The 130,922-nt window shown below is 36.7% G+C and overlaps 9 protein-coding genes across 18 annotated transcripts; 4 read left to right on the top strand and 5 right to left on the bottom strand.

The window, feature by feature from the left end:
* Positions 1–296: 296 nt before the first annotated feature.
* On the bottom strand, positions 297–7,888 carry ankef1a (ankyrin repeat and EF-hand domain containing 1a; the record flags this gene model as incomplete). The annotated part of the gene is made up of 9 exons (XM_084091288.1): positions 297–1,058; positions 2,464–2,604; positions 3,342–3,511; positions 3,753–3,979; positions 4,416–5,244; positions 6,093–6,216; positions 6,335–6,484; positions 6,926–7,125; positions 7,537–7,888. The coding sequence occupies 9 exons, from the start codon at positions 7,886–7,888 to the stop codon at positions 906–908; spliced, it is 2,346 nt and encodes a 781-aa protein (XP_083947414.1). The 3' UTR covers positions 297–905.
* A 3,682-nt stretch (positions 7,889–11,570) lies between these two features.
* emilin1a (elastin microfibril interfacer 1a) lies at positions 11,571–24,061 on the bottom strand. The gene is made up of 8 exons (XM_084091158.1): positions 23,505–24,061; positions 17,627–17,746; positions 16,521–16,672; positions 14,256–16,298; positions 12,885–13,001; positions 12,754–12,771; positions 12,498–12,632; positions 11,571–12,414 (listed from the first exon to the last, which is right to left on the bottom strand). The coding sequence occupies exons 1-8, from the start codon at positions 23,663–23,665 to the stop codon at positions 12,101–12,103; spliced, it is 3,060 nt and encodes a 1,019-aa protein (XP_083947284.1). The 5' UTR covers positions 23,666–24,061; the 3' UTR covers positions 11,571–12,100.
* Positions 24,062–50,400: 26,339 nt separating this feature from the next.
* stmn4 (stathmin-like 4) lies at positions 50,401–55,674 on the top strand. 2 transcript variants are annotated; one of them, XM_084090486.1, is made up of 6 exons: positions 50,401–50,532; positions 51,866–51,921; positions 52,770–52,865; positions 53,009–53,211; positions 53,289–53,480; positions 54,437–55,674. In XM_084090486.1, exons 2-6 carry the CDS (start codon positions 51,909–51,911, stop codon positions 54,494–54,496), a joined length of 564 nt encoding a protein of 187 aa, XP_083946612.1. In that variant the 5' UTR covers positions 50,401–50,532; positions 51,866–51,908; the 3' UTR covers positions 54,497–55,674. The 2 variants fall into 2 exon arrangements, with proteins under 2 accessions (XP_083946612.1, XP_083946611.1); XM_084090485.1 differs by having other exon boundaries at positions 53,006–53,211.
* A 6,064-nt stretch (positions 55,675–61,738) lies between these two features.
* mcm3 (minichromosome maintenance complex component 3) lies at positions 61,739–70,834 on the bottom strand. The gene is made up of 17 exons (XM_084090425.1): positions 70,655–70,834; positions 70,368–70,480; positions 69,931–70,139; positions 69,711–69,841; positions 69,204–69,442; positions 68,975–69,083; positions 68,669–68,822; positions 66,708–66,839; positions 65,435–65,643; positions 64,993–65,167; positions 64,626–64,749; positions 63,902–64,052; positions 63,646–63,786; positions 63,356–63,468; positions 63,005–63,090; positions 62,611–62,695; positions 61,739–62,428 (listed from the first exon to the last, which is right to left on the bottom strand). Exons 1-17 carry the CDS (start codon positions 70,727–70,729, stop codon positions 62,230–62,232), a joined length of 2,445 nt encoding a protein of 814 aa, XP_083946551.1. The 5' UTR covers positions 70,730–70,834; the 3' UTR covers positions 61,739–62,229.
* An 832-nt stretch (positions 70,835–71,666) lies between these two features.
* On the top strand, positions 71,667–80,988 carry paqr8 (progestin and adipoQ receptor family member VIII). 2 transcript variants are annotated; one of them, XM_084091385.1, is made up of 5 exons: positions 71,698–71,858; positions 74,958–75,108; positions 75,568–75,724; positions 76,118–76,199; positions 79,768–80,988. In XM_084091385.1, the coding sequence occupies exons 3-5, from the start codon at positions 75,594–75,596 to the stop codon at positions 80,164–80,166; spliced, it is 612 nt and encodes a 203-aa protein (XP_083947511.1). In that variant the 5' UTR covers positions 71,698–71,858; positions 74,958–75,108; positions 75,568–75,593; the 3' UTR covers positions 80,167–80,988. The 2 variants fall into 2 exon arrangements, with proteins under 2 accessions (XP_083947510.1, XP_083947511.1); XM_084091384.1 differs by lacking the exons at positions 74,958–75,108; positions 75,568–75,724; positions 76,118–76,199; positions 79,768–80,988 and adding an exon at positions 72,608–74,607 and having other exon boundaries at positions 71,667–71,729; positions 71,806–71,858.
* Positions 80,989–81,667: 679 nt separating this feature from the next.
* On the top strand, positions 81,668–88,900 carry znf395b (zinc finger protein 395b). Of its 8 annotated transcripts, none has more exons than XM_084092082.1 (10): positions 81,668–81,747; positions 83,093–83,203; positions 83,304–83,449; positions 83,634–83,740; positions 84,029–84,228; positions 84,343–84,443; positions 85,799–86,039; positions 86,180–86,269; positions 86,364–86,482; positions 87,545–88,900. In XM_084092082.1, exons 2-10 carry the CDS (start codon positions 83,135–83,137, stop codon positions 87,654–87,656), a joined length of 1,185 nt encoding a protein of 394 aa, XP_083948208.1. In that variant the 5' UTR covers positions 81,668–81,747; positions 83,093–83,134; the 3' UTR covers positions 87,657–88,900. The 8 variants fall into 8 exon arrangements, with proteins under 8 accessions (XP_083948208.1, XP_083948205.1, XP_083948203.1 ...); XM_084092079.1 differs by having other exon boundaries at positions 83,301–83,449; XM_084092077.1 differs by having other exon boundaries at positions 81,694–81,799; positions 83,301–83,449.
* A 410-nt stretch (positions 88,901–89,310) lies between these two features.
* On the bottom strand, positions 89,311–102,918 carry pnocb (prepronociceptin b). Its single transcript, XM_084091301.1, has 4 exons — positions 102,862–102,918; positions 99,412–99,622; positions 93,508–93,688; positions 89,311–92,080 (listed from the first exon to the last, which is right to left on the bottom strand). Exons 3-4 carry the CDS (start codon positions 93,628–93,630, stop codon positions 91,502–91,504), a joined length of 702 nt encoding a protein of 233 aa, XP_083947427.1. The 5' UTR covers positions 93,631–93,688; positions 99,412–99,622; positions 102,862–102,918; the 3' UTR covers positions 89,311–91,501.
* A 427-nt stretch (positions 102,919–103,345) lies between these two features.
* On the top strand, positions 103,346–111,144 carry LOC311068192 (serine/threonine-protein kinase pdik1l-B). The gene is made up of 4 exons (XM_084090487.1): positions 103,346–103,506; positions 107,410–108,104; positions 109,274–109,499; positions 110,303–111,144. Exons 2-4 carry the CDS (start codon positions 107,490–107,492, stop codon positions 110,533–110,535), a joined length of 1,074 nt encoding a protein of 357 aa, XP_083946613.1. The 5' UTR covers positions 103,346–103,506; positions 107,410–107,489; the 3' UTR covers positions 110,536–111,144.
* Positions 111,145–112,835: 1,691 nt separating this feature from the next.
* elp3 (elongator acetyltransferase complex subunit 3) lies at positions 112,836–129,321 on the bottom strand. The gene is made up of 14 exons (XM_084090827.1): positions 129,143–129,321; positions 128,507–128,606; positions 127,874–128,012; positions 127,707–127,777; positions 127,038–127,101; positions 126,857–126,925; positions 126,509–126,663; positions 121,564–121,725; positions 120,947–121,073; positions 116,308–116,501; positions 115,925–116,015; positions 115,546–115,839; positions 114,472–114,553; positions 112,836–113,532 (listed from the first exon to the last, which is right to left on the bottom strand). The coding sequence occupies exons 1-14, from the start codon at positions 129,162–129,164 to the stop codon at positions 113,456–113,458; spliced, it is 1,647 nt and encodes a 548-aa protein (XP_083946953.1). The 5' UTR covers positions 129,165–129,321; the 3' UTR covers positions 112,836–113,455.
* Between the last annotated feature and the right edge of the window lie 1,601 nt (positions 129,322–130,922).

Raw genomic sequence — 130,922 nt, 5'->3', positions numbered from 1 at the left:
TAAGATAGATGACCCCCAAGTCTCTATGATATTCTGGGGCCAGATTCACAAAGCAATTAGTTTGCTTTAAAGACAAAACTGAATTCCTTAGGATAAGTTAGGTTAACATCCAACTTGACTTAAATCCCCAAAGGGAAGATATTTAATGAATTTATTGAGCATTACAACATAGCTACTTGTAATTCATATTACTATTACTAGGGATGTGCATGAGTACACTGAAGTGAAACACATTATTATGTGTGAAGTGACTTTTTGGTAATCAAGTAACAATCGGTAACAGTTCAACTGAAACAGGGACTTCTTTTTTAATTTGATAAATACAACATTTTCGGCAGCATTCAGCACAAAATAAATATATAATACATGGCACATTAAAAAACTGCAACAGCAAGTGCTGAGCTCCCATTTTAAGCCAGTTGTGACAAGGATAGTGTGTAATAATAATCATTTATTATGGTAATTTGCAGGCACTACAAAAAGATTAGTTGATTTGCAAGTCTTTGGCAAGAACCAGCATACAATGAGATAATAATGGATTACACCACACAATGCCTGTCATGTTCTTCTTAAGTAAAAAATAAGATGTTCTAAAGAAATTTTTAAATATCTTTTATCTTAAGAAATTTCTTGCCTTCTTCCTCAAGAAGATTGTCATGAGTCCAGCCCCTGGTCTCTAGAAGGGACAGGGATTATCTACAATAACATTTATATACGATTAGTTATTTTGTCCATTTTATTGTCTGCCAGGTAGAAATTGTTTGTCTGCTCTGCTCACTTAAAATCAAAAGGACATGCCAAAGATTATTATCCCTTCTGTTCTATGGGGTCTGTGTAAATTTGCCTTGGCAAGCAATGATATTTGTGCATCAGTGCTGTTTTGATCCAAGACATGTTTTCACCTTTCAGTCGGTAAGTTCAAACTCATTGAACTTCTTCTGAATGTTTTTATTGAATGGCATCTTGAAGTCATCAAAGTCCACCTCAAAACTGAAACGCTGCCTCCTCCTTGCCTTCTTCTCCATCAGCTCGCTTGTGGTCAGCTGATTTTTCCACGTCTACAACAAATAGCAGGAAAAAACAAATATCATAATCCACTGAAACTAAATGTGCTTATCTTTTGGCCACATGACATCTCATCCTTTCTTAAACTAGAAGTTTGTATGCACATATTTATGTGTGAAACATTATATTTTTTCATATATTATATTCTAAATTTAAGATAACATAAGAAAAACACTTTCTTTTTTTTCACAATCTTGGTGCTCTTATAAACAGCATATGTTTTGAGTCATTTAAATAATAATAATTAATTAACAAATTCTTGTATTTCAGAGCAACAAAAATAAATAGGTTCTGCTGCATACAATGCATCTGAAAATGTGTAGTTTTGGCCAATATAAAATGTGTATATTTCAAATGTTTTTGAGAATGGCATGCTTAGCATGGCTTTACTTAAAGTCCCCCTGTGGTGAAAACCAAGCTTTTAATGTTGTTTATATGTCTATGTGGTAGTGTTGTCAAATGTACCGACTTACCGATCCCTAATATATCCGCTGATAGACGCCTGCTTTTAAACACTCCTGTGTGTCTCTGTGTAAATGCATGTGAAGACAACATGTTTTTGAAGCGTTGATCATTGTAGCCAATCACAGACATATATGTTGAGCACGCGTGAACACAATGGCCGATCAGAGGTGTTTAAGAATCCGTCCAACAGCGCTCAAAATGCTAGAGGGAAATGCTGGTATCGTCACATTTTAAAAATTTCAAGTCGGTACTTTTGTTTTGCAACGCTACTATGTGGTGATTTTAATATGCTTTAAGACAAACCATGTGTAAATTCATAAATTCACCATTGCTGAGTATTTTGACAAAGACAGTCTCAAAAATGCGGTTTTAAATCGCTGGTGTTTCTGACGTCACAAACTACCTTGTAACCAATCACGTCAAGGTGTGATCATCAACGAGTGGATCTCTGAGCTGGTGTGAGTTGAGGCAGGGCTAATTTGCATATTAATAGAACCGCGTATACTAAATGAGGCAAAGGGTGTAGAGTTACATTCAAACTATTTTAAGGCATGAAGAATTTTCTTCAAGGAATTTTTTTTTAATTTTGATGATCGAAGATGAGTTTTAAGGGATACAATTGACTACAGGGGGACTTTAAAGATCTTGCTGCATGTGCTTTCATGCAAAATGTGAGCGTGAGGAAACATTTGCAAAGAAGAATGTATCCTTACTGTGAGTACAGCCCTTATATGGAGACATATCTATGTAGAATAATCCAGATTAATGAACGTAGAATGTGAAGTAGAATGAGAGTAAGAGCAAATGTATGTGCGCACAAACCTGTTTTTGCATGAAAACACTTGTTATTAGTACATGAGGCCCACTGTGCTGCTCACACAGGCCTAGCTCACATTTCTCTCTGTGCATACCTTTGTGTGGTGTCCAGCTTACCGTTCTTGGCACAAAACTGATGTCCAATTTGTTGAGCTTGCCGCTGGTGATCTGAGTGCTGTGCACGATAACACTGTCTTTCTTCATTGCTTTCTTGACTGCTGAGTTTGAGGAGGCTGTGGGAGTGGGAACGGTGCCCTGCTGAGAAGATAAAGCGCTAACACCGTAATCAAGACACAGTGGACGTGATGACACATTGACAATGGTGTGACTTTCAACAAAGGTTCAGCGGGGTTTCCCTGAGCACACTAACAGAGTCACAAAGCCGCCAGTGCCTTGTTGGGGGGTAATATGACACGTCTGGACTCATTTACTTACTCTTTGCTTGGGTTTTCATTTTCATGTTTATGGCCAGATGGTTTTTATCACAGCTTAGATTTGAAATGACACAGCAATTTTAAAATGAATAGTAATTCTGACAAATATGTAGTGATTTGTTATTTTATTTCTACATGAGGATAAATACTGATATTGCAGTATAATGGTATTGCAGTCTATAACCCCTATTAGGGGACACTTTTGGTTGCAGAATAAATTAGTCATGAATTGCACATCTGAAAGCGTTTGCTATTGTGTGATGCTGCATCTGCGCCATTGGTCAAGTCAAGTCAAGTCAAGTCAAGTCAAGTCACAATTATTTATATAGCACTTTATACAATACAGATTGTTTTAAAGCAGCTTCACATTGATTCAATGCAAACAGGAAACAGTTGTTATTATCTTTAAAGTATATTAAAAAGGAAAAAATATTAATCCCTAGTCTCATAGTATATGTTTGAATAATGTAAGAATTGTCTATTTTGATTTCATGGTGACTTTAAATGAAGGTAGGCGTGTACAGTAGATATGCTGAATCACATACAGTACGCTTGCTCTACCTTTTCTTTTGTAGAGCTAGGGGTTGAGGCCGGCGTTGGTTTGCGGTGGACTTTGACTGGCTGTGGCTTCTTGTTGTCCTTAGGTCTGGGTAGCGTATTAATCTTAGCCTGGATCAAATCCACCACTCTGAAGTCTGCATAAGCGTGGGCAACGTCCAAGCAATTTTGCTCTGCAATTAAAAGATTGAAAGTTCCTGACTCAAATGACAGCAGTTGATAAATCTCAGAGATTTAATGCACTGTAAATCTGGGTGTTCATAAGAGCGCTCCAGAAAAGATGAGGTGGCATTGTGGGAATGACGTAGAAACAGTCTGCACTGGTTGCAAATGGTTATGAATTTGTTTCAATAGATTTATCTTCCATCAGATGTAGTTGTAAAATAACTGTCCTTCTTAGAAAGTGGACAGTACCGGTCTTATTTATTGCATTGATCTTTGCCCCAGCTTTGATGAGGTACTCCACACAGGACGGCCTACAGCTCTCGATGGCTCTCATTAGGGGAGTGGCTCCATTGAGAGTGGGCGGGTCCACAGAAGCTCCCGCCTCCAGCAGCAACTGTATAATGTCCAGCTGTCCTGCATGACAGGCATGGTGCAGAGGAGTCCAGTTGAACTGATCGCATGCATTCATGTCAGCCCTGTAATGAGATTATCATTTGGGTATAATTTTTCTAATATATATAATATACATATGCCAATGTAAATATACTTTCATTTATTCCTTAAAGGGATAGTCCACCCCAAAAAATCTGTCATTTACTCACCCTCATTTATTCCAAACCTGTATGACTTTCTTTCTTCTGCTGAACATGAAAGAAGATATTTTGAAGAATGTTGGTAACCAACAGTTTCTGTTCCCATTGACTTCCATTGTATTTTTTGTCCATACAATGGAAAACGAATGGGAAACAAAACTGTTTACCAACATGCTCCAAAGTATCTTTTTTATGTTCTGCAGAAAAAGAAATGCAAACAGGTTTGGAATGACATGAGGGTGAATTATGACAGAATTTAAATTTTTGGGTGGACTACTGTATCCTTTTAAGTCAACACTTAGAAGTTCGTAAGTCTTACCCATTATCAAGAAGGAACTTTGCCACTTCAAAGTTCCCACTTGAACATGCAGCCATGAGTGGTGTCTTGTAGAACCGATCTTTCACATCTACTGGAACCTTTTGGATGAGTGCTAACCTAAGAGACTCAATATCTCCTGTTTTAGCACAGTAGTTCATGTTTATGTATATCTTTTCGGGCTCATCGATGTACCACGTTGTATCATCTTCGATAGGATGTGTTGGTCGATGGTCCCGGTCATATCTGTGGGTATCTGTAAAATGCTGGTAGCTTTCAATCATAAAATGCGGTGGCCCACCATCATCACGGCGATGCAAGAGATCAGGTGGGACAGTGCAGATGGGCATGGGTAGATTGAACTTATTCTTTTTGGTCTTTCCTGACTTGGTTGCTTTCTTCTTCTTAGGCCCATAAGATGCCATAACATATATCTTTGGAAGATATTTGAGACCTCTTAGAAAGTCATTTATATTTATGAAGCCCTCTCTTCTCTTATCGAGAGCAAGCAGAAGAGTATGAATTTGGTTCTCATCTAGAGGAGCGTGAAGTTCCTGAAGAACAGACACAAACGTCACCCTGGACACCACCTCTATTCCCATGATGCCGTCTGATGCAGACTCGAAAGCACTTCTTAGCGCATTCTCGTTTTCATGAGACCAGTCATGAAGTGTCAGAGCCCATGGTTCATTTGTGCCGCCCATCCCTTTTGAGAACTTTCCATGTAGTCGTTCAGCCTTCTTAAGCTCTTTTACAGTGGCTTTGTGGCCACAGTCCTTAGCAATCTGACGAGGAAGCAGACCTTCTTGGTTCTTCAATTTAGGATTGCATCCTGAAGTAAGAATAAATCATATTATAAAGTTCAGCATGTTCCACATCAAGAAGCATGATTGCTTTTATAGTAGGGCTGCATGATTTTGTGAAAAGATTTGTGGTTGCAATTTTAAATGCTTTTTTTTTTAGGGCTGCACAATTTATTATAATTATTACTAAATGAAAATATGAAACTATACAAAATATTGCTATTGTAATACTATTTTAATATTTAACTGTAAAATAAAACAATCAAGTATTTAGAAAAAATAATATATAATAATAATAATAATAACAAATATATTTTATAGTACAACTGTAGAATTACAGAACTAATATTTATGGCTGAAAATCTCTTCATTTTCAAACATTAAACCACCAAGCTTTTAATTAGGAAGAAAACAGCAGGGGGACCTTAAAGTTACGGATAAACATTTAACACAAAACGAGCCAGTCTGAGACACTAAAAAATACTGGATCATGAGCTGCTCATACACAAAACCACACAGTGCCTCGCTTCACTCAGAAACATGATCTGCATATTTATTACTTTAAATCATAGCCTTTGTGCCTGTTAATATGGCTAAGCCATATCACGATTGTATGGCTGTATGCTTTTTTTTTTTTTCTATCCAGTCTTTATCTCAGGAAAACAGAGCAAAAAATACTGATTACTCATCCTGCACTGCACATCCTATTCTATCCAATCAAGTTGAATGAAAGGAAAATAAATGTTCCTTATGAATTAAAAGGAATCAATAAAGAAAATATGGGAAATAATCACAAAATGCAATGAATTATAAGCAGCCTTCTCCCCTGGTTTAATGATTTTGTCTTATAGTTTTGACTTAGAATGAATTGATTTACCTCTTTGAGCTAGAAACCTGCAACAATCTGTGTAGCCACCAGAGGCAGCGAAGTGTAGCGGTGTATCCCCCTCTGTTGTTGCCACTCCAAAATCTGCTGCATATGCTGACAGCACCTTAATGATCTGGAAATAGCAAAACTAGAATTAAAAGCAGTGATCATAATCACTGGGAGAAATGCATAGGCTTATATCCGTTTTATCACTTTTTATATAATAGAAGAATACAACAATTGAAACTCACTTCAAAGAAGCCTTTTTCCGCCGCAAAGTGAGCTGAGTGGAATCGCTTTTTATCCAGAGCGTTGACGTTTCCTCCTTTCTTGAGGATGGCTCTCACTAGATCTATTGCTCCCGCTCTGGTGGCCTCCATCAGAGCTGTCAAACCGGTTTTCTGGGATATCATACACACAAAATCGATCTACCAACACCAGTCAACAGAGCTAGGAGGCCTACATGTTATTCTGTGTAGTCAATGTAATACCTTTGTGTATGAACAAATGGTTTGGTTTTTAAATTACATGCCTGCGATATCAGAAGGTTGGTTTGTTTGAATCCAGCTCAGGGAAAGAGGATTCGGTTACACTATATTTTGAGGTGTCATTGTTACAGTGTAATTATATATTTAAGTACTGAGTAATATTAAGCAACTACATGTACTTACTATAGGGTTAGGGTAGAATTAGGATTTGGTTGAGGGTTAGTTGCATGTAATTATGCATAAATTATTGTTATTACTATGGTAAGTACATGTGACATATGTAACAAGGACACAGTAAAATAAAGTGTTACCGAGGATTCAAATATCATTATCAATTACACAACATTTGCATACTTGATTTGTGGCATTGGGGTCTGCTCCTCTCTCTAGGATACTGAGACACATTCCCTCACAGTCCTGAGCTTGCTCGCAGGCCAGCAGGAACACTGGCATCCCAGTTTCTGAAACATTGTTGACATCTGCATTGCCTTTTAGGGCCACCTGGAGGCAGCGCATGTGCCTTTTGGTGGGGTGGATGCAGTAGAAGAGCAAGCCTGGGAGAGAAGCCAGAGTAAGGATTACTCAGATCGGTTTACACACTAACTGGTCGTGCCCTGATCTGTAATTAGATAGACTGCATACAGTAAATCTCCATAACTGGCATGATGATGTCAGCCATTGATGATCTCTGTCGACTATGTGGCTGCTGTAAAATTGTCTTATTAAGAATTATTTCTTGTGGGGTAAGTGTCATTAATATCTAACCCTTGAGAGAAAGTGAGCTTTTGTATATTGATAAATAAAATGATTTTGTATTCACCGATAAAGTTTATACAGTTCATTGATGTTCACTAATTATATACCCTGCCACTGACCAAAGCTTTTAAAAGTTGCGTGCATATTTTTTGTAATGGATAAAAAGTAGCAGTTAAACTATATTATAAAATAAAATAATAAAAAGTTACCTTTCCCATCTTTGTCGACAAGTTTCATGTCTGCATTCTTCTTGGCCAGTAGAGACACAATACCATCATATCCGAGCTCTGCGGCCAGCATCAGTGGTGTCCGCCCCCTCCTGTCCTGCACATCTGGACGGGCACCCTGAGCTACGAGGAACTCCAGCATGTCGGGATTGTTGGCCACTGATACCAGGTGCAGGACGCCGTACCCCTCGTGTGGCTCGGTGAGATTGATGAGGTCATTGACACCCATGCTGATTAATTTCTCTATGTACGGCTTTTCTCCATCCTGGACGCACTGAAGCAGCCGGTAGATCTGCAAAACTTCAAGCCTTCCCTTGGCCGGGTTGCATGACATTTTGAACCTGAAAATATTATATGTATGGTATGGTAGCATTTGCATATTTTCTTTTATTTTCTTTTGATCTATTTGAATGTATAACTTAAATGAATGCATACATTTTTATCAAAGTGCAATAAAACATGTAAGAATTTGATCGAGTAGTCTATTACATACTTTTTCATATTTACTTTTTATTTTACATAAACTTACATGTTTTGGCATCCAATACAATAGATTTGTTTGAAAATATTGATTTATAAAGAAAACAGATGTGTTTCTAATTCTGAGTATGTGAATTGTTGTGTAGTTTAGTAGTTTTATACTGCATGTATACTTGTAAGTTATCTTTAAGTGAACTTATTATTCTTATAGTTTACTATTTACATATAATTTGTTGCACTTTATACTACCATGTTCCTATTTAGGTAATTTTTTACCTTTAACTGTACTTTAAATAGATTATAAGTAAATTCCTATGTACACTACCAGTGGGCTAGTTTACTGAGAGTTTACTTCAAAGTGTACTTTCATAAACTAAAAAGTGTTAGACTAGTAAACTATCACTATACCTATAAGTTCACTTGTAGTATAGTTGCAGTACAAACGAAAAAACTTAATTGTTAAACTAGTTGTGTACTTAGTTTAATAGTGTCACACTTAAAGTATACAAAAAATATACTTTAATACACTTAAAAAGTGGGCCAATTTAGTGCCAACCAAGTAACTTAGTTTTGAAATAGTACACTTACAAGTATAATTCTAGTACATTGATAATAGTATACTTAAAATATACTTGAACTTTACTTAATAAAATTAACTTGAAGTATGTTTGGGTATACACAGTCAAGGCGTTATGATGAAATGCCAAAAGTGATGACAAAAACTCAAATTTTCATATGATATGATAACTTGCCATATCACAGACCAAAATTTCCAATTTTACATCTTATATTTTGGGACCAAATTATATTTTCCCCTAAGTTACTTTGCACCTTAGTTTTAATAATTTTTTTTTTTTTTTAGGCTAGCAACCATATAGCCTGTGTATATCGGATCCACACGTTTTACAAGACTATATTCAACGTCAAACAACAGCTAGATTCCCTTACCTGTAGTCGATGTTTAAAATCAACAGTATAATGTTAAAGTTATAATAAATGTTACATTGTTTCCAGGCGCGTCGATCTGCGCTCGCTGTGTGTCTCTATGGCAACAGCACGCCGTGGCTCGTGAACTCTCGAAAAGCTTCTTCAAGAAGTAGCCTAAATTCCGCCTCATTGTCCCCGCCTCTTTTTTATGTAGAAGCGGCCTCAGCAGGTAGAATTACCGCACTTTTACCGGTACGTGATCACCTGACCGGGGTTGAGTAGCCTGACGAGGAACGATCAGATTTCATGGCAATTTGTTCAAGCGTGTGAGTAACTTTTTGAATGAGTGACAGTAAGTGACATCTATCACAAAGAGAGGCTTCCTCGCGCCATGCTCATATGGGATATGATTCTCTCACCATGAAGTCAAAGTCATGCATAATTTAAAATGTTATCACTTCAACCAGCACTCAATTCTTCTCAGGAAGATGGTAGGGTTCAAGAGGAAAACTTGGGGAAGATTTAAGATTGTCCACTAGAGGGCGCTAACTTTATATAAATAAGTGGAGTGGCCCGCGCTTTTTTTTAGCCAATGAGACTTTGGAGGGCGGGGCTTTGGAGGCCGAGCGAGCGTGTGATTGGTTGAAGGGAATCAGAACACTTTCCTAGTAAAATTAAAAAATCTAAATCTAGGCTTTTTGAAAAAATAACATCTTTACACAAAAAGAAAATTGTTAAAAAATATATTTTATTTTATTAGAAACCAGCATTGCAAATATAGTGATGTATATCCAATACTCAACATTCAGTTTGGAAGAAGAAAATAATCCGAGGACTATTTGGATTGTACAACAGTCAGACACATTGTTGATTTATAATACTGCTATGAAATACCTGTAAGTGAGAAGCAAGGTGAAACTGTCAGATATGAACATATGGTTCAGGCTATGCCTAGACAGCTGATATAACATGGTCCCAATTGCAAATTAAGCAAATCAGCTCTTACTGCAAAATGAATCATTTTGAAGTAATATTTATAAAAGCCTTTTAAGTAATTCCTCTCTCCTGAAGGTTTAAATGGACTGAATGGTCAAGGTTTGATCTCAGTCCTAGACTCTAGTGCAAAGTCCTTTAAATCCCTTTGTATTAAAGAAAACATTAGTCATAGACCACCAAGACAGCTAAGGTCACACAAATACATGTCTGGCAAAAATGCAGATTCTGAGCTGTTAGATTCGGTCTATTTAGAGAACATCTGGAGTCCAGAGAGACAAAATAAAAATCCATTGACAAAAAGATAGCCAAGAAGAAATCTTTTCTGCATCTAGCATAAACAACTTTGATAGTTTTCTTTGGAAGAGTTACCAGAGGATGGGTTAGAAGTTTCTTGATCTATAGCCTCTGGCATGGCTAAAAATGTCCCTCTCTGCACAGCCTGCTTTATTTGAATTCATCCTTTTATAGTTACTTTTCCAAATTTGGAGATTAAGTGTGAGATTAAGAAATGTGCTGCAAATATGAAAGAATAACACAGTGGGGAAATGGGGAATAATAGAAAATATCATGTCATGTGTAATATTTATTGCATCCATCTTGAGAAAAGATCTTTTATCGTTTTAAAATGAATTCCTTCTTCTTGAAGTGTATTTTAGTGAAGCTACACTGGTTGGCTGGTAAATGTAAAGGAACTGTTAGTGGGCGAAAAGGTACTTAACTGTATATTTATATAGATCTCTATACAAGCTTTTTTTTAAAAGCACTTATACAAGCTTTAAATAAAGAATGTATATAGGCTAACTTTCTCGGCTTGGATTGGATTTCTCAGTTGCTGGCAGATTGAACATCACATCGTCTACATACAGATTCGTTTTTTTAAGGTGATAGAACCTGTTCAAACGTACAAACAACAAAATAGCCTGCTTCTGAAGGGTGTTTCCCACATAGTTGTGCTTATGTTCTGTCTTTTCTAAAAAAAAAAAAAAAAAAAAAAAAAAAAATTTACTATCCATGTATTTCTTTACTTGGTAAGTGCTGTAAATCCACTGTATTGTGCACATGTGAATACGCTATATTATGCACTGCAATACACTACCTACCTTTTTTATACTGTTATGTGGATATACTGTAAATTTGTCTTTACAGAGTTCACAAGATGCATGCGCTGTGTAATCACTGATAAAAGACATTTGTGAGGTTTGTTTCTTACAATTTATTGTAGGTATATATCCACCTCATCCAGCGCTCTTTTTGTTTTCTTTTTCAGTTTGAGAAACCACTGCAAACAATTGATTCCAAATGAATCAAACTGAATCGTGAACAAATTCTGAATTTTTGCTAAACTGTTCAATCAAAAGAGTGCTTAATTCATGAATTTGGCATGACTAGTTCTGATTCTAAATTGCTGATAGAAATGACAGTATTGCTGAAATATTATCAGGAAAAATCATTCTCAGCGTGGTATATGCAATATACATTCTCAGACAAGGATTTATCAGTAATGTTTACTGGGGAAAGAGATGTTTCAAGGGTCTTGCAACACCCCTGCTGACAACCACAAATTATCTTTATTTGCATTAAAAAAAAAATTCAAATAATCACCTTCAAATATGTACTATGATGGAAGTTTATAGTTCAGATCTAAACACTGATGCAAATCAGTAATTTGACACTTCAAATAAAGATTGCATTAGGTTATTGTATAATCATGTAAGATATTCCACTTGAGTCCTATCCCAGTTTGACAGTCACTCATTCTCATCTCTTCCGGAACAAATGACGTGGATGGGCTAGTTTTTTAGAAGGAACTTTGCTGCTCCCAGCTGCATTTTAATAAAAACAAACATTGGCCACTCACAGTATATAAACATATGACTTGCCATTCATGAATAAAATGTAAAAAAAAACAACCATATACAAATTTCAGTTCATTGTTCTGATAATAGATAAATATAATCATCCTGTGTGTCCTCATGGCCTTTTATAAATGAAACCTGCATAAAATTTGTATCATAAACCTTATTCAACATTGAATATGTAAAAGTGTTCTTCAAAAAAAAAATCACGATTTGTCCAGATACAAAGTTTTACATCTGATATGTCCTCACTGAGTCTCAGATGAGTCTTACAATCTGTCCTCTGTTTAATCGTAGAGCAGCATCCCACTGAAGATCGTCAGGGGCTCCACTGAGTGGGCAAGTTTACCTGTGACCAGGTCAATGCAGATAGTATCTCCCTCCTGCAGAGGAAGTATGATGTTGAAGATGACTAGGGAGCCAGGAGTGTGCCGTGCCTCGGCCATGGGTTTCTCAAGACCCTCAGGCTGATAGCCTGCCGAATCTCCACGGGCAATACCATAATTGGATTTAGACAAGACTGCCTCAATCTTCACATTCTTGTGACCTGTCAGGACTGCACTGAAGAAGTATCGCCCATTCACAGGAGCAGTGAACAAACCTGTCAAAATACATTTGGTAGAGCATTTATGATTATGACAGTCCTTAATTCACATACAATATGCTTGTCTTTAACATACATACCTGTCTTTGGATTGTAGGCCTTTCTTTCATTGACGAAGACCTTGTTGAAGACTATAGTGCCTGCACTGTCTTGTGGTCGTGTGAGTGCTGCTGAGAATGACAGTCTTGGAACGTTGGCATCCTCTCCGGGAGGTCCTGGTAAGGACAAGAACAGACAAAAAACTTGTTTTATTATATTTATTAATATAAAGTAAAATCATTTTACTGTAATAGTAGAAGAAAAGGTCATGGCAGTAGTAATAGTAAGAATACTGACCTTGTTCACCTCTGAGGCCTAAATAGGAGACAATTAAGAAAAATGTACAGGAAAATATTTTTAATTTTGCCAGTTCTGTTAAAATTGTGGAAAAATAAATAAATAATTCATTCATTTATTCATTAATTTACCTGGAGGTCCTACTGGCCCTGCTTTCCCTTGTGGTCCCTCTCTGCCTGGATTTCCAAGTGGCCCAGGAGGTCCTTTGGATCCTTTCTCTCCTTGAGGACCAGGTGGTCCGGGAGGTCCTGAGGATTGGCCCAAAAGTCATTGTAATAATTGCAAAAAATGCTGGCTGATATTTTAGATGGAGTATAGCAATGTCACACAACAGGACAGTGTTTTATTTTGACTACACTAATGTATTTTTCCTCCCAAATGTCATGTTATGGCTGGTTATAGTAATGAGCACACTACTGAGATAATAAATTATGTTTGAGATAATAAACAATCTTTCATAAATCTAAATAAGGAACAATTTTAGGAGTATCTTCAGGAAATATAACACAACCACTATATAACAACGACGAGGAACTATGCACTGAAGAAACTAAGGTCTTAAATACAAGGGAGAGCTAATGAACTGAACAAAAAGTGCATGATTAATTAGAAAATATGGAAACTAATAAGCGGAGGGGAACACAGGCAAACCAGTATAGGGAAAACAGAACACAATGACAATAAAACAGAACATAACCGTTACGCCAAAATGCTAGACTTGACATTATATTGTCATCAACATAATATTTAACATGACTCAAATAACACCTAATTTTATCCACATTGTATGTTCTTTTTCACAAGCAGAGATTTTTGATTTAGATATTCTTATGACAAAATATATAATTTGTTTTTGTCTTGATATGCACTATCAATCAACAGTTTGGAATAATTATGTTTGTTTTTTTAAGACTCTTATGCTCACCAAGGCAATACAATACAGTAAAACCATAAATGTTGTGAATATTAATTAGAAACATTTATTATTATTATCAATGTTGAAAACAGCTGTGCTTCTAATTTCTTTGTGGAAACCATGATCCATTTCTTTCAGGATTCTTTGATGAATAGAAAGTTCAAAAGAACAGCATTTATTTGAAATATAAATCTTTTGTAACATTATAAATGTTACAAAATGAATGTGTCCCTGCTGAATAAAAGTACTAATTTCTTTAAAAATATATATATTTTTACCCCAATGTTTGAATGGTAGTGTATCACATTTTCCACAAATATATTAAGCAGCACAACTGTTTTCCACATTGATAATAATAAGAAATGTTTCTTGAGCACCAAATCAGCATATTAGAATAATTTCTGAAGGATCATGTGACACTGAAGTCTGGAGTAATAAGGCTGAAAATTCAACTTTGCCATCACAGGAATAAATACAATTTTAAAATACATTCAAATAGAAAACTGTTAATAAAAGACTTCTTTCAAAAATATAAAAAAAATCTTACTTATTCCAAACTAGATAAGATAAATAGATAAGAACCTACCAGTAAAGTCCTGTTCAGTGAAGACCTGGAACTCCTTGAGAACATGCAGTATGGAAGAGTTGAGGTTGTTCATCCTGCCATGAATGTTCTCTAAGTGAACATCATTAATGCTGTTGATGGCCTCACCGTGTGAGATGACTGTGGAGTTTAGGTCATTAACACACGTCCAAAGCCCAGAGACATGTTTGTTCAGGCCATCTTTGATAGTCTGAAGGTTCACTGACAAGGAATCCAGTCTACTGCAGACATCCTCCAACTTCGAGAGTCTCTTATCCAGCCCTTCTCGAGAAAGTTTGCATTCTCCCATTTCAATCATCAAATTGCTGTTAAAGCTACTGATGCCGTCAAAACGTCCTTTACTGTCTTCTTTGTGCTTGTTAAAATCATCCTCAATCTGATCTAACTCTGTGTAAATTCTGTCCTTAGACCTGTTCAGATCAGAAATGGAGTTGCCGTGGTTCTGTATGGTGTTCCTGAAGCCTTTCAGAGTGTCATTGATGGAGCTGAACGTTTGGATTACTCCTGTGAGCTCACCCTGAATGGACTTGAGGTCTTTGCCAAGCTTGCGAGTTATGGTGTTTTGATTATCTATGTTCCTCTTATGGTCAGTCATACTGTTCACGCATTGGCCTGTGCATTTCTCTACCTCTTCTTTCAATTTGCCCACTTCCTCCTGGAGGTTTGAGCATACCTGCGAGCAAACATACTCATCTGAATCTACCTTTCTGCGTAAATCTGTAAGTTCTCCCTGGAACGTATTAAAAGAATAGCTGGTTATGTTTCTTATTTTTTTTAGCTCGCTCTCTATCGTACTACATATGTCGCAATCACGTCCCATGTTCTCCACATCGGTGACGATTTGGTTAAAGTGTTCTCCATCGTGTCCTGTCAGATCCTTAATTTTTTGAACGTCATGGCTTAGATCTTCAATACGGTCAAATAAGGAGTCACCAGACACACTTAATTCCTTTAGCTTGGTGTCAAACTTCTTAATGTCCTCCTCATTGCCAAAAACCTTCCATTCCAGGCTTTTCACAGTATCTGCTGTCTCACTCCCTTTTGGACCGCACGTCTCTGTGCACAAATTAATCGCTGATTTAAGTCCACTGTCGAGATCATTTGTTTTGTTCCCTAACCGTTCCAGGTTATTTTTGTGATCGTTAATGAAACGCTTCAAGTCTTGGATGCCTATTTCCATGGTAGATATTCTATAACCATGATCATCATTTCGATTGAGGACAGAGTTTTTTATCTGGCCGATCTCTCTCTGGACAAACTCCTTCATACTTGTTTCAGTATGGGAGCATTTTTGCTCAGTTTTTCTCACAGTCCCGTTCAGTCTTCTCTCCAGGTCTCTAAGACGACTGTTCAGTTTTTCATCAAGTGCTTTTCCCCGACCACCATTCCCATTGCCTGATCCTCTCAACTCTTTTTCAAGACGTCCTCTAAGGATATCATACGTCTCTGCAGTCGAACTGACCTTCCTCTCAATGTCACTAAGTCTCCTGCCAAGATCGCTCAGGGAATCACAGCAACTCTGAGAGCGTGACAGTTCCCTCTCAAGCATCTCTACAGTTTGACGGTGGTGCTGCTCCATCACACTGATGTGCTTCTCCAGCGCTCGGATCCTCTCTCTGTCTTCTTGCTGTTGCCTTTGCATGCTCTCCACTCCAGTTTGGCAAGACGAGCAAGACAGTGTCACTCGCCGTTCCAGCTCCCTGAGAATCTCCTCTTTAAATGTGCTATACCGACTATCCAATTCGTTCCCAATTCCATTGCTGCCCACAAGATGGTTGTTGATGCTGGTGAGGGTCTTGTCATGGACCTGTGTCATGTTGTCCAGCATGTCCAGTTTGGTCTGGATGCTGTGAATGGTCTGGGCAGCGTCGGCTAGATTGTTGCCGCCACTGATGCCTTCCCTTTGAGATTCCTCGTGCATTTTCTTATTCATGTTGTGTACGGTTGAGTGGAGGTTGTGAAGGTCTTTATTCAAGCTTTGAATTTGTTCCTCAAGTTGTCTAATCTTGTTGCTGTCACTTCTCCCTATGAATAACATTGATTAACATTGAAGTTATTTAACATTTACTAATTCACCTTCCTGTTTTAACCCTAGAATGCATGACCCATGATACCTATAATGTTTTTTGATTAAGACATAAAATAAAAACAAAATGCTGCAGCAATTAAAATATTCTCAAAATCACAACCTAGCAGATCAATTTAACTCCCTTTATGCATTCTAGGGTGGGAAGTGTAACACCATACCTTCTTCACCAGTATGTCTGCCACTGGTGTCCTGTGTGGCAGAGGAGCCTTCACTACAATCATCACCTGAGTAACCATGACAGCACTTCCATTCCATCTCTGTGACCATTTTATAGGCAACCTTGTACCGTGGTCTTCTAAAAGTCCGATACCTGTGGTGTGAGATATTTTGTCATATTCGGTTCTAACAAGAGCTGAAACTATGAATATGAACTATATGTATACTAGTCCAACTTGACTTTTTTGTTATACGTTTATCTCTGTAAAGCTGCTTTGAAACAATCTACATTGTTAAAAGCGCTATATAAATGAAGATGACTTGACTTGTTGTAAAATTCAAGATTTAAAATGTGTGTACTTTTCTGACATTTATGAAAATGGAGACTTAAAGCTGACAAGTTTAATTTAATCATCTTTCACGACTTTAACCGGCGCGTCTCTATTGGCACTGCTCAAGTAGGCAGATAGAAAATATTACGTTCATATCCTAGGCTATGTATCGCTTTTCAGAAGGCCACAACTCTGCTAGGAAACAGTACAATAAAGGCCTGTTCTTCATTTTCTTAGAGCTGTTGTTTCTGGGCATGTTTTTGTTATTTTATTCAGTCAAAGCTTTCAGTACATCATTAAAATCTTTGAAAGTGTTTGCTTTGCTCTGGCAAGCCTCTTGTGTGTCTTACTTAACTTTCAAGTGCACTTGTTGCTATTATTAGAACATTGTTTATACTCCATTTATACTTGTGATGTGGCTTCTGTATAAGGGAATAGTATTATGGCTGTCTTTGAAGATCTTGGATAAAACTGAGGTTTACTGAGACCTAAGAAAAAAGTCAACTTCATCTTGGACTTATGGCTGAAATTTGTTCTCTAAAAAATGATTAAAATAACAACATTACAAGTAACTTGTACATTAGCAGTTTCATCAGAGACAGATTTCTGTCTCAATTTCTCTCCAATCTCATTCCACAAATAGTTTGGTGGACATACATCCCGCTGAGAGAGGGACATAGGCCAAAACTTTCCAGTTTGACACTGTCATAATAGTGAGTGGTAACCAAGATTACATGAAATGCAATTTGGCAGTGTTTTTGCTCATGAATACTTACAAAACCACATGGGAACATTGGCCCCAAGCACAGCGCTGGTATTCAGGTTTCACATAGGTCTCCACTCCATCTTCCATTACACAGCTTACAGTCCGTGTCACTACGTAGGCACACCAGTTTCTGTTTGTGTACAAAGCATGGGCAAATTATTCTTCTTAAGGCTACAATTAAAATGGTTGAGGACTGCCATCTTCATTGTAGACATTGTAGACAAACTAAATTAAAAAGTTATCTGTAATAAAAGTACAAATAATAGGCCTTCAAAACCAACACTTTCCTCCAATGACGCCAATAAAGCATCACATCAGTGCAACCAGTTAGCAAGGTTATGACATCATTAGGGTTGGCAACAAGTGCTGGTCCTTATTCAAATAAGTTTGATTGACAAGCGATCTGACCAATCATAACACCGACAAACAAACCAGATCTGTTGTGACACATTAAAGAGCCAGAAAACGGTATTTATTGTTTGAACTTCTTAAAAAATGACAATTTGAAAGCTGAGACTTTGTTTCACACCAAAAGTAACCTGTCTTGTCTGTTGGTCAGTGTCCTCTTTACTCCTCTTTATGTGAGAACGTGATGTTTGGCGTGAGAGCACCATGGCTTGTCGGACGTAGCAACAGTAACTATGGGGGACGGGTCTTTGCGTAGGGTCAATTGACATTCTGTTCAATTAAGAGCATGTGCAATCCTCTACTGATGTGAAAATGGCAGACTATCTGACAGAGTTCCCTGCACTACTGAACAACACCGCTACTAAATCTACTGGGTGAAACAGACAAGCATGGCTGATTCACAAACAAATGACTCCAGTTCTTTTTAGTGAGACAAAACTTTCAGCGCAAGTATATTCAGACTACTAAACAAATGTCTCTTATAAACCACTTATTTTTGGTGAATCAAAACTTACAGCTGACCAGTGTAGTCTGATTCCCGAATGAGAGACTCTAATGATGAATCAAACATACACAACTATGGCTTTTATTATTACTATGTGCAAGGCTGCGTTGTAATTATATAAATAGTCTGACGTGCTACATCACGTTTCATAATTGTTACCCTGGATCACAAAACCAGTCACAAGTAGCAAGGGTATATTTGTGGCAATAGCCAACAATACATTTTATGGGTCAAAATTATCGATATTTCTTTTATGCCAACAATCATTAGGCTATTAAGTAAAGAGATCATGTTCCATGAAGATATTTTGTAAATTTCCTACCGTAAATATATAAAACATTTATTTTTGTGAGTGAATGCAGCACAATTGCGAACATAAATGGACAACTTTAAAGGCGATTTTAGAAACCCTCAGATTCCAGATTTTCAAATAGTTGTATCTCGGCCAAATATTGTCATATCCTAACAAACCACACATCAAAGCTTATTTATTCAGCTCTCAGATGATGTATAACTATAACTGGATGTATAATTCTCAATTTCAAAAAATGTACCCATGTGACTGGTTTTGTGGTCCAGGGTCACATTTGGTGTTTTCAGTTTATTGGAGAGGCTTGGATCTGTGAACCACAGTAAATGCTGCTTCAGATGAAGTACATCTTTGCAATGGCTGTTAGGTCACTTATTATGACAGCCATCTTCCCAAATTTGTAAAAAAAAAAAAAAAAAAAAAAAACATCCTGGGTTTTTCCACCAAAATAAAAGCTTGAAAGGTAAGAAATTAAGACAGCAATAATTTGTAAATCTCGATTATTATTTTTAAATACAATTTTTTTTACTTAACAGTAGGCTACAATAGTAATACATTTATTTTTTCCCCCTATTTTTAATAAATTTCATTTAAATAATTCCCCTAATTTAAATTAAGTCAAATATTTTTTTTTAACAACAATAGTAATAGTAATTTGAATTATTATTGTTGTTGTTATAGTATAGTTGTTGAATGGGTAAAAAAAAAAAGGTTATACTTCTTTGTCTTTAGCCTGATTAATGAATTGAATATGTTGGCACATTTTTGTTTGTTGAGTAATGTCACCTCTAAAAAAACTGTGAAAAGTATATAAAAAGTCTCTGTAAACAAACCTTTTGCAAGGATTGTTTTACATTTATTTATTATTGAAATGATCTCACTGAACGACTGAAATCGTTAAAGCAACACTAAGGAACATTTTTTACCTTAAAATAATGTTTCCAAAATCGTATCAGTGGTTCATCAAGTCGTAACAGGGTGAAAGGCACTTCTGGATTCGCTTTGCAGCCCTATATCTGCTATAACCACACTATGCAAGGTTGCCAAACCGGGTCGCGTTTCTGTAGTTCGAATGAGACATAAGAAAACTACAAATTTGACTTGCTTTACGTCAAGCGTTACAATAGTCATTATTTAGTTTTTCTTCGTTTCTGATGTCGCAATACATCATTCTTTCATGAAATCATGTAACATACTCTACCTTGTCTGTGGACATCGTTCATTCCAAAGCTAAATAAAGCTAGATAAACAGCGAGCGTGTGCGTGCGACAGTAGCTGCGGGCGGCGAAATTATTTACGACAGCGGTAATGGACAATTCCGCTTCCAACCTGTAGGGCGACCGAAGAGGAAAAGTTCCTTAGTGTTGCTTTAAGAGGAATCAGAATTGGAAACTTAATGATTCTTCATGATTCCAATCCAGCTTATCAAAAAATATAAGAGTTTATTTGGTTTTCAGACATTTTTTGTCACTTGGGTTTATTTGATGTGTATATCTTAAACATCCACCCATCCTGTGAGAGAATGAGGGGAGAGATGTCGCCATTCTGCTCAAATATATACATCTGCTCTGGGCACATATACAGTATTTATTTGGAATAAATACTTCATATAATACTGGAATGGATAATACTATATTTAAAAAAAAAGTCAATATGGTAAACAAAAGATTCTTATTTTTGTTCATGTGGAATTATCTTCATATTCAATGAGAGTTTAATGTAGTTTCCCCAACACCTTGGAGAGCTGTATGATTTAAAAACAAATTTTCTGATTAAAGTGATAAATGATGCTGTTTTCTCAGGGAGCGTGTTTAGATGGAATCGAAACCAGGCTGGAATACAATGTGACTGGTTCATTAAAATAACTCATTGAGTCTGGTTAGTCATTCGTTATCATGAGCAGTGCTGAGACTGGAATGTCTCGATGCATCAACTGCAAGTGCTTTGCTCTCACACATACAAATAAATGGGGCCCAGACACTCAGAGTACACAAGTTCAACACGGACATCTTCACCACAGACAACCGTGCTTTTCAAATTCTACACTCACTCAATCTCAGACAAGGTGCATTTATTTGTGTTTCTGTGGACCTAAATATTGACTGAGTCTTTTCATCATGCATTATAAATACAAAATGTTGTGTTTGTTTGTAAAATAGTGTGAAATATTTATATGCATATCCTACTGTGTATGCAAATTTGGATTGGGTGTGTGATGAAAGAGCTTGTATAGACATTCTGAATATAACCCAACATTAATAGCAAATTTATGGATGGATTCATGGACGTGTGCACATGCATTAATTAGGACACGCATACAAATTGTGGTATTTGGGGTAGACAACTAAAGAGTGATGGCAGTAGAACACTGAGCCATTGTTTCTGTTGGAGTCTGGGGGTGGTTTAAGAAAAAAGAAAGACAAAGGCCTGGGTCCATGTATACCATTGAGAAAGGAAATAGTGGTTCTCAGCTTTATCAAATTTGAGAGAGGAAAAGTAAACAAAAACTTTGGAGTCACAATGGCTTCTTTGTCTCATATGTACACAAATCCATTTTGATTGTGTTCGAGATCAGTCTTAAGAATGAGTTCCAGTGTTGTATTCTTGCTCCCGGTTTAATTACCACACAATGGTTGTTCAGGATTGGAAGCAGTATACTTTTTTGGGTGTTGGAAATAACTCTGTCTGTAAACACTTCCAGTCATTTGATTATTTTTAAGACACTGGTACCTGCCAGCATACATTTTTATACAAGAATAAAATTCACTGCTTAGCCATATAAACAAGAAGACCCAGACGCAAGTGTCAGGCCTGTGCCACTCAGACTCAAGAACATCTAGCTGAAGGCGACTGAATATAAACACTTTCCCTCAAAGGATAAAAATCCACAGGACCCAATTTGGCAAGGAATGAAGTATCACTTCAACATCTCAAGCAGAAACAGAACTAGGACGGAAATAATAGCGAGAATACACAGTAACAGGTTAATGTATTGCTACGCTCAAAAGAGAAACCGTGGGTAGGCCTGCAGGGTAATTGAGTTATCCATACAAACAAAGCTCAAATATATTTAAGCAAGCTGTCTAAAGGCAGATTCGTTTTTCTGCATGCAATCTAAAGGTCACCTTTTGAAAATCTGTTTTCACGGTTTTCCCCCACTAGACTTATTTTCAGACTTTTTCCACACTGAATGATACCAATACATCATTAATGTGCAGAACCACAGAAATTCATATAAAGCCCAAATACCTTTTTACATTGTCCAAAATATCTCTGTACAAAGATTAGCATTTGGCTTGGTCAGTGTCCCTACATTGCTCCCATATCATATTTACTTGTTATATCCAGTTTCACAAACGTTTGCAATTATGGGTTAGAAAGTATGTGTTTCCCATTTGAAATCTAAATGATTTGCATAAGGTTGAGCTCAGCAAACTGTTTTGTGAGATGCTTACACAATCTCCCAACAAGCAAACACTGTGCACACATTTGCTGAGGCTACTACATATATATATGTATACAGACTTTACATCAAAGCTGAAACTAACAAAGTTTCTGCAATGTGATAAGTTTTGTCATAGCAGGAACTACTTAGGTTTACGTTTCCGGCCAATGCATTGCAGTGCAAGACGCATTTGACAAAACAAATTTGTTAAAAGGTAAAGGCTCCTAATATTACAGTGTGTATATATATAGTTATTTCAGTCTTTCATGCATCTGTTACAGAGAAATAGCAAATAGCATAAAGTTTGTCTGCAGAAAATATTCATTTGACACATTTGTTCTGCTGGATTGAAAGCATCTGTGCATACCAGCTATTTATAGGGCATAATGTGGACTGACTCAGTACAACTCGATCAAAAGTAGAGGGGCAAATGATATCATCCAAGATATTGCACAGACAGGAAACATGACACACTGTGAAGGAGGGTTTCAGCTACCACAAGTCGTGTAATATTTCACACATCTGTAAAAACAAAACAGAGTTCAAACAGCCTTAAGCAGTGGTGCCAGGGGCCAACACATTCTTTCCCGCAGAACCTCTGTACACCACTGGGTTGTGCTAATGCCAGGATAAGTGCACTTAAGGTCTTCACCGTTTGGCCTCCGTCCCATTGCACATGCATTAACGTCTGCTTAGTAGGCTAATGCCAAAAAAGGGAAGACCTGTCCAACAGTAGCTCACGCTCGCAGGGCTAGAGTCTGTGATTTCATACTGGTCTTCTTAGTGACCAGAAACTAGTAAACTCATAACAGCATGAACTTATATTTGCAATATTAGCATATCAGCTCCGTGTAAGACAGGTACGTGTAACGTGTGACACACCACGTGATCTTGAAAATCCAGCTTGAATGTTAGCAAGCAATGGTACACGACTTAATGAAGTGCTTTGACAGTTGTGATGATCAGGGAGTAATTTCAGATAGCATATGGATTATTTTATTAATATAAACATGTAGTAGAACATATCTCTAATATCAGTTCATTTAGATGTTAGGCCCACCACATGAAGGACATTTATTTTTACATGACAAAGTGTACAGTGTAATTTTTTTAATTTTTCAATGTACAAATGTATTACTTATTATTATTAATATGATTAAATTTTCAAATTATCAACTCAGACCTGTTGTTGCTAAAATGAAAACTCGTTTGTCTCTTACCTATGTCTACTGGTCACCTTAGATCCACTCTGTGCAGCAGATACAGACTGACTCTCATCCACATGTTGAGTGTATCGTGATGCGTAGGTTCCCGCTCCCCAAATATCTCCGGGCAAAATCAGAGCCAACATAGCGAATATGTAAACAAAATATAGTGCCATGACTTAGTAGTTTGAGAAGTAAAAACAGAATTTAAAAATGCGATCGTTAAAAAAAAGTACATCCAAAAACTTCAACGTAGAAAATCCGACTTGTACACACCGAGCGCAGTCCAACAGCCCCGCTAACTCTCCATGAGTCGATGTTCAGCACTGATATTTCATAAAGTTCTGTGTAGCTAAATGTTTATGCCCCGCCGTCATCATTTCGCGCAGTGTCCATTAATCGCAAAAGATGCTCCTGTCAGTTTCCCCATGACACACGGTCCGCAGTCAAACCCTGATGAGAAGTGTCCGGTTTTTTCTCTCTTTCTTGTCTGCCCAGTCATAATGTGAAAACTGCCCTGAACAGATCCAAAACTCTCTCTCTCTCTCTCTCTCTCTTTCTCTCTCTCTCTCTCTCTCTCTCTCAGGAAGGAACCACGCTCTGCTTTTAAATTTTGGGTCCCTACTGGATTTCTTTTCAAATGTGAGCATAAACTCTAATTATAACAGACATATAACTGTTATCTATTTAACCCATTGTCTTTTCATTACTCTTGACTGGTGGGAATTTGACCCACTTTTAAAAAGAAAATCAGTTATGACTGCTCACATTTGTTTGTAAATTCCTAATATATACCAGGGGTTTTCATACGTTTTGCCTAATAAGATCTCCAAATATGATGATAGCTAAAGGTAGCTATAGCCTATAGGCCTATACTTTCATGTAGCCTACTACTCATTTATAATGTGTGTGTCTTCAATGGCTTTTTATACTGTCGCTGTATTGAAATATTTGCTATAGTTGACATTGCATTTTCTTCAACCTGCTATTATGGTTAGATGTATAAACCTGAAGATAAACATTTTCAATTAAATTCAGATTCATTTTTGTAAAGCCCTGTGTTAAAAAATTATTTAAAAAATACTGTGCTAAAAATAGTTTTATAATTATTTAAAAGTGCAGTATGTAATATTGACTGAAAGCTAGTGGTTGAAATGGGTACTGCAGTCCAAAATAAAAAAATTATAATTGTTTCTTATTTTATTATTTAATTATTTCCTGCCAACTGACAAGTAGCCGGCGGGATCACACAGACTAAAACAAAAACAGGCATTCCAACACGGATCGCACAATTTAAAGCAGAATAATTGGCTGTAGCATTGTTTTTCTGAGAAACAAGTATGTCATCTTAGCATGTTTCCTAAATCGCAAACATATTATGGTATTTTTATGCTTTAGTGCAGTCAAAAAAATTACATGCACCATTAAAGTTATAACATGACAGCCCTAAAATTAAAAAGAAAAAGATTTAAAAAAAAGTTTCTGCTCTCTCAAATTTTCTAAACCCCAGTTTAAAAAACCCTGAAATATACAAAACGGAAAGAAGAGACCCAAGCTGTCCCAGTTCTGGCCTGGAATTCACTGGACAGTTTCCTCTGATCTCAAGGTTGCTGAGATAGCATCACATAATTGCTGTGATCTTAAAGCAATGCCAAAGGGAGGATCCAAGCTGTTAAGAGACATGACCTAACCTACCCTAACCATCAAAGATTGTTCCGGTCTACTGGACCAGAATAACAGCCTCAGCAAATTTTCATCTCTAGCCGCATCTCTTGTCTAAGTCAAGTTTTGTCTTAAGAGAGTGGCTAGACATCAGCATTGAGGACTATGACAACTTGTAGTGTCTCAGTTATGGCAGTGATAATGTAAGAACCCAGGCAGACAGCAGTTGAAACATTCAAGGTTAGTTTGAGTGAGGTCTTTCTTCTTGGCCAGATGTGAGGAAAAAGTGTGTGAATGCAAGTGTGGTGTGTTTTGAATTCCCTTCCACAGTTTGATCTAAAAATATGTGTGTGTAAAAGCACACATCTTATTAGTAATATTTAAATTTTTTACCAAACTCTGTTTGCATCAGACAGGTTCAAATCTCTTTTAATCCATGTCTGTCTACCACAGAGAGCGAAAGACACTTTTGATGAATCATTTTAATATTCATTGCATTTTGATGTCATTCAACCACAATTTTCCAGTTTCTATTTGAGTTTAGTCTGCACTATATACTCCGATTTCCCTTTAAACTTGGCTGTGTAGACTTTAGCCAACATTGGATCTTCCCAACTTTCATTTTGAAACTGAAAGCACTGTTAAATCCCTGGACTTTGTATAACAGATTAAAATTCCTGAGGGAACAGTTTATTTGCAATCAGTGAACAAAAACTGTGGTACACAACACGGAACAAACTGGGGGTGTTGTGGTACATTCTTCTCAGGGATTCACAGAGAGATTTCTGAGAAATGATGAAGACATGGGTTATGTCCCTTTTATTAAGCTTTATTTTTGGCCTTTTATGAGTATATATGAGACAGGAAACAATGGAAAGGAGAGAGAGGGGAACAGGACAGGCAAAGGACTTCGAGCCAGAACTTGAACTAGGGTCGCCTGAAGCACAGGCTATTGCTCTGACAACATATACGTTTTTGTATTCAAAGAAGTCTTAAAGAAATAAGTTTAACCAAAAATTTAAAATCTGTCATAATTTTCTCAATGTCCAGCATTCGTACTTTGAGAACCAAAGTATCATAGAAGTCAACCATATATCTTGTGCACTGTATTCCAAGTCTTCTGATAGCCATATGATACTGTAGTTTTATGTGACAAAACAGATTTTTCCCTCCTGTGAGCTGTGAACCAGAGAATTTGATTGAGCAGTGGTGAACTTATGAATCCGATAAACCTGATTCATGAGCAAATGAGGTTTTGTGAACCATTTGTGAACTTAAAAGAATGACTTATCTCATAAGCTGTAATGAATATGCAAAGAATGGAACAACATGAAGGTAAATTATTTAATTTTGACTGAACTATGCCTTTAAATATTTTTTTACAGACCCTCATTAATTCTACACATCAGCCTCCTTTCCCTGAATCAGTTTTTTTCTGAAGTTCAATATGTTTACATTCTTTCTGTCTTGACCTGCCATCCTAACACCAGTGGGTCATGGCATTTTGTTTGGTTTAGTTGTGAGTGTTATCTGTATGTTGTTATTTTACACTTAGAAACAGCCCAAGAATGCCAGTGATTGCCACCCACCACCAATATATTTTACAAGATCACAGTAGTTACGCGATTTAAAAAAACAAAACAAATACTACTTGAATTCATGGTCGGTTAGTTTAATAGGAGTCATTGAGAGCCGTTAAACCCCAGTGCACTGCCCTATGGTTTGCCTCCAGCATGCTGTCAGAGTCTCTGCACACATTCCAAAAGTTAACATAAATACATTCAATCAACCTCAATGACAGCTGCACTCCCTGCAACACAGTCCCGTTAAAACCAATCTCTGGGATTTGACTCGTTGCTTCTGAGAGCACAGTCACCGTGTCTGTCTTTAACTGGAAGGGATTATTTTCACTGTGTCATGACATTGCTGCTTGCCTCCTCAGACATGGGATAATCCTCAACTCATGATTTAAGTGGCCTTAAGTGTTTTTAAAACAGGAAACCTCACCATGAAATGAACAATTAACCATGAACAATTATTTTTTTTCTTTATTTATGGAATATTGCAGTATATTACAAATGATCTATCTGTGTACATCATTATTATTATTTTTTAATTCATGTGCCCTCATAATCAAAACTTCCCCTTCCACTTGCAGCAACATCTCTTCTCTGATGACGTGTTTACTGGTGTGAGGGCGGGACAACCTGTCACTCACATGACATCACAGTAATCGCAAACTACAATGAACCAACGATGCAATCAATTACAAATGGTCACAATCAAGTGACATTTTTTTTCTTGTTCGAGAAGCCGTTTCACTTAAATAGGGAAGAAAAGACTTTCACAACTTCTGTTTCATGCAGACTTTAAAGTGAAAAAAAATAAAGACCTGCTCTATGACTCGATAACGATGTCCAGTTTATGAACAAATCATTTTTTGAGACGATTATTTTTATTGAACCTATTGAATTGTATTATGCCGCATCGGATGATTTGTGAATTCAACTTATCCAACAGCATTGAGCAACTGATTCAATGATCCGGACCGGTGAATAGCTTGTGTTTTGTGTGTTATTAGGAAGGAAAACTAGGTCAGAAGGTTAGAAGCAATTAAACACAATTCTCCTTTTTGTATTATGCATGTACACAATTACCATAATAAGTTTTCAGATATTTAGGAAACCATGCTAAGGTCACATATCTGTTTCTTTGAAAGACAATGTTACAGCCAATTATTCTACTTCCGTGTCGGAATGTCTATTTTTGTTTTGGTCTGTGTGATTCTGCCCACTGCCAATTTATTTACCCAATAGTATTCCGACACCAGTTGCCAGCTGGCTGAAAACACAGCGTATTGTAGCCACGGAGGCCAGCAAACGAACTAGGTCAGAGATCACAGATTCTACCCGACCTAAAAAGCTTCGACATCCATCTAAAAAGCTCTATGTCCAGAGGCATATTAAAGGGCACCTATTATGCAAAATTCACTTTTACATGGTGTTTGAACATAAAAGTGTGTTGGCAGTGTGTGTACACAACCACCCTATAATGATAAAAATCCACCCAGTGCTTTTTTTTATAATCCCCATAAATCATAAGCACTGTCTCAGAACAAGCTGTTCTCAGATTCGGGGCAATGTGACGTCACTTTGCACAGGCCCCTCCCACGACTGTTGATTGACACTGCAGTTTGAGCATAGACCCGCCCTGAGTGAGCTGGACACAGAGTCTGCCATTGTTTCGACGCTTGAGCAGCTGTAGACAAGAATGTCTCCTAAGCGATTGAGGTGTTTTGTTGTTGGATGTAAGAATGAACATAGCAGTCTTCATTTACTCCCGTTGTTACTCGAGGATGGATCTGTACTGTTTGTGATCCAGCTTACGGTCTTCAGAGTGACAGGACTAACGTTACTGACCACGGCAGAAATGAAAGTGAGAGCACGCACTTTATGACAGCTCATCGAGTTATTTTACGGATATAAGGTTTACCAGTTTAGCACCCACTGAAAAGGTGTGTATATATTTGTTTACTGTTAGTTGTAACGAGTGTTTTGTGTACTTCGCTGTGTATGTTGTTGATAATGAAAAGGAGAGAGAGAGAGAGAGAGTTTATGGATAAGACTTTAATGCGCACTTCTTATACTGTGTTTATTCAGCTCTTACAGTGATTCTCTGGAGTAAAACTAACGCTCATCTTTTGTGTGATGTACAATAAACTTCACTGAACTCGTCAGTATATTTTGGTCATCATTCGGACGGGGTTTGCTACAGCAGGCTTGTATTAATAGTGGATAAAAGCAGATGACAAATAAGTTATAACCATAATTAAACTAAACTATATCTGTTCTATCTCCATACAGCATATATTCTCTGGCTCTGTGGGCATTATTGTCCGACTCCGAGTCGAAATGAACAGCGTTACTGAGAGTTTCTGTTCTGATATTATCAGATGAGATTGTCCTGGCTCTGAGCGCGAGCTCGTGATGCTCCGCCCCCTGGGCCGGCAGCAGCAGTTCATTTGCATTTAAAGGGATACACACTAAAACAGCATGTTTTTCTGAGCTCCAAAAAATGACAATTTAAACATGCTGTAAAAAAATTATCTGTTGGGTATTTTGAGCTAAAACTTCACATACATACTCTGGGGACATCAGAGACTTATTTTACATCTTGTGATAAGAGTCATAATAGGTGGCCTTTAAAACGCGGATGAATCAACTCATAAACTTAGAGAGTAAGTGCTCGTCACCTTCCATTGTCCATTACGCTTGTTCCTGTTGCGTGTTCTCAAACTAGCAACCCACATGAGTGTTGAGTCTGAGGAGGAGGGTGCGGGAGAAACAACCCTCTCCAATATTTTGCATTTGGACTGCCGTACCCATTTCAACCACTAGCTGTCAATATTACACACTGCACCTTTAAATTAATTAAAAATGAACCTACATTATAAAAACTGACCTGAGACCAGTTAAAACCAGACACTAATTCATGGATGTTTTTTATAGGCTGACTGTTTTAGACATGGTGGTAATGGACTATAATGTTACATTTTTCTTAGTGTAAGCTATATAAAGGTAAAATTATTAAATCATTTCAAATCAAATCAATACTCCATGTCCATTTTCTGAGTAGCCATTTAATATGAGGGATAATTTACTTAAAATACGATTCAATTAAACTGTTTTCCGGATAAGCATGATGGTACTAATACTAAAGCAAAAGAAACAAAAGAACACCCACCTGTAACATGTGTTCTGTATCCAACCACACACATGCATCAGGATTCCCGTTAACCTCCGTTTTAATTGCCAATTACATACACTGCATGGTTTACATATGAAAGCTTAATTGAAAACTGCTGTGAGAAAAACAACTCTTTTCACTTATGAGAACTTTTAACTTTTTGCTTTTAATGTTTACCATCTGCATGCTGGAGCAGTCACGCAGTTAGTGGTCACAAATGTTGGTTGTTGGCATTGTTCTCATGTGGGAAATATAAACTTTTGACTATGTTTTGCTTTCAAACAAGCATACGCATTTCTATTAATTTTGGAAATGCAAACCGAAACATTTCCACAACATTTTGTGGCTTACGCTTATGACCATCTAATGATCCTGAGAAAATAAAACACATTACAACAATGTTGATTCAGGAACTAAATAAAAATGAAAAGCACCAGCCCACATAGTCTACAGTGAAGATCTCGATAGCTGATTAACGTTCATGTTCTGTTTGTGGTCTTTTATTGTATTTTTCCACAATGCTTTTTTACCAGGGTCAAATTCACTCCAAACAGAAACGAGAAGTAAAATAAAATAGTGGTAAAATATTAGGATAAAGTTACAGTAATATCTGCCTACTTTTGATTCGATCAGAGGAACACATTAAAAGAATTTAAAGGGAAAATAACAAGTTAGTTTCAAAATTGCCATGAATATTTTGCTCATACATCATGGGGTTTTAATAGAACATGGCGGTTAATTATATAAATATTATAATTAAACGTGGATGCCAGAAAGATTCAGACCCTTTTCCTTTGACATGGCACAGAGGTGAGACACTCTGGATACCCTGCCCAGAGGGATCAAGGCCTGGGAAGGGGTTTGGTGTGATCCTGCTGTGTCTTTAAACCAACCAGAGCAGCAGTGCTCCACTAGCCTCTGTGTTCTCAATGAACCGTGGAGGGCTGGGGGTTTAATGGCAGTAAGAGTTAAGAAAGCAAAGGGATGAGGAAAGAAAGCCCTCCTTTGTGCAAGTGGATGAGGGGAGAGACCATCCACAACCTTCGACTTCCACCCCCGCCCCAACACTAGCTCTTGCTTTACTATCGTTTTGGAGTAGTGTAACCAAACACAAGATCAATGGAGGAATGAGCACTGAAACCCCACAAAAGACAAACATGCTTCCTTTCTGGGTTCATTTTAAAGTCATAGATTAATGGAAGCAATACATGTTTAAAAATAACATAAAAGATAAGTATAGCTTGCAACCCAATCTCAAATGCGAATGTAAAATTGAAATGAGTCCTTTAAGATGTTTTGAGTAAAATCACACCAGTCAAATTCAGGAGTAACATAAAGTACATTAAAATTGAGTATAGCATGCTTAACAGTATTTTCTTTTTGAGGGACCCAAAACCAAGAGCCATAAGAAAAACAGACTTCAACAGCCATCATCTGCAACAGGACACTGCTGTCACAAAGACCATGTGATACTTTGTTTTCTTTTTTCCTCCACCTTAAATTAAAAGGTGGGAGTTGGCTGTACTCCACTGCATGGCCGGTATAAAGGCCAGCATTCATAAGCTCACACACGCAGACTGTCAAGGAGTGTCAACATCCTGACAAAAATGCATAATACTGGGTGTGAAAGCGAAAAGTGGTCTCCGTTTTATTACAAGTAACTGTAGCCGTTGTGTTTCATTTCAGCCAACAATAAAAAAGAAGTCATCTTTTACTCACCCCTCCTCAAACCTGTATGCCATGTGCAATATCTCTTCATATTAAGAAAGAAAGGTTTGGAACAACACGATATTCATTTTAGGTGAAATATTCATTTGTATTTCATGGATCTATAATTATAAATAATTTGTGATTTAAACTTGTTTTGGATTTTTACAGTATTTCTTTGGAATATTCGTACGTTTCACACAAAATACAACGCATTCTCATCCCCAAATCGTCACTTTCCGTCACTTTCAGACATTCTTCAATATCCGACGCACAAAGCAATCTTTAGCGTCCATATGAGACGCTTCGGTTATGGGTAGGTTTAGGCGTCATGTAACTGACGCTTTCGAAAGTTCGTCAATATCTGACGCACAAAGCACCCTTAGCGTCAATATGAGACGCTTCGGTTATGGGTAGGTTTAGGTCTGTGGTAGGGTTATGCGTCTCATATGGACGCTAAAGGGTGCTTTGTGCGTCAGATATTGAAGAAATTTTGAAAGCGTCAGTATATGACGACTTGAAATACTACTGAATTGAAACCAGTAGTGCACTAGTAGTCTGTCCCAAATATTTATTAACATTCCCAAAGGGAGAGGAGTGTGAAGCTTTCTAGTCCAGATATATCTGGTCTTATCGGCCTAGTTGGGCATTCTGCCAAGGAATGGAACATCCAGCCTGGCAAACTTGGGGGAGTTGTGCACCTTCATTTTTGATATGTTCCTGACAGCATTCCAGCAACAAATCAATAAAACGGAGATAGAAAGAGACTGTGGCTAAAATCGCTGGAGCCACCAGCTTGGCCTGCTAGCAAACTTGAACACAGATATCAGATCATATCACATTATTTCAAAACATTTAACATTCAACATTCAGAAATATTTAACATTAGAAACATAAAATAAGGTCATTATTTACTTATTTTTATATTATTGGAATTGCTGGTTTCAAAGTAGGCAATGTTTCCTTTTTCTATAGCTCTAGTGACCAAACAAATAGTTTACAGCAGGTCACAGGGCTTGTCCTGTACTATGTCAAAGTCAGGGTGAGGAGAGCAGTGACAGTGGAAACAGGTCAGAATGTGGACCTGCAGACTTGTGTATTAATGCTTATCAGCAGATATCCAGACCAGAGCCCTGCATGATCTGTCTGTACATCTAGTCCCCCCCCCCCCCCCCCCCCCATCTTTAACCTGAGTTTCTGAGCAGATAATTGTCTGTAATACAGCTATTCCATTAATAATGAATTCCACTGTCAAATGATATATTGGTTGAATTTGTTGCTTTAAAAATTGTTTACTTAAACTGACCAACTCAATGTTTTTATGTCTATTGTTTCTGATGCAGATACTGTCAATCTGTTAACTGTTTACTTTTTTATTTGTAACTTTTGCTATGGTCATAATACATAACTTATATGAAGTTGAAATCAACAATAATGCTGCACAGATAATCCGAGACATCAAATCGGAGGCTGTACACACACAGGGAAAATTATGATTTAACTCGTCTTTCCTATTTCAGGGGCCCCATAGCAATGCCAAAAATGTTATTTGAAAAAGAAATAAGAGAAGTTGGCCTCAGATCTACTTAAATGGTCTCAAGTGCCTGATTTTTCACTCAAGATGGACAAATACTTTGCTGCACTCCAGAATTTTTTTAATCTGTGCCTTTCTCATTTAGTGAGAGACTCATATGTTTTCACTCCCATCACACAAATCACAATGACGAATGTCAGATTAAGAACAAAGACACAATCTTATAACATCCTCCATCATTTGATGCACAAATGGTGCTCAGCAAACCATATAAATCTGGATTTTCGGCTGGCAGGGAATATTTCAAACCACAGTATGTTTAATATATGACTGCAAAAATGACAGATTTGGGTTATAAATGTTGTGGTTGTAAAACAAAACGTTAAAATGCTGCACTTAAAAAGGAGGTTGTTCTACAACACTGGTTTTCACAGCATGTGGCTTTAACCTTATTGTCTGTCACAGCAGTTTTTTAATGCAAATATGTGCAACAAAATGGGTTTATAGTTTATTTAGGAGCACCTTAGTTTTGAAGAACCAGAAGTTTTAATTCCATGGTGCATTTTAAGCCGGGCGTCTCACCTTTGTTGGTTTTGGCACTTGCTGGGTGCTAACGGTCGTATTGCTTTGGCTTCTGTTTGAGAGCACCCACTCAAATCTTCAGCGGTCGAGGTAGCTAACCGAGAAGCTTTAAAAATGTCTGTTAAGTGAGTGCCTCTCATCTTCTGATACTTTTCCTTTATAAGCGTACTCCGGCTGCTTTTGTAGTTAGGGTTAACCCCACCCTGACATGTGTCCCTTTGGGTAGTGTCGAGGCAGTGGGGTTAATTCTATAAGGCACGCTTCTAAATTCACTGTTCTCCCCCAAACCTCATGACTTTCCCTTTAGAGTCTAAAGATCTTCTACAAGTTTCACGCTTCAGATGGTTTATAGGTTCTGTGCAGCTCTTGTAAGTCCCTGTGGGCTGATTTAAATTGATGACTTGTGCATGGAATGCTGCAGTGAACCACTGGCTGATGTCCTTCCTCTACTTTTATCATAAAACGGTGCTAAACTAGGCTTAAAACATTACTGGGTGATGAATTGGCTGCAATTTATCATAAAGGTAAAAGATCAAAGACATTGTATTGGCCAGAGTTGTTTTATAGAAGTTGGGGTGGCCAAATCTGGCAGGAACTGAATCAATACTCTGGTTAGGCCTCTTTGTTCAATAATGACCAGAACTAATTGAGTATAATCAGTTTACCTTGTTACCATCTGCTTTTTTATTGTACAATATGGGGGCGAGTGGAGGACAGAGGCTAAAATATTATCAAAGTATCATGCCATGTTCTCTGTAATGTCCTGTCAAGCCCATTCCTTTGCTTCATGTAAACATTTCTCGTTTCTTGATGGATGATCTTGGCAGTATGCATATGTTTTGCTTAAAACCTCTGTGTGTTTTATTGCTGATTAAAGACCAATTACTTCTGTCTAACAGCTCTGCAATTTTTTTTCTAAATCTGCACAAACAACTTTGCAGTCAGACACCCTACATTAATAATGTAAAGGAGAACATACTTTATTTGGAGGAAAATATTATTGTTGGAAAAGAGTTTTAAAGCCACTAAGTTTCTTTCACTGAAATAAAGAATGTCCTTCTGTATTTTTTTACAAAATTGACGGTTTGTTATGTCCAACAAAATTGCAAACTTTTACATGGTGTCTTAGTTAATAAATATTTAAGATATTATATTCAAATATCTGTCATAAAGATCCAAATATTCAGAAATACAGTATGTTTGACCATTATAAAAACGTTGTATATCTCCCGCCAGTAAGACTTTCACACAAAAGTTTTTGTTTTTTTTCAGCTGCTTGGGGCATTAAATTGATCAAAAGTGACAGACAGACGTTGTAACAAAAAATATACATAAAAAGTATTTCTTTTGAGCTTCCTATTCATCAAAAAATCTTGAAAGAAATGAATCACTTTTTCTAGAAAAATATTAAACAGCACAACAAATCAGGATATTTCAATGATTTCTGAAGGATCATGAATAATGATGCTGAAAATTCAGCTTTATCTTTGAATAAATTACATTTTAAAATGTATTAAAAATAGAAAACAGTTGTAATGTATTCGAATAGAAAACAAACTGTGATAATGTTTTACAGTAACCTTTTTATTTTTGATCTCATATTGAAGACTTCTCTCAAAAATGTTTAAATGGTTACCGAATCCAAACTTTTGAATGGTATAGTGTATATACCTACAACAACTGTGTTAAATGACACATCATTGTAATAGCAAAAGCTTCGGAGCTGTGGCCCACTGCTTGGTTAACATGTTCTCCAGTACATATCAAGCATTGGGATGCTAATTTGGGTGATGTGAGTTTAAATCTACTTTGCAACATTTCCCCAATCACATTTCCTCATTTCTCCACAGAATTTCCTGTCAACATCCCAAACAAAGGCGAAAACAAAATGTTACGTTAGAAACATGAGGAAATGTTTTAGCAATTTTTTATGTTAAGTGTATTTTATAAATATGATTCCATTGGACTTTTTTGTTCAGTCTGTTCAAGTCAACACGTGACTTTTGAGTGTTCCTTCTTTAAGTTTCTAAGCTTTAATCTCTTTGTTGCTCCCTCGTGAAATGGGAATATAGCCCTTGACCTTCCCACTTCCACTTGCCACAATTTATAAAGCACGACAGGAAACATGTGTTACCTCTTTTTGCCACTCCCCCATTGTCCAGGATTGAATTCATGACTGTGTGCACTGTTGGTACACGGGAGACAGTTTTTGTTTACAAATCTAAATCCCTAGTGAGTCACATTATAGTATGCCACATTATAATGACAAACAGCCTTAAAGGGATAGTTCACCCAAAAATGAAAATTCTGTCATTAATTACTCAACCCTGTGTCATTCCAAACCCGTAAAACTTCCGTTCGGAACACAAATTAAGATATTTTTAATAAAATTAGAGCCAGTTCTGACAGCTATGCAACTACCTTTTTGAAGCTTCAAAAAGTTTATAAAGAGATCATCAAACTAATTCATATGAATTGAGTGGTTTAGTCCATTTTTTTTTTTTCTTGAAGAGACACAATCACTTTATGAACAGATTGAATGTAGTCTTTTATTCACATGTAAACATTGCGAACATAAACAGACGCTTAACCAAATCTACTTAACGTGTGAGAACAAACCTCATTGATTCTTGCAGAAGCTCAAGCTTGCTGCGTAACATGAACCTAATTGGCATGCTTGAGCTTCCGTTTATCATAACTGATGTGTGCGTTGATGAATGTTTATATGTGAATAAAAGCCTAAATTAAATCTGTTCATCATATAAAGCGAGCTAATCTCTTTTAGAAAATTTGGACTAAACCGCTCAATTAATATGGATTCGTTTTATGATCTCTTTATGAACTTTTTGATGCATCAAAGTGGTAGTTGCGTAGCTGTCAATGGAGGGACAGAAGTCGCTCAGATTTTATTTAAAATATCTCCATTCGTGTTCCGAAGATGAACGAAAGTCTTACGGGTTTGGAACGTCATGAGGGTGAGTAATTAGCAGAAGTTTCATTTTTGGGTGAACTAAACCTTTAATACACCATCTATTCTGGTCATTAAAAAGCATTTACAAAATATGCCTGAAGAGAACATGCATCCCTGTTTCTCAGAAATCTGTTGGTTCATCCCACTACAACATAAGATAACACAGACATTCTTTGGAAAACAGAGATTCATAATTCATCTGGACTAAATAACCAATTTCTTTACAGAGGCAGGGCAAGACCTTCACATAAGAAATGCTCTCCTTTTGCCAGTGGACAGCACAGACAGATGGACATTATCACAGGCTCCATTATTTTTGTTTCATCTCAGAGGTTTAAACTTGGGGGAGCTGGTGAACACAGCTTTTGTGAGAAAAGACAGATGCAATCAGAGGATTCACAACAGAAGCATAAAATGTCATATCCCAGTCAGCAGGGCATCCTAGGGTTTTTTTTTTTTTTTTTTTTAAGTAACAGATTCAATTTTTATTTTCATTTTGTTATATGATCACATTCAAACTGATTTTGAAATGCGTTTTTATTCCGTCATCACTTTTTTCAGATTTTCTCCCTTGTTCCAGACACAGACTTTCAATCTTTAGTTATGAAATGAATCATACAATTATAAATTACTAGTGCAAAATGCCCGTGCAAAATCAGTTTTTGTGTGTGTTTTTAGTAATTGTTGGTTTGGTGTAATTGAGTGCTCATTGTTACAATTACACAGCAAAAGTTCAGTGACATTTTTATTTGTGCATGGTAGAAAGCACACAGTGAACTCCGAGAAAACGCTATGCTTGAGCAAACAGTTTGTGAATAGGCTACTACAAATGATGCCTGTGAAAGAGACTGTGAACGCATTGAATAGGATGTGTTTAGTTGGTGAATAGCATATGCTACTATTACACAGTAGCGATAACGTTAAGCGCACCAGAATTAAATATAATATTCAGAAGTAAACAGCATAGCTGACTTACAGATTCAGTTAACATCCACAAATTAATAAGCGTGTCGATTCAGGGAGCAGTGCAAAATGCCCGTGCAAAATCAGTTTTTGTGAGCTGATCGCAGTCAAAAAAGTTCAGGAGATATTTCTTAGGGATGGCTGATTTCAACAGTTTCAATATGATAAAAAATAACTTTTATATTGATTCAATGGATTAATTGCATTATGAAAGAAAAGTGTCATGAATTTATTGCATTTTTGGGGGGAAAATAATCAGTTTTTATAATAAATCTTTGAAAATCAAAATCTGGATTTGAATTTTTTATTTTATTATAACCTAAAGATGCAAGTTTGAAACAGAAAATAGTGGTTTTCATCTTGCCACTTTCTTGGTAAAGAAAACACATTTTTACTCAAATTAATCAAAATGGATTTATCACGTTCTGGAACCAAACTATAATATTCAGAAGTAAACAGTGTAGCTGACAGAGTGTTTATGTCAGAATGTTTATTTTTAAACCACAACCTTCTTGGGGCTTCTTTGACCAATACAACCCTCTAATGTCAGAATGTTTATTTTTAAACCACAACCTTTTAAAAATGATATATTTAACGATATCTTTTGCATTTCCCATCCAAACAACGTCAAACTTGGCACTGCACTTACTCGTGCCCGTAGCAAGACACCTGTCGAATTTGAAATCCATCGGACTAATGGTTCGAGAGATATGCGGTTAACAGACACACACACACACACACACAGACAGACAGACAGACAGACAGACACACAGACAGACAGACGTTTCTGTAATTTATAGATAGATTACATTTGAAACTCATAATCTAAACAAATGATGGAATTTATCATAAACAATTTAAATATTTAGTCTTCTATTTTACTGTCTCACAGTTGTGGTGTCATTTCCACCACAAAACAATTTAGCTTCTAATTAAGTGTTTTCAAATGTTATTGTACTTGTTTACACTGTTAGACATGTTAAATTACTGGACAATTTAACCATTAAATGTATGAATGTTTCGCCAGTCATGATTACATTTTCAGGTCTTTAGCGACCCGGCTCTATATCTAACATGAATGGATCTCTCTACATGTCCCGATAATATAAATCTCTCCTGATATTAGAGTAACAATTACAGAAGAATAACATAAAACATATTTTGTTATTTTTTGGAGCTTGAAAGGGTTCAGTTTGAGTAGATGTTTTGCTCTGCTGTAAATCACTGAGCCATTTCAAGTTTTGCTGATGATACTTCCTACTCTTTTGTTTTCTGCCTGTGGCCACTATGAGTGAAACGTCACTTCATCAATGTGTATCGGACATCATTACCTTGTGGAATAAAGGTGAATTGCACTTATTCAGTCATCAACGATTCAATTATTGTTGTTCAGGAAAAATATACTTTTGACACCGTTACACACCTCGGGTCGCTATACAATATTTTACCTATACAATTTTTACAAAAAAATTAATGGGAAAACAGGCATTTTTAAAATAATTTTATTATATTTTTCTTGTTATATTGTTTATAATTAATTGATTGAGGAATACTAAGACGGTTCATGTCTAACTTAAAAAAATGGATGAGGAAGAGGGTAGTGAATGACGTCTTGGGTCACTAAAGACCCGAGGTATTTTAAGGGTTAAATGAACTACTGAGTGTGAAAAGCATATTTTCTTAAAAGAGTTTACATAAAGTCCAAATTTAGATTAAATAATTGAGATAAAGTCCACCATGCCAGAAGTGCCCTTATAGTTGAAGAAACACCAATATATGAGATCATCTGTCTTGATTTAAACTTTCATACTGCTTTAAATCATACTGATGGGTTGGTTTTTCAGAGTCTTAACCTGTGAACGTCTGTGAAAGTCAGAAAAATGCAGCTCCTTTTGGTCAATCCAGAACACTGAACATGCACTTTAAAAACGTGACAGTAAGAACGTTAGTGCACTGAAGAGCTTTATGGTTTGTTAGACGACAGAGATCTTTTTCCCTCACAAAGTTCAAAGCCGGAGCACGGTGAACCTGTTCATTTTTTTGTATTTCGAGTTCTGAAAAGTTACACAAAACACTGGATGAATTCTGTTTCTCCCAGCCAATAAAGTGGACTGTAGACTGTGTGGACTTTAATGGACTTAGGACTGTACTTTTAAGGCAGTGTCTGAAAACTCCAATAATGAACTGCCACTCAGATTGGGAAACACATTTAGATATACGTTGCTTGTCCTCTTAGTGCTATTCTTTACAAGGACATGTTTATCAGCTGCAGACGGTGCAGTGATGCTGCCTTGTTGTAAGCTTTGAATGCTTCACATTGATGGAGAACAGGCCTCCTCCTGTCAAACTCTCCCAATTTGAGCTGTTAATTATACAGCACTGTGTATCTGTACACGAGCAAGCAGTCGGCTCTGAGAGGGCTAAATGATTTTACTGCGGATACTGATTCTGATCTCACTGACCACTGTAACAACCACAAATTTAAGGTCAATGGGAAAGGAAAAGACTTTTAACAATCATTCTCTTTATGATTCCCAGTAAGTGGGCACTAGGTTGGAGCCGATCCCGAACCCTTACATCCCTTTTATCTGTAGGGTTTCATTCACTAGCTGATTGTGTGTTAGACACTGAACCTTTCCAAAGTGTTGTTGAAATCCCCATTCGCACTCATTTGGAAGCGAAAAGGGTAGGAAACATAAATTTTGTACCACCACATCTATGCCAGCGCCCAGGAACATTACTTACACGCCATAAACTGCCTGGTGGCTAAAGAGGAGAATGTCTAGATGGAAAGAAATATGAAATTTCTTGGGTGGAGTTGTGCATCAAGCGCTGAGAGTCTTTCAAATAAAGAGCTCTCTTTGTGGGCTCTTTTCTAAGGCCGACAAAGCGCATGCTTAATCCAGCATTCCTTTAAAACCAGGCTCATGTAACGGCATTTAGGCAGGGGCCGATATAAGCAGTTTAACTTTGAGATCCAAATCTCTGGAGCTTAGCAGTGAAGACACAACCTCATAGCTGAAGTACAAAGTGACACGAAAATAAAAAAGTCAGACATCATTTATTTGGTATAAGTGAATAATGATAAGCCATAATGTCTGATTCACAAACAAATTTCTCTTATGAACTGGTTCTTTTTAATAGGACAGTCAAAAAGATTTATAAAATTTGGTCGTGAGGTAGCGGTTTAAATTACACTAAATGAGTCAGCGAATTGTTCAGAGCTGTTACTGAGTTCACAAATGTGAGTATTTTTTGCTATTTGAAATTAAGTGGTAATCGTTATTATGATTTATATTAAAGGTTTGTTAGTCATCATAGGAATACATCATATGACAGACTTGTTATTAATATGACAACATGATTTACACCATTTTTTACAAAAACATCCTGGTTAATATAAATGAAATCGCTATAATCAAAATCCAAAAATGTCCCATCATCAAAGCACACAGCCTACTGTTAAAAGCAAAAGTAGTGAGAACTGAAGTGCTCCTTAACAATCATTTTTATTGAGTGATTCTGTAATTTATCCACTAGAAAAAACAATTTGGTTATTAAATGTTTCATTTTAGAGGCCAATGCTCTCCAATATTTTGTCTGGATGCTGTGCTGTGATAATGAATCCATGTACAGTCAAAACCATATTATTATTCAATTCTGTTTTCTTGGTTTGCAGGCAATCTGTAATTAATGAGTCTGGTTTTGAATGCATTTGTGGGAGAGTGGAAAGATATAAATGATGAAAGGTTGCAGAACAGTAGAGTCTTTGTTCAATGTTATGATGCCCTATGTACATTCTTTTCCTGTATGACACTCTGCATTTTTCCCTCCGTCGCCCATCATCTTCTGTCTCTCCCTGTCTCCTTCTATCTGTCTTTCCCTTTCAGGTTCCCCTTAATCCTGCACCATACATTCCATACAGGCACATCAGTCTGTTTGAAGGCCTTCATGAAGCTATAGTATCTGAGTTATGATCCATATTGTTTTCAGTAGCTGCAGATTCCCAGGATGAGCAAGAAGGATAGGAAATATGAAACCTATAAACTTAGTTTCTTTCACATGTGAAGCGGTTACAGTTGTGCTCACATTTATTTAACCCTTTCTGAGAATGTGCATTAGGAATGTGCAATATGTTTAATGGTCAAAATAATACACTGCCTGGTCTAATCCCAATGGTCCAGTAAGGTTTTATTAGACCCTGATTATCAAAGCCTCTTGTGCATTTATTTGATCAAAAATACAGTAAAAACAGTAGGCCTAATATTGTGAAATAACTGTTTCGTTCGTAATGTATATTAAAAAGTAATTTATTCCTGTGATAGCAAAGCTGAATTTTTGGCATCATTACTCATGTTACACTACATGATCCTTCAGAAATCATTCTAATATGCTGAGTGCTGCTCAGGTAAAAAACCCTTTCAATCTTCATAGTTAATATATTATTGAAATAAAATGGTCAGGACTGTGATGCAGATGTAAACGTGAAATGTTTTTAAATCCATCATATGTGGTTTATCCATTTAGAAGTGTTGGCAAACTATTGCATGCAACATGTCATAGATAGGTCACATTGTTGTAGAGAGATACTGGCTGCATGGTTCCTGCTCCATGAGTTTCCTGTCCCTCCCTATAATCTGTCTAAACAGCTTGGTTTGCTCTCGGATCTAGTCATTGAGAACTTTCCCCAACAGAATACAGATGTCATGATGAGTGGACCAATTTGTTTAATCTCAATTAGAGAATTCCTGTCTTATCTCCCCTCTAAAATCCAGTGACTGGTGTAGATCTGAAAATGGAGGGCTTTATTTTCCCTGAAGACAACAGTGAGAGCACAGGAGGGTTTAGAGATTGAACTGAGTATGGGATTTGTATAGTAGGCCTGCAGGCAAAATGATATTCATCTGAGTAAATTATTGCTGGATATGTCTGCTGCTATGGGGCTCTTTGAGATAAGGCAGCCTGCCACTCTTCTAGTTTACAGTGAACTCAGCATTTTTATGTAGCCTAGTTTACAGTGAACTCAGCAGTTGCCTTGCTTAATCTATTATTCATACATAGCTTCAATTATCATAGTTACTTAGCAAGTAGAGGAATTTTTGCTGATGTTTGAGGATGCAAGCAGGAGTGTGAAGGGTTATAATTGTTATAGCATTTTGCTTATTTATTCCAATTATATTCCAGACGTAAAGTATTAGCAGCCATTACCCATGTCAGTTAAATTTATAGCAAGTCAGAAACAATTAAACTGGAAGTACACAAAAAGGCTAATGTTACATTCACCTAGGCTGTATAATTGTTACATGATGTGATTAAACAGTTAATGAAAAAGCCATTTAATGTGCATATACAATAGAGTGGTGCAAGGATGACATGCTTTTGTAGGCCAACCGGGAATTTAGCATTCCCCTAGTTCCCTCGATTTTTCCATTGGCTTTTGGATTATTGCGGAAAATAAGGTCTGACTAACAAAAGCTTATGCTTCTTGCACGTTTTGTTCATTGTGATAATCTTCAACAACTTGTATGAGTTTTAAAAACTAAATACAATCGGAAGAAGTCAAAAGCTAAACTATAAACCAGGGGTTTAGACTGAAATAGTTGTCGGAAGCTTAGTGATGGTGACGTTGAAGTCATGCAACCTGACCGTGGTGTAGTTCGTTTATAGAAGGGGTGCCCAATCCTTTTCCTGGAAACCTTCCTGCAGAGTTCAGATCCAACACTGATCCTACACTCTTATCAAGTGTTCCTGAAGATCTTAATGACCTCTCTCAGTTGTGTTTGATCAGAGTTGGAGCTGAACTTTGCAGGAAGGTAGATCTCCAAGAACAGGATTGGGCACCCCTGCTATAAACGAACTACACCACGGTCGGGCCGCATGACTTAAACGCCACCATCACTAAGCTTCCGACAACTCTTTCAGTCTTTGTTAAAAAACGTTTTCTCTGAAATTCAAGATATAATAGTTTGTTAGAGCATGATTATGAACACAATGAGGCTGTGAAAGCTGACTAGTGAGTATGAGTTTATCTGTTTGGCTGATGACGTTTAATGTCCACCGACAACCTCTGTAATACCATTTACGCACTTTTTAGCAATCGCCTTTTACAAGACAAGTAAAGGATTTAAAAAACCACAAGAGGGTATTAGTGATGTATTTTACATAGTAAGGCAAGTGTAACTGTCATAGGCCAGTAGAGCTGTGCATGTAAACCTCACTCCCCTGATCTCAAGATTGTACATGCATTTTTCATTCACTGTTACATTTACCACCTCATAATGTTACTATTATGGTATAGCCTATATCTTCGTAATTTAGCTACCATATCAGGCCAGAGAAAAACACATTATATGTCACATTTGAAAGAGAGCATATTGTAGCTTTTGATATTTTGTAGCTAAAAGTTATTTTGTCCCAATAACTTTTAGAGTAACAATAGTTACACTTAAGAATGTTAATAGCTTAATCGTGACAGTGCAAGGACAATAATTCTAGCCTTTGCCAGCTGGTTGCTTCAGTAATGGGTGGGACCAATAGGCAAGCGGTAATCTCATTGGCTATTGCTCACCATTTATTTTCCGCATTTATTTCAGCAAATCACTGGGGGAAAACAGCATCCAACATCCTGCCAACCAGTGGTTCGAGTTGACTGAGCTGCTGATGATATGCAAACTACAATTTTAGTTTGTGTATTGTTAGTTAATCTTGGGATATTTTAATACAATTTCAATTTTAAGTACTTTACTGGCATGATTGTTTACATTAAGCATTATTACATAAAACAAATCATGACAAGAAAAGAAGTTTACAATATAACAATAACAAATATCAATAAAGTATAAGATAAGATAAGTTAATAAAATAAGATAAAAGATAAGATATGTTTTTTTTTTTTGTTAAGACTGCTCTCTTTCTATGACTTCCTGTACAGATTTTTTTAAGTGAAGATGACCGGTTTACACAAACAGTTAAAGAAATGTCTTTTTGGACAGAAAAGACACAGAGTTTGTTTTTTCAACTCGTCTTCTGGTGTCTTTGGTTTTCCCTTCCTGTTCATTCCTGTCATCGCTGGGCCGCAACCTGAACAATGGAAGAGGGTTACATCTTATTTGATTTACTGCATGGGAGTCTTGTTACACAAAACACACACACACACACTTTAGACCTCAGGCTGAAATGATCAGATTCCACACAGAGGTTGTGGAATGAAGCATAAGACCTGGTTTCTATTAACCCTGATCAAGAGGGCAGTGTCACAAGTCTTGAGGGTGAACTGAGCTACCTGAACCCCAAAAGAGATCATTTGTGTCAACTTATGGAGAAAACACACCCACACACACACACACAGTACTGACAGAAATTAATATTTTTATTCAGCAAGCATGCGAAATTGACCAAAAGTGACAGTAAAGGCATAGTGTTACAAAAGATTACTGTTTCAAATAAGTGCTATCCTTTTGTACTTTCAATTGATAAAATAATCAGTCTATATTGCGTGCAGTAGGCAAGACCGAGATCTGCAACCCTGTTGATTAGAGTCTCTTGACCACCTGCAGTCAAATACACAGAGAGGGCAGCGTGTCACAGGGTGGTACATTGTCCACAGTCACCCACTGCGGTGGCTCCTACAACTTCAGCTCAGGCTTTATGGAAGTCTGCGGGTGGAGTCACTTCTGTTGTATTCATCACCGCTTCCCCTTTCTCTGGAACTCCATTGCTCTTTGTTAGAGTGGGAGTGGGGGGGGGGGGGGGGGGAGAATGACCTGGAAGGGGTATTTAATAAATGTGTTACTCTCAACCTTCTTAGTTAGTAGTAGTCAAAGATGTAACATTTATTTTCTCCACTAAGGGGAGACAGATCTGTAGAGGCATGACTGAAGCTCAGATGATCACTGGCAATTAAATACATTTATGAAATGTATGGTTATGCTTCTTTATTTAGAAGTTTAAATTAAATAAAAAAAATATACATATATATATTGGTGCCCACAAGTGAAAATGCTTCTATTTTTATTGAATATATAGTATAGATTTACTTTTATTATATTTATAAAAGTTTGGAGTCTGTATTTTTTTTTAAATGTTTTTTAAAGAAGTAGATTATTCTAATATGCGGATTTGCTGCTCACGAAATATTTCTTATTATTATCACTGCTGAAAATGGTTGTACTTCCTAATAATTTTGTGGAAGCCTACTATACTTTATACTACAACATTTTTCAGGATTCTAATGAATGGAACGTTTAAAAGAACAGCATTTATTTGAATTAGAAATCTTTTGGGTCCCACTTTATATTAAGTGGCGTTAAGTACTATGTACTTACATCAAAAAATAAATACAATGTACTTATTGTGTTCATGTTGTATTGCAAAACACTTTTGCTGCTATTGAGGTGTGATACGGGTAAGGTTAGGGACAGGTGTGGTGGATTGGGTAGGTTTAAGGGTGAGTTAAGGTGTAAGGGAAGGGTCAACTGTGTAATTACAAATATAATTACATAAATTAATTACAGCTGTAATTACATGCAGGAATTTTTAAAATGTAAGTACAATGTAAAAACATGTAGTTACACAATAAGTACATTGTATCAAATTATTAATTTCAATGTAAGTACATAGTACTTAAAGCCACTTAATATAAAGTGGGACCATCTTTTGTAACCTTACAAATGCCTTTACTGTCATTTTCCGTGTTGGGGAAAGTTACTTTTAAAAGTAATGCGTTACAATATTGTATTACTTCCTAAAAAAGTAACTAATGCACTACTTAGTTACTTTGTATGGAAGTAATGTTACATTACTTTTGCGTTGTTGTTGTTGTTGTTTTTTGTTGTTGTTTTAAACAAAAGTTCTATTTTTGGCAAATGTAAGGCCCTTTCACACCATAAGTGAAATGAATAAGCCTCGGGCTGAAGAAAATGTAAATCCACGCCTATAGAGAGCGCAGCTCAAACAAACCTCTCAGCTGTGCTTCGTTCTTGATTGCAGAAGATTTATTTAAAATAGTGTAAATATTTTTATGTGACATAAAACAGTATGACATGATAATGTGATTTAAATAAATGTTTTTCTCAGTCCACAGTGAGTGATAGAGGGGAAGAAAGGAGTGCTGTGATCCAAGCTGGCAGAGTGGCAGCTTTAATGTTCTGAACATGATGATGCCTGCAATCTGCAAATCTCCTGCCTGTCTGGTATGTGATATGACGGGGACATGAAACACAAGCTGTTGAATTACCCACCATCCTCTACCACCCCCATTCTAGCAAATTAGTTTCAGTTCTGTGCATACTAAACAAGCCTTTGAACACTAAAGAATTGGAAGTGTGAAATTTGATTTAGGTATCAGGCCATTGCTGCTCAAAATCAAAAGATCAAGAGAGATCCGAAGGAGCTTGAGGAGATCCTGTCCATAAACACTTCATTCTTGAATGCAGTTTAATTCAGCCATATATATGACCCTAGGCAGTGACCCATCAAAACGTAATTCCCCTGTAAGCCATTTTATGTGAGCAGTGGTGCATTTCCAGACCACCTTTGTGTTTTTACCTGCTAAGGTCACTGACTGGAGGAAGTCATAATGAACATCTGGAAAAAGTGTTGTGAGACTATACGATCAATTCTTACATGAGGCATTTCATTTCTTTTTATGTCTAAAAAACAAATCTAAAATGTCCCAAAGCTGACATTTAGACTGTGCAGTCAGATGAGATGCTTCATAATGGAAATTCTGCTCTGTCACAACAGAAATGATCTTCACATCCGCAGAAACAGGGATAGTAGAAAAAGCAAAGAATGTCACTTTCTCTGAGGTTAACCACTCATAAAGTAAATGGATCAGATTTAATAAAGTCCAGGCCTATATGTGACCTTTACAATCAGATTTGTTTTTTCATTATAACATTGGGTTTTACCGCAACTGAGACAATAGCCTGATGTTTGTGTTGGGCCTAAAATTCCCTTGAAACGTTTCCGTTCAGTTTCATGATTTCAGACATTTAAAACTCTGTACCAAAGCTGCCAATAATTTCAGACAGTTGTAGATGGTGCAAGACTGTCTCCATGGCAACAAGCCTGAGAAAAGAGCATCTGGCATGTCAACAGGTCCGAGTGGGGAAAAAAAGGGGCATATGGAGGGGACGGCTGCTAGCAAGTCGTGCAAACATAATTTAGAGTCCCAGAATATAGTTGGAGTAATTGAGATTTTTTCTCCTTTCATACTCTCCGTTTTACATATGTGCCTGAGTAAAGATCAAAAGAAAGGGCACATTTAGTATGCACTTAGATCACCCGTTTTAATTACAAATCTCCAAGGGGATAAAAATCCATTTCCTACCCTTTAATCTTGTCCTATCGTTCTTTCTCCCTCCCTTTATCTCTCTCTCTCTCTCTCTCTCTCTCTCTCTCAATGTCCACCGCTGTCTATCCCCATTACATCACTGGTGTCATTACTCTGATTAGTGATCTCAACCTAAACTCCGCAGAGAAAGAGAAATGTTGAAAAAATAACCACTCTAACCAGAAGAAATAACCAAACTGACAAAAAATGTCAAGTGGGTCAGAGAAATGTGGCCTGGCTGACTATGAAAATTGCAGACAATAAAACAATGTAATTATTTACTGAAAGGCACTGAGATTGGATTTAAAGATGCATTCTTATCGGTCAAGTGAATCAATATCTGTGTGGGTGAAGTCATCAGAAAGCACAGGATGATGTCAGACGTATTCACAGCTCTACCTTAGTGAGTCATGCTTTGTGTGCTGGAGTAAACCATAAGAGGTGTGCGCTTACATGAAGCTGAAATGTAAAGGCAAATCATGCAGGTAGGTATAGAATATTGAGCATTTGAATACAAAAGATGAGGTGTTTTTCATCCCAGACAACTTGCAGAGGATGTGTGCATTGCTGATAGAGCGAGACTGTGGTTCCAGTAACTGTCTAATATCTGTTACACCTCAGTGGGATTTAATAAGGGTTCTTAATCAGTATGCTTCCACTATTCCCTTCCCCTTAGATCAATACACAGACAGCACCTGGGGGACGTCTGCAGAATCACATGTGGTGCTTACAATGAAGAGTCTCTGGGGACCTTGGCATGTTGAGAAGATATATTTATGTTTAAGACCGCTAGTGAAAGTGCTTCTATTTTCTAAATATTTCATTACAAATACAGTAATCATCAAAGTCTTACATACGTTTGGGCCATACTATACCGAAAAACTTGAGGCCATGGTACACATCCCGGATAGACTGTAAAGGTGGTTATAAAGCCTAAATCATATCATCAAATCTCTTATTGTGATGCTGTCTCTCTTTCTCTTTCCAGTCAGTGGTTATGACTAGACTGGACAGTGTATATGATTATGACAGTGTTCAGTCATCATGACTGAAGATCTTTTCTGGTATCAGAACAATCCTGTGTCTATTGCATTGCAGTAGGCCTACAGTACAGAGACACTCCCTTTCATTTGTTTCTGTCTGCTTCTCTTGTTGTGCTCATCCCTTGCGGACCGACATCTGGGTGACATCATTTAGGAGGTGATGGGAGTTCTGTAGCAATAGAGGAAGGGGCAGTGACATGGTTGCCAAGTCTGTGATTTTCCCGCATATTTCGGCTTCTTATAAACTGATTACAGCGGGTTAAAGGTTTGACATTGCATAAATTGTACTTGACTAACATGATTCTATTGAAATATTTTACCTATTTTACGTTCTACCCATGATAAAACAACGATGGGTTTTGTGAGGGAGGGCACAGGTAGGGAGCCTTTGAGCTCCTTTATGAAAACAGAACGTGTTTATAATTACTAATATATAGTGATTTTTCAGTTGATATTGTGTATAACGCAAAACAGCAACTGTAAAATATTTATTTGGGAGTGGCAGATTTTGAGGTTTTATGTTTATTATAGTGTGATTGGGTTAGTTTTGGGCTATTTTTGATTGACCATTGCGCCAGTTTTGTTAGCAGACATGGCAACACTGGGCGGTGGTTCACAAATCTTACAGATGCAGTTTATGCATCATGAAAATACAGGATATAGTATAATAAAGCAATGTCTGATCTAAATACATTTCAAGATATTATATTTATATTATATAATATAATATAATATAGTATAATATAATATAATATAATATAATATAATATAATATAATATAATATAATATAATATAATATAATATAATATAATATATAATTAATCTTTTCTCCAAACCACTTATCCACAGGTGGGGGGCATAATATAATATAATATAATATAATATAATATAATATAATATAATATAATATAATACAATACAATACAATACAATACAATACAATACAATACAGTATAGTATAGTATAGTATAATATAATATAATATAATATAATATAATATAATATAATATAATATAATATAATATAATATAATATAATATAATATAATATAATTTGGGGGGAAATTAAACATTTTTTTTGTTATTGCTTTGGTTGTATTATTAATAATAATAGTTCTTAGTGTTATTGTACTATATATTATATTAATATTGTAAACTCTAATCTTTGTCTTCTCTCTCTTGTCATCTACAGTACATGTTAGAAAACACTTGTCTTCTGTTTTGCATGGACACCTGCAGTAAGGCACAAAGAGTTAACACCGCCCCGCCCGTGCTTCTCTGTGATGGAGAAATGCTGGCCCACCGTGCTCTGCCACTCACCTCGGCCAATAGCAGCACTGGAAGATGATGTCATGCGATAGGAGGGGTGCCGCCGCTGATGCTGCTGAGCTCTTGTATCCGAGGAGCAGAAGAGAGTGAGGTGAAAAAGAGGATACCAGAGAAAGAGACAGAAGAGAGAGAGGGGGGAGACAGGGACAACACCTCATCAAGGAGAAAAGGTAAGTGTGGGCATCACAAAATCAAATGAGAAGCTGCATGTGCTCTGATGTTTTTTTTGCGATTTGAACATTGATTACTAAAAAGGTTACCTTTGACTCAAAGATTCAAAGTGCCGCATCAGACGTCTAGTGGGAACTCAGTGTTCTTACAGCATGCTGTGTCTGCCATCAATAATGTATGCCGAGCAACTTTTATATGCATGAAAATTAATGTATTGGCAAATGCATCTGTATCTGTGTGTATAGATATGCACCAATGTGTTAAAATATGACATAATTCAAGGGTGCACTAGGCTATGTCATTCAAAGGCAAGAGTCAGTAAACAGCCTTTCACACACATACACATTGACTGCAGTTTTTTAGGGTTGGATTTGGATTCATTTTGTTACTTACTGTGTTTTGTATTAATATAGTCATTTGAGAAATTATTTTTCCTGTGTTTAGCCTGACATTATGCACGTATGCCATTTAACAGTTATAACAGTTATGTAAAGGAGTCATGAATTTGTTTTGTAACGGTGATGTGAGAATATAATATATAATATTGAAGGTATAAACAGGTATCTGCTTCTGTAACAACTAATAAGCTGTAAATATGCAGCTATACGTGCAGTAAGGGGCTGTTAATCCAAATGCTAATAAGTGTGTATAGACAAAAGTAGCTGTACGTATGAAAAGGGCAGGGCAATGCTGCTCTCTCAGTGGTGTCTCTCCATAGGGGTCCATCCATGCCAGTTTTGCTCATGATTATAGATTGAGGCAGACATACACCACCACCCGGTGACCGCCCAGGCAACTATCTCTTTAGGTTTTAGTGCTCCCCAAGCTGAACAAAGCATCACTGTGTCCTTCCATCTAATACCTGGTATGAAATGTCATCTGGGCTGGTATCAGTTTGGGCATTTAAGATCTTATCTGGTATTTTAGTTTTAGGATTTATGTAATGTTTAATGTTTGTTATGCTTTCTAAAATTGTCTTGTATACTGATAAGTGGCAGCTTTCAGGCAGAGTAACAATACAGAGATTGTGCGTGACACTCCCTGCTGCCCCTCATCTAAATTCATGCTCCTCTCTCACCAAGTGTCCCGCCACATCACAACAAGCGCCTTTTAGACACATCTCATGAACAATGGATCTGCATTTCACATATTCTTCTTGAAAGTATGAGACATTAGTGTATTAATTAAATGGGATTTATTTGAGTTATTTTATAATTCTGATGTTTCAGAACATTTACTTGAGGCCAGAGGGATTTATCCTTGTGGCCAGTAAACTAAAAACACACACTCTTTCCTAATCCTCTCTTTCTCTCTCTCTCTCTCTCTAAACAGGACAGAGCGAAGGGTTGTAAGCGACACGCAATACTGCATAAACATGACCTTGGCAGGTAAGCTACAAAAAGTCAGCCCTGATTCTCAAACACCAAAGCCCACATTGTCAAAATCAATATTTGAAGGCACAGGGTATGATTTTTGTTCTGAAATGTTAACACAGGTGCTTGGTTTAAATGTTTTTAGAGAAACTAGGAGAAACTGCTTTTAATACATTTCAATTATTATGATTAACTTAATCAGAGTATCGGACATAAAAAAAAAGATAATTAAAATGTAAATTTAGTTTGCCAAAGTTGTACACTTCAAAAAAATATCATGCATATTTGAAGCAGGTTTAAATCTAAAAAAATATATATTATTTTTAAATTATGTAAAAATGTTCAATTTATTTTAAATAAACCTGTCTCCAAACAGGTTTCCCAAACGCTCCCTCAGACTCCCATTGGTCGAGCAGACCCCTAGTTCCGCCCCCAAAATCACGTGATTGGTTGGGTTTATCAGAGAGCCGTCTTCAGGTTTTCTAACGCGCTTATGTTTGTAATTGCAAATGGACGAAATAAAAAAGAATTCCATTGTTCTGTTTATATTACACTTATACATTTCCATAAGCTTTTATCCATAGCGACTTACATTGTGTTAAAGGTAGCCTAGATTGAATACATTTTAGCAGTTCAAGCAATCCCTGGGAATGATGCTTTACTTTACCCTATGGTTAATTCAAAGTGAAATCTTTCAGGTAGCCTAGTTTATACATTTTATATGCAATTGCTTACAGATGCTTTTAATGAGATTGTTTTGAAATGTGTACTTTTCTGCACCAATCAAGTATGATTGAAGAGAATGCAGGCTTTTGTTTATATTTACGAGGAATTTTATATTTACCTGACTTTTCCCCACACAGCATATCGAGACAAGGTGAAGGAGCTCCCTCTAGTGTCACTTCTGTGCTCCTGCATCAACTCAAACAATGCAGAAAATCCCACATACAAGGCTGAGGGTAAATATAAATAAAACATTACTCATCTGTGTTTCTATTTTATAAACACATCTCTACCACTAAAATGCAGTGAGCATAAATATAATGAAGACTTGATACATTTTGCTCACAGTAAGTACTCTATGTGATCATTCTTAAAGAAGCAGTGGATCTCAACTGGTGTGTGATCAAAGATATGGAGGTCATTGAGCTGAACAAGCGTGCCTCGGGCCAGGCATTTGAGGTGATCCTGAAACCTCCCTCTTTTGACGGCGTGCCTGAGCTTAACACTTCCATGCCCCAGCGTAAGGACCCCTCACTGGAGGAGATCCAGAAGAAACTGGAAGCCGCTGAGGAGAGGCGGAAGGTTGGAATTTACACTCACATACCCAAACCGTCACTCTCTTTGGTCTGATTTTGATGCTTAAACTGTATTCTCTCCAGTTTCAGGAGGCCGAGATGTTAAAGCATCTTGCTGAGAAGAGGGAGCATGAGAGAGAGGTCATCCAGAAGGCATTTGAGGAGAACAACAACTTCATTAAGAATGCTAAAGAAAAGCTGGAGCAGAAGATGGAAGCCATCAAAGAGAACCGTGAGGCTTTGCTTGCTGCCATGCTGGAGAGACTACAGGAAAAGGTACAGACTAACTGACAAGGATGTAAAGTATACTTGAGTACTTCATTATATGTGAATGGCTGTTTACAACCCATTTTACTTTCATAATGAGACATATTTCATAGGGAAACAGGATTTAAGGGACTTTAGGGCGTGACTTTAAAGATTTGCTCTGAGTGGAAATGTATTTTATTAGTTTGTTAAGCTAAAAAGCTAAAAATTAAGAAAATACTTTTAAACAATTTATTTTTTTTTGTTCTCTACCATTCAAAGGTTTGGGATAGATACCTTTTTTATGTTAAGTATCTTATTCTCATCAAGGCTGCATTTATATATATATATGAAGAGCTCAGATGCAAAAGCCTCTAAGTGCCATCTGAAATTTTCTTCTAGAATGATCATTTTTATCAAGCTCGTATATTTAAGTTCAGTAATTTGACTTAAATGGCAATGAAAATGACCTATTAATTGTCATTTAAGTGAAATTACTGAACTTAAATATACGAGCTTGATAAAAATGATCATTCTAGAAGAAAATTTCAGATGGCACTTAGAGGCTTTTGCATCTGAACTCTTCATATATATATATATATATATATATATATATATATATATATATATATATATATAAACAGTAATATTTTAAATTAACTGTTTTCCATTTTAATAAATTTTTAAATATAATTTATTCCTGTGATGGCAAAGCTGAATTTTCAGCTGCCATTACTTAGTCTTCAGTGTATAATTAGAATAATTCAGAAATGATATGTATGTGGTGATTACACATTTTGTGCTTTCCTGGCCTTTGTGCTTTTGAGTCCCTTCCGAGTCTAACTATAGAATCAGTATGAATATTGCATTAGCATGGGGTGGATAGTTTCCACACTTGTTTATGTTGTTGTATTTTGCTTCACTCAGTCACACTAATACATGCATAAACACAGATCGAGTAAGTTTTCTTTTGTGTGTCAATTTAGGACAAACACGCAGAGGAGGTGAGGAAGAACAAAGAGCTGAAAGAGGAGGCCTGCCGGTAGAGGAGCGCCTGCTGCGCAGGACTGCTGTGGCTATAGTCAAGGGGAAAAGATATGGAGATGAAACTGGTGAAGAGAAAATAAAACAAATGGTAGCCAATACATCTCAAAAAGGGGACATATTGGACATCGATAATGACAATTTGCTACACACCAAGCTTTTGTGGGGATTAACAACATCAAAGCTACTTAATGTTATTAAAAACCGAAAAAAATATTGTCTAGATGGCAATGCAAGGTGCACTAAAGGTATGTTGCTTGGTGGAGGACAGGAGGTTGCTTCAGAGCAGAAGAATGAATATACCAAACTGATCTTTTGAAATGACTTGGAAAGGAGGACAAGAGGTGAAATCGATGAAGAGATGCTTTTTATAACCTCCATATCCAGTGCAGATGAATGTGTTAACTTAAACTACATCTTAAAGTCATCCTTCACTAATGGAAATATCTAGTCACAAAAGCATCTTTTTCCAAAACATGTGCCATTTACTGAGGCTTTGGCTAAAGCTTTTCTAATTATCATTTGAAATTAATATTCAATAATCAATAGGGTTTCATAGAACCTCAGGCATGCTTATACAATATGTATTATTAAGCATCAGTAATCAGATGGCTAGAGGTACACTATCTATCACATTTCCTGCTGTGTTGATGCAAGGTGAACATTTTATAAAATTAATATTAGATTATTTGCCTATAAAATCTGAAAGCTCATATTCCTCTCACAGAATAAAAGTTGAGCACAGTGACACTTTAAGCACAACTCAGAAGCACATTTAGCTTTTTCATTCATTATTTATTATTTTGACGCTTATCAGTAGATAAACGCATAGTGGCATCTCAGAAAATGAAGAATGGAAGCGCTCAGGTGTGAGAAAAAGATCCGGTTTGTATTTGGGAAATAGTTTGAACGTTTTAGAAATGAATGGTGCACTTTGCTTTGGCATGCCACTGAGCTTTACCGTATAGTCTTGTTTCTTTTACTCGTTCTATACAAAGACAAAGGAGTCTGATGTTGGTACGCAGCATCAAAAAAGAGCCGTCGTATGTGCAATGATGACAATTAATGTTAATCGACCTGATTTTGTGAGAAAATGGAACGTAAATGCTCACTGTGTTTGTAATTTCCAGATGACTAAATTCTCTAAACTAAGTCAAATAAATGCTTCTCTTAACTAAAACGAAGGTTTGTTTAATGCATTCTTACCTAATTCATACAATTATTGCACTGAAACAAACTATTACAAAGTGAAACTATCAAGAAAGTCAATAAATGTTACAATAATATTTTATTAATCGAGATTACAATAAATACAAAGCTGCTGAAAAGATTATTCTGTACCTATAGGCAGATTAATACAACAGTATAGCAGTACACAATTAAAAGTACAGTAAAGAACTAATTCTGAGGCACAACAATGGGTAAAACGCATGTACAGCCTAGACTAACACTGATAGTCTCCACTTTAAGGGCGTATTGCGTGGCGCTTTTGCCCTTCACTCTCCTCAGAACATTGATCTGGTAGTAGATGGGTTTAGATTCCAGTCCCAAGTCTTCCTCGCCATCTTCAGTTATACAGCCTTTTTTTTCACATTTTGCCTCAGAGATTTTCTGTGGGATTCGTGAATCGTCAAAGGAAGTTCTGAATTGGGGGAACAAAAATTCACAGAACAGCCTTTTGTGTAATCAGTCAATCACAATCTACCTTCAAGTGAAATTCCCCATAACTTCTTCAAATCATTGCTACCATTCACATAACCGAGATTAAAATGAACAACGACTCACTCATATGTCCATGGTGACAAAGATCTGCTTGGAGACAAAGAGGCACTCATTGAGGTGTACAGAGACGAGTCCTGGACGACCCACTGTCCTTTCTTTTTACGTCCAGCACCTACATGTTTTGAATTTCCATTTCTTTTACGCTTTTTCTCAGAAGAATCGCATTCTACACCTAATATAAGGACAAGCAGGAAAAGCAGCACCACAGCTCTGAAAACCTGAGATGGAGACAAAGAGTAGAGTACTGCCACGTGTTTCTTGGACTTTCCGTTTTGACATTGTTCATTTTACCCAAAAAAGCATTCAGCCCTTAACTATATGTGAATCTTTAAGATCCATTTTTTAGACTAACCTTAGACATCTTATGTTATGAGACATATACACACTCAAAAAACATTTATCGAGTAAAAAAGAAAAGAAAACTAGAGCTTAATAAAACATTTTGTATAAATCTTAATGGACCATGGTAATGGATCATTTCAGTTTACGTGATTCGTATTCATAAATTAAAAAAAGAAAAGATTATGTTAAACTAAATGGTCCATTCCCTTATTCCATTAAGATTTATACTCGTTTAAAATTCTTAATCCATAATATGAATAATATATAAGGAATATTAAATTCAATTTTATGGAATTTTACTATACAATTGAAATTCGTAAAGAAAAAGCTTAAAAAATGTATATAGTTATTGAGTTGAATGTCAGTTAAGCATCTTTATTTACATAAATGAAGTGGTGCATATCCTAAGAACTAAACAAAACTAACGAAATTAACATTTTCTCACAACAAAATGTTGTCCTGCAGATCAAATTTCAAGTAGATATAATATCTAGATTATACTCCTCCAAAATGAAAACAATCTCCTAAAACCGTTCTAGTCTCTGGTGAAAAGAAAGAAAGAAAGAAAGAAAGAAAGAAAGAAAGAAAGAAAGAAAGAAAGAAAGAAAGAAAGAAAGAAAAAGAAATAGAAAGAATAATTAGAGTTAAATGAATTGGTGTTAACTCACCAATGAGAGCTGCATCTTCAGAATACAAACTGCACTGAATCTGCTTCTGTTTATATGGGCTGGTGAGAAAGAGACAGAAACTTCCTGATCTTGACGTAGACAGAGAGACTAATGCAGAGTAGATAGTCATCTTCAGATCACTGAACTCCCTGACACATAGACCAACCTGCAATGCATTTCTTTTTGTGACATCAGTTCTTTTTTTCTAGAAGAATCTCAAAGTGATAAATAAGTTTGATCAAAGGAAATCAAAAATTAGTCCGAATATATTATGAAAAATTAGTCATTTATATTAAGTAACTACAGTTTTCACCATGTAATTTGTAATCAGACTGACAGACACGGACACAACTCTCCGTGCCCTCCCACGCTCTCATGTCTCACCTACATACACATCAGTAGACTTATGAATAACAAATTTGTATACCAGCAGTGCATTGAGATGCACTTTATATGGGTCAACAGCTTTGAACAGGATATGTCGATAATGTTCTAAAAGACTGGCTTTTGCTGATCATATGTGATAATGTGAGACAAAGTGACCCATATATATATATATGAACTAATGCACTGCAAATACATGCTGATTGTGGCCATGCACATAAAAAACTTTTACAGCAAAACCTACGCTATGTGTGTCTTGACTGTCTATTGAGAGGCCTGGGAAAACTTCAGATTTTATCATTTAAATTAGACACGTCTTTTTGTTGCACAGAATAACATCTTGCATCTAAAACCTGACAAGAACTTTACTGTTTTAGGGTGAGCCTGAGTTAGGGTTAGGGTTTCACCAAGTACAACATGTTCCTGGATCGACATCTTTGTTCATCCTAGAACAACGTTCCACATAACCAATCAGATTTGAGGGACAAGTTTACAGTTTGTCAAGTTTAGGCTTACAACAAGGGTTAGGTGCTTCTACGTCAGTTATTCACCCATCATTTCCCTCAGATTTTAGGGATAAGTTATGGGTAGGGTTCGGTTTATGGGTAGGGATAGGACTACATTTTTAAGACAGGAATGTTGTTCCAGGATCCACCAAATATGTTGACCCAGGAATATGCCTTTCTTGGAAAAACACATCGACTTCATCCACCTTTAATACATTAACACCTTACAATAATGTTCAATTTGTTAACTTTAGTTAAAGGTATAGTTCAGTATATCTTTTGTGTCATAAAGAAATTCATACAGGTTTAAAGCAACTCAAGGGTGAGTAAATGATGACAATTTTCATTTCATCATCTTAATAACATGAATTAACAATGTACATCATTTCTAAATGTATTAATCTGGGTTAATGTTAATTTATAAATGCACTTGATTGGTGTCAGTAAAAAAGTAATACTCTTATTCAGCAAGGACATTAAATTGATCAAAAGTGACATTTAAAATGTTTCAAAATAATTCTGTTTCAAATAAATGCTGTTCTTTTTTAACTTACTGTTCATCAAAGAATCCTGAAAAAAAAAATCTATCAGTTTCCACAAAAATATTAAGCAGCACAACTGTTTTCAAAATTGATAAATGTTTCTTGAGCTCCAAATCATCATAGAATGATTTCTGAAGGATCACGTGACACTGAAAACTGGAGGAATGATGCTGGAAATTCAGCCTTGCCATCACATGAATAAAGTACATTTTAAAATAGATTAAAATAATTATTTTAATTTCTAACAATATTTCACAATAATACGGTTTTTACTGTATTTTTGGTCAAATAAATACAGCATGGGTGAGCATAAGAGACTTATTTCTAAAACATAAATAAATGCCAACTTCAAACTTCTGATTGGTGCACAGAAATGAACACGAACCAGTATTAATTAGTGCTGTGAAAGTATGGTTACTTCATGTTAGCTATTTCATTACCTAACGTTAAGAGCACTTGATGTAAGGGCTCTCGTTGGAAAACCAGTGTTAAATTTGCCCCAGGTACACCAACTGATACTTGCAATGCTCTTGCACTCTCCAACTAATTTCAATTTAGGTCACGGAAGTGCTGACTAGGTTCTTGAAACAGTACGTTCCAGCAGCCAACATGACCACAAGCATATGATAACATCTCCTGAGTCATTCAAAGAAATTAAATTACAAGATGAGAACAACAACAATGCAATGTTTAAAGGTGTAAGAACTTCACAAGAATTCATTTTCGGTAACACTTTATTTTACAGTGTCCTTCTTACATATGTTACATGTACTTGCCATAGCAATAACCGTAAATTATGCATAATTACATGCAACTAACCCTCAACCAAAACCTAATCCTACCCTAACCCTATAGTAAGTACATGTAGTTAATTATTATTACTCAGTACTTCAATATATAATTACACTGTAACAATGACACCTTAAAATAAAGTGTAACCTCATTTTCTTACCCTCATTTCAAACCTTCATATCATCTGTTTGTCCATATAATGGAAGTCAATGGGGTTTGGTTTTAAATGTTCTTCAAAATATTTTGTGTTCTGAATGAGAAGGTAAGTCATCAGGTTTGGAACGATGATGATGACCGAATTTTCATTTTTGAGTGGTCTGTGCCTTTACAGTATATCAGGAAACCATAATTCTGTTTACAATGTAATGAGAACATATTTTATTGCAACCATTTCTCCAGCTCCCATGCAAAAAAAAGTTAAGATCACCAGTTCTGAGGAACTGGGAAGCTGGACAGCAATAAGATGCATCTCTGCATGCTCAAGTAGAAAGGTTTATAAATGAGGAGCTGCACTTTGCATTTAAATCATCATTTGCTCTACATCTATGAGACAATCCAGTCATAATGGCACAGACACTGAAAGGGCAATGTGGCAAACAGTAGCTATAATGACTTGGAATGTCTGAAGCATGACTAGCTTGAGGTTATGTGGCTTTCTGGTGTTACGCAAAAGAGCAGAGATTCATGAAATTAGAGGTCGACCGATTCATCGGTTTTGCCGATTAATCGGCACCGATAGTTGATTGGTGGAACTATCGTTATCGGCAAAAATACATACCGATAGTTTTTCCTGGTTGCGTCCATTGCTGGAGCAGCTGAGAAGCGCGCGCTGTCATTCATTACAAGAGAGAGCTGTAAGAGAGAGCTGAGACGGGTCTGCTGGCATCATGCAGTACAAGAGCGGCCTCTAGAGGTGTAATAAAAACTATGGCTGATGCCTCGTGTTGTTTATTTCGACACGTGATGCTGCGTGCTGCACTGAGAGCACACGCTGCGTGGAGAGCGCTGACATCAGATGCGCGTTTAAAGCACCGACAGCTAAAAGGTAGCCTATGTATACAGTATACATTTTGTCATATCATTATAAAGTGATTAATTTGTTGACTAAATGCTGCATTAGTAGAGAAAGAACAGCACAACAGTATGTTTGTTTGCCTTCAAGGCTGAGAGGACGCTAACATTAGTAGTACCTCAAGCGGTTAAAACACTGACAAAAATAAAAGTCCGACCCGAATGTTTAATGTCACAATTGTTACCTCTATTTACATTAGTTTATATCCAGCTGCTCACTTTTATGCATTTAATATGCAGAGAAGTTGCATATTTAAAGCTAGAGACGTAAGATAGCAAACTGATATGTTCATACAGCCGACAGAAACATAAATCAGAAAAGCATTCGATTTCGGTTATTTTTTCATCATCACTTTAATACATATTTTGCTATTTTGATTAGATAATCAAGTGTTTATAAAAATAAAAGCAAAAGTGTGAGACTATACATTTAATATTTATGTCATTTCAATGCTCTGGCGTAGTAGATATTTAAGCATGACTGTTTGGATTTATATGAAATGATAACACTTACAATAAAATTCCATATGTAACATTAACTAAGGTTAATAACTTCTGTATAAGGATTGTTCATTATTTGTTAATTAACATGTACTAATACATTTTTAAATTAAGGTTTTTATTTGTTAACCATAGTTAATGCACTAATCAAACTAACATGAATGATCAAGGTGCAATTGTATTGCTCAAATATTATACCGATCAAATTTTGTTACTTTTTTATTCATTAAGTTGGCTTGAAAAAGAACAGTTAAACAGTTACATTTTGAATGTAACTGGTTTTATTTGTTATTTAGAGTATTACTTTTTGTTTCAGTTTGAATGAATGTCTTTTATTTGACTTCAATATTTATTCATATTATATATTTATTTCATTTAGCATGTTTTCATGGTTCAATACAGTTTTATTATGTTTATAATAAAGTTCAGCACTGTTTTACTTGGAGTGCTGTTTGTTTTTATCCAGTATCAATTTTAAAAACTATCGGTTGATTAATCGGTTATCGGCAAGTATGGCCCAACCTTGCTATCGTTATCGGTAAAATCCACTATCGGTCAACCTCTACATGAAATGCTAGATCTGGATCTGTAGTCTATTTGTACATTATGTATATTGTAGAAAAATACAGTCAATGACAAAAAAAGTGAGATATTCGTTTTTGTTTTTTGCTTTTTATTGACGGAGGCAATAAACAAAAGACAAATATTGGGATGGGAAGGGGGGAATGGGTTCGAGATATGGTAAAGACTGGATTGAAAACGGCATCTCCAGGTTTTTTTTTTACATTTTCAGTGATGTCAAACTTATCTTTTTAACAACAAATCATTATTTACAAGTTGTCACAAAAAAAAACTGGTCCAAGCTAAACCAACAGAGAAAACACATTTCTGTAGAACATTAACCAAGTCTAAAAACAGTGATTAACATGAAACAAATGCATGTTTTAAAAAAATGTCTTGGCAAGAATAAAATAGAGTTGTTTTTTAAATGCATATGTACGCATGTACAAGCAAGGAAAAATTTACAATATGATGTCTGAGATAACATTTTTTTTGTTTAAATGCATGTATGCATGTATAAGAATTAGAAAATGAACATTTCACACATATTGCATATCTTCTGAAACAGATTCACCGGAAAACACATTTATATAAGGAAGATGATGTCATCAGCCACCATAACCTGGTTGTCGTCCTGCATGCGGGCGAGAGCGGCACGGACCTCGGTTTCATTAAACGGTGATGGGCAGCTCTTGTTGATGCTCTCCATTAGAGCGATCATGCCCACTGACTGAGCATGAGCAGAGCGGAACACCTCCAGCAATGCAGTTTTGAACTCCTTCAACCTACAGCAAACACACACACACACACACATTGTGCATCAGACAAACGGCATCAGCGGTAGTTGCCAGCGATAGTTTCTGTTTAGAACTCAGTCAGACACAATACTTCAAAAAGAACGTGTCAGCACTTTGAAAACGCTGAGTGTGATACAGAAAATTTCAGCAGACAAATCCTGAACGCCTACCTGTCATCAGACAACTCCGTGTGACCATTTTGATCAGGTGTGTCCGTTGGCTCCTCACCCTGCCTTGCAGGAGCTGGGGACTGAACTGAGGAAAAAAAATACATTATTAATCATTTGTGCATTTTATATGTAAAAATCTTAATATTTTATAGTTAACTTAAAAATATTTTTTAAAGCTTGTTTAAATTTTAAAGAAATAATGAAATGGTATAACTTAATTTTTTTTTAAAAGATCTATAATTAATTTATCCCAATTTAACTTATATTTTAAAACATTTGTTTGTTTTTTGTTCGAATATATTTCTTTTTTTAATAATGTGAGATATTTATTTTAGGATTAATTTAACTTATTTATTATAATATATATAAAATGCCTGTTGTTGGTTTTTCTTACTTTGTGGTATGTCAGTCTCAGTATCAAAGTCATAAGGGTCATATGACTCACTGCCCTGAGATGGTCTGCGCTCAGAATGGCGCCTCCTACAGGACAAAAAAAAAAGTTTAGGGTTAGAAATTGTTACAAAACACTGTAAACTAACAATTTTGCAAAGGAATCATGATTTTAATAATGAATACCCCACTGTTTGGAGTCAGTAAGATTTTTTTTTAAAGAAATCAAGTGGCAGTAAAGACATCTATAATGTAACATAAAAAAATTAAAATAAACTTACCAACCCCAGACTATTTATAGCTTGGAAAATTCATAAAAATCGACTTTGTCATGCTATTGTGAATAACACTAGACCTTTTTCTCTGTGGTTGAGGTGTTTCTTGTGCTTCATTCTCATCTTCCTCCTCATCCTCTGAGTCTGCGTCCTGCCCCCCATTTCTAGAACGTTTACGTTCCTTCTCCAAAACCTGAGGAATGGGAAATGAGGGTAAAAGATATTCATTTAATTGATAGAAAATTTCTAATGAATTAAAATCAGCCACTGATGGAAGTACTATAATAAAAAGTAAAAACTTGTATCTTAAAACACCAATGTAAACAAACAAATGTGACCAATGAGCTATAAGCTATATTAACAAACAAACCTTCTTGAAATAGGCAAACTGCACAAGCTCCACAGCAATTTCTGCGTCCAACAGTTCCACAACTTTGCTCATGCGAGCTTTGGCGTGAGCTGTAGAAAGACGGATCAATGTCTCCAGGGTTCTAGCGGTGACCGGTGACGTCTGAGGGACAAAACACAGCATAGGTTCTTCAAATGAGTTATCTTACAGCATAAGAACTTCATTTACTAATACCTGACCAGCAAAAAGACTAGTTAGAAAATGTGTCTGTATTTACCCGTGCAATGTCAGAGCCGAGCTGCTCCTGGTTGCGCAGTCTCGAGTACTCCTCTGCAATGTGATTGGCTGCATCTTGAGTCAGAACAGGAGAAAGAGCCTTGGCAATGTGGATGTACTTCCTCATGAACGCTTTACTCAACACTCTGTCCCTGAAAAACACAATAAACATTTAGCTGTATAATAATGGGGTGTTCATATGTGTAAGAAAAGATTCTTTTGAACTTGCTATTCATCCAAAAAGTATGAAAAAATATATCACGGTTTCCACAAAAATATTAAGCAGCACAACAGTGAAAAAAACCCAGGAATGTTTCTTGAGCATCAAATCAGCATATTAGAATAATTTCAGCAGGATCATGTGACACTGAAGACTGGAATAATGATGCGGAAATCATTAAATAAACAGCATTTTAAAATATATAAAAATAAAAATGTATTTAAATTGTAATACTATTCCACAACATTACTGTTTTTGCTGTATTTATGATCAAATAAATAAGAGACTTCTTTCAAAAACATTTTAAAAATCTTACCAACCCTACACTTTTGAACGGTAGGGTAAAAGTATCTTAGAAAAGCAAAACATAGCAACCCTATTCAAATATCAAATCATTATTGAAGGCACATGGTAATATTATAAAGCAGACATAATCTGAGCTGAATTAACATTGGTGATTTGCATTAGAGAGAAAAAAAAGAAAAGAAAAAACGGCACTTCATACTTTTTTTTGCTGCCATGGAGAAGTGGATTGTGTTTCTCATACACTTGTAGTTCCTCTTCTTCCTCCTGAACTACATTAGGGTCTTCAGTGGCCAATGCATCGATCGCACCACCAAGAGCTAAAGCTGAAACACACAAACACACGCGAGTTAAATAAACACAACACAAAACTTTCAACATGATTCTTTCCTAATACAGAATATATCACGTTTTATTCCACAGACAAATCTGAAGTGTGAAGCTTTTGATGTTAAAATACTTCCTCCTATTCCATTTTTATCTAACTCTTTTTGGTGTTAGCGACAGACACAGAAGTGACACACTTGACACGAAATATATAGTATAAAATGCTATCTATCAGCTTGTACCTGCTCCTTCCTGCTCATGTGGATCCCTGTAGCGGTGAATGCGCAAGACGTGGTCGGACACCTCACGGTCCTGCTCTGGGTCCATCTGATCCAGCATGATGAAGAGCAAATCAAAACGAGACAGCAGCGAGTCCTGCAGGCCGATGTTCTCCATGGGGGTCTTATACTGATTATACTGCAGATGAAGAGAGACAAAATCATAAACATGAAACGCTAGGAAAAGAAAACACGGCTAAAGTGTCGGCCCAGATCCGGCCCACATCTGGTACGTGTGGAATCAATGTGTACCAAATGTGGGCCGGATCTGTGCCGACACTGTGTTGCTGTCTGGGTGATTTCTTGAACTACACTGTATATTTATCAAGAATAACATTATGAAATGACGCACAGATACGGATTACTCACAGATTCAAATTTTACGAACACCAACTGAAGCACTTACTCGGCCATAGACGGGGTTGGCAGCTGCCAGGACGCTGCAGCGGGCATTGAGTCGAGCATGGATGCCGGCCTTGGCGATGGTGACGCGGCCCTGTTCCATGACCTCATGGATAGCAGTCCGATCCATATCTGACATTTTATCAAACTCATCAATGCAGACCACCCCGCGATCCCCCAAAACCATGGCACCAGCCTCGAGACGACGCTCACCTGAGGGACAGACACAACTTAATATTAAAAGAACAAACAAAACTCTGAAATGGGCAAACTTGTTATTAACAGGGCTGCCAACTTTTGAGTTTAGCTTGGAGTGAGATTTTTTTTGGGGGGGGGGGGGGGGGGGGGTATGTTAAAACAAATATTGCATCACAATAAGTGTAATTGTGATTGTCAAAACATTTGGTAACTAAATAGAATAAGTTTAGTGACAACATGTTACAATGTTTACATTGTACACTGACTGGTAGGATACAGTTTTTATTATTGCTTGACAAAAATTTCAAGATTTCAATTCCATTCTTGTGATTTGATTCTGATTTTGATTCAATATTGACTAATTTGGATACATGTTTATTTTAAATTTTATTTAAAAAAATAATCTCACCTAATGCTGTAAACATAGAGGTCCCAATCTGCTGGTATTATTAAAGATTAAAAATAACAAATTAAATTAAATATAATGCAGTTTTTGTTATAATAACAATTATTTAAGGACATAAGTAAAAATATAATAAATATGTAATATAGTGCTCAGCAAAATCTCCTCTCTAGCTATTATTTCTATTCAATTAACATGCTATGGTGTATGGTCATTAAATGGCTTTCCTGAGGTAAATGTAACGTTATGTGACATAATTGTTCTCCTGCTGTAATACTGACCTCTTTCCGTGGTTGAAAAACACTAATTGGTCGATATTATGTATACTTTCGGTAAGTTGTACTGCATCTTTAAATAAAAAAGTAACAGATGATCGGTTCATGCACTTGAACTGAGGCGCTCAGCGATCTGTCACGTCACATTTACAAGCGCCAAACGTATTTTTGTCTGAATTTCGTAATAAAATTGACGGAATCTAAGAGCTGAGAATTAGTTTAATATTAAAAGTACCTCTTTGCTCCGCAATTTTTCTGTGCGTGAGAAAATGGATGTGTGGCGTGAGAGCGTGTGAAAAGTGTCAATTGCGTGAGTCTCACGCTCAATGCGTGAGAGTTGGCAGCCCTGTATTAATGAACCTATGGATTCTTGGCTTGATGGTGTGTGTGAAACGCAGTACCTGTCTCTTGGTCAGTGGTGACGGCTGCAGTCAGACCTACACCTGATGAGCCTCGGCCTGTGGTGGCAATGGCACGAGGCGCAGTGTGCAAAACGTACCGGAGCAGCTGAGACTTGGCCACTGACGGGTCACCTAGGAAATAGAGAAATTTATGCAGAAATGAAACACATCTAATGCATTCATTTACTAAGCATTTTGGCTAAATTGATTATGTTTGAGGCTGCCAATAAGAGAATAATCCTCTCGATTTTTTTTCAATAAATACATTTTTTAAATCCATTCTGCAGGTTTTTCCGCAAAATCAGTTCAGATATTATTAAGAAGACATTCACATTTGTCTGAATCATTTATTAAAAAAATGAAATCCAGGAAACTGATAAATGGCGGCATCTGGTGGATCTTGAAGAACTGCAAGTTCAACAGCATTTTTACTGGCCTTTTTAAAATTTACTGGCCTTTTAAAAATAAATAATATATTTATAATATTATAATATTTATAATAATAATTACAATGACATTGTTGTCTTTATTTTATCATGCTTACTATTTCTCCCACAGAATATGAATGGGTCTTATAGGAAGGGGGAACTCACAAGTTTGGGGCAAAAAGTTTGAAACGCTTGGTCTAGATCCTCCATATGTTTTCAACTTAAAATTATTACATATCATATATGTATTGTTTAGGGCTGGACCCGAATATTCGAATATTCGAATAATCGTTCGGTGGGTTGGTATTCGATTTGAAAATTTGACATTCGAATATTCAGGGTTTTTTTTGTTTTTTTGCATACCTGGATCCCCCGCGAAACGGTTCTCATTCGCGCTTGAATAAGGCCGGCGACTCACTGGCTGCGTGGCGTGTCCGTTTTTATTTCGGCTCCCATGTTAACAGGTTGGAGTTTGCACACTGCCTGCGTGAGACACGCGTCTCAGGCGCGGCTCGAACCACGCGGAAAACGTGCATGCTAGAAATAGAACCGACGGGAGTGTTCTCTGACTAGAGTAGAACAGCAGAGTTTGTATGGACCGAAGTGCTTGTGTTTTGGGTTAAGCTGCGTTGCTTTGACATTGTGGAAAATAGAATAATAGAAACAAAATGTATTAGCCTTTTTACCTGTTATTATCAATCTAAATTAATCTCGTTTTTAATTTAACTTAATTTCGTTTTTCTTTATTTAAATTTCGTTTTTCTTTATTTAAATTTAGTTTTTCATTATTTAAATTTCGTTTTTTCTTTATTTAAATTTCATTTTTTCTTTATTTAAATTTCGTTTTTCTTTATTTACATTTTTTTTTTTTTTTAAATCTAGGCTACCCTTTACTGTGTCAGCAATTTGTTAGTCAGAAAAATATTACCTTAAAAGTATTGCTTAATTTAACAGACCTGTGTGTGTGCGTTTTATATTTTTTACAGTCTATGGTTTTATATCACTAGTGCAGTGTCCGTTTTCGGAGAATATAAGCCCTGCCCGCGTGAGGCACGCCGCTTCCCACTCGCGCTGTTCTGTAGTTTACTAAAAGTTTAAATTCTGAATGTGTCGTCTCGCGTGTCCATCTATATTGCACCAAATGCGACACTGCACTCCCGTGTGAAGTCGATTGGATGAACGGTTCTCGAAATAATAATTATGCAAACGGACATACAGACACATAGAGATTCCTGCCTTTATTAGAGAGAAGAATATGTTCAGCCCCCTCTCTCCGAAGCTTCGAATATTCGATGTTCATTACTACCGAAGCTTCGAAGCTCAAAAAATGGTATTCGGACCAGCCCTAGTATTGTTACTTATAAAGTTTATATGATATAAAAAATGCCTATCAATAGATGTCTACAGAAAATGGCCCCAAAAAAAGCAGATTTCATCTGAGTCTACTTGCGATTTATATAGTAACAAAAAAGTAGTTCTCGATTTATATACAAAATTTGCTCATTATCTGTGCAAATCTAAGCAGGCCAATACCAATGAGAAGTAAGTTGATATCTCCTCTAATGCGAGAGCCGTTCTCCAAAACCTTCTCCACCCCTCCTAGAAGCATACACAGGATGGCCTTCTTTATGTACTCATGACCATGAATACTGGGGGCCAGTGACCGAGCCAACTGATCAAACAAGTTCTAAAGGAGAAGAAAGACTTCATATTAGGAGAACATACACATATAATAACTTCATAAAGTTCACTTCACAAAAATGTGTCCAAAACTTGAATGCAATCCAACTAGTTAAATTCAGCTGAAACTTCCATTCAAAAACACTCCCATCCTCTTACCTTTGAGCGAGATCTGCAGAAGCTCTTGATCTTGGCTACATCATCTGCAGAGAAGTAGTGATCGACTTCTTTGCTCATCTGTTTGACGTGACAGGCGATCATGATGGTCCTGAACAAACACACATGGGGAACAAGATATATTAAGGCTTTGACATAAATAGTATTATTAATAATAGTAATGCTATAATAATATGCCAAAACAATTGAACCGCAGCTGGTGCAGCTGTACCTGAAGGTGCCCGAGGTGAAGCCGCCCTTCTTGCCGGGCAGGCAGCGGTAGGTCCCGATCACCTGCGCGCGGTCCCCTGGCTTTACACAGTCCACCAGGTCATTGTCCAGGATGATGTCCACAGAGCGGGGCAGCTGACCGGCAGGGGCTTTCTCTGGCATCTCCTGCACTGTGATGGTCTGATGGTCCTTATAGATAGACAGACCGAACTCAGTCTCCAGCGGATTGTTCTCCTCGTCCTGAATGGATCAAATATAGACACAGAGCATTAATAATAATAATTATTACTGTTGCTGTTGTTATTAAAACAATTTGACACTGAGAGAAATAGTAAGTGTGGTATTAACAATTAAAATAATTTGACATTGTTGTCTTTATAATATACTATTTCTCTCACAGAATATAAACGGATCTTATAATAATAAACAGCTGCCTATTTCGCAAGGTGATTCTCAGTCATATTCTGGTCTCAACATCTTTGCACAATTCCACTAATCTAAGTTGTACCTTGGTGGGGTAAATGGCACTTGATGGGAAGGCTTCAAGAGAGGTCATGTCTGTGTATTTGCGCTCCATAGTCTTCTTAGTGGCTGGGCAGTAGTGCACACTGCGTACTACTTTGGGACGCACCAAAGAGCCTGTGAATACAGAAAATCTGATCAATTCACTGTCCATGACATGCAAAATATCAAATCTTTAAAATGCACATAAAAAGGCTTGGACTTACATTTAGTGACAATGCCCTCCAAACACACCATGCTACCCAGCAGACGAGAGGTCAAGGTTCGAGGGGAGACGTGTTTGCTGCCGAAGCTGCCCTCCAGGCCTACGAAGAACTCTTCGTGTTGCTTGGCGTAAGTGGCATCTATTGAAGCCACCAGATCTTTCAGGGCACGCTGGAATGCCACGAGCTCTTCAAAAGCATTGTTCAGCAACCTGAGGACCAGAGATTGTTCATTTCAATTAAAACATTGTCACACTTTACATTATAATGTTAAACTGTATTTTCAGTGCAATTTAATATGGAATACATATATTTATAGTTAACATGCATGACAATACTGTATATTTATATATACTGTAATGTAGGCCTAGTTCAATTATGCATGTGTACACTGTAAAGTTTAAGTAAGGGAGAGGGAAATGAAAAAAGGTTAAACACACTTGGCTGCTCGCTTTTCGTTGCGGCGGCGCAGGTCGTTGAGGTTCACAATGAGCCTGGATTTGTTTTCGCTGATCATCTGTCGTACTTTGCTCTGATAGATGCCCTGGTCTTGCTGAAAAAGGTAAAAGCCCAAGAAAAAGTTGTAAACATGAGCAAAAATACCCACGAAAAAAAGTTTAAAGTAAGTTACATTATGGTTTATGAGAGTGGGCCTTTGTTCCTATAAGACACATTAACTTCAATAATGTAACATGTAATAAGTATATAATACATGCGTTATGCTTACATCATCGTCAAGAAAATCCAGATAATCCCTTTGCGCCTCTCTCAGTTCCTGGTCGTCCAAAACTTCAGCAGCCATTTTTGTATATAGCTTCTAAAAATGTTAAGAAATACTCAGTGCAGAACACCTCGTGTCGATCGCAGCACTGTTGTGTGTCTTTTCGCGCCAACAGGCTTCTCTCGCTGTGGAATCCGACCGCTGATTGGTCAACACACCCGTGACTTATTAAAATATTCTGTCTTTTGGGTTGCGGCGTCCAATCAAATCCATAGCGTGAAGATTCGCCCGGCCCTCTTGAGTGTTTCGCGCGAAAAGAGCACCGGTGCTGCGCATGCGTACACAACTTCAGACGAAGCGTATGGGGACTCGGAGGAGCTGTTGTGGCAAATAATGGTCGTTGAAGACAACAAACATGAGTCCATGCTGTTTGCTCCTTTATCTTGTGCACATTTGAAGTCACGGTTGCTACTCAGACAGTCTGTAAATTAAATGTACAATGTATTCAACATCATATCAAAGCATTTTACTTCCCTGCCTATCGAGATATGATACAGAGCCGAGGAAAAGAAAAGTCACAAAATTATGTTATACACAAAATACATAGAGTAAAATACACATCTGTTTTATACACTCTTTTCTTACTATTGGGCTCCGTACTGGATCAAATTCTCAGGCTGTCTTTTATGCATGATGCAACATTGATGGCCGACCATCCACCATAGTTTTCAGGCTTAAGTCACCATTCACTTTCACTGTATACTGAAGCATAGTGAGCTGATTTGACAGAATTTTTCTCTAATTCATTTTATTTTGAGAAATTTAGTCTTAAGCCATCAAAATGTAGGCTATCGGAATTTGACAATCATGTAAGCAGTTTTTATTGTGATGTTTTTTTTTGTTTTTTTATTATAGCCTATTTAATTTTTTTCTTCATATTTTAGTTTTTTCGAACACAGTGAACTGAGTCATTTTCTGAGTCAGAGTCCCTTAGTGAATTTTTGCCCCGCCCAAATTCACAAGGAGCCGACACAACCGGTCTCTCAGTTGAGACTTGGACATGGACAGCACAGTTGCCAAGGTAATAATAATGCATAAGTCTGAGAACCGGATTTAATCTTTAGGTTGATATGAAACCCCTTGTATCTTTTAAAAAGTGAATAGTGAAGTCTGGGCAGAGTGAAGAGCGACTTCCACCAGTGCCGCACAGGTGAGGAGCTACTAATATACATATATACGATAATATAAACTCTTTTTTATTTAACGCATATGCTAGTCGCTACAGAAAGTTTCCGGCTTTATTCCGGCAAATTTTTATTTTTTATTTTTTGCTGAAGGTTGTATAAATGTCACATAGCCTATTCTTGCTCTTTCTTTACTTAATAAGGCACATTTAAAAGTAGCCTATTTTGTTATTCTTCATTATTTATAATGATAATTTACAAGTTTACAATTAAATATACCAATTTTGGCAAACTGTTCTCAAGCCTTGCCTACACTGAAATGTGCTGTAAGGTGGTTGCAGCAGTAGTCTAGATAGTATTGAGTTTTTTTTTTAATATAGAATACTAATCACAGAATGCACATATAATTAATAACCTAAACTCCCTATCTAGACAGCATTTTTAGGCACCATACATAATGCAACCATTACTGAAACCATCTATAACCCCCAACAGTGCTGTATATGGATATAATGCAACATACTAGGTTTCAAGACACAGCTAGTGTTTTAAAATCGAGAAACGCTGGTTTGGAGGAATATACGGCAGGGCACAATGTGAGTATGCCTACTTGGCAAACACAATGATCAATTCAACCAGGCCAGATATTAACTTATCATGTGTAAGAGGTTTAGTTCAGCAAGAACTGGCTCTTTGTCTGGCAGAGGTATGAATCATGGCATACTGATTTCTCAGTATAATTTATCCTCGTGCTGTTTTCTGCTTCTCGTTGCAGCTCATTTTTGTTATTGATCCAGAGTTTCACCATGCCAAGTGGAGTTTTGGGCCGTCTTAGTGCACTGACATTGAGCATACAGCAGCTGGGTCAGTTACCACACTTGTCGAACTGGCTGCCCCGTCTACCTTTACCTCAAGCCACCGTACTCGCCTCTGATGTGCCGAGCCTGTTTCGTGAGCCCTACATCTTGTCTGGCTATCGTCCTGTGCGTCAGGAATGGCTGAGCTACTTCTGTAGCCTCTTTCAATGTCACAATGAGTCGCTCAATGTATGGACGCACCTGCTGGCGATCCCTGCGCTTCTACTCCACTTTTCTTTATTCGCAGGGGCGTGGGGGCTAACGCTCAATGTGGCGTCTTTGCCTCTGTTTTTGTACGTGTTGTCGTCACTTACCTATCTCAGTTTCAGCGTGGCCGCCCACCTGCTTCAGTCACACTCTGAGCTGGCCCATTACTCCCTCTTCTTCGTAGACTACGTTGGCGTAGCTGTTTACCAATATGGCTGTGCACTAGGCCACTATTTTTACTGTTCTGAGCCAGAATGGAGACACAGCCTAGTGGGAGCTGTGTTTCTACCTGGTGCCGCGGTGCTGGCCTGGTTGTCCTGCGCCAGTTGCTGCTACGCCAAATTCCGTTACCGCCGTCCATACCCCCTCCGCCGGAAGATCTGCCAGATAATTCCCACCAGCCTGGCTTACTTGCTCGACATAAGCCCTGTAGCTCACCGCCTGGTCACCAGATCTTGGGACGAGCCAGTGTTGGTGTTTCACGCCCTGCAAGTGGTGTTTTTTGTGTTATCGGCTCTGTTTTTCTCTTGCCCAGTTCCCGAGCGCTTCTTTCCAGGGAGATGTGACATTGTGGGCCACGGACATCAGATCTTCCACATCTTCCTGGCCATGTGTACTATGTGCCAGCTGGAAGCAATGTTTAGAGACTATCTGGTGCATCAGCAGTCTGGAGTAGGTGTGCATGGAGAACACTTCATTTTACTGACTGGAGGATCCTTCTTCTTATTGGTGCTGTGCTGTGTTCTGACTGCAGTTCTAATGAGAGGAGCTGTGCAGAAACAGCTGAAGAAAAAAGACTGATTTAAAAAAAAAAAGATTTTACAAAACAAATTTTGAAATCCCACACTTTCAGAAGAAATGGTACAAAAGCTGTCACATGGGCAGTAGGCATGAATATGTACCTTTAAAGTACATATGCACCCTTTATGGGGTAAATAAAGTACAAAGGTGTAACTTTTTAAAGGGTAGCACCCCAGTGACAGCTTTTGTACCGTTTTATCTGAAATGGCAGATATCAGCCTCAGGGAGGCATTTTACTTTTGTGACTATCAAATACTTTTACAAATCAAATCAAACATAAATACTAAGTGGGGATTTCCCCACAAATTAATTCACTGAGGACTTGAGGATAATCTACCACTTAGCCGACATTCCTCTAAAATCCAGTACTGTATGGCTTTTACACAACTGGCCTATTTACTTGAAAACTGTTTGGAGTCTGAGACAGGAGTTTTTCGAAGGCAAAAACATCCAAATTAAGGAGTAAAGCTAGACTTGGCCCAAATTAGAGTATGTGTGTGTGAGAGAGTTGGAGGGGTATAAGAAGAATAAAGTGGCTCCTTTTATTTTGCACTCAGCATAGTCAGGCGACGGTGTTGTGATGGAGGAATGGATCAACTCTATACAGAAAATACATTCTCTCTTCATATAATATAAATGCCATCTACAGGCCAAAACAAAAATGTCCTGCCTAAATCATGGTGTAATGATTTTTTAGTTTTGTTTGGGCCGTACAAATAAAGTTTTTGAATGCATTTACTGTACTTTCTTCCTCTCTTAATGTGTGATGTATAGTATTTATTTTGCATAGCAAATAATTTCTACCTCAGTGGGGCAGAAATTCAGTTTAACCCTGGTGCCTTAGATACTGCTTTGTACTTTTGATTGTGCTTTGTATTTTAATAAATGTTGATTAAAATCCAAGCATTCTAATAAACCTTTGATTTCGTTTTGATTTTGTCTGAATGACAAATATAATTATAATTAAAAGCTTTACCATGCTATTTCATTTAGTAATTATTTTAGTGTTAAAGAGCAGCCACATAATTAAAATACAGTTTATTATACCTACTTTGTCCATTGGGAGGCAGAAGTGTTGAATTTAAAACGGGAAAAAAATTAAAGTTTGTTGAAATGTTTTAATTATTTAAATATAATTCAAAACAGAACTTACCATATATCTTTAAAAATCTGAAAAATAATGATATAGCTTTATACATAAATCAACTACTAAGCTAATTTCATGAACAAGTAAAATGCAAGTGAAGTGAATTCTTTTAGGATATAGGGAGATATGGATTAGGAACTGGAGTGGCTGCTGGAATCCAGAATGAGGAAGTGCGACTGTCAAATCCCGGTTGGATCAGTGTGTTGCTGCCAGTAAAGACAGGATGATGACAGGTGATCTAGGATCTTGTAACTGAGGTCAAAGGTAAAGGGATATTCTCTTATTCTTTTAGGCAGACTGATAGAAAAAGGCTGTTTATAGGAAGTTTCTAAAACAAATCTCTCACAGATCCAAGCAATAAAATAATTTTCATTTATATTCAGTTTAAAGATTTGTATTTTAATGTACATTTTAAATTGTCTTAGTATCACTTTTTACTTCTTTTTTGGTATTGCTTTTCATGCATTTTTAAAATATTAATACACTAAACATAGCCGTAACATTTGCAGTCTGTTCGTGTTAACATGAAAGAGAGGCGTGACTTGTACATGTACTCACCTGTGTAGTAGCTAATCATATTTGTGAGAACAGCAATAACAGCTTACATTATATTCGCTTTCATTACTTTTGCTCATTGGCTCATCAACAATCTCATAGCTTGTTTTGATTGAGAATATCAACTGTGGCAGATTATTGATGTTAGTTTCCTTCTATACCTTTCAGTCATTACAGAAACTGGATGAAGAGTGATGGCTCCTGTTGAGGAGGGTCTGATTCCCTGGTTATCAGGTTGTTCTTCATCTCTTCAGATTAGTATTGTGTCAGCCTTCTTCATCATCATTTATGTCACACTCTACAGCCTTTGTACAAGCTGTTTCAGGTAAGTCTCTTACTTTTTTTGTCTTTCACTGTATATTTAAATGCATATTTAGGAATTTATTATTCATTTTCACACTGATTCAAAACACACCCAAGAGAAGGGAGTGATTGTAACAGAAGCTGAATTGCTGTGAGTAAATGGGTGATCTCAGTGGAATGTGCAATGACAGGTTCAGACGCACAAGTCACCAAGAGCCCAGTTCACATGCACGGCATGAATATCATTTGTGTTTGTGATATTATAATAAAAGTAGGGACCTGTTTGTCAACCGCATATGTAAACCATGAAGATGGAGTACTGATAATAGCCTATATGTTTGCATGCAAAAACCGTGCACTGTGGATGCTATATCTGTAACATTTGAAATAGTGACTTTTCTTTTTATGTCTCCAGTATGTTTGACACTGACAGTGCATCATCCAGCCATTTACACAGACAAGAGAAAAGAAATATTCCAGTAGAATCTCCACAAAATGTAAGAGACCGACATAAGACACCACACATATTCAGAAAACATTACATAAGTTTGTTTTACTATTGGCTGTTGCTACACTCTAAAAAATGCTGGGTTGTTTCAACTCATGTTTGGGTCAAGTGGACAACCCCTACGAAAAAGAAGTATACTTCAAGTTCATTTTATGAAGTATACTTAAAGTCGACATGAAATCAAAATTTACCCTTTTAGCAAAATGTTACTTTGTTAGCGCATATTACTAGTCTTGTGGTGAACAATTAATCCATGCAAGTTAATACACAGAAAAAAATAGTTTGCCGTGGTAATCTTTAATCAAAATCTGAAAAGTTACTTCCGGTCTGGAATGGCGTTCCTTCTCTGATGACGTCAGTTTGACGGCTTGGGTTGAAAGCGCTTAACCACTCCCCTCAAACCGTTAGTCTGCTATGAGCAGCGATGGAGAGGAGGAGCGCTAGAGTAAAACCCTGCCCTCTGTTCAATATTCCGTTTCACTTGGAAATACGTCACAACACTGGAGAAAAGTCGTTTGCAACTTCCGGTTCACGGGGACTTTAAGTAATGTTCAAGTATATTTTTAAGTATACTTTATGTAAGTATACTATCAATGTGTACTTGTAGTAAACTTGTAAGTGTACTATTTCAATACTGCTTGGGACTAAATTGGCCCACTTTTAGTATATAAAAGAATATGTATAAGTGTAAGAGTAGTAAACAACACAGTAAAGTACAGTAAAGTAGTAAAGTACACAACTAGGTTTCTCATTTGTAATGCATCTGTTCTACAAGTAAACTTATAAGTATACTAGTAGTTTACTATTTTAATACAAGCAGTAGCCTACATTTTTTAGTTTATGAAAGTACACACTGAAGTGTACTCGCAGTATAAACTACTAAACTAGTAGTTTGCTTAAAGTATACTTGTAAGTTTTCTTTAAGTGACCATAACATTATACTTATAGTTTACTATATTATTTTTTCACTTGCAGTATACTACTATGTTCAACTGTAGATATTATTTTTTATACTAGAAAAATACCTTTAACTGTCGGTAAGTTTCATAAAGAAAGGCAACATTTTAAACAAAAAAGTTGAGAAAATCACATTTTTGCAGAGGTGGACAGTAACAAAGTACATTTACTTGAGTACTGTACTTAAGTACACTTTTTGAGTATCTGTACTTTACTTGAGTATTATTTTTTCTGGAAATTTTTTACTTTAACTTCACTACATTTGAAAGACAAATATCATACTTTTTACTCCACTACAATTCTGTCAAGGTCCTTGAGTAGAAAGTAACATCAGTCAGTGGATGATTTTGGTTGCAGGGGTTGCATTTTGGTTGGAAATGAAAGTCGGGTTGACGTCAGAACCCTGCATCTGATTGACATCAGAACCCGACGTCAGATTGACGTTGGATATTGTTTGAAAATAAAAGACGGGTTGATGTCAGAACCCGACTGATGTTGGTTTCTGACGTCAACCCGATTTTCATTTTCAACCACAATACAACGTCTGTCCAATGTTGGAGATCAACGTCAATCTGACATTGGATTCTGACATAAACCTGATTTTCATTTTCAACGCTGGGTTTGGTTTTCTAAATGCAAATTTTGACACTTTTTTGGAGCACACTAGCTTATAGATAACAGTAAGGCTAACATATTCAAAAGCCAAAAAACTTTAAATAGGGCACTATTTGAGGGAACAGCCATTTGGGTGTCCGAAACCATTGTGGACGTTATTGAGTGCACTTATTCAATCTCACATTCAACTGTCTGGAACTGTGTTCTAGAAATAAATTTGATATTGATATGATGGTAGGTATGCAGGCATAGATTCAGAGGCATACGGTACTTTAAGTATTACATACAACAATGCAACAATAATAAAACAATGCATTGACATTTACTTTTTACTTTTGATACTCAAGTACTTTTAAAAACGAGTACTTCTGTACTTTTACTTGAGTAAAAATAGGTCTTTACAACTTTTACTTGTAACGGAGTAATATTTGACCAGTAGTATCTATACTTTCACTCAAGTAAGGAAGTTGTGTACTTCGTCCACCTCTGCATTTTTGTGAAAGACTAGGCCTACACCTTGATCAGATTCAGAACGATGATCAAAACACACATGGAGTAGATCGAGCTTCACAGTAGTTTTCTCTTCATGGGTTCGACATTTCATTTGGTAACATTAAGCAGTTTTGATTTACATGCTGTTTAATGTTTGATGATCACGTTACTTTACATTTGCGTGAGCAATCTTCTACCACTTGTTTCAACTTCTCCTGTGTTTTGATCCGGAGATTCTGTACTAGAAGATGTGTCATATAGCGCCCCCTACCGTATAACAATGAAAACAGGGATAGCTGGAAAATTCAGTCAATGGGGGGAAAGAGTAAAGTAGAATTAGAGTAAAGTCCTATACAGTACCAGTGGACTAAAAATTCAGATACGCAGAATTAGAAACATATCTGTTTTATATCAATATTCTAATCAATATTTTCAAACAATTTAAGTTTCATAAGACTGTATATGAAAAACTATGAAAAAAAAGTATATTTAATAGGCAACTCAATCAAAAGAGTTAACACAAGCCAAGTATACTTTGAATACTTAATTATACTTTTAAGTATATCTCAATCAAAATATTGAGAACAAGTACAGGCCAAAATAACTCTTGAATTTTCTCTCAGTATTAGTCAAGTGTAATTTTAAGTATATTTCTGAGAAGTATATAAAATGTAGACTGAAAGTATACTTTCTTATTTTTAGTTTAAAAGAAGTATACTAATAGAACACTTGAATAAACTTCTTTTTCGTAAGGGAAACTCAAACCATTGGGTTTAAAATTTAATTTTAAAATATAAAGCAACGGTTGGGTTTGTCCATTTTTGACCCAAACCGTTTTTTAGAGCATTTTTTAGAGTTTACAATGGAAAATTGTTCAAAACTGAAGTTCCCTGTAAACATTATTTGCCAGGGTTTCTTAAAAATGTGCTTCACTTGACAATATCTAAATTACCTGGTTTATTCAAGTCAAAATATTATTCAAAATATATGACCAAATCAACCTGACTTAATTAGGTTACACCAACAAAAATCATTGTAAGAGATCATGCTGAAATGATTCCTTTTCCTTGCGCTAAAAAACTGCACATATCTACTTTCCCAGTGTACTATATATGCACAGTAGGCTATATAAACAAAGGTTGAGTAGTGCGGACCACTGTTGACAATTTGCTTTAGGAGGAAGAAACTTTTTCCTGCTTTGAGACCAATTGTAATAGACCGTTGAACCATATTCATCCTATTATGGTCAATTAAAATCACTTAGTGGTAAATTGCAGTGAATCAGCAAGAGAGGTTAAGTAATTTCCAAAGAGTTATTAGATTAATCTTGTAAGGGAAATGGCACTGTAGTGGAGAGCAGATAGAGAAAGCTACTAATGATTTAAAAAAAAAAAACTTTTTTAATCATGAAGGACTGGCATGTGACGTGGAATGGGGAAAAAAAGTAAATAATAATAAAGAATTATTCTCACAAATGTATGTCCTCATTGCAGATTATACCTGAGTCCCAGGGTGCTGAATATATGCCAGCTGCCAAGGATCTATCTGATCATATATACTCGCTCATGGAGGCTGAACTGAATGAGGAAAATCCTTACGAGTGCATTAGAGAGCCTCCATCTGACAAAGCTGAAGGGGAGAATGAGAGCCCTTCCACAGCAATGACAATGCCTGATGATAATCACTCTGTTTCAGCCCTCAACAAACAGGCGGTGGAGCAGCGTCTCTCTTCACCTCACACCCATGATCTACATTTGACCAGCTCAGTTGTTTATGCTGCAGTGAACTGGAAAAACAAAAGCACAAAACCTCTGTTTTATTCAGATACTGTGGTTGATATGAGAGATACTGCTAGGGAGGCTGTCCCTCCCATTCCAGAGAAACATTTTTAGTATGATGACGCAAAGGCAACATTTTCATTTACAATGCAGCGTTTATATTTATGCTTCTTTATACGTCTTTATATCTTTATAATTTATAAGTCTTAAAAACACTTACCATACAAAAACATTTAGATTAATAAATAAATAGTATATCTGTTTTAGCATCACTGCAACTTCACATAAAACTGTTTAAAGGAAGCCAAACACGTCTGGGTTATTGTAGGTCAGCATGAGTCACATGATATAATGCCTCGAGCCAATACCCAGACTGGATTCAGAGACTGAAACCCAACATGCTTGTGCTGTCCAGACCTAAAATCCCCTTTGGAGGATGAAGTCCGTCGGCCACGGCCGCAGACAGAAGAAAGCTTATAATCCCCAGACATCATTTACACGGTGAACATGTTCTTCCAAATGTCTGTTTGCAAATACACAAAGCTGAATATTTAGGAAATAGACCAAAGGATGTAGGTGAAAGGTGACACATGTCAAGGGACTGCTTTTGAATCTGCAGGCAGACTTCTGTCTAAACTGTACATTTCATTTAAAATGACTTATTTTAAATATGGAAATATATAAGATAAAGGTTGATATTTGTTACATGTTGTTGACTGTGTGTGTGTGTGTGTAATAGTGTGGAATACTTTTATCATGTAGCCTATATCATTAATATTGAAAATAAAAGATAGCCTATATAATTTGAACAAAAACGTGATTATGGTTATGTGGTAGCCTAATGTGTTTTCATGTTTTATGGGGACATTCCATATAATGATTTTTATGCTGTACAAACTGTGTATTCTATCCCAAACATAAACCTACCCATCACAGAAAACTTTCGGCATTTTTCCATGTTCAAAAAACATCGCGTATGATTTATAAGCCGTTTTCCTCATGGGGACCAAAAATGTCCCCACACGGACAAAGATTTCGGATATTGCCTTTGTAATGGAGACATTTTGTCCCCATTACATAGGGTTTACTATAGGCTACTTGTTTGTGTGGTTTACGACACTCTCCATAGGCGTAATGGTTTTTATACTGTACAAACTGTATATTGTTTCCCCCTAAACCCACCCTCATCCTACCCATCACAGAAAACTTTTTGGCTTTAAAAAAAAAAACCGTTTAGTATAATTTTAAGCCATTCGGTTTACGTGGACACAGGAAGTGCCCTTGTAAACCCTGTTTACCTTGTAATACCCGTCATTATTGTGTCCTCAAATCATATTTACAAGAACACACACACAATCTACATATATGTATAAAATAAAGAAATTAAAAAAAGTGTGGAGCACTTTATTATAGGTTATTATTAGGCTATTAAAAATAGCCTACATGAAATAAACCCCGCACAGTTAACAATCGTGTAATAATACTACGAATAGTGACTGTCAGAATAACACATTTGTGTAGCACCGTGTTAAGCTATATAAACAATGTTGTGAGGGCACGTAAGCCGACGCAAGCGCGTCGTACAGCCCCCCCTCCCTCCTTCCTCACTGACTCACTCACTCACGGCAGGCAGAGGAGCGCGCGTGACGTCAGCAGCAGGCATCGGCGGCATCTCTCCCTACGAAAACATTCTAGGTAACATCATTAAACACGCCGGTTTTTCATTGACGGTATGGCAGATACTCAGGTTATTTTTTGTTACTGCATGTTTACAGACTTTTCCTACTATAATCATGTAGCCAGTGTTTATGTGAACTGTTCTGATTTCAATCCTACTGCGGTCGTTTCGAGAGAGTACGGTGTTTAAAATGAGCTGTTTTAGCGTGACTATCTAATGCATGTCTTTTAAAAGATTTTAAATATGCATTTTGGAGAGTAATTTGCACAAATGTGATTTATTGTATTGCAACTGTCTGTTGTTTTGCCTATTAGATTGTGTACATTAACGGGGGTTGAGCAGAAACTCGTGTACGCACACGTTGTTGGGCGAAGGTGTGTCCTTCGGGGAACCGAGTCAGCCAATCAGAGCACAGCTTCCGCCCCCAGTGGGAAGGTTGTTTTTTGCTGGACGTAAACGCCCATTACGAGCGTCCCAGCTAAAGTATGGATCTGGATTAAACAAATGGCACGGTTTAATTTAACTGTTCCAAATATTCAAACTAAATCTGCATTTCCTGGAGGAAATGAAAGCAAAGGAGTATCGTTACATTTTAGGCAAGCGTGTTGTAGGCTTTGTGTAAATGAAACGCTGTCAGCAAGCATCTTATTTTCTGTCATTTGTGATCGAGACAAGAATCAACACATAAGTGTAAAGGCGGACATGAACTGGTAAATACGTTAAAAACAACAACAACCGCAGTTCAAATAGATGCAAGAAAGAAAAGCTGACACATAAATAGATTAAAAAACGATAGTTTAGTTGACTCAGTTGACATATTGATGTAACTTAGAGAAAGGAACTCTGCAAGAATGGATTCAAAACATTCGAGTCACTGAGATGAATCCGAAGTCCGATGCGGGATTTGGATCTCTCCATGATTTCACTCCCTAAATCCGGAGTTACAGTATCTGAGAGGCTCACAGTGAGGGGGTGTGTTGCCCTAAAAAAAAGTAAAGGCACCGAGCAACATCATACTGCGTTGCTTGTCCAAATGCAAAAATCTACCGCGTGTATTCGATACAGGTATTTTTGTATTTTTTACATTAAAATGTTGCCTTTTTTATTCAAATCCCATATCTGATTATTTAGGTTTCCCTTAAATTTCGGGTATGAGAGCATTAGTTTTTTTTTTTTTTTTTTTTTTTTTTTTAAGAGATTGATATTTGTAAATGTATTTATTTATTATTTTTGCACGTTTTCATGGCATCGTGGCGTTGTCGCAGAGAATGGGTGTTATTATTAGCCAGCTTGGCCCTCAGATTAAAACATGCAATATTAAATGAACGGTGTTGTTATAACATGCTTTCCCCTGCTTTCCAGATTCTTTTACTGAGAGACAAAGCCGACTGTTCAGCTGAGAGCATGGCAGCGGTGAGATCCAGAGCAGGACTGGACACAATACCGATGGGCACAGAAGGGCAGGACGGATTGGTGTGTATCACAGTAATTGATATATAGCCCCTGCAACATACAAATAGAAGGAGGAAAGTGTGGATAGTCTGTATATAATTGATTGTTTCCAATCCAGCAGAGCTACATGCAGTGTTGTGGGCAGGAAGGGGTGAGCATGCAGAAGAAGACGAATTCAGGCCCCGAGATCGAGTGGTCTGCTGATGTCAGCGCACAGCAAACAAACCTATCATTCTCACACTCTTTCGGTGTGGACTTACCTTACAGGTTAACCTTATAGATCTTTGTTTGTTGTCTTGCGCACAAAATCTTATCACTCTAATCCTAACTCTCTTAGAGAAGACTTTATCTATGTGTAAGGTGTAATGTTATTGTGTGCATCATGTTCTTCGTAGATCTATATTGCAGTGTAATGTAGTGTGAACAGTTTTCTTACTCTCTGCCATATCAGAAGTCCTGAGTCGGTGGAGATGGATGAGATCATGGCTGCAATGGTGCTCACCAGTCTGTCCTGCAGTCCAGTGGTCCAAAGCCCCCCGCAGAGGGACCTCCTACCAGGTGAACTGGCTTCTTTTGGAAACCATATCTTACCAAACAAGGAACACTTTTTCAGTGTATGCTTGTTTGACAAACCAACGCAGACTGTTTATTTGAAACAAAATCTCATCAGATTTGAAGTAGAATTTAGTAGACTTGAACTGAAATATGTTTGTTTGATTGTTTTCATCTTTTTAATATACGCTTATATAAACGAACAATTATTGTATTGTATTTTTATTGTACAGCATAACACAATTCTATGGTTATTCCTGTGTTATTTACACGTTTCCTCTCTTTTTACCATAGGGGACATGGAGTGTTGCGGAGGTGAGCTGTCTGACAGCGGCAGCAGCGGTTACTGGAGCTGGGACCATGGCAGTGTAAGCCCAGCCCCTTCTCCATCAGTCACTGAGATGGACAGGAGCTCGGGCCAACTGACAGACGAAGGACTGCACATGGAGCTGGACCAAGCCGCATGTGAGGAGCCGGAGGCCAGGAGGTGCAAGGTGAGAATGAGAAGACTGTCAGGTTGCTGAACCTGAGGGGGAATAGACAGCGTTTTAAGCTGATGTTGTAAAAATACATGTGAGTCACTCTTTGTTTTTGTGTCTCACTCTCAGAGCTTGAGCAGGGGAGCATACAGGTGTCTGTGGCCTGGCTGCGGGAAAGTGCTGACATCACGGGTCGGAATGAAACGGCACATTCGCATTCTTCACCTGGGGTGAGCATACCGAACTCTTGGAACAACTGAGATGGCACAGAACTGTTATGATGCATCTTTAACCCTAAAAAGCCTTCTGTATTATATCGTATATGCAACTATCATTCAATATGAGCCATGAAAGCCTGGTGTATCAAATATGGTACTCAACAAATAAAACATATACACAAACTTTTTGTTTAAAGGTTCAAAAAACTAAAACATAAAAAAAAAAAAAGATTTTTTGGTAATGCATATTACTGGCTGTTTATTAGTACTTGTAAAGCACATAAGCCTTATTCTGCATGCCCATATTCTACATCCCTTAATCCTGCCCACTACTTAAACGTAACAACTACTTTACTAACTATTAATAAGCAGTAATTAGGAGTTTATTAAGGCACAAGTCATAGTTAAAGGTAGGGTATGGGATTTGCAAAACGGCTGGCAGATTTTGAAAATACACAACTCAAATGGTCCTATCTTCGTTCCTCCAACGCTGGCCCTGACTCCACCCATTACTCTCTCTCTGTCTCTCGCTGTCACGCACGCACGCGAGGGGGATGGGGGCAGGGGGGTATGGTACGACCGTTTGATTGACGAACTTACTGTCCAATGATTCTAGGTGGTCTTGGAAATGATTGGCTGGAGTTTTTCGAGTCCTGCTCGTTCCACAGATGATTAAATTGCTTAATTTTCATTTCAGTGCTTCTAACTCAGTGGCTGTAAGTGGGTTAGGAATAGGATTTCAAGTGATTTTGAAAAAATGGACAAAAAAGAGAATCACATACCCCACCTTTAATAGTTAGTTAACTCTTTCCTCGCCATTGACGGAAATTTCCGGATTTCCGTGTTTTCACTGTTATACAGTAGGGGGTGTTATTACGCAACTTCTGAAACAGGATTGAACCTCCTGATCAAAACACAGGCAAAAAAGAAGCAGACACAAATTATATCATATGTAAGCATGTAAAATAACGCAATCATCAATATTAAACAGCATATAAATCAAAATGTTACTTGTTGTTGTTGTTTAAAAGCAGAGGGTCTGTTCTTTCTTTTGACATATTGCATGTTCGGATATTCATACAACAAAATATTCTGGGGGCCATGAAACTTCTGTGAAAATGATTAAAAAAAATGGCAGTGGCTGGCAACTTTTTTCACAAATGCTGACTTGGAAAGAGTTAATAGGGAGAATTAGACCCTAATCTAAAGTGTGACTGTGACTGTCAGGGTTAATAATGTTAAGCAATGTGTTTTATTGGTTTGAAAATCCATGTATACTATGAAAGTTTACATTATTTACTAGGTCTGCAAATATGCAACAAATAAGATTTCTTATTCTTCCCATTATATGATTTTCTCTCAAACAGTGGGGGTTCAGAACAGTCACATAGGGAGGAAGACTTCTATTACACAGAGGTCTCCTCTGAAGATGAGGAAACTGCACCTCCATCTCCTGCTCCTTCCTTCTCAAGCGGGGCCTGGACGTCCTGCAGCTCCACTCAAAGCCAATCCACCCCTGGACACCAAGATACTTCAGTCCAGTCAACCCCACTCAGCCAATCAGCTCCAAGCAGCGTGTGGCAGATCCACACTGAACATCTCTATCAGGTACAGATGACTGGCTGAAACTGATTGTTTGATGCTGTTTGGAAATGATGTATAGAAATCTTGTCTAAAATCTTTGTGATGTTAGTGTGTTTTGTTGCATGTGATTTAGTTTTTTTCATCACTGTGTTGTTTTACTGCAGGCCTGCGCGCCCATTCAGGTGACAGTCTCTCCAGGCTCTCCCACCTTTTGTACCTGGAGCCTGCCTGGTGGTGTCCAGCAGAAACCTCAGGTTGGTCTGCCTCTCCAAAAGCACTTAGCATTGTAAGTGATGCATTTTAATACAGTTTATGCCATCTGGTCTTTATTACTATGTTGCTCTGTAGATTCCAACATCTCGCAGCCGGTCAGTGAGTGTTGGAGAGCAGTGGCTACAGCGGAACAGCGCCCCCACCAGATCACAGACCATGAGTGCATCTCCTTCCAGAGGGCACTGTTCATTCAGGTGAACCGCTTAGTTAAATGCTGCCCTCTGTAGTCAAGAAAAAGGTCTCTAATCAAAACTAAAACTCTAGTAGCACCTAGTGCATACCGGTATATATATATATATATATATATATGAACAAAAAATATATATTGTACCGATCAAAAGTTGGAAATTGGAAACATTACTATTTTTAATGTTTCTGAAAGAAGTCTCTTATGCTCAAGCCTGCATTTATTTGATCAAAAATACAGAAAAAACAGTAATATTGTGAAATATTATTACAATTTAAAATAATGGTTTTCTATTTTAATACTTTAAAAATATAATTTATGTGACGCAAAGCTGAATTTTCAGCATCGTTACTCCAGTCTTCGTTACTCCAGTGTCACATGATCCTTCAGAAATCATTCTAATATGCTGATGTATTATCAGTGTTGGAAACAGTTGATACTTTTTTCAGGATTCTTTGATGAATAAATAAAAATTAAAAAAAAGAACAGCATTTTATTTAAAATAGAATTTTTTTTAACAATATACACTACTGTTCAAAAGTTTGGGGTCAGTAATTTCTTTCTTTTTTTGAAAGAAATTAATACTTTTATTCAGCAAGGATGTGTAAAATTGATAAAAAGTGATAGTAAAGATGTATTGTTAGAAAAAGATTTTTATTTTGAATAAATGCTGTTTTTTTTATTACTTTTTATTCATTAGTGAATCCTGAAAAAAGTTTGAAAATTCAGCTTTGCTTCACAGAAATAAATTATATTTTAAAGTATATTCAAATAGATAACCCTTACTTGTAATTATATTTCACAATATTACTTTTTGATCAAATAAATGCAGGCATGATTAGCATAAGAGACTTATTTCAAAAACATTAAAATAGCAATGTTTCCAAACTTTTGACCGGTACTGTATATATTAATATATTATATATATGCCTTTGCAGCCTTTCAGATACATTGTAAAATGTTTAATGACTTAAAAATGTAATTTAATTTAACATTAAACAATAAAAAAAAATTAAATCAAGTAGAAATAAGTGTTTGCTATAATTTTTTTATAATATCTTTTCCTTAGAAAGGGCCGCGGTGAGGCCAAAAAGTGCCGGAAAGTGTACGGCGTGGAGCGCAGGGACCAATGGTGCACCGCCTGCCGCTGGAAGAAAGCCTGTCAGCGGTTCCCAGACTAAACTGAAAGACTTTAGGAGACAAGGAAGAATCTCCATTTTCTTTCTTTTCTCCAACTATTTCCTGCACTGTAGAGGATCCCTCTTTTCACTTTTCTACCTTTTTTTGTTTTCCTATTAGCGTTAAAAGTGTTTTGGCTATGATTTCCCAAGAAGTGAACGCTGGTACTAGCTATCGAGACTGTGGAGTAGTAGGATCCCAAGCTCTTAAAGGTGAACTCTCCCTCTCACTAGACTAAGGTGTAACCCTGTATTTGAACAAGGTGTTTTTCTACCCCAGTCCTGCACTTCATCCATACCCAAGATATTTAAGTGATTGTTGATTTTTGTATACTGTGGACAATGTATTGCTCTCAGCATTGTCATGATGTTTTTTTCTATTGCCGTTTTGTTAGCCTGAAAGGTGTAACAGTGTAATGTCATGTATTGTCTCTTTTTTTTCTATGTATTTACTCAGAATTAAGTCACAACTTTTGAGTTTCGCAAGGTTTGACTATCGTTTGCCACAGCTCTTCCTAATCAGTCTAAACTGCCAGATATAAAGCTAGAGTGGTGCTGAGTGAATGATATTGGCCACAATGGTGGTCACAGTATGTTGTCTGGAGATAAAAGTGCAGCTATAATCTTTTGATTGAATACCAAAGTGCTATTGCAAAGAGTTAAAGGGAGCTTGACTGAATACTGCCCGGACAATAGATCGGGCTCGTTTCCTTTCGTAAGTTTTTCGACATCCTTCCAAAAAGTGTTAAGGTCTTGTACAATGCCGGATCATCCCCTTGGAAACATCTAAAAAGATTCGAAAGCATAACATCACATTGAAAAAAAGATATTATGTATAATTAAGAAGACACGATAAAATATGCAAATGTCACAAGCTTGTCATTTGTGCATGACAAATATCAAGAACAATTGTAAAATTATTTTATTGGCCTTTTGTGTGCATTTCATGTACAAGTGGCAAGGATTAAAAGAAAAAACTTCCATAAATGCTTGCAGAACGTGTTTGAAATGAAAATTATTCACAAAGCCAAAATGTCTACACAGACAAAACCATACAATTATTTGCAGAATACTGTAAAGTATGCTGAAAGACTACCTGCTAGTTATTTTTTTTTACATGTCGGGGGTGTCAGTTTTCAAAACCTATTCCGTGACATCCGATGAGTATTAATGTGAGGGAGAATCTGTTAAGTACTAAGATGATCTCATTTGTATGTTCATGCACAAATAAATGCAGAAAGCTGGAACACATGCTACATTTATTCTCATCAGTTGGAAGCAAACAATTAAATGTGCTATTTCTGTGGAGCCAAACCGAATTGCACAAATAATGACTATGAATTGTTCTCAAACAAGTTTTCTGAACACTCCCCACCTGCTACCCCACATTTTCTGATTGGCTAACATGTATGGGCCACAGTCAGATTCTGCTTTGTTTACATTGTTTACATTCTGTAATGTTTACATTAGATGCGTTCATGCCATGTCGTAAATGCCGTAACGATTCTGAACTGTAAAAAGCTGGTAACACTTAATTTTAGTGTCCTTGTTACACACGTTAGTTAGTTTCTATAGCAATGAGGGCTGCCAACTTTTGAGTTTAGCTTGGAGTGAGGTTTTTTTGGGGGGGGGGGGGGGGGGGGGGGGGGGGGGGGAGTGTATGTAATTGTGATTGTCAAAACATTTGGTAACTAAATAGAATTTTATGAAGTTTAGTGACAACATGTTACAATGTTTACATTGTACACTGACTGGTAGGATACAGTTTTTATTATTGCTTGACAAAAAATTCAAGATTTCAATTCCATTCTTGTGATTTGATTCCGATTTTGATTCAATATTGACTGATTTGGATACATGTTTATTTTAAATTTTATTTAAAAAAATAATCTCACCTAATGCTGTAAACATAGAGGGCCCAATCTGCTGGTATTATTAAAGGTTAAAAATAATATTAAATTAAATATAATGCAATTTTTGTTATAATAACAATTATTTAATGACATAAGTAAAAATATAATAAATATGTAATATAGTGCTCAGCAAAATCTCCTCTCTAGCTATTTTTTTCTATTCAGTTAACATGCTATGGTCATTAAATGGCTTTCCTGAGGTAAATGTAACGTTATGTGACATAATTGTTCTCCTGCTGTTATATTGACCTCTTTCCGTGGTTGAAAAACACTAATTGGTCGATATTATGTATACTTTCGGTAAGTTGTACTGCATCTTTAAATAAAAAGTAACAGATGATCGGTTCACGTGCACTTGAACTGAGGCGCTCAGCGATCTGTCACGTCACATTTACAAGCGCCAAACGTATTTTTGTCTGAATTTCGTAATAAAATTGACGAAATCTAAGAGCTGAGAATTAGTTTAATATTAAAAGTACCTCTTTGCTCCGCAATTTTTCTGTGCGTGAGAAAATGGATGTGTGGCGTGAGAGCGTGTGAAAAGTGTCAATTGCGTGAGTCTCACGCTCAATGCGTGAGAGTTGGCAGCCCTGAGTAATCCAAAATCAAACCTAATCCTAACCCTAAAGTAAGTACATGTAGTTAATTCATATTACTTAATATTACTGCAATAAAGACACCTTAAAATAAGGTGTAACCAAAAAACCTTAAACTCATGTAAACTCATACATTTTTGAGAGCTGCGACTTGCTTGTACCACATGGCCGACGTACCGCCTGACCGCTGCAGATTTAAAGGGTTAATTTAGTTAACTGATGAAAAAAAAAAATCTGACATTTATTACACTGTTGTTCCAAACCTGACTTTTGTTCATCTTCGGAACACAAATGATGATCTTTTTAATGAAATCTGAGAGCTTTCTATCCCTCCATTGACAGCCTATGCAACTACCACTTTCAAGCCACAGAAAGGTAATTAAAGACGTAATTTAAGTAATCCATGTGACTCCAGTAGTTTAACCTGAATTTTACGAGGAGACGTGAGTGCTTTGCTTACGGACCAGAATTATAATTTTTGGTTGAACTAACCCTAAAGTGTGTTCAGGTGTGTGCCTGTGCATACCGATCGGTGTATGACATCAAAGCACTGCAAGGCAAAGCATTCAGAGCTTTATTTAAGGTAGGCTAATTATGACATGGCGTGAATGCAGCTATTTTCAATGATAGCCTATCTGTCAGGATTTTTTAAATGTAAGGTATTCCACAAAATATGAACAATAATTTCGAGTGTAAGCTCCAGGGGGCAGCATTGACTCACAAAACCATCAAAAATCAAACTCTAAAGAATATATATTGGGACTAAAAATTATCACCTGTTGTTTTTGATTTTGAAAACCAGTCTGATTGATAGCAGATTGCTTCTGCTCTAGCTTCTGAGATTGTTCCATACAACACAGATGTGTGCAAACAATCAATCTTAGCACAATACAGTGTGCAAGGTAAAAATATAAAGTGCTTTTCTCTCAGTAACCCCCAAAACAGAACAAGAAAACCCGATACACTACAACCCACTGCTCTCATTTGTAACTGATTCACGTGCTCAATTCAAGTTTCACTGCTTTGCCTTTTATTTTATTTTTTTCACAATGCTTCAAGGTTAATTCTAGGAGTTTTGATTCTGAAATAAACAATCAGTTCTCATCAGCAACATTTGTCCTAACGACTTGATTGAGATGTATTTGATGTCTGGAACGGCACCATGGAAATGTCAATGATAAAAACCAACGCTAAACAAAATATTCCTCTTGTTTGATTAAACACAGATTTATCTAGTTCTGGCCTGTGTGGTGCATGACAGACGTTCACAGTTACTGATGGCTGATGAGCAGTTGAGTTGAGGTAAGTGAAAAGACCAGGGCCTGTACTATAAGGCCATCTAAACTTCACTCTGTCTTCGGATTCTGGTGGAGAGGTTACGCCCCGAGCGGCCCGTCAAGCTCAGGTACTGCCTCAGTAGCTGACTCACGCGCTTCTGGTTGTTCCACTTGCGGGCAGATTTCCTTATCCCTATGAAGCCACCGTAGCGTTTCTGCAAAGGCCTCCCGGAGCTCACGAATTTCCGGAAACCGTGACGACCTTTAATAAAACCTCCGAAACGCTTGGATACGCCCACGGCTGCCTCATCGCTCTTCTCTTCTCCTACACCATCCTGGTCCTCCTCTGTCCCCGGGTCAAGGTCTGGGTCATATGAAATTCCGAGTTTCTCCTCCTCAGAAGGCTTTTGGCTGCGGAGTGCTTGCGCGGCGTGTCGAAACCGCTCCAAAGCCTCAGTATACTCGACACCATTGTCATTCTCTATGCTCACTGTGGCCAGAGGCTCCACTTCATCATCGGAGCGCTTTGAAGTTTCCTCCTGCTGTAACGGTAGTGGAAGCTGGTTCAGACCCGCTGCTTGGTAACACAAATCCCAGGTCAATGCAGGAGAAGCCTGTGCCTCACATTCCAGGATACACACCTGCAAAATAGCAGAGATTGTTTAGTTTTTTTCCATGATATGAAAAATAGTTTCATAATAGAGATTTTTTTCTCTTTAAAACAGATAGATAAAATGGACAATTAGGCTACTCATCAAAATGGACTGGACTGAACACAATTTTAAGGTTGAAATGATTTCCCTCTTTGTAATACAGTAAAATAATACAGTATTCTATTTGAATATTAAAATGTAATATTTATTACATTATTTCTGTGATGGCACAGCTGAGTTTTCAGCATCATTACTCCAGTCTTCAGTGTCACATGATCCTTCAGAAATCATTCTAATATGCTGATTTGGTGCTCAAGAAACCTTTATTATCATCATCATTATCAATGTTTAACAGTTGTGCTGCTTAATATTATAAAAACTATATTTTTTGTGTATGTTTATATTTTGTTCCATTAAAATAACGGATAGAAGAATATAAAACATTTCCCATTGAAAATGGAAATATGTTTTATCCTTTGAAGATGTATGATGTTTTTTGAATTTGCCCTTTCTAATAAAAAATCTAAGTATAAAACATTCCTAGTGGCACAATGCTGCATGCAAACAGTCTTACCAGTGCAATGAGATGTGAAATGATATGTGGCATTGGTGCAAGAAATTATATGATAATTGAGTGACTAGAATGGGATAAAAATCTTTATTATGTATGCTCTAGACAAATGCAGGTTCTTTCCTCAAAATGTTCGTGTGATGCCCTCTCTAAAGACGATCATGTAGCGTGAGCCTGTTTTTTATTATCTCCCATTTATAGGGGAAAGTAGATCATAAATGGTGTAGCGGCTTATACCGTAGCAGTGGAGTGAAACTAGAAGTTGCATGCATGGAAAGTAATTGGCCATTGCGAATTAAATGTCGATTGCATCTGAAAAACAATCAGATAGAACATAAAAGACAATATATATATATGGGGATAAGAAAAACAGATTTAGCATGCACTGTATGTGAGTGTGAATATACTGTCTTCATCTGTTGATGAAATGTTAAAGTCTGACACCATTGTGGTGTCACAGAGGAAAACCATGCCCAAAGGGACGCATCTGGTCACAGAAAGAGCGCCCCCACCAAGTGTCAATCTCTACCAAAACATCAGCAGCTGACAGCACCACAGCAGCCAATTATGGGCATGCATTACCCCAATCACCCCAGTCACAGCTGTTTGGTCTACACAGTCATTAGCAACTTCATTACAGCCACTATTGTGACAAAGACCAACTTTTAACAAAGTTGATTTGTATTACAGTTTTCTCATCCACAGATATCTTATAGACATATTTGATTTATTACTTGTTTTATTACAAACACCACACACATATGTGCTTGCTGAGCATTTCATTTCAAAACCATGAACATTAATAGGGAGTTTGTACTTTTCTATTAGTAGACGGGGCACTTACCAATGTATTAAAAGCTTGATGTTCAGGTAGGATGAGTCCACAGGTTAAACAGTCCCCTTGGCAGTCGCTGTGACCCGAGGAGCACAAGCATAAGAGCAGCAGGGTCCATAAAGGGGTCTTCATGACTTCTTCACGGAACACGCACCGGATTAAACAAAAGTGAGAGTAGCCACTGGGAGCTCTGATGAAGGAAAGAGAAGAGGGGTGAGAGGTTTGACTGGTAATCATTTTCTGCATTAAACAACTACAGTTTACAACTTTTTGCTGTAAAGTCTTCTACAGATACTCTAAGCACTTTATAGTGATTAAGACAGCGTAGGTTCGGAGCAAAGTAAGTAACAGAGCAAAGTTGAAGTGGTCCCAAGAAAAACTCTTAAAAATGATTATGCAAAGCAACTGGGCTCCGGGATTGTAATTTAGTCATATTTGCCCCTTGGCTTCATCTTGCGCACTCATTTTATGTCTCCAGTTCTAGCAGGGCTTTTTTTTTTTTTTTTTTTTTTTTTTTACCAGGGGTCTGTGGAAGGTATTCCAGGGGCTCCTTGGAGATGATTGTTACATGATATATATTAATATATGTATTTTTTATAATAATTCAATTTTTTGACATTTCTAACTACACTACCGTTGAAAAGTTTGAGGGGGAAAAAACTTGAATCCTGAAAAAGCTCAACTGCACAATCCATTGATAATAATAAGACATTTTTCTTGATATTAGAAATAGAATGATTTCTGAAGGATCATGTGACACTCAAGACTTGAGTCATGGGTGCTGAAAATTCAGGTTTGTCATCACAGGAATAAATTACATTTAAAAATATATTGAAATAGAAAATATTTCTCAAAATTACTGTTTTTTTTTATTTATTAAATAAATGCAGCCTTGGTGAGCATATGAGTATACTTCTTTCTTTTTTCGGCTCTAACCTTTCTTGTATTATCACACATTTTATGATACAATATGTAAATGTATAATATATGAATGATCATTTGCTAAATATTTTTGATCTAATGGGGTAATATTCTTAATGAAAGCAATTATGAAGTGTGAGGCTTCCAATCAATTTCCGGGATATGTAAAGTTTGAAAGGTCTAGTACATTTTACAAGGACGTTCCCATGCACATCCAAAGCCAATTTGACCTATAGCTAATCAGCTCCTTTTTTTTCACCCTTGTCAATCAGCTAAACGAATTCCTGCTAATCCCAGATATTAGAACTGATAATCTGGCACTTTAAAGATAAACCCTGCAGAAATGGGTCCATTTTTCACATAAGTCAAACTCATGTCCCTCTGGAGATAAGATCAAGACACGACAATCACAATGAAGACCAAAGTCTCAATCAAACCTATTTGCAAAATTCACGCATGAAAGTATAATGATGTGGATCACCACCACCACTGAAACGTCAAAATTCGCAAGCCACCATCTGTTTTTTTCCCCACACACACTGAAGTTCATTAAGGAAACTCATCATAGGCCCTAATTAATGTCTGAATTAACGTGTGTGGCATAATGAGAAGGAAATGAGTGCGGGAGAGAAAGAGCGGGAATGCAGTTCCCATCAAACTCTGACTCACACACTGCGCCAGCACACATTAGTCACGACCGCATTAGGAGAGAAACGCACACATGCGCGCACCTCTAAAAGCTTTCTCTGATGAAAGCCAACAAAAATCTTTCGGCGGAGCAGTGATGAAAAGTTGACAATAAAAGCATCTTGAGATGTCTCTGCTCAATGAGTATGTGTAATTACAGCCCCTCATGTGGACATGGGAATCCAATGCACTCTGAGGGAAGGACTATCAAAAAACACTACATAACAAAAAGTTTTCCAACCAATTAAATCCCTTGCATCATTAATACAGTTCAATTTAGAGAGTGATTTGAACTTTTTTATGATCATCCCCTGCTATAATATCCTATTAAAAGTGTTTGGAGGAGATAATGGAAATATGAAAACAGCTGGAGGGAAAGTGCAAATGCATCAACCCTAGCAACTTATCATCTGCAATACTAATTCGGTGCCTGTATACCCAGTGAAAAATAAATATAACAAAATGCATTTGACAAGTAAACTACAAATACATTTACATATTTATGTACTTATTATAAATACCCTGCAATTGTACTTTTGGTATACTAAATTGATATACTTAAAATCTACTAATTTTGTACTAAACGCACTTTAGTTATCCAGAAATTAGGTCCAACTAAAGATATACTTAAGTATATATGATTGTGCTAAAATGGCACTATTGCAAATATATAGGTACACTTTAAATATCTTGCATTTAAAGACTGATATTATACAGAGATCATACTATCCTAATAGTGATATTAAAATGCATTTTAGGTTTAATATTATGAAATGTGCATTGTGCATGAAGAAATATATTCCAAATAAAGTTTAATTATAATATTTATATCAGTAAGTCTCAAGCAATATGTCAGTCAATAGGCCCTATGTTAATGGTAATGTTTTTTAAATACATTTTGGTATAGGTATAGGGTTATTTTGCTGAGAAATAGAAGTGTCCTGTTTGACCTAAGGTACCTATTGACCCCAGTTTCATAGAAGAGATAGAAGTCGTCGTTTCAAACCTGTATGACTTTATTTCTTCTGTGGAACACAAAAGAAGATAATATAAGGGAAAGTTAGTGTCGTTCGGACCCCATTGATTTTCATTGTATACTGACAAAGAAGGTTTGGAACGATATGAAGATGAGTAAATGATGACAGAAATTTTATTTTTGGGTCAACTGTGTGTCAACCGCACGCGGTGATACATTTCCTCATAGGGAAGGTGCTCTGTCCACAGTCTTTGACTAATCTAAGGGAATGCGACTAATCTGATTTGATCAGTCTGCTCGCTCTCTCCTACAGCCACCTGATCGTATCACCTCCACGGTAAACACCAAACCCCATTCTCATTCTGTCCCCGCGCCTTGGCTGAAACACAACTGCTTTTAGTCACCACCAGATTCTGAAAATCAAGTCTGCTGCTTTTCTTCTGCTTTGTGTTTTCCCGTTTCTATTTTTGTAGGTCAACCGTGTCATGACATTTCAAGAATCAGCAAATAAGCTAACAATTACTTTTGTTTGTTTGTTCCACATTAGATGGAAGGAAGAACGTGACCTCTTTCTCATTTCTCATCCACATTAATACCATCCGCTGAATGCACTTCACCTCGGATTTCTTACACAGTAAATGATAGCTCACCTGTTTGCTACATCTAGCAAATCTTTTTTTTTCTGTCCTTCGCAATAGCATCCTATCAAAATAATCTAGGTTCTCTTCTTTGTCATTACCATTTCCGATGAGGAATGGGGGGATTCGCATTGTTACTTTAATTGAGAGCACAACGATAGCCAGAGGGCTCAGAGTCTGCAGTCCCGTTGCAGATGATCACGGTTCCCCTCCACACACACTGCCTCTTCACTGGCAGAACAGCAGCAATCATTGCATTATCCTCCCCGTGGCCATGACAATGAGCATAAAGAGAAGGGGGAGGGAGTGAAAAGTTTCTTTCTTTATTTATTTTTGAAGAACTATTTGCATGATATTTCAATTGCGAGGAGAAAATGCAATAAATGCCACTGTCATCACCTTTCAAATCAAAAGCAAAGGTGAAAGTAAATGCAAACATCAGACACACATCAGACGGTTTGACTCATGGAAAGTCACAATTCCTTCACAGGGTTTGCGATTTCAATGTGAAAATGATATAGGCATCAGAAGCAGTTATGATAATAATGCTCACATGAGCTGTGGAGGTGTATAAAATTCGAAATTCTATAAAAAACTATGGCATTTAGTCAACAGTCTTAGAGTCCAAGTTAAGGAGCAGCTGAGAATGGGATAAAATACATTCAATTAAGTCTCACAATTATGCATAATTACAAACGATGTGGTTATGGCAGCTTCAACCTTTTACTAGTTTTATCTAAGTGATCCCTCGATTCTGTGCAGCTCACAATTCTTATTGCAATTAATATTATATATGTTGCTCAAGCTTAAAAGTTGACAGCTTCTGTAAATCCAGTGAGGGCATTCATTGATTAAATAGATTTTATCTTGCCAATATAAGAGAGCACAATTTTAATTGATAGATGTACGTAATTATGCATGCAATGCTTCTGGTCTAATGGATTTTTGGGTAAAAATCAATTTAACATGGCTCAGGTAATTAGGAAAACTAGTCTCCCTAATGCAGTGCAACGTTTTAAAATAATTACATGAAATTAGACAAGCAGCTTTCAGAGGATTGGTGCATGCATTTATTATGGGATGCATAATCTGTGCAATTTGGAAGATTTATTTAGATGCGTCTTGAATTTGCCTTAGTCCTCAGATGCATTGGTTTGAAAGATATTGGTATTGGATACACAGATATTGGTTTAAAATATATGTCCACATGAATGCATGAAGACATTTTGCAGGCCTTAAAGAGAGAGTGCTTCTTACAGAGAATTTGCAAATAATGAATATAATAATAAAGGACAAATGAAGTTTAAAAAGTTAAATAAAATTATGTTTATATACAATTATAATCAATACATACATTGTTATATTCCTTAATTTGGGTAAAAATAACATTTAAAAATGATCTAAAATTCAGCTGTATCTAGCTCAATCTATCTTCATTTACATAATTTCAAATATTTTGTATTGTTTAATATGATATATCGTTTATAAACACAAAATATAATAAAGAAAATTAACCATAATTAAAAATGAACTAAATTTTGTTAACAAATAAAATCATCACAGATAATTATATATAACAGTTCATATTTGTGCCTTGCCTTCACAAAGAATACTTTGCATCATGCATTTTATATATATATATATATATATATGTGTGTGTGTGTTTTATATGTATAAATATATATAAATATGCTTGTGTGGGGTCATATATATATTTCATTATATATATATATATATATATATATATATATATATATGACCCCACACAAACATATTTATAATTATCAATTATTTATTCCAGTCTTTTTTATTATTGATGTTATTTACTAGTATAAATTAAATGTTGTCTTAGAAGCTGAAAATATTAAATGAATAGCGCACTTGTTGCTATTCTGCGCAGGCTGAAATTTCATAAAAAAATTGGAATGAAAAATAAGCACTAAATACTCTAGTTGATTAAAGGGAGTCTCAGTGGACACATTGTTATAGGTTTAGTTTGATTACAGCTGTAAAAACAGTTATCTCAGAATTGCTGCTCTTTCCCTCTTCACTGGCAAACCCAGCGCAGACACTCAAGTGTCTGTGATCAAAGCTTTGTATGGAATGCATTTGTTAAGTACTGTTGTCTAGTGTTATATGCAAGTTCAATCAATTGTAAGCGGACTTAAAATTTGTGAGAGATTTTTTTTTTGTGAGAGGTTTTATTTTTACAATAAATCCATCCTTTGGAAAAGTGGCTTATTAACCAAAAATTTGTTTAAAATAATAAATAAAAAGAAAGACAGATGTCTGCAAATGAAAAACTTAACAAAAAGTTTACAAGCAACAGCAAGAAATTCCAGCCACATAGGTTAATGTCGGTTAATTGGTAACCATGAAGATGATTAATGAGGAAAAGCCATGAGTAATGGAAAAAAATATTATTTAAAGAGCAGCACTTAATATTAGCTCATTCGCACCCCCATAAGAAAAATATTGACTGTGAATGCAATTGCAGTCATTATAGCTTCAACAAATATTAACATAAATAGACAAGCAATCAAAAAAAAAAAGCGAGTAATCACAAAATACTCGTCACATCAGGAAAAAAAGAACCAAATGACCCAATAAAACAGGTATAATCTGCATTCTTTCACTGTGGAATTAGAATCAATGCAAAAATACAGGCATCACCATGACACCTTGTTTTACCTGCCGTCTGCGATAAGGGGTTGTTGTCAGTCTCTCTCTCACTTTCAGTCTTGAGGTGTGGTGGTTATGTCCAATCTTCAGCTTCTTGGTTTGTTCAACTGCTTGCCTGCTCCCTTTCTCTCCCCTCTTATAACGACACACCCCTTCCACTGGTTCAGCCCCCCCAGTGTCGGTGGATGGGGCTACACCATGGCAGGGTATTACGCACAACCTGGACAGACATACAACCCTTAGTCAAGGCTGACGTATAGACCAACGTCACCTCTTTCTCCATCCCAAAAGATAGGACCTGGGCTAAAAATATGCATCATTCAATTTGTATATCCATTCAAAAAATCATTGGTTTTATCTATTGACTGAATATGTCCAAACATAGTTCCCATCAATTAACTGATGATAAGAAACATAGATAATGTTCCTTTAACAAGATAAGCGCTAACTTGGGAGTGAGAATTGCAAATTAAGCCTGAGACGCAATTTACAGTTGAGCGGTGCATACAAGAGAAAAACAAAATCTCCCAGAGGCAAAGGGAAGTCTCGGTGGACGCTGACACTTCACATCCACTCCAAAAGGAAAGACGGGATTGTACCAGTAAGAATAAGAAGACAAAAAGGAAAGCAATGTTTAAAAGAGTAATGAATAATACAACTATAAAATTAACTTGATTTTATACAGCATTTAAATAAAATGTATTTGTTTTTAATATATCAGCCTTAAAACATACTTCATTGGTTCCTTGCAAGTTGCAATTTGAAATACAATTGATCTGAATTGGCCACAACCCACAGGAAGTTGACTTGGAGAATGAGAGGAAGAAGAATTTACTGAACTGCAATTCTTGTTCAGTTCACTTACACTTTGGTCCACAAAAGCTAATTTATTAAATATGATGTAATTTCAATATTCAATATTCAAAGTCTTTCTTTACAAATATTCCTTTTCTAGTTAAATATATAATTCCTACACTGTGAAAAATCTCAACTGATATATATATTATTATTATTATTTTGCATTGGCTTTTTTGAGTTTTACTTACTTTTTAAATTATTTAATTCATTCAAATACATTGGAAAAATCAATCGGATAAACACACTAAATTAAGTTAAGTTTAGAAGATTTTTTTTTACGGTGTACTTGTCACGTATGAGGTCAGGAAGAAGACGAGGTGAGGCACAACGGATCTTATTTACAGTACTGTTAACTTTAATATACTAAACAAAGCAAAAAATACAATGAAGACAAACACTAGTAACAGTGTGAGCAAACACAAACAACACCAGTCAAAAAACAGACTCAACTGAGGCAATATATCAAGCAAACTCAATGAACAAAACAAGGATCAGGTGTGTGAAATCAATGAAACAATAAGTATCCATGACGACGACAAATGAAAACATACTTAGCAACCATGACAACAGAAGGAAACACAAGAAATATTGTGATACAAACTAAAAATCCACGCAAAAAAACCCCCTGAAACAAGAATGTGACAGTACTACCTTACATTAAAATTCAAATTTGAGTTTGCTCAAATCAATTCACATTCAAATCCAGGTAGACCAGCAAAAACCAGCTTGGATCTGGTCTTTCCAGCAAGGATGTTGTGATCTTACATAATGAGCATATATAAGCATGCAAAGCCATCAAAAAACACACGAAATCCAAAAAAGCATCTGGGAAAATTGAAATACTGTAACATTGCATTCTAGCTGATAATTACTTGAATGAGCACAATATAATTGTAAGTGGTTCAGCATTAGAAAAAGCCTGTTGAAAAATAAACTAATTTGGGAAAGACCAGTAGCTAATATAGGTCTGGATAAGAGCACACTTTAAGTAACAATAGCTTGCTTTGATCTTCCTAATCATGTAATTTCAGAGGCTGTTAAATAACATGGATTAGATGCAAAAATAAACACAAATCCTGATTTGTAATTAATCTCTAAATGCACATAGTGATTATAAAAAGCACGTGTCATGCATTTGTGCCACTGATGAAATGAACCAATAAGCATCACAATTATTAATTTGATGTGTCCAGTACTACTCAGTCTTTGATAACTCGTTCCTAAATAATAGACAACCAAAATAATCCACCACCTGAGTCCCTGTCCCATGCATTTGCATACTGTTTCATGCAGTAAGTCTGGAATTAGATATTATACACAGACAAACAGAAATGCGCCTTGCCGCTACAGAGGAACTCATCAGATTCTGTGCCATATCATATTACAGCAGTGGCTGAATCACGGAACCAGCACCTGAACGCATTGTGGTGAGATACCACCTCAGAGTAAGATTGAAGTGAGTTTACGCGAGATATGCAATTATACGAGTAGGCTTATTCACCTCTGTGACGCAGAATGATTGGGGGGCCTCAATGTTGTTTCATTCCCTTCATCATTCCAGGGCAAAGTTTTATTGTTATATGAGGCGATGAAGAGCACTGAGGCTTGTCCGTCCCTGTGAGACACTACTATGTTTTATGGGAAGCCCTAGGCAATAATTTTCAATGATGACTATTAATTCTAGACAATTGATTTAAACAGAATGACCCAAAGACATGATTCAATAATTATAAAATATGGGAAATATAAAGCCAGTGGGTGAGAGAGATTGAGGCTATAGAATTTTCTCAAGGCTGTTGAAAATCAGCACAAAAATAATCTGAAAGGACTAGATAACATATGGCACTGAGCCGGAATATATCTCAGGACACTGACTGGATGAGGAACGAGAAATTCTTTGGTTATTGGTTAGACATAATGTAGGTGCCGCTATAGTTAGCAGAGAAGTAAAACTAGAAGAAAATAATTGGATGGGTATTTTCTGTAATGTGAGAATGGGAGTGACAGCCTGTTCAGACAGTGAGGGCAGGGGATGTTCTTGTGCTATCATAGAGGTTTCCTTATCTGTGTCTGACATTTTGGTAACTTTAGGCAGGCATTAAAGAGCCACCTTGTGTCAGGGATTTTTATCACATTTTAAAAGTTGGAAGGACTTAGATTCTTATGGGGGATTTTAGTGCTTTTAACACAAAATAGCTATAGAATTACTGTTTAATCCCACTTTTAAAGTTGGATAATCCTTGATTCTGATAGGGTATATAGGGGAGACCATGAGGTGTCAAAGAAAGAAAGAAATATAGAAAGAATGAAAGAACATAAACCCCAAATGATTTAATATTTCCTCTGTTATTGCCCTTGCAAAAAAATAAAATAAATAAATAAATATTATGGGGTAAATTGTCCTAATGTAACCTGCTATAAGGCTATTTTTTCCAGCTAAATCTTAACAGCAACAATGTAAAAGGAAATGTACTGACATGTCAAATAACTGTTTTGACCAACAAATTGTATAAATGTACAACATTTAAAACACGTGACAACTTGCCCCGACATTATTTATTAGTATACTACTACTCTTTATCTAACTGCATGTCAACCTACCTTCATGTAGCTGCGTCTTGTCTGAATGAATGCGTGGTTTTGTTGTGCTTACAAACAAGCGATAACAAAAATATGATTATATTGAATTTTAAGTTTAGAAAATTGAATTCATAATATATAGGCTATCATTTTCCAAACTATATAATTTAACTGGGTTTTAAACAGATTAGTGTAGTAGGTCTACTGGGCTTGCGTTGTTATGATTATCAAACCAAACCAAATTACACGCAAAACCTGACAAAACTTATAAACTAAAAAAAATAAAAATAATTACGTTTCTTGATTTCCAAACACTAATAAGGGCCTTTAAAAGATTTTTATCAAGGCGAGCATTGTTAAAGAGAGTTTCATTGGTCACGTTTGAAATGGGTGTTGACGTTCTAGTATCTTATTGGTGAACGCGGTCCTCTGAAACGGCATTGACCAATAGAAACGCAGAACACCACCAGACGCGCGAAGATCTAAAAAATACGGAAGTTTTATTACGGAAATGAGGTGCTGTTTACGTTTGAGTTGTATTATGAGTGCTTTCAGGTGGGACACTGACAAGACGTTTTTATATGAATTACACGTGGATAAAAAAACAAACAAACAAAAAACCTTTTGAATAACTAACTACACTTTCCATTTGACGCGATTTAATCGGTAAGTTTATTCACATTATTAACTAAAAGCAATAGGAGTGGAAATGCTAAAGTAGTGCAATAATTTGATGGCGTCCATTTCTCTGTTATTTTAAAGCAAGATAAATGTTTATATAGTAAAGACAGTTAATTTGATTAATAGGAACTGTGTTAATAGGAACTGTAAAAACAATTGTGTTGTCTAGTTAAAGGACTTTGTTTACACACACGCACACATATATACAAATATTTGTTTTCAAAAATTATATATATATATATATATATATATATATATATATATATATATATATGAAACAGATTGGGGAAAAAACATTTTTGAAAATATATATTTATTCATATGCTATGCTATGCTATGTCCTCTGTAGTGGCCTAACGTTACACCACGAAGCCGGTTTAAGTGGATAGCCAGGTATGTGGTGAAAGTGGTGAGGCTTTTAGCAGTGTTCATCTCCATAGTACCTAATGTTCCACCGCTAGGTTGGAGGTTATGTTCCAGGTAAAGAACCCGAAATTGGACCAATCAGCTGTGAGCAAAGTGACACACGTCTGATGCAATAAAGTGACTCCGCCTGTTCCTAAATTAAAGGTCACTACATAGTGAAAGATTTTTAAAGACAAAAAAATCTGTCTTGCTTTTAGCAATGCTTATTTATAGTAATCATTTTGTATGATTTAGATATTATTTATGCAATTATACCCTTAATCCATTACACGTGTACAATTTTAGTTTAGCAGTTATTATTAAACACTTAGTTTCAGGTGGTTTACGGGGTCTTTTTGACCCCAAATGACTTTTGCTCAAATTAAAAAAAATGTTCCCTTTGTCCAAATGGTATGAAACCTTCTACGGCTCTTCACACTTTCTAGATCTACAAAAAAAAATTTAAATTGGAATGATATCTGTTTTTATGTTAGCGTGACAAAAATTGTGACACTCGTGGTCTTCGGGGTCTCTGGAGACCCCGCAATCAAAATAGACAAAATTCATCATCAAAATCAGAAACAACGCAGAACACATCGACAGAAATGGCACAAATAAAGTGGCACACTTCCACCAATGCAAAAAACATCCACAATGCTAAATTATTTTGCTCACAACACGCGTACACACACACACACACACACACATATAGAGGAATACATTTTTGAGACTATAAAAACTGTTCTCTTATCATTTGTCAAATAAAATCATCCAAAATGCAGTACCACCACAAAAATAAATTGGTGACACTGACACATTGAAAATGTGCACACTCACACACACACGCACACACACACACACACACACACACACACACATGCACACACACACACAGGAACATTTGTAGGGCTATAATTTGTCAAAATTATGGGGGGGGGGGGTGAGGGTTCAGTACAAAAAAATGCTAAACTTTGACAAAAATATTTTATTTTTGTTATAATTGTGATTTTATAATATTTAGATATGAATCCAACTGAATCCAACTTGTGAAAAGATATCTTTCAGGTAGTCAAATAGCAAATAGCATATAGTGGAGCTCTATGGCCATCTAGTGGTTAAAGTGATTTTTTTTTTTTTTTTTTACTGCATTTTCCAAAAATGTTACATTAAACCATTTAAAATGATCCATGTTATCCCCATGAATGAAAGTTAGAAATCTGGGTCTTTTATAAAGTGAATTTTACATCAAATGCAGTTTTTTTGTAAAAAGCTTATTTAAATAAATATTTATTTATTTATTTATAGAAATTTAAAAGATATCATAAATTCTCCAAAAACTGCACAAATGTTGAGTAAAAACATTAACAAACAGAATAAAATTACATTTGTAAAAAAAAAAACTATTATCTTGTTACAAAATTAAATGTTATTGTCTGGGGTCTCTGGAGACCCCAAAAAACACGAGTGTAGACATAAATAAAGAGCATCAGAGGGTTAAATGAATATAATATATAAAGGTAATATAAATAAGCTTTAGAATCAAAAGATAAAACTATAAAAATGACTACATGTGAGCTTAAATGTTCAATTCTCTCTATACCTATATCAAGCATATAAACTAACATCACAACTATTACTTGCACTGATATAGAAAGATTTTCTCTTTTATTTGTCCTCTTTCTTAGACAGCTCTTTTCTTCTTACTGTGTAAATTTGTTTAAATTCTTACTTTTTTTCAATCTCGTAATCAGGGACGTGCACAGGAATTTTGAGGGGCAGTTGACCTGAAAAAAGTCCCCCCCCCCCACAAAAAAACAAACAAAAAACTCACGGGCTATATGAAGGACTGAGAATAACAGGGTCTTTATTAAAATATATATACACAAAGAAGTAAAAAACTGAAATACAGCACTCAATCACCTTAACTACTACTAATAATAACACAGAAAAACATGACTTGAGTCATGAAAATGCCTACATCAATATCCCTATCAATATCCTATCTCACACTCCAGTAATATTTCTGTGAATTGAATTAATCTTGCACTTGTTCATAGTTTTTGTATTATGTCTGAATATATTCAGTTGAATTTTGCCCATACAAATTGCCTTATCTCACCGTGTTTATGTCCGAACTCAATGCCTCATATTATGGTCTTATTATTATTTATAAAGATTGCAAAACGTCAGAGATGACAGGTTTATGATATGCAACTTTGTAAACAGTATACAAAATGTATTAACAATATGTTAAATGTCACCAAAATACACATGAGAAAAAGAGTTCCTCATATTATTGTTTATTGTTTTTATTATTATTATTATTATTATTATTATTATTATTATTTTTTTTTTAAATTTGAAAAGAAATAATCTGGATTGAATTGACAGATGGGGAAAAACTCGCTTCTAATAAAATAAAATAATAAAAAAACGCTTAAATTTCGGGGAAAAATACAATCCTTTTTTAACCTTTTGGCTTCCCGTACATTCAGTTGTGCTTCTTGCTCGTATTCAGTTCTGATAGTATGTATGGTAACTGGGCAACTATGCATGATTTGTAGTATGATTGCGTCACTTTCGGTGCCCGAATGGAAGTGAATGAGGCTTTGCGATTTTTTTTTTTTTTTTTTTTTTTTTTTTAAATCTAGGCCTACGTGAAATTCTGCATCCATTGTACGATTTATTTATTTATTTATTTTTCCCCTCGGAAGGGCAACGTGAGTCGAGAAGGGCATATGGGCAGTTGCCCGGGCAACCTGAGCAACCCCCTTGTGCACGTCCCTGCTCGTAATATTCAGCAGAAGAGAGAAGTGAATAGCAGTTTCCTAAACTCCTAAACTCAGGATCAAAGCCCGAGTTGACAGAGGAAGTTGATGATCAGCATCATGGTACCAACAAAGCCTGATTGGATTGGTTTGGTTTTGTTAACTCTAAACTAATCTACCATCATGGTATGGGCCCCAGGACTTAGTTGTTTGAAAAATAATAAGACATGAAATGACATATAGGCAAAAACAATGGGATTTTTTTTTTCTTTCACCAATCAATTTTTAGGTTTTAGGATTTTTAACCAAACTTTGTAAAAAGATGATTCTCAACTATGTTATGAAAGATATAATGGAATGAATTGAAATTCATGTGGGTAAAATAGCCATACATGGGTATTCCCATTCAATACAATGTATTTTTATATCAGTTATAATTATATAATTATATTCAGTTTATATCAGTTTAATGTCAGTCAAAATTAATGTCAGTCCTTTTTAAAGACCAAGGAGTTGTTGTTGTCATGGTGAAACCTCCAAAAAGCCCTGAATGTGCTCTTTACAGGACATCCAGACTTAAAACTGTGATGTGATTGTGTATGTCAGAGAAATTCACTAAAATATAATGTCCACTACAGACATATAAATATAATTTGCATACTTTTTGTAGTTAATGTAACTAATTTTGCAGTTTTTCCCCCCCTTGTAATATTAGAACAATGGAATAAAACACTCAACACCTGAGAACACCAGCAAATCTTGCATATGATTCAGTGAACAACAAAGGCTGCTGGGATGGATGATATCTACACTTTGCAACAAGAAGTGGGACGAGGCAGCTATGGAGTGGTCTTCAAGGGACACGTGACAGAGACTGGCTGGTGGGGCCATAGGGGTGACACAGTAGCCATTAAACGTCTACCATGCTGTAGCCCAGAGAGTATAGAGCTGTATTTGCAGGAGCTCTGGGCTATGAGAATCACTGCACAGAACCACCCCAATGTCATCTCTCTATACAACTGCCTTCTAGAGACTGGACCTAGAACACTGCAGCCCCTAAGGTCAGGGAGGCTGCCTTTGGATTTGGTGGAGAGTGTTCTCAAAGGGAGAGTGGTGGACGAAGACTCAAAAACCCAAATGAGGAATCCTTCCAGGTCAAAGCGGAGACTGATGTCCACAGAGGAGGTTCCCAGGCGCTCCTTTGCCTTTTGGTTGGTGATGGAGTACTGCGACGGAGGGGATTTAAACCAGTACATTCTGTCCAGGCCGCCGGATGCTGAGTGCAACCATGCAGTGCTTGAGCAGCTCAGCAGTGCCATTACGTTCCTGCACGGCTGTGGAGTAGTGCACCGTGATATAAAGCCAGATAACGTTCTTGTCCGTCTTACTAAAGCAGGACCGGTCATGAAGGTACAAAAAGGATGCAGTCTAAAATAATATATGTTGTTATATCAGCCTATATAAGCATCGACTTCTAACAATGATACTGGTTAAAATGCTCAATGCTCATGGCTTATGGAGTATTTGGAGTCAAACTAAGTGCAATTGTCATGGGCCCGATTTGCATTTTTTCCATGCTTTCATCTTGCTTTTGAAATAGCATACACTGCTAATGGAGCCACATTGTCTTTTTTCTACCGCCTTCCCTTTTTTATTTTTTTTTATTAGTCTGTAGGCATGAAAATTGCTCCACTTATAGTTGGACTGTAATAAATAACAAAGCAATACAAAAGTACTTTTGGACTTGTATTTGCGTGCTAGACGTAGACAAAGGCTCTGGTGTTGCCCTACAATATAAAAACTATTCACAATAGTGCCCGGAGAACATAGATAAGAAAACGACAGTTTATGATGTAAATCATTTGGAATATTGTTGTCCCCCCCCATTTTTAAGCCTTTTCTGTTAATCAATACCAAAGACTGGGTAGGTCAGCTTCAATGCAAAAAGGTCTAGCGAAACAATCAGCTTACAGATAAAGTTAGAAATGGATTGTCTTAAAATCCATTCTTCTAAAGTTTCAAATAATGAGTTTTTTACGTTTCATTGCATGTAGAGACAATCAATGTAGTGTGCTTTGAAGCGACTGATCCATTTTGCCTTAGATGCAGTCAAATATTAGGCATCGCACAATGTGGATAATAAGTTGCCTTGGGCTTTTCTAGAGTTTGAGTTGTCTATAGTTGTTAAAAAAGTACTTGAACTTCTGTTTTTATGAGTTTTGAATGAGTGCGTTTGTAGTTTACAATATTTTCCATTTCAAGTATGTCGGATATTTACTGTAGTGAAGTTTCAATAATATTAGACTATATTTTTACATTTTTCCTTATTCGGTGGATCTGTCCTATGCAGAGACAAAGAAATGATTTGAATAGATATAAATGGTTTGATAGATATAATATATTTTTTAATATTATACTATTTAAATACTTTATTATACATGTATTTTAAACAACAATTTTAATGGTTGTTAAATTAATATAAATGTGTAATTTAATATTAATAAAAAAAATACAATAACCCCAGGTCTGAAAACTGGTTCTAGTTATTAACATGTTACCTCCCTCCTCATGTATTACAGTTGGCAGACTTCGGCCTCAGTAAGATGGTGGACAATCCTACAGATGGCGTCCAGAATAGACTGGCTCTTTCCTCTACATGCGGCTCAGACTTCTATATGGCTCCAGAAGTTTGGGCAGGCCGTAGTTATACAGCCCAGGCTGACATCTTCTCTGTGGGTGTTCTTTTCTGGGCTGTGCTGGATAGAATCATTTTCCTAGAGGATGGCACCAATCAAGAACAACTGGGTGAGTCGCGCGAGGGGAAAATACTTTGGCTCATTTAGCATTCCCCATTTAATGTTTTTAAGGTCTTCGTCTTTACTTAATCAATCATGATGCATGTATTTTTATGATTAAACTTGTAAATGAGGTATTATGATGGCTGATTAAAATAAAACCCACCATCTTGTGATTGTCACAGCTACTTCACAGGAAATAAAAATAGGAACAGGAATAGAAATTCTCACAGTTTTCAGAGCCTTGCACTAGCATTGGCAGGCAGGTGGCTATTTTGGTTACTCCTCTTACTACTTCCCTCATCCGGACCACTTTATATTGGTGAGAAAGCTTTGTTGTTGAGTGCTTGATATAGTAGCCCATTAACTTAATGCGTAATAGCTGAGATAATGTAAAATGGTCTGAGGATGCAGGTTGTGGATGAAGTGCATAAGCTATTCAGGCAGTCCTCAGTAATTACTCGGACCCAGCGACTTTCTGTGCTGCTAGCAGGCATTCAAAAAGGTCAAATGTCGTAGCTTATTTATATAAGGGCAATTAACATCTTTCCACTCATTAACCTCTCTGTGTGGTGGGTATGCCTTGAAGTTTTGTGAATGATAATGAATTTGCACTCGGCAAGTTATGCTTGGAAAAAATGCATCTGTTTGTTATTGTTGCCGCTTTTTAGTGTTTAGTGCAACTATAATGAACAGGGCAAATTCAAATGCAGCGTTTGGGAGATCAAAGAAAACTCGAATGAAGGACCTGTTTCACAAAATGCTTGAAAATCGATTAAGCATAACAACGTTTCCTGTTTATTGTCGCTCTAGGTGCATATGTAATGCGAGGCCGCTGGCTCACCCCGTTAGGTGAAGCGCTGAGTCAGAATCCCGACCTGCAGTTGACCATCCCTATGAGGTCAAGACGTGCTCCACCACTGCCGCCACCTCTAAACCACGCTATGTGCGAGCTACTGCTGGACATGCTAGATTCTGACCCTGACACCCGGCCCACTGCAGACCAGCTGGAGAAGAGGGTCCGGCGAGCCATAGAGCTGGGCTGAAATCAGGGCAGCATGCCAAGAACCAGCCTACTTTGTACACTGAATAACTTGAAGATGGAGCCAATAAAAGTTATCGAACAGTACTGTTTGTCCATTTTGAGACTTAAAAAAAAGAGTTTTATGTGTTACTTGCCTTGCATTTTCATTTAGTGTATCTGTTACTATATGATGTTTTATGAATTATATGTATAGTATATAGGGCTGCACAATATATTGAAACTTCACATCTGTTCAAATCGCAACGGCTTAAGATAACAATGATTTTAATACTTCAAAAAGATGATATAACTATATACCTGTCAAAAAGTTGGTGCTTTTTTAATTGTTTACATTGCTGAAAATAATTTTTATGGAATGCTATAGTAAACACTGCTGTTCACATTCAGTTGTAGTAATGCTTTCTTTTCTCAGATAGAACTTAAAACATGTTGGTTATATCATTTTCAGTTTTAACTTAATTTTACACACTTAAAACAGTATCATTGTGTTTTTCTTCAATGTCATGCAGCCCTATTAATATAACTGTTTTTGCTCTATTTTGTGGTGTTTTCATTGATTTAAGTGTTTTTTATGTATTTATTTAAAGACTACTAAAGAATACAAAACAAGTGCAACAACAGTATTGTGTGAAGAACATCTTTTCCAAGTCCAAACATGGTTTATCTGTAGAAAACATAACAGCCTTCATGCTTATAAGGATAGTCAGTCATTATCAGTTTCAGTCGTGTTGTCAGACGCAACAAGACACGAGAAACGGCACATTCAGAACGGTCACACCACAAATCGCCACCTTGAAGCGACAGTGTAATTATAGAAAGTCAAAATGACTGAATCCTTTGAAGTTTCTCAGTTGGTGGCGCTTGTACAACATCTAGATAGGAGGGGAAATAATTCGGTTTCCTTTTAATGTGTATCTGTGAAAGATGGCACACGTATCAATCATTCAGATCGCCTGTTTTTCACCGACAGGGCCGTCTTGGTTTCTGCGGCTTTAGTGGCCAGTCTTGTAGTTGGTTTTGTTTGCACATGGCAGGATGCATCAAATGGCCTTTTGGTTTGGGAAAGTGCTCCATCTTTTACAGGAAATGAAAGTATCCCTTTGTGATTGATATAAATGATTTGAGGCTGGATTTAAAGCTGTGTTCAATAGTTTTCAGGTCTAGAAAATTACATTTTGACAAATCTCTGTGATCAAGACAAAAAGCTTCAGTGTTGAGTTGATGAAAGCCAATAATAATAATGGCAAAGTTGAATATTAATGACTTTAGAGAGTGTCAAAGGGTCGTAGAGGGTTTCAAAACCTTACAGCCTCACCGGCAATAATATAATGCATCTGAGAATCCTTCTAAGTGGATCTCATCTGTGACATTTCCATCTCTAGAGACACTTTGCCCTTTTCCTCACGCATCGCTGGTTTGCAAATGAAACACTGCGATGGCTCATCCTGACCTCGGTGGCGAAATATGCACATTATCTAAACGCAGCACTCAGCCTTCTCTGAGGTCATCATCTTGGCTACATCAGTATTAATTCTGCATTGGTAAGACTTCACTCATGAGAAATAATGACCCCGATGATCCAGCTTAATTAGCAAAATCCAGTATGGTATTGTCTAGTTAAAACTTCCTGAGATTTAGTGAAATGCTGCCGATTGGTTTGTTTGATGACACAGTGCCACATTGTTTTAACCGTGAGGTTATTAAGCCATTAAAGTCACAACAAAGGGTCTGTGCTGGGAAATTACGCGATCAACGACTGTTAAATCATCACTTTATTGTGGGGTGGTGGCAAAACAACATCATGCCGTTTATTGGAAGCCATTTCTCTGACAACCCTCTTACAAGTGTGATCTGACTGAACTTAGCTTTTAAAGCGCAGTCGGTCATCATTCGCCTGACACCTTGGCTCACAGGCAGAGATAGCGATATAATCGGGTATTGCGATGTCAAATGAAGCAGTAAAAACCCATCAGCAGACAATCATGAGGTCTTCTGCGGAGGAGAGTCTCGCCATGCCGGACGGCATTTCTCAGAAATTGGTAGTGTGGTGACAGACACTAAAACGCAGCAGAGTAGTTCCAATGAACTTTTCATTCTGTCAAAAATAGAGGCAATTGAATTTCAATCATTTTGGAGACAGTTTTTCATATCTGAGCCGGACAGGAGACCACCGCAGATGATTTCTTACTCATTAATTCTTTTGAATGTTCAGTGATGGCTCTATTCAACTTCATCCAAATCGCCTGCCTTCATGCCAACATGTGATTTATGACAATGTACAATCATGTGATAACTCAAATCCCGGATAAATGTCTTTTATTAACAATAAAAAATGGCCAGATGAACACTTTACATGCAAAGCCAAGAAAACATGAAAATGCAATTAATCCATCTGCAAAATTAACAGAACAGGAAAAATGGTGGATTAATCAAATGTGATAAGCTGCAAGCATAAATTATTTCTCCCTCCCAAATCCACAAGAAAAATGTGGGCTTTCATAGCGGGATAGCTGAGAGCCTCCGCAGTTTTCTCTTTTATGTCCAATGTTGTCAGTAGAAACAGAAAATAATGTGACGAAAAAATAATGAGTGTTATCCCAGAGAAGTAAATGCACTGGCAAGTATACTGGAGAGAGAACTCTGTAAAATGGGAGCTAAGGCCAAGGGAGAATGGTGTACCTTTCTAACAAGCACTGATACTTGCATCATGGTCTTCATGACATAACACGTACAGAAAACTCTTTGGCTGGCATGTAGCAGAATAGTGCAGTTTGCTTTGTGCTGACCACATACACCCTCTCTAGTCCTCATGCCCAGTCCAATTATAGACAGGGGGTAAAGATGCCTTTAAAGTTAGTGTCCTGCATGTCAGACGAAATTCTCCAGAGAATATGATGCATCTTGATTTGTATTCCTCTGCTTCAGTAAAGGTTTTTCAGCATATACGGCCCCTCCAGTTCATAACCCATTTTTCTGTAGTAATTCCTTGTTCCGACACCTGAAACATCAAAAATTTAAAATTATAGTAGAAAAGAACCTTTCTTTCAATGATACATCCTCTAATGGAGGCACCATGGAGAATGTTATTTGGAATAAAACATGAATATTTGAAAAAGCAATAAAAAATAACATTGTATTAACATGCTTTTGAGTACTATTGAATTGGGTTGTACAATACAGTTCAAACAGTTCAGTTTTTTTTAAAGATATTAATGCTTTTAGTTTTCAAGGATGAATTAAAGTAATCAAAGACTTTTATAATGTTACAAAGACTTATATTTCAAATAAATGTCTTTATTTGTAAATTTTCTATTAATCAAAGAAATAAAAAAAAATAGAAATTTCAACATCGATAAGAAGAAATGTTTCTCGAGTAGCAAATCAGCATATTAGAATGATTTCTAAAAGATCATGTGACACTGAAGACTAGAGTAATGATGCTGAAAATTGTAAAATTAAACATTTTATTTAAACAGAAAAGTATTTTTTTTTATTGTAATATCAATGTATATCTTGATACTAATGAATTTGCTCTGATTGAAGCAAAAAAGAATATCACTCTTTTATGTCAAGTGAGAGGAACCATACTGTTTCAATGATGCCATATAGTTTCAAAATATTTAAAGCAAGAAACAGTAAAATTACAATAAAAAGAAACTCTGAATGTAGTCTCAGCCTTTTGAACCCCACAGTATTTCCAATATACTCTACTGTTGATGCTTTGCTTTGCTTTGTCAGACATGCATTAAATTATCAGAGCCAGAATAATATGAATGCAGATTTTCATTTATTTTCCAATTGCTGTTATCTCCATCCTGCAGCTGATTTGGGGAGGTGCATGTCAAAATTTCGTATTCATTCTTTTCAAGCGAGGGCAAGAGAAGACCCAACAAAATGAAAGTGCCATTTCCGTTAACGCTGAGAATACTTTTGATACCTGAGATAACAGCCAATTTGCCCGAGCCGTGCTCATCCCTGGCTATCCTCTCGGCTTCCTCCATCAACATCATCCCAAAACCCTACAAATGCACGAGGTGGAAGACAACATATGAGAATGCAAGTCAGTGAGACTATATACAATACATGAAGAAATATGCCTTAAATAAAAATAAAATAGTACAAATCTTGGCAATTTACACATTTATCTTCAGCTCTCACACCAGAAAAAGGGTTTTTCAACATACACTTTTAGGGTGTGTTCACATTTGTTGTTTGGTTCTCGTGGTTCTTTTGGTTTGGACCAACAAAAAAAATCATTTTTAACACCAAACCTAAAGATACAAAAAACAACAACAAAAAAATGTGCAGGACTAAACATGCTCATTGTATGCATGTACATATATACAAGCTCATGAAGAGCTTATAAATTGTGTAAAGGAGTCAAAACAGTGCCAGGAATTCCTCCGTTACACACACAAATGATGAGATCTGCTGCTAGGAGACGCGGTTCCAATGCCTGTACCGGGGAAACGTAGCTCATATGACGAGAAAAAAACAGGTATGCTTGAGCATTACGCCCCTTTTAGGGTCACATCTTGTGACATCACGTCCTCTTTTTGGTTTGTTTTGATGTCTTTGGTCAGCGTTGCATTCATATTTCAGTCGTACCGCACCAGAGTTTGTTTGGAAGAGGACTGGTCCGCTTGTTTGGTGCACACCTGGGTTCGGATGGCAGCATTCACACTTGTTCAAATTAACTATAATAAACAGAGCAATTGCACCAGAGTTCGCTGTAATCGAACCAAACCTGCCAAGTGTGAACACACCCTTGAAATGATAATGAAATGAAATGATACAGCAACCAATAGCAGGTGCATAGAAATAAATAGAAGCAAATAATCTAACCAAAATATATGAATAACCCACACTACTATACTTCCTAATCTTATTTAAATTCAAGGTTTTGGTAATGAGACCTTCATGAGGTAACAGGCATCAGACATCATTAATGTTGAATCATGTTAAAAGCAGTTTCTGCTGTGTGTTACTGGCGGAAATGAGGTGTCTTTACCTGGTGCTGGAACTTGCTTGGGTCTCGGCTGCTGACAGGGACCACGCTTCCGTAGACATGCAGCTCCCGAACAATGGACACGCCACCCTTCAACTCGGGCCGGAAGGACTGTGGTGAACAGCGGCGAAGACGCAGGAGACCAATTAAAATGTCCTGCTCGGGGTCCTCATAAGACAGGAAGGTCTCCCAGCCCCCATTAGCCACATAGTCTCTGCGGATCAGCTCGACCTGATATGGTCGAACTTTGTGATGAATCTCTTGAATGCCCACTTCTCTGGTTCGTACGTCTCTACACTGCAGGAGTCAACAACATGTGTTGTAATTAATGGCCTTGAATTCATACGGCAAACAAATTAAATGATTAACGATTTTAGGTTACCTCAGTGCCCATGTCTTTCATTCTGGCCAATGCCAGCTCTCTCAGATTTCCATGTTCCACCCCAGAGCTCACCAATGGCATGGGGATATCCCTGAAAAAGGACACAGATTATTAGCTTCTTCAAAGCCGTTTAAAAACTAAATAATGGTCACACTACAATGAATTTGGGCAGCAGGAAATGCTTCTGTTTTGAATAAATCATACATTTGGGATGCATTTCACACATCAGTACCATGTAGATTTTAATATTGGCTAATAATCAGATGAAAAATTTACGCTCCTACATTTTTAAAGGAATACAAGATCTAGAGTGACCCTTTAACAAAGGTCAATTCTAACTTTGAAAGGTAGTATCTAGAAAACTAACGTTAAGTCCCTGTTACCTCTGTACACGATACACACGAGTCCATGGTGGGACCAACGCTAGTATTCGTGCTACCAGATCCACCAACGCACTGGGAGAGTAGCTCTTATAGCGGCCCGTTTTCCACAGCTCATACAGTCCGGTGCCTCGAATCACCAGCGTAGGGTAAAGTTTGAGCCCATCTGGTCTAAACGCAGGGTTCTCAAAAAACTCCTGAGGGACAGAGACAAGAGATGTTTTTGTGCTAACATGAGACTAGGACCAGTAATGAGTGCACTAAAAGAACAATAAATGCCATGCATAAAAATATTTTGAATTCTAAGTAAATATTGTGTAAAATATGTTTTTCATTTAAGCAGTTTTGTACAATATACTGTATAATGTAACTTCTTATAATGCAAGTTTTATAGCTTATTTGCCTTCATAATACTAAATTATTTATGATATATAGGCATAATATCAGTCACCCTGCACTATCTTTTACCAGTTATCAAACTTTTAATCTTTTTCCAAAAGGTTGCCACTGAAGATCACTTCATAGAATTTAGAAGCCGTAGACATGAGATTTATGACACAATTTCAAATAGAATATAAACTTTTCAGCTTGCATGCTGGTAGGCTTTGTGCTCTTGTTACATACTTGTGATGCAAAGTCTACTGACTCATTTCACCTAAAGTTCTTAAACGTAATTGGAAAATAATGTCATTCAAGAGTTCAAGAATTGGTAAAGGGCTAAATAAAGACTCATGACTTCCGTCACTGATCCTGCTTACGTCTGCTACTTAACACGTAATAGTGCTGGGATTTTGCTTTGTCCCAGTCACTTTGAAAATCCAGGGTTCACGCAGCACACTCAAAAATGAAACCATTACAATCAAAGAGACAATGCCAATGGTCATTTAATTGGAACTGTCTGTCTTCCTGACATACTAGCGAATCATCGGACTTGACACTGGTGCATTTAAACAAAGACTGCATGGGTCTAAACTAAACAGCAACTCTGAATAGTGCAAACAATCAAAAATTGGCAAATTGAAATGACGGATTACTCGAGTCACGACTATCCTTGCGGTTTGAGCTTCTCCTTACTCTAAGAGTCAAATGAAATGAGTCTTTGTGTGATATATTTACGCTGAGTGTTGTTTTTTTATGTAGGGAGGGGAGCCTGCACACAGTCAGATAAGTGAGAAGTGAGAGTTGGACGACTCAGTAATGGGATTCCATTATCACCAAGCCACGCTCCCTTCTACCGCACACTCATCCTGAGATAGCGCCGACAGGTCCCCGTATCGAAAGGTGGGGAGAGGCGTGACGGAGAGCGAGCGAGCGAGCAAGAAAATACGGAAGTGGGAGGGGAAGAGGAGAGCACGAGCATCAGAGAAAGCAGGTTAGGGGAGATAAACCAGCCGAGTGGTGCCAGTGGGTGACACAGGTGAGGTTGTGTGGGCACACGGTGGCGGAGGACGGGAGCTGATAGCGGTGGGGTCAGAGACCACCTTCCAGAGCCATTAATCTCTCTCTCGCTATACACTCAAATTTATGCATGAAACGGATCCCAATAAAACGCAGAAGGAATTAGGAATTAGGAGGCAGATCGGCAAGCAATGAGCCAATTATCGTCAGAAATTTGCACAAGGTGTTGTGCTTCATATTGGTACTCATACAATGTACAAACGTTTCATTTTCCTTATTACAAAGCAACAACATGGTCAGAAATATGAAGTGGAAAACCACATGACAGGAATGGTTTGCAGGGATATGGTCATGCTGACCCAAATCTACCAATAAATTAAACCTTAAATTCACTTTTAAATGATTTAGCATTTTAAATAATTTTAGTTTTAAGAGTTTTATCTTTAATTTATCTATATAAAATAGTAATAAACTTTAATATTGTCAATTTATCAATTAATGGCCACAACATGAAAATTATTAATAATCTTATCTGTATCAACCAGAATTTTAATATCGGCCATTTATCCGTTAACAGACATTATCTATATAAAATAGTAATAAACTTTAATATTGTCAATTTATCAATTAATGGCCATAACATGAAAATAATTAATCATCTGTATCAACCAAAATTTTAATATCAGTAATTAATTGTTTAATGATAGCATGATAATAACTAATCATCTTATTGGTATCTTTAATATCAGTGCATCCCTACTCTGGAGCGACAGAAAAATAAATGTCATGGAACGGCAAAGATCGTACACAAACGATTGTTCAGTAAAATCCCAAACCCTTTCTTGGCGACTTTCCTGAGCTCGTGAGCTGTGACAAAAAGCAGCAGTCACTTATCACATTATTAAGAGCTCTTGTAAAAAAAATTAAAAATAAATCACACCGGTAACATTTTATTTAATCAGTGTATAACCTCTTTCATTACATGGTTCTCTGTTTTTTGATACAAGAAACTATGACTAACATTAAAAGAGGACAAAAAAAATTGGATATTTTAAAATAAAGTAGATTGTTTTTCACTTTTAGGCTCTAATTGCAATCCTACAATTACAAATTGTACAAATAGAGTACAAAAGGTGTTGCTGTCCAAATATTTTGGAGCTGTCATTTGATTGCAGCAGTGTGGAGGCGAGTAAGAGCCTCCCAAGGGGAAATGAGGTAGGTGTAATGTGGGCTTGGTACAACAATGTAAAAATATAAGCAAAGACTTTTAGTTTAAGAGACGCATGCATTCATAGACTCTAGAGACTGGATGATTTGCAATAAAAAGTTAATGGTTCTCTTCTACAGTTAAGTGGCATTTATGTGACTGTTAATGCAAAATATTATTTATATAATTGCACTCAGTTAATCATGATGTTTCTTATGCAACATTAATGTCACTCGCTTCATTCTAGGCTCTTATGTTCTCCTAATGGGAAATTCGCTAAACTCGCTAAACTCCAGAGATCGTGCACTGACAGCGTTCGCTTAAGACATCAAAGAAACCTGTTGGCACCTGGATTGCTCCCGGTTGGTGTTTAATACAGTCTTTCAGAGAGAAGCACTTTGAATGGGTTCCAGAGCGCAGTCACTGATTGGATCTCCATGCCTCAGTAATGAAACCCATCATAATGAATGCTCTATTCACTTCATATAATGAAGCCCCTGATAATGTGAACCAATGCGTCACAGCTGGACACTGACAGAGGCCATAAAAGAGCAGCCTGCCATGGCACATCACTCCCCACTTCATTTACATTCACCCATCATTTCAGCTATGTGACAATTAGCTACTGCACCTAACAATAGAGAAATTTTCCTTGGGATAGTCGTGTTATGGTGTTCCTGTACTGTACGCCTCGTGTATAACCTCTGTTTGCCTCTTTGCATTGTAACCTAGGGCTGTGTGATATGAAAAACAATTTAATTTTACTATTTATTATTGCTTCAAACTTTTCTAAAGGAGCAACATTTCTCTAGTCTCATTTTTGTCCTAATACCTCTGGGCAGTCTGCTTGATGATGACTATGACTCAGTAGTTCCTTCTACTTTGAGTATCAAAATTAATAGAGCACCTGAAAGTGATATGGAAATTTTGGATACCCCAACAGCTATTTCACAGAAACGTTGATTAATTGGATTCTTTTAGTTGATGAAAATGACATTTTGTAAACCAACTGCGCAACCTGTGAGGTATGCAGAGATAAACCTGTGCATGAGGAATCAGTTGTCTGTCTCTCGGCTCCTCAGTTCATTTACATTAAAAGAGCTTACAGAATAAACAGTTATGAGTACCTTAAATTACAAACCTTCCCATAATCCTTTTGAAGTGCATGTTTGAGCCTTATTTGAAGAAATCCTTTCAAACATGATTATTAAAGTAACACTTTTGAAAGCATTTTAAAATTATTTTTTTTATCATAATTTCCTCACCCTCAAGTTGTAACAAACCTGCATGACTTTCTTTATTCAAGGGGATAACAATTATTCTTGTTATACAAAGGAAATATTTAGCTGAATGTCAAAAATGTCACAATCATGAAAAGATAATCACCCTAAATGTATCATAAATGTAGTCCATACTACAAGTGTACTAAGTCTTATGAAAGCATACAATAAATTTGTGAGGAACAGACTAAAATTTAAATTGTTATTCAATGAAAATCTCACCCGTTGATTTAAATGTGCATATTCAAAGTGACATTTGACATCATCAAACCTGTCGTGACGTCTTGTTCAAAAGTTTGGCACTGGAAGTCTTTTATGCTCACCAAGGCAGCATTTATTTGATCGAAAATACAGTAAAAACTATAATATTGTGAGATATTATTACAATTTAAAACCACTGTTTTCTTTTATATTTTAAAATGTTATTTATTTCTCTGATGGCAAAGCTGAATTTTCAGCATCATTACTCCAGTCTTCAGTTTCAAATGATTCTTCAGAAATTATTCTAATATGCTGATTGGAAACATTTAATATTATTATTAAGTCATACAGGCTTGGAACATGAGGGTGAGTAAATTATTTTGGGTGAGTATTTTCACACCAAACATTTTGACCAGTAAAAAATATACCCAAAAATATTATACAATGATTCCATACTTTAGCTCACTCTTAATAATTTTGCTGTTCTTACATTGCGTTTGGTGCCAGAGTTTAGAGATGAATGCTGCAGAATTAAAATGATCTAGGAAGTACTCACTATAAACTGCTCCACGTCTCTTTCCATGCCGACATTGGGTAAGTCTGGCATCATGTGGGCTACAACTTTAAAACCAGCATCCTTAGCAAGGTGAAAAGATTCACACACAGCCCGAACTGTATGTCCCCTAGAAAAAGAACATAAAGTCAATATAAAAAGATACAAGCATGGAATATCAAGTTTTGTAGGACTGAATTTTGTATGGTCATACAACTTGATTTTCATTTGAACAATCTGATATAGATCTGAAAGATCTCATTTGAGGCTTATGGTTTAAGATCTGTCCTGCTAAAAAGGTAACTGGTAAACTCCCACTGTGTCCTTTAGCGAAGTGCTTACAACTACACCAAAGGGTGTAAGTATAGTGTAATTAGCATAGTTGCTAAGTCTCCTAATGCCTTGAAGTGATCCCTAAATGACACGTAATCAAGCGAGTAAACTGCAATTACCAACACGAGCCAGAAACTGTAGGAACGAAATGATTCACTGGAAGTCTTAACACCGATGTTATGCTAATTAACATCCCAGGATCAAGTTTATACAAATACCAAACACTCATCTTCTACTCTACGGCTCCTTCCTTTAAAGTCCTTCATATTAAAGCAACCAACTCTGACCTGTTGGTATCACGAGCCACATCCTCATAAACACTCTGTACGCCGATCTCTAGTCTGGTACAACCGTAGGCCAGCATGTCACTCAAGTGTCTCTTCAGGCAGTAGTCCGGTCTGGTCTCAATCGTGATGCCGACACATTTGGTGTTACTGCGTTCAGAGTACCTGAGAAAAAATAAATATCAACTCAGAAATTTTGATACTATATTATATATGTGTGTATATATTTATATTATGTATGTTTTTTTTTTAAAGAAAGAAATAGGAACACATTAACGATGCCAATTTAAATTGATCAAAAGTCACAGTAAAGACATTAAAAAAGTTACAAAATATTATATTTGAAAACAAATGCTAAATCCTAAGAAAAATGTTTTACAGTTTCCACAAAAATATTAAGCAGCACAACTGTTTTCAACACCGATAATAATAAGAAATGTTTCTTGAGCACCAAATCAGCATAATAAAATGATTTCTGAAGGATCATGTGACACTGAAGACTGGAGTAATGATACTGGAAATTCAGCTTTGCATCACAGGAATAAATTACATTTTAAAATATATTCAGATGGAAAAAAGTATTTTAAACTGTAAGAATCTTTGTATTTTGATCAAATACAACATAAAAAACTAAATAAAACTTTTAAAACATAAAAAATTTTTTACTGACCCCAAATTTCTGAATGGTGTGTGTGTGTATAATAATAATAATAATAATTTATTATATTAATATTTATATTTATATATTCTAGCACCCTAGCTATATTTATATATACTTGTTTGTAGCAGTATGTGTGTGTGTGTGTGTGTGTGTGTGTGTGTGTGTATATATATATATAAATAAATGACTATGTGTATAATGTATGATAGAACCCTTCAACAAACAAAAACCTCTTTTTCTTTTTAAAATGGCTTTTGAACGGAGGATAAAATGGAAAAAAATCTTCCTATAATAGTTTGTGATGATAATATGAAAACTATTTAATAACTGAATTGGCTTCATTTGGCTTGCATCAATTTAATAATAATTCAGAAATGTGTGGTTTTTGGCTTCCTGTCATGCCTGACAGTTCTAAAGTTTTAATGGACGTTTAATAGCCCAAAAACTCTTTTTGTCCATTTAGCTCCTGTTTCTTGCACCAGATTTTAGACAATGTAGTTATGAAACCAACAGAGTGTTTCTCATTTGTACTTGTACTTCTTTTTGTTTCTCTCTCCCTTACACACTCACACTCTCTCTCTCTCTCTTACACACACACACACACATAGACATAGACACACACACACACACATACACACACACACACACACACACACACCTAAGATAAGCAATGTGCCTGAAATCGAACTGTTGTCTCCCCCATCTCTGGCTGATTAGCCTCCGGAACAATTATGGCAATCGTGTCATCTTAACAAACCCGCTGATAAGCTGTGGTGTGCCAACAATTCTGTGGACCTCTGCCTACGTGCACACACACACATACACACTCTCTCTTATCAAGAAAATAAATAACAAAAACGCAGAAATAAACTAACAGCGCCCTGCAGTGGCAGTCTATCCACATCTTGCAATCATCTCCTATGCCTTTCATTCTAACTTTAAAACGTTTGCCTTCCTTATGGAGCTGATGTCACGGGGTGGTCAACAGCGTCTGAGTCACCACTTTGCCAAAACTAAGTTTATGCAAATAAGTTTTATGAAAAATCTTGACAAATATATAAAAAAGTATAAAATATTTTTTCAGTTTAGTTTGGTGTTGTTAGTGGTGGCACAGAAATCACATACATCACCTATTTAAATGGTCTTAGACTAATGGTCAAAGTGAAAAGAGGGCTTTTATTTGCTTGGTTAACCAAGTTAATGACGGCTAAACTGTTAAATAACATATCAGGAGATGTGACTAATAACATACTTTATCTTGTCTTCATCATTTAATCAGAGCCCAAATTTCACATTCTGTCTTATTGTTCTGTGACTAGGCAGAAAGCAGAGCCAATGCAGCTGCTCTGACAGTGGAAGACCAGTCCAAAAGCACCATCTCTTCCTCCCAACACTGCCACCCTACCAAATTTGCTCACCAGGGGGTTTTGGCACTGTGCTTTAACTGATCCAAGAGCTGCATTTGTTCATTTTGCTAATATAGACTTAAATTATCCAACAGCAAAAAGCACTGATCCCAGGTCAGAGCTTATTAACTAGTGATTTTCCCCAGATACACATAATAAGACAACAGCTGCTCCAATCCCTCTACTTTTATCTAACTTCTGGACTTATCGACTGATCTTGGACCAGCTGTGTAACGGGTTAAAAACAAGTACATTTATGTATAATTACTTCTGAAGAACATGCGAGTAGGCATTCATGATACATCATAATATAATATTTATTATATTATTACATAATGAATATATATATATATATATATATATATATATATATATATATATATATATATATATATACACTCACCTAAAGGATTATTAGGAACACCATACTAATACTGTGTTTGACCCCCTTTCGCCTTCAGAACTGCCTTAATTCTACGTGGCATTGATACAACAAGGTGCTGAAAGCATTCTTTTACACCACCACCACCAGCCTGCACAGTGGTAACAAGGCATGATGGATCCATGTTCTCATTCTGTTTACGCCAAATTCTGACTCTACCATCTGAATGTCTCAACAGAAATCGAGACTCATCAGACCAGGCAACATTTTTCCAGTCTTCAACTGTCCAATTTTGGTGAGCTCGTGCAAATTGTAGCCTCTTCTTCCTATTTGTAGTGGAGATGAGTGGTACCCGGTGGGGTCTTCTGCTGTTGTAGCCCATCCGCCTCAAGGTTGTGCATGTTGTGGCTTCGCAAATGCTTTGCTGCATACCTCGGTTGTAACGAGTGGTTATTTCAGTCAAAGTTGCTCTTCTATCAGCTTGAATCAGTCGGACCATTCTCCTCTGACCTCTAGCATCAACAAGGCATTTTCGCCCACAGGACTGCCGCATACCGGATGTTTTTCCCTTTTCACACCATTCTTTGTAAACCCTAGAAATGGTTGTGCGTGAAAATCCCAGTAACTGAGCAGATTGTGAAATACTCAGACCGGCCCGTCTAGCACCAACAACCATGCCAAGCTCAAAATTGCTTAAATCACCTTTCTTTCCCATTCTGACATTCAGTTTGGAGTTCAGGAGATTGTCTTGACCAGGACCACACCCCTAAATGCATTGAAGCAACTGCCATGTGATTGGTTGATTAGATAATTGCATTAATGAGAAATTGAACAGGTGTTCCTAATAATCCTTTAGGTGAGTGTATATATATATATATATATATATATATATATATATATATATATATATATATATATATATATATATATATATTATGATATAATGCTACTATTTGCACTAGTAGATGCTAAACTGCATTTTGTTGCTGAGTACCTGCATTGTGCAATCAATGACAATAAAGGTCGCTAACCTATTTACAATAACAAAGGCGTAGTTTGATGACGCAACATTTGCTAAGAATTATGGATCTTGTCGTCAACGTCAAGCCGACCGATCTAATAATGTTTATGGATGACTGAATACATCAATGTTTTTGTCATGACTATGATATGAAGCAGTTCGGGATTGCTAAGAGACAGCTATCAGCTCCAAACCGCTCCAAACGCGACGCGAGTCCCGCGGATATAAAAGAAATATGGACATTTCATTCTACCGAACTACACGCAGAATCACTACTCACAGGTCAGTTTATTAGACAAATTAAACTTGTGAGGTAACACAGCACTGTTTCACTTGGTCTAACATTACACTATCACACTAAACTGCATTTGAATGTGTTGAAATGTAACTTATGTGTTAGTTTGTCTGTATGAGACTAACATTAGCAGTAACGTTAAGCTAGATCAACATTAGAATAACATACAGATCATATTCTGACATTTTATCATTGTTGAACTATATAACATTGATTAGTTTTATGTAAATGTGCTCACCTGTTTAATAAAGTACATGTAGGAGCGGTCGAAGTCTCGGACATGGAGCTCTCGTTTGTATACTGTCTATGGGAGCTCTCGGCATCTCGAAAACATATGATATTGATTCTCGTTTTAGTTCTCCTTTTTTATCCAAAGTCTGCTTGCCATGGTCCATAATGTTTGAACGAAACAACAACAGCGTGCAGATAGACATTGCGAACTACAGTGGTCCACGTCTGTCGTCTTGGTTACTATCAGAGGGCTCTGGTTCATAGCTCTGGTTACCATGGCAGCACGAGCGGAAACCAGGGACAACGCGGATATGACCCATTGACTGCGACATAACGGAAATAAAGACACGGTCCGTGTCTTTGAATTAAAATATTAATTTCTCTGGATTTAGAAGTTAATTGGAACTGTCGGGATAATGTAAATACACAACTTTAAAAAATATATAACATAGATATAGTGATTTTTTTATATTTTTAAAGCAAAAAAAATACATATTGTGCCTTTAATTGTGTATGCTTTATGGATTTTTTTATACACATAAAAAGCATTTCACTGCATGTTGTACTGTGCATGCTTGTTTGTGACAAAAAAATGAATAAAACATTTAATCTTGTTTTTCCTAATTTCATTAAGTTTTTCGTGTTTTATTTTTAATTTATTTTAAACAAAATTGCACTGAATTTTTATTAGTCATAAAAAATTGTTTTACATTATAACTTGATTTCAAGCAACATTTGATGACAAATAAGATAAATTATTAATTCTTACTTTCTAATTCTTACAAAGACAAGTACATTACGACAAAAAGATTGTCTTTCCTAAGGCATAGCACCCACTGGTGATGGACTGTTTCTTGCCCTCTCCTGGCCCTGTAAATTTGTGTCGGGACTATCATAATTAAGAGTGGCCTGATTCTATCACTCAGACAAATTTCTCATGGGGCGCTGGTACCTGACAGCTTCAGTGACGTTGTTGGACGTGTGTCCTGACAGCGCGTCATGGAGGTTACGGATGAAATAGTCCCTGTACTCCTCCGGCAGAGCCATGAATGTGCCTCCCATCACAATGAACTCCACTTTATCCACGCTGTGACCCAGCTGCTTGAGCTAGATGTGCAAACACAGCAGCGTAATGTCATTAACACCATCTAAATGAGTAGAAAAGCTGAGAGGATCATCAACCCTGCAGATCTAAACCGTAAAATCAAAACCATTAAGTAGTATGTAATGATCACTTATGATTTTAACAGCACAATGCTCAGAAAGCAGCTGATAAACATGAGCTATGAAGATGACTCACCTGTTCTACTCGATGCCTAGTCTGGAGGTAGGGATCATATCGTGCACGGATGGCTCTCATTGACGTGGGCTAAGTAAGAGGGAGAATAGACAGTCAAAATGAAGCATACTGCATGACACAAGTGTGAAACTCATAAAAATATGCGTGATAGCATTGCTTTGGGAGACAGATGGATAATTACCTCGTATCCTGTGTAAGACTGTGTGGAATATTCAAAATCTGAGTCTGGACCCCCTGGGCAATAGCTATTTGAGCAAATGAAAACAAATACACACTACATCAAATTCAAAACTGAGACCAGTTTTATCATTATATCCTGCTAATAAAAGTTTCCCCACCAAATGACACACAATGCTAATAGCTTGAACCAGATGCAAGCCCAAATGGAATATGCACTGTAAAAGGTTCAAGGCACCTGAATGAATAGCTTGTGTTGTAGAATTGCTCATTTGTATAAAAGCATGAGCTGAATGAATAAATGTACACTACTGTTCGAGGTTGGTAAGATTTTTTTTAAAATGTTTTTGAAATAAGTCTCTTATGTGGTCAAAAACACAGTAAAAACAGTAATATTGTGAAGTATTATTAGAATTTAAAATAACTGTTTTCTATTTTAATATATTTTAAAATGTACATTATTCCTGTGATGTTAAAGCTGAATTTTCAGCAGTCATTCCTCCTGTCTTCAGCGTCACATGATGCTTCAGAAATCATTCTGATATGCTGATTTAGTGCTTAAGAAACATTTCTCATTATTATCATGTTGAAAACAGCACAAAAAATATGACCCCAAACTTTTGAACGGTAGTGTAAAAGAATCACAAGGACACTTTATTCTGGACATACTCACACACAGATGTTGCCAGTGAAGCTGATGTGTGGACAGCGATGAGGCTTGCACATCACAGCAACAACTGCAATCTACAAAGTTTCATGAGCATTAGTTTCATGTCTACATTATGATATCTTTACACCATCGCCAATACAAATAACAAATGGCCAACAAACCATCCTTACCCCACTAGCAGTGCGGATGGGTTTGGCTTTCAGTTTGGGCACCAAGGCTCTTCGATAATGAGGCGGCACTGCAGCAATAATGTCCACAAGCCGTGGCTGTGCACTGAGACCGTATTTGGCTGATGTCTTCGTCTTGACTCTATAGAGACACAATTTTAGCTGTCAATCTATCTTAATTTATAGTTGTCCAGTGAGAAAAACTTGTTTTTTTAAAACTTATCACCATGAAATGGAAGTTGTGATAGTCTTTTCTTCCCTATTGTGACGTATATCTGGATGAAATGGCTTCTCGAACAAGAAAAAATGTAGGACAGGACTTGATTTTGTCTATCTGGAATAGATTGGATCGTTGTGGTTTGCTATTGCTATGATGTCAAGTGAGTGATAGGTTGTCCTGCCCTCGGACCAGTAAATATATCATCAGAGAAGAGAAGTAGTTGCAAAAGGGAGGTGAAGTTATTCTGATTAAAGTGTATGAGGGCATATGAATTTAAATAAATAAATAATGATGTGCACGGATAAATCATTCATTATAAATACTGCAATATTCCGTAAAAAATAAGAACGGTTCATTTGTTTCATGATGACTTTAATATTATCATTAAAATAAATTAATCTTTAAAATGCACTGACTTGTTAAGGTTAATATCTTTTCCCTGTTCGTGGGCCTCAACCAGCTGCTTGATGACATCTGCAATTGTCATCATCATCAGTTCTGCACGGCTCAAGTCACCTGATGTGAACACAGAAAGCACTGAGTTAAACAGACGGGTCATGTTAGAGAAACACACATCTCTATCTGTACTCATGTCTCAGTAGAATGAATCCAGACACCTGACACTACTGTTAAAGACTAGTTAAAGGATAGAACTAGTTACCTGGGATGGACTGACAGCATTGATATTTACAACAACTTTTTTATCATAAACCTTACACCTAGCTCAACATTTTTCCACATATGCTGACACACATACACGTGGCTTTTTTATTTGGAGTAATTTGACACAGTGACGCTTAACAAAACATATCCAAAAAGATAAATAGTATGCGTGTATAGTATAGTGATAACTTTGCCAACTTTTTGTCACATTGTCATTTTAGTAGTGACGAACAATTACTAAACTGCTTATGTAAATTAAAACCGAAATATATAATTCCCATAAACATACAATACCCAAGTCATAGTAGATGATGAAAGATTAGACATTTCAACATGCTCTTAGCAGCTAACAGAATACGTCCTGCTTAAAATTAGCAGTAAATACTTACTCTTCTTTTTCGGCTTCCCCATCTTGGAAACAATCTACAAATAATCCAGAACTCGTATACGATAAACGCTAAAACTTGCAGTTAGTTAGAACATCAACCCATTGATAAAAACGTCAACATCAGAGAGCATGCTACACTCTCCCGTAAAGCGTATTCATGTGTCGTAAAACAACACATGTAAGTACAGTTGTCGTAAAGTTGTCAGGCACTTTGCTACAGCTTCTGCTTCTGAAGCACACACTGGAGGACCTCTAGTGTTCAGAACATAGGTTCAGAATCGGATGATCCCTGTAGTAGTATGTTTTGTCTTATAAGGCTTATTGTGTGATATAAATATTGTAATATAATGTAATATAAATAACATTATATTACAATATTTTTTTGTTGAAATTATCTTGTCAGAAAAATACAGTAAGCGACTGTTATGAATATCATAAAAGTGTCATTGTAAGTTAATAGAGTAATCCCAGTAGCCTGTGAATGTTTCAGAATTGCCTCTGGCCATCAGCTACTATCATTTATGTCCTACGTGATATCAGAAACTTGTACTGCAATTATAATAATTGCTATGCAGTCTTTTGAAGCTATATTTACCCCATTCATATCTGACCACAGCAGTAACTTTCTATATTTAGGCTGATCTAGGGATTTGTTTCTGCAGCTGTGCAACACTAAACTGATTATGCATTGCACAATCTATCTATCTATCTATCTATCTATCTATCTATCTATCTCAGTGGTTTTCAACCTGTTGGGCGCGGCCCACTAGGGGGCCTCAATGATCCTCCAGGGGGGCCGCAAGATAACTCAAAATAATTTAAATATATTAATATAATTAATTATTTTTTTTATTAGTAATTTTTTTAATTAATGAAATAAATTAAAACAAAGCACCACCTCTCTCGTAATTCCGTGATTGTTTCGGAGCAGCCCAACCACAACCCAAGCCGTTTCTCATGGTGCTGTGAGAAATACAGACTGAACGGCGGCTCAAAACACCATGCAAAACACCCAACCGCTGTAATGAAGGTAAAGACAGACAAAATTACAGTGACATACAGGAGTCGTACATTTGGCACGCGCGAGTCCGTTATTAACTTATGCGCAAACCGTGTATGTGCGCTCTCGGCCCACTGATCGCTTTATCGTCGTATTTCTGCTTGAACACAGTTCAATATATTCGCGTAGTTGTCAAAATTAATGTACTGTGGGTATTTTTAACGGATGCTCGCCGAAGAAGCGTGTTTTAGAGAAGTTTGTGAGGATCAGTGTGGTGTTTATGTAACGTTAGGCCTAGCAGTACACATGGGCATCAGACGCTGCAAACATAGACACGTTTGCTTGTTCTATAAGAGGAACTGTTCACTTATAACATCGACCCGCCTTCAGATCGCTGAGTTTCCATACACATTCAGAATGTTTTGTTTTTATTTTTCAGTTGTATTTTGTTGTTTAATAATTCAGAATGGATCCGTATAGCCTGGCTATATTCAGTCATTTGCCATCTCCCTGTGGTCTTGTTTGGTATTGCAGGTTGAACCGAGCAAGTACTTTTAAGTTGTAAAGAATGTCTGCAAAGTATATTTGCAAAAAATAACACTGAAGGTTTAAATCTATCTTGAATTTCTTTTGTTTAAAAAATAATAACATGGAGTAAAAAACCCCCACTAGAATACAAATGTTTTTGTGAATAAAAAAAGGAGAGAGGGGGAGGGGCTTGCAGTATTGATTTGGAGTAAAAAAGGTTGGGAACCTCTGTCTGTCTGTCTATCTATCTATC

This window comes from Abramis brama, assembly GCF_963993115.1.
Source record: "Abramis brama genome assembly, chromosome: 18".
Lineage (NCBI taxonomy): Eukaryota > Metazoa > Chordata > Actinopteri > Cypriniformes > Leuciscidae > Abramis > Abramis brama.
This window is presented reverse-complemented; position numbering and strand designations above follow the sequence as displayed.

Excerpts from the sequence above, each read along its gene's own strand:
- mcm3 (XM_084090425.1), bottom strand. The coding sequence starts at position 70,729 with ATGGCTGCTGAAGTTTTGGACGACCAGGAACTGAGAGAGGCGCAAAGG. Across the intron at positions 70,481-70,654 it reads TGGATTTTCTTGACGATGAT|CAAGACCAGGGCATCTATCA; the intron begins GTAAGCATAACG and ends TACCTTTTTCAG. Across the intron at positions 65,644-66,707 it reads CACCACTGACCAAGAGACAG|GTGAGCGTCGTCTCGAGGCT; the intron begins GTACTGCGTTTC and ends TCTGTCCCTCAG.
- elp3 (XM_084090827.1), bottom strand. The coding sequence starts at position 129,164 with ATGGGGAAGCCGAAAAAGAAGA. Across the intron at positions 128,607-129,142 it reads GGGGAAGCCGAAAAAGAAGA|GTGACTTGAGCCGTGCAGAA; the intron begins GTAAGTATTTAC and ends TGTTCACATCAG. Across the intron at positions 115,840-115,924 it reads TGAAAGACATGGGCACTGAG|TGTAGAGACGTACGAACCAG; the intron begins GTAACCTAAAAT and ends TGACTCCTGCAG.
- paqr8 (XM_084091384.1), top strand. The coding sequence starts at position 72,639 with ATGCCAAGTGGAGTTTTGGGCCGTCTTAGTGCACTGACATTGAGCATA.
- LOC311068192 (XM_084090487.1), top strand. The coding sequence starts at position 107,490 with ATGGATGATATCTACACTTTGCAACAAGAAGTGGGACGAGGCAGCTAT. Across the intron at positions 108,105-109,273 it reads AAGCAGGACCGGTCATGAAG|TTGGCAGACTTCGGCCTCAG; the intron begins GTACAAAAAGGA and ends CATGTATTACAG. Across the intron at positions 109,500-110,302 it reads CACCAATCAAGAACAACTGG|GTGCATATGTAATGCGAGGC; the intron begins GTGAGTCGCGCG and ends TTGTCGCTCTAG.
- pnocb (XM_084091301.1), bottom strand. The coding sequence starts at position 93,630 with ATGAAGACCCCTTTATGGACCCTGCTGCTCTTATGCTTGTGCTCCTCG. Across the intron at positions 92,081-93,507 it reads ATCAAGCTTTTAATACATTG|GTGTGTATCCTGGAATGTGA; the intron begins GTAAGTGCCCCG and ends GCTATTTTGCAG.
- znf395b (XM_084092077.1), top strand. Across the intron at positions 84,229-84,342 it reads CGGAGGCCAGGAGGTGCAAG|AGCTTGAGCAGGGGAGCATA; the intron begins GTGAGAATGAGA and ends TCTCACTCTCAG. Across the intron at positions 86,483-87,544 it reads AGAGGGCACTGTTCATTCAG|AAAGGGCCGCGGTGAGGCCA; the intron begins GTGAACCGCTTA and ends TCTTTTCCTTAG.
- stmn4 (XM_084090485.1), top strand. Across the intron at positions 53,212-53,288 it reads CCGCTGAGGAGAGGCGGAAG|TTTCAGGAGGCCGAGATGTT; the intron begins GTTGGAATTTAC and ends TATTCTCTCCAG. Across the intron at positions 53,481-54,436 it reads TGGAGAGACTACAGGAAAAG|GACAAACACGCAGAGGAGGT; the intron begins GTACAGACTAAC and ends GTGTCAATTTAG.
- emilin1a (XM_084091158.1), bottom strand. The coding sequence starts at position 23,665 with ATGGCACTATATTTTGTTTACATATTCGCTATGTTGGCTCTGATTTTG. Across the intron at positions 17,747-23,504 it reads AAGGTGACCAGTAGACATAG|AAACTGGTGTGCCTACGTAG; the intron begins GTAAGAGACAAA and ends GTACACAAACAG. Across the intron at positions 12,415-12,497 it reads GGCCTACAATCCAAAGACAG|GTTTGTTCACTGCTCCTGTG; the intron begins GTATGTATGTTA and ends GTATTTTGACAG.